Source organism: Macrotis lagotis, chromosome 2 (assembly GCF_037893015.1).
Source record: "Macrotis lagotis isolate mMagLag1 chromosome 2, bilby.v1.9.chrom.fasta, whole genome shotgun sequence".
Classification (NCBI taxonomy): domain Eukaryota; kingdom Metazoa; phylum Chordata; class Mammalia; order Peramelemorphia; family Peramelidae; genus Macrotis; species Macrotis lagotis.
The window spans coordinates 197,252,262-197,396,440 of record NC_133659.1 but is presented as its reverse complement, the minus strand read 5'-3'; the positions used below and the strand labels follow the sequence as shown (position 1 = coordinate 197,396,440).

The following is a 144,179-nucleotide window of genomic DNA, read 5'->3' as shown; positions in this document are numbered from 1 at the left end:
TCTGATCAAAACTAATAATATGTCATTGAATTTTCCTACTCCTCTGTCTCTCCTCTATTTACCAAGCTCAGACCCTTATAGCTAATTCTTAAATATTCTCTCTTTAATTTCCCCTTATGATTCATCTTCCAAAATCTGAAACTTGTTTTGGCTGTGATTATTCATTCCTCAATTCTATTAATGTACCTCTCTCTCCACTCATTTATCTCTGTATTTCTATACAATACTCTATATTTGTGTTTAAAACTCCTTTGCCCAGTTTAGTTAAGAGTGTGAATGATGAAATGTCTGCACCACAGCCTACTTCCTTCATGAATATAGTATATGCTCATCTTCTTTCTTATTTCATTTATACGAAAAAATAAATTCTCCATCTTCCTCATTTCTTCCCTGATTTAGTCTCTTTTCTCTCCATTTTCTTTCCTCTAGTAAAACAAACTTAGCAGAACAAAACCACCCCTAGACCTCTGTCTGTTTTACTTAATTCCTTCTAAAATCATTAAAAGAAGTAGGCTTCTGAAGAGTTGCTTCTTCCTCCCACCCAGCCCATAATATAACACTTCATTTAGAGAGGAGATAAAGTATTATAATTAGCACCTCCTAATCACCTAAGCACCTTTTCTAGATTTCTCTTGATTCCTGTATTTATATTTCAAAATTTTTATTCATCTTAACCTTTTTTATCAGAAATTCTAGAGATGTCTTTAGAAAACTTTTTCAGGGTAAATTATTCCTTATCTTAAGTCTTTACCTTTTGACTTTTGGAATACCATTTCCTGAGCAGAACCAGGAGAATGATGTACACAGTAACTGAAAAATTATAATAAAAATCAACTGTGAAAGACTTAGCAATTCTGATCAATACATTTACCTGAAACAATTACAAAGGACTTAATGATGCAAAACACTACCAAATTTCAGAGAGAGAATGATGGACTCTGGGTGCAACTTGAAGCAGTTATCTAGTGATCCACACTGGGTTCTGGCTTATGCCATTTTTTTATCTCCTCCATGCACAGTTGGTTCCATACACCCTTGTCATATGTTGAAGATCATACTAGTTTTGGGACTTTTGCAAGATCCCATAGCACAATAGTCTTGGAACAAAATTGTCCTTGGCTCTTTCCTTGGCTCCTAATGTCCCAAATAATGCATGGGCACTGTCATCTTCTCACTATATTTCTCCACACAGCCTTAATCAGAGCACTATCTATCTAAAGATTACATCTAACAAATTCCTGAAAATAAATCTGTTTTCCCTGGCATGGCCCTTCTCTTAGTCTCCACTAAATTTTGACCAACTGTAGTTCTGAACTAGATGGAGGAATTTACTTCTGTTTCTCCATTTTTATTTATCATAACTCTATCTGAGATTATTTTCAGACTTTTCTGGACTTTGTATAGAATATCTGAATTTCTCCATGATCCTTTTTATCAGCATCTTGACAGGAAGATTTACATACATTCATGTTAAAGATGTAGAATAACAGACTCATAGAAGACAAGGGCACTGTCCATGATCACAAAGGTTAAGTAGCAAAGCTAAGATTTGAACTAAGGTCTTAATGGTCTTTCTAGAAGAAGGAATAAGAGGAGGAAGAGGAAAAAGAGAAAAAAAGAAAGAGGAGAAGGAGGAGGAAGAAGACAAGGAAAAGGAAAAGAATGAGGAGAAGTTATCTTTCCTATCTTTCCATTTTTTTTTCAGTCTGGCTGTACTGAAGAACCATTAGCAAGTTTTCAGGTAAGAAAGATCGAGTTATGCAATATCTCTGAGGATACCATCAGTATTTCTCTTTATTTTATAAACAGAGTAAAAGAAACAAGTTTTGATCCTGTCCCAAGAGCAAAGGAAATGTTCTACTATATTTCACATAGGCTTAACAGTGTTGACTTCTGGGAAGAATAAAACATTAACCAACTTCAGTAGATGACCCATTTAATAATTGGCTATATCATGTGGATATTTCTCATTTTACAGAATAGAGCTGACACAGACTATTCAACTGCAAAATGAATCTTACTTTACTATTCATTTCTAGTATCAAATTATAGATGTTTCTTTGAAGAACAATAGCCCTCTCCCTTCCCAATAACTAAGTTACCCAAAGTCTCTTTATTTTCTTTCCCTATGCTCCCTCACATTATGTCTTCATCATCTCTCTCCTATGACTTTAAATATCATCTTTATACAGGTGACTGATCTATATATCCAGCTCTAGTCTACTAAGTTCCAGACTCATATAATAAACTGCTAAATAGACATTTCCAACTATTTGTCTCATAGGCATCTCAAACTCAACAATACTAAAAGAGAATTCATTCATTTTTTTAATTTTTAAATTTTTCTCCCTGAGCCCATTGCTCTCCTGAACCTCTCTATTTCTCTAAAGGTCCCCATTATTCTTCCAGTCATCCAAATTCAAAACCTTAGAATCATTCATGATTCTTCACTCTCACTCTACATATCCAATTAGTGATCAAATTTTATCATTTCGCACTTCCCTCATTTGACCCCCTATCTATACTCCAGTTCAGTCCTTCATCTCCTTTCATTTGGGTTATTGCAATAGTCTAATGATTCTCCCTGGTCAAATTCTCTCCCCTTCTCTCCAATCCATCTTTGACAAAACTGCCAAAGTGATTTTCTTAAATTGCAAGTCTAACTGGGTCACTCTCTCACTCAATAAATTCCAGTTGTTTCTTACTATATATAGGAACAAATTTAAACCTTTCTGTCAAGCATTTAAACTCCTCACGACCTTGTTCCATACTATCTTGTCAGCTTTATTACACTTTAATTCCCTTCATACATTTCATGGTCTAATCAAATTGCTTTTACTATTCTTCAAATAGCACATCCCTTCTCCAGTATCTATACCTTTGCATTATTCGTCCTGCAAGCCTGTAATGTGCTCCTTCACCTGTGCTTTTTAGACTATCTAGTTTGTTCAAGGTTCCGCTTGTATTCTACCTTTTACATGAAGTATTTCTTAATCCTTCCAGTTGCCAGAGCTCTGCTCTCAAAATCATCTTGTAGCTATTTTTTATATGATTATACTTTGTATTTCTCTCAGTTAATAGAAGTTCCTTTATGGGCAGGGACTGTTTCGCTTTTGTGTTTGTATCCTCAGCAACCTAGCATCCCGACTGTCACATAATAGGTGATATTAAATAAATGCTTGATGTATGAATTGGAAACTTTTCATGAGAAATGTGATTTTAGGAGCAGCTAAGGGCACAACAACAGGCCAAATAGGGCCTGGAGTCTGGAAGAATTGAGTTCAAGCCTAGGCTCAAATATTTACTCTTTTTGTGACCCTGGGAATGTCTCTTAACCTCTGTTTGCCTTGGTTTCCCCTATTGAAAAATCAGGTGATAAAAGTATCTATTTTATAGGGTTACTGTGAAAATTAAATGAAGTAATACTTGCTGTTTTTACAAGCATTTAGCACTGTGACTGTGTACTCTCTAAGATAGTGATTTTATAGTGTTTTAAACACTTTCTCAACTTAGTGTATCTCCTTTCTCCATCTCCCAAACTCTATTCCCTATCCTTCCCTGTGTCATAGAAATTTTTTCCAGACAAGAGGGATCTCCTGAAACCACACTCTCAGCTTCTAGAACTTACTTTCCCATTTCTTTCTATTGTCTGGATAATTATAAAATCTAGAATTAGAATGCAATAATAAGTAACTGTTGATATATTATACATGATATTCTCCAACATGAAAGTATTTTAAGATTCATTCATTATATTTTGTACATTGAATAAGTGCCCTACTTATCCATTCTATATATTTAAAATTGTGTACAAATTTTACATTAAAGAGGGAAGTTCATAGTTTAAAATGCCTATGGAATTGTTAAATACTAAAGCCATTTGGGAAAAAATCTCAGACTTTCAACTGAAGAGATTCTTCTTTGTTTTAGGTTTATTTGGACTTATTTGAAATTATTTTGAAAAATCCTCTTTTTCATTTATCACTGTTATTTGTTTGATATTTCCTCAATATTAACAACCATATAGTAAAATAACACTACAATACTTATATAGTCTATAAGAATTGTTATGGAAATAACACTTTGAAAACTCTAAAGAAACAAATATTATGATTATAATCAATATATAATTAATAACGGTAATAAAACAGTAATAAAAGATAAAGAAGAGAGAGAAGAGAATGAGATAAAAATAGTTATTTCAAATGGAATCCTATCTTAAATTCATTCTAAAATCCTAAAATTTTGAATTTTCAAGAAGAGATGGATTCCAAGAACAAAAGTTTCAGTGGGAATTCTTACTGGTGTCACTTCTATGAACTATCCTTGACTCCTTTTCTGAGTCATCCTGACACAAGTTGTAACCAAAATATATGAAGATGACACTTTCCCAAAAAGAGGCAATATCTTGCATTATGCAGTAGAGTTGGACCTTAGATCAAAAGGATTGGATTTAAGTTCTGCCAGTGATACCTACTAGCTGTGTGGCATTGAAAAATTGCTTAATTTCTCAGAACCTCAATCTCCTCATTATTAGAGAGACAGAGAAAGACAGAGAGACTGAGACAGAGACAGAGAGTGAGAGTGAGAGAGAAAATATTTATACCTCACAATAAGATAAGCCACACACACATTCACCCTGTATTAGTCATTGTGATGAAACATAAAGGCATTAGAAACCTTGTTCTTTGCCTTGAAGAAACTTGAGTCTTGATGATGACCAAAGTGAAATCAGTCAAACAAATATGATGGTAGTGAAGTCAGACCAAGGAGAAGAAGGTTCCCCCTTCTAATGTTGCATCAGGGTCAGCAACCCCTCCTTGCATTATAATCATTTGACTCTCCAAGCCTAGGGTTCAGGCAAGCCCCCTTATACATCTCCCAAAATTCCAAGAGAAGCAACCAGGTAAATAGAACAATGGCAGATATACATTAGAAGTGTGGAGGAGGGAAACATAAAATGACTTAGAAAGGATTGATATCGGGGATGTGCTATTTGAAGAATAGTAAAAACAATTTCCTATGGTTAATTCCCCATTCATTTAATCACAATCTGCCAGGGAGAAGAGCTTAACCAAGGAAGATGAGCAGACATGTAGGTGGATGATAGAGTTTTGACATATTTCATAACAAGCACTAATTGTCTGCAGTGTTCAGCTGTCATGCAAGAAAATTCTAATTCCCCATCCATTTACTGACTAGCTGTCTTATCCTTCAGGCAAAAGAATTTGTGTTCCTTATAAGAGAATTAAATTTGTCATCCAGGTACAATAAGCCCTTAATGGAAAACCCTAGTTTCAATGATAGGAAGGAAATATCTAAGAACAAGAATGAATTGTCCAGTCTCCTCTCTGCAGGGCTAAGCAAATTCCCTTGTTAATCTTCTAGTAGCTCCCCATTCCAGTCCCATAGGTATTCTCCTCTCTCCTTGCCACAACACAATCTAGAGAAAGAGTAACTGCAGATCTTTCCAATGGTGAAATTAGTCACAGGCATCTTTTGAAACTGAAACACTGCCCTGAAACGCATCATACTGTGTTCAGCACCAGGGAGAGCTCTCAAACTGGAACTGGAAAGGGAACAGGAAACTGAGTGAGAGTAAGGATAGGAGAATCATTTGACTATCAGAGTTGGAAAGGATGCTAAAAGGTTTTCTAATTCAACACCCTTTGTTTTATAGATCCATAAATAAATACCCCAAAATGACAGCAGTAAGCTGTAATAGATAAAATACTGAAGTTAAGAAAGACCAGGATCTAAATTTTACTTCAGCCCCAAGCTGTGTGACCATGGAAATTTTACAGTTTCCACCTTTATAAATTTAGTGGCTTAGACTCAATGATCTATGAGGCCTCTTTCTGCTCCAGATCTATATTCTTAGGGTTTGTGAAGGAGAAAGGAGAGAAATATCCTAATATACTAACTAACTAACATCCTAATGTCCCTAACATCTCTAACAATATCTCTAACAAGAAATCAATATTATTACTGAGACTAGGCTCTTATAAAAAGGAAAGAATTCAAAGCCATGTCCCTGATGACCTAAAATCAACTTACAAGGTTCTAAGTCATCCACTTGGAATTGGTATAGGAAGTTATCTTTTACTCCAGAGATGTTAACTTGTTCATTGTTTTCTAAACCTTTATTGATCACTAAACCTCAAATGGCCACACTTTTAGTTCCTAAACTAGTTTGGTTCCTTGGGTTTAAGTTTACATTACTGAACTCTAATATCCACTCTCTTTTCAGGATTTACAAAATCAGCTTCTTAGTATATACTTCATTTTTTTCCCTTTCTCTCGTGAATCACATACTCTAAACTACCTACTCCAAGAAAACAATTCCTAAAATTATATTTCTAAATTTCAAAAATTCTGTTTCCCAGTAAATAGAGAATGCATAACTTTGGAAATATGCACTACAGTAAAGTAATATATTCAAAAGGAATCTCTCTTTCCCATACTAAAGGGCACCTTTTTTATCTGGCTTAAATATTAACTGGAATTTCCCAGGCTTAGCAAGGTAATGACCCTCTCTAGGCTTAAGATGGTAGTCTCAGTCCTGAAAATATTGCCTTCACTCCAAAATAGGTGTCCTTGTTATATGCATTTATGTATGTGTGTGTATGTATTTATGTATGTGTATGTATGTATACACTTTTATACCTATGCTACCCAGGTTACAGTCACTCCCAGAACTTATCCCATTGCTAAATGACCTGCTCCATTTCCTACCTGGGCCAGTTTGTCCCTCATTAGATAACCTCATGTTCTTACTCCCCACTCCCCAAGACTCACCATATTGATGCTGGACTTAGTGTTAACACCACATCATTTTAGAACACTGCAGATTAGAAGTCATTAGCTCAGGTGATCCACCAGCCTCAGGCTCTTCAGTAGTAGAGATTTTTAGGTTTGTGCCACCATATCTGGCATCAATGATCCATTCTTCCAATTCCAGATTCACACTCAGGCAAAAGAGATCAGCACTCAACCCAATACATTTGTCATTCCCAAAGTTAAACAAAAGATGAACTTGGGAAAATCACTTAATCTTTGTTTGCCTCAGTTTCCTGAATTGGTTGTGAGATAAATGAGATATTTGGAAAGTACTTAGCAATTGCTAGGAATACAGTAGTTGCTATATGAGTGCTGTTGTTGCTGGTGGTAGTGATGATAGTGATAGTGCTCTTTTGCTTACATTATCCTTGACTTGTATGCCCTATTTTGAGTCAGATCAGGTTCTAGCTGAACAAAGAGTGTGGGGGAAATGGGAGATACAAATCTTATTCCTTGTATCTGTAAGACTTATTGTAACCTTTTTCTATTGAGTTAGAACAATGTCTCTAACAAAGGCATCCAGAGAGGGTTTGTGGGAAAGCATGGTAGTTGTACTCTCTGATCATATCTCTGGACCTTTGTTTCCTCTTATGGAATATGGAATAATGATATCCAGACTTTATATATCTAAGAAGGTCATTATGAAGAAGAGATATGGTAATGAATGTATAGATGTTTTGCAATAAGATATTGCTACAGTTAAAATAAACACATAATCTGAGGTATGAAGTAAGAGGAAGGGGAAAAGATGCAATATTGATGAGGTGAGCAAAACCATTGTGGAAAAGATGGAGTAGGTATGAATGTGTGTGATGTAAACTTTTGGGAAGATTCTTAGACAGTGTAGAACTTGAGTCACAGCTATTGTGACCAGGAGGAAGCTAATTCTCCTCCTTCAAAGGAAACAAAAAAAGTAGCTCCTAGTTCCAGTCCCTGTAAAAATACAACTTTCATGCTTCACCTAATCCAAGGGTAGCTTTTCCCGCTCTGGTAGATTTCTAAGGAAAGACCCAAGCTAGGCAAAAATCAGGATTCACTCTTCTGTAAGGTATCCTTTGGCAGATGGATGGATCAATAGATAATTGGGTGACCTTTTGCAATTCCGAAACCTTAGGAGGACCCACCTTCTACTTAGATGGAATTATAAAATATCTTCCATGTCACAGAAGAGACAAGATTAGGGACAAAATAAAAGAGGAGAACAAGAAAGAAGATTTTTAAAAGCATTCAATTCCAATAGCAACATAGTAGATATGATTTTGGACTTTAATGTTATGTATAGCAAGATGCTCCCACCTGGGTGATATACCCTTGCTTGAACAAATTTAGTTGCCATAGTAACCTAATTCCAGGTTTTATCACCATGGTAATCCTCTGGTATTCCCTACTCTTCTGGGTATATACATACATGTATGCATGTGTGCGTGTTTGTGCTTCTCTGAGAAAGAGACAGAGACAGCCTAGAAAAACCAAATAGAAGTCACACTTAAAAAGAGACACAACTCTGATGCTTAGTTTTCAGTTCTATGACCTGGGGCTGAATGAAGCAATAGTAGAGACTCTGACACTTCAAGAGAACAACAGAAAGAGTATCAAGTCTTCTACCCTCCTATCTCCTCCTTGCCCATCCTCAACCCTTGCCCATCCTTAAAGGCAAGGTTATATCTTCAATTTTTCCCCTAAATTCCTCTATAGCCATCTATCCGTGATAAGTAAGAAATGCTGATTGCTGTTGGCTATTATATAATCATTCTGCAGTTAAGTTAAGTGTTACAATCTGTGAGCAGAAACAGAGGAGTTGATGATGGCCAATGAAAAAGGGTGAGGGGAGGGTAAGAGCAAGTTCATGGTCATGGTCATGGTCATGGTCATTTTCTTTCCCCAAGTCAAGCCCTCCATCTTATGTCCTACTTCTAATCAAAAACAAGAAGTTATGTCATCACACCAATGAAAGTCACCATGCCACAACAGAGTATTAGATAATGTATCATCACCATCACTTTCTAATCCAGAGAGTTTATAAACAAGTTGTTTTCTTGACTCTCAGAATTATTTTCCATGTCTTTCCTCCATTCCCTGCAAGTTAGAATACTCCAGGGTACAAAAAGAAACTGGGGAGTATTAGGAAGAATGGAAATTCAGACAGAATCATGGTCTAAAATGTAGAGGATTATGAACAGGCGACCTAGGGTCTAATTCTTGCCTTGTCACTAACTAGCTGTGTGACCTTGGATAAGTCAACGAGTCAATAAGCATTTATTTAGAGCCTTCTATATTCTAGGGATTGTACTAAGTGTTAGGAATACAAAAAAAGGAAAAGTCCCTGCTTCCAAGAAGCTCATAGTCTAAAGGGGGGAAATAATGAATAAACAAGTTATAGACAGGATAAATTGGAGTTCCCATTAGAAAGAAGATGCTAATCTTTTTTTTAGGTCAGGCATGAAGTTTTATTCACTAAGATTTACTTGAATTTTCTCAGAGGGAACAGACATGGAGGGACAGGCATGGACAGAACTCATACAGGAAACATATCAAGCCCAGATCTGCTGAAGGATGATTGACTACCAGTTGTTGCCTCTAATTGATTTCTTGGCTTTGGTTCTGCCCCATGATGAATCCTGACTCAGACTCAGAAATGCAGATTTTGGAAAGAAAATAGAAATTTATTAAAGGAAGTTACAGCATATTAAGAAAGTAATAGAAAAGTTTAAAAGAGTTCATAGAAAAGACCACATGGATTGTTGATTGAATTGGTCAGGCCAGCTGGCCAGGGTTCAGCAGGAGGCTGGAAGGTACAAGAGGGAAGATGCTAATCTTTTTTTTTTTAGTTTTTTAGTTTTTGCAAGGCAATGGGGTTAAGTGGCTTGCCCAAGGCCACACAGCTAGGTAATCATTAAGTGTCTGAGGACGGATTTGAACTCAGGTACTCCTGACTCCAGGGCCAGTGCTCTATCCACTGTGCCACCTAGCAGCCCCAGAAGATGCTAATCTTAAGACAGAGTGGGAAAGGTTTGTTTTTTGGACAAGTTATTTCCTCAGTTTTTCTGAAACTAAATTTTCCCATCTGTAGAGTAAAAGAATTGAAATAGATTAGTAAGGTTCCTGCCAGTTCAAAAATGCTAAGATTCTGGGGCAGCTCAGTCAGGAAAATAAGAATAAAAGAGCAGCCCCCGTTAAAAAAAAATGAAATAAATAAAATAAAAAATGCTAAGATTCTAATTCACAATAACATGTAAGTGTCTGATAGGTTTGTCTTACTCAGAGAAGAGTAAGTACTTTAAAAGAGAAGTTTATTAACCCAAGTAAATCTCTGACTAGTGAAATATATGAGAGATTTTATTTTTAATCAGGGAGGCATTCCTTGAGCACTTTTTAAATTCACGGCTCTCCACATACACCAAAATTCTTTGCTGTATAGCAAAGTATATAAGGCTTTCAGTTTGTACTTTAAAAGAGAAGTTTGTTAACCTAAGTGAATCTCTGACTAGTGGAATTGCAGTTGCCATAGTAACCTAATTCCAGGTTTTTATCATCACCACTTCCTCTTCCTAGGTCTATGAACAGAAGTTACTTAGATACTTAACAGTATATTTAAAATCATACATTACTCTCCTTCACTCACTCTCAATTCCATGTGTAACCTGGCCAGACATTTGTTCTCCATGCTTCTGTTCTAGTTCTAGATATCTAAAGGATCTAACTCTAAGGCCTTATTTGTGTTATATGATACTAAGAATTCATATTTTGTGACTAATATGGAAATGTTTTACATGATTGCACATACATAACCTATATCTGATTGCTTACCATTTTAGGGAGTGGGGAGGGAGAGAGGGAGGGAGAGAGGAATGTATAGAATTTGGAATTCAAAATATTTTTTAAATGTTAAAAATTGTTTAACATGTAATTGGGGAGAAAATTATATCTATGTTTATGTGTCTGTGTGTGTGTGTGTGTGTGTGTGCATATATAGGATTATGGTATAAAACCTTGGTCCCATTTGAATTAGGTTACCTCAAGAGAAAAATTGTATCAAGTTGAAGAAGTGAGCTTAATTTCCATGGAAGGAAAAGATTTGAATTTGTTTATAAGAATCAAACTGTGAGTAAGAATTTTTTTATTATTCTCATTAAAAGAGTTTTTGTTGTTGTTATTCACTTTTGACCAAATTGTAGATCTTTTGATAAAATATATTCTATTTATAGAATAAAAAAGATTACAAAGACGGAAAAATAGGAATTATATTATGACATTCATATGGATTGAGAACAACTTGGCCATTCTCAAAGAGTAGTTGTTAATGGATGTCTCCAATAGAGTAAACTTATCTATAGTTGACTTTATGCTGTTTAGCATTTTTGTCAATCATTTGGATAAATTACAAATGAAGATGTTCATCAAATTTTGTGGAAGGATAGTTAACACAGGAAATGATTGAATCTTGATTCAGAAGTACCTTTATTAGCTAGAGCAGAGGTCAGAAAACTATGGTCCAAGGGTAAATTCAGTCTATCATCTCTTCTGTTACCAAAGAACTTTTTTTATTTTTTTACATTTTTTAAAAACAATAAACTTTATTTTAAATTGTCAAAAATCATTTTTAGCTCCCCAGAAGTACAAAAGTAAAGAGTACCAGATTTGATACACTGACCATGGTTTGCCAACCCCTAGACCTGATATAGATAGATAAATAGATACATACATATAAACATATGTACATACATACATACATATAAGCATACCTGCATACATACATAGATTTAGATATAATAAGATTAAATGCAGTAGTGATAAATTGACCCTTGAATACAAAAAAATCAATTTTTACAAGTATAAGATGAGAAGGACGTGGATAAATCAGAAATTCTTCTTTAAAAAAATTGGGGAGTTTTTAAAATTTATTTATTTATTTTTGAATTGTACAATTTTTCCTCTAATCTCACTTCCCTCCCCCCCACAGAAGGCAGTCTATTAGTCTTTACATTGTTTCTATGTTATACATTGATCTAAGTTAAATGTGATGAGAAAGAAGTCATATCCTTAAGGAAAATAAGTATAAGAGATAGAAAAATTATATAATAAGATAATGGGTTTTTAAAAAATTAAGATAATAGTCTTTGGTCTTTGTTTAAACTCCACAGTTCTTCCTCTAGATACAGATGGTATTCTCCATCGCAGATACCTCCAAATTGTGCCTGATTGTTGCTCTGATGGAATGAGCAAGTCCATTAAAGTTGATCATCACCCCCATGTTGCTGTTAGGGTGTACAATGTTTTTCTGGTTCTGCTCATCTCACTCAGCATCAGTTCATGCAAATCCTTCCAGGCTTCTCTGAATTTCCACCCCTCCTGGTTTCTAATAGAACAACAATGTTTCCATAATATACTTATACCAAAATTTGTTCAGCTATTCCTCAATTGATGGACATTCACTTGATTTCCAATTCTTTTGCCACCACAAACACGGCTGCTATGAATATTTTTGTACAAGTGATATTTTTGCCCTTTTTCATGATCTCTTCAGGGTATAGACCCAGTAGTGGTATTGCTGAATCAAAAGATATGCACATTTTTATTGCCCTTTGGGTATAATTCCAAATTGCTCTCCAGAAAGGTTGGAGGAGTTCACAGCTTCACCAACAATATATTAGTGTCCCAGATTTCCCACATCCCTTCCAAAATTGATGATTGTCCTTTCTAGTCATATTGATCAGTCTCAGAGGTGTGAAGTGGTACCTCAAAGATGCTTTAATTTGCATTTCTCTAATAAGTAGTGATTTAAAGCAATTTTTCATATGACTATGGATTACTTTGATTTTCTTATCTGTAAATTGCCTTTGCATATCCTTTGACCATTTGTCAATTGGGGAATGAGTTGTTTAAAAAAAATTGGGGAGTTTTAATAGAATTCAAGCTCAGTTGGCATCAGTAATGTGACATGGTAGCAAAAAAACTTATATGTGTACAATGTTCTACTATAACACTTAGCTCTTCCAAGCAATATGATCTAAGACAATTCCAAAAGACTCATGTTGGAAAATGCTATCTACATCTAAAGAAAGAGCAGGTGAAATATGAATGAAGATTAAAGCATACTATTTTCACTTTCTTCACATCTTTTTCATGGTTTTATTTTCTTTTTGTTCTGTTTCTTCTTTCACAATATGACTAATGTGGAAATATGTTTAACATAATTGCACATTATAATATGTATCAGATTCCTTCCTATCTTGGAAAGGAAAGAGAGGAGGCCGGGAGGGGGAAAAATTGGAACTCAAAATCTTATATAGAAAATGAATGTTGAAAACTATATTTACATATTTTTGGAAATATGAAATACTACCACATAAAAAAGCTAATATAAACTTGAGTTGAATTAAAAGAGGCATAGCTTCCAGGCATAAGATGGAGATAGTTCCACCATATTCTGGCATGTTTGTCATATTGTGTTCAGTTATGAATGCAATGGCTAAGATCATTGATTAACTGGAGATATCCAGAGAGAGGCATCCATGATAGCTGAGTCTTGAATCTGTCATATGAGAATCATTTGAAGGAATTGCATATTTTAACCTGGAAACTTAGGACAAGACAGTTGTTTTCAAGTATATGAAGGCTATCATGGGAAGAAGGACTTAGACTTCTTATATTTGTCTTCAGGACCAGTGGGTAGATGTTTTGTTGTTATTGTTCAATCATATCAGTTGTGTCAGACTCTTCATGACCCCATATGGGGATTTCTTTGGTAAAGGTACCAGAATAGTTTGCCATTTCCTTCTCTAGTTCATTTTACAGATGAGGAAACTGGGTCAAAAAGGGTTGAGTGATTTGTCCAGGGTCACGTAGTCAATAAGTGTTTAATAAGGTCAGCTTTAAACTCAAGAAGATGGATCTTCCTGATTCCAAGAACACTGCTCAGTCTGCTCTGCCACCTACCTGCCTGTAGGTAGGTGTTACAAAAAAAAAAATTAAATTGGATATCAGGAAGGCCTTCCTCAAAAGCAGAGCAATCCTAATGTGGAATAGACTGCTCAAGAAGCTTCTCTCTTTGGAAGTCTTCAAAGAAGAACTAAATACCCACTTATTGGATATGCTATATTGGGAGTTCTTTCATGTATGGGTGAGACTAGATGGCCACTATAGTCCCTTCCAACTCTCAATTTTGATGATTCTGTGAATCTTTAGAGGTTCTAAATGTTTTCTGTGTCATGGATTGTGTCTGATGAAGCCTCTGAACCCCTTCTCAGAATGCATAAAATAAAATACATAGAAAGTCAATTACACTGTAATGTGATTATCTAGATATGTGGTATGTGTACATATTTTAAAGGTCCTAGACCCCAAGTTAAGAATCCCTAGTGTAGGGACAGCTAGGTGGCACAGTGGATAGAGCACCAGCCCTGGAATCAGGATGACCTATGTTCAAGTCTGACCTCAGACACTTAATAATTGCCTAGCTGTGTGACCTTGGGCAAGACACTTAATCCCATTGCCTTAAAAAAAAAAGAATCCCTAGTGTGAAGGAAGCATCTTAATAAGAGGAAGAAATTGGTTTTAAATACTACTTGGACTGTGTTTTGAAATAAATTATGGATTCTAAGAATTAAAAAAACTGTTTTGTTTCCATCTTTATATTTGTAACATTTAACACAGTGCCTAGCATATTTTAAACAATTAATAATTTTTAAATTGAATTTATTATGTTTGAGCCTAACCACTCTTTAAGTTAAATAGCATAGGTATTATTGTCCCCATTTTACAGATGAGGAAAAGAGGTTAAGTGCTTGTCCAAAGTCATATAACCTTTAAGTATTAGAAAACAGAATTTAGGTCCTCTGATTCTTTTCCTATTAGTGCTCTACCTTTACGATACTTCATTCAGGAAAGCTAAAAACTCTGGTTTGAGAATAGAGTCCTATAGAAAATTCTATAATAACAACACTGCATTCACTGTGGGTTCAATCCTGATCTCTGTATCATTCTGAGGACCCTACTTAACTTTGAATCAGACTTGAGTATCAGAACTGAAAGGGTCCTTAGCAATCACAAAATCATGGTATAATGAAAGAATACTAGATCTTTAGTAAAAGGGCAAAGGTCAAATTTCTAACTCTGCTGTAATGCTTTTCCTATGAATGTGTTCAAGTTGCTCTTCTCTGATTATCATTTTCTAAATCTGTAAAATGGGAAGACTGGAATGGATGATCTCTAGGATCACTTCCAATACTAAATCTAAGATCCTATAAGTGATGAAACTGAAATCTAAGAGTATTTGGAGCCTAAATTCCAAGAGCAAGATAATGGCAGAGCCTTCCTCCTCCCACATTATGAACAAAGATGAGAGTTTATCTGCTTTCTAGACCAAATAGAAATCTTTAACTCATTATAAGTCTATCCTCCACACTTATAGGCTAGTCAATAGCTGAGGTCAGGGTTTTTCATTAAAGGAGCAAGATGCCACCCATCTTGCCTGTTTCAAAAATATCTGACATGTATTATCTAGGTTCAAGATCCTAATTTGGGTTGAAAGCATTGATTTTGGTGTTACTTGACCTTGGCCCCAGTTTTTTGTTACTTTCTCCCTTGGGCTGATAATTCTGGTTTTCTGACTTGAAATTATTGTCCTGTGGTGGAAAGACTATTTGACCAGGATTTAAGAAATCTAGGTTCTAGTCCCATTACTGTCACTAACTAGCTGTAACTTTGAGCAAGACATTTCCCATGTCTAGGCTTTCGTTTTTCTCATCTATACCAAGATTTACTTAGTGATCTTCAAAGTTTCCTCAAGTTCTGAAGCTCTGAGATTCTCTAATTCCCTGTCAGGGTTGTGAGTCAGCCAGTCAGTAAACCTTTATTAAGTACCTACCACAGGCTAAGTGCTGGAAATACAAGAAAGTTGGGTGGCAAGGTGGTGCAATGGATAGAGCACCAGTCCTGGAGTCAGGAATGCCTGAGTTCAAATCCAGCCTCAGAAACTTAATAGTTACCTAGCTGTGTGGCCTTGGGCAAGCCACTTAACCCTGTTTGCCTTGCAAAAACCTAAAAAAAAGAAATACAAAGAAAGTCAACATACAATCCCAGTCATCAATAAGTTCACAATCTAATGGGAGGGGCTACACTCATACAATTGTATACATAACATATATGATATTTACCATATATTTATCATATTATGTATTTGAAGAATGAGAAATAATTGGGAAAGTCTTCTTGTAGATTTTACCTGGGACTTGAAAGAGACCTGGAGGTGAAAATGAGAAGAAAGAGTATTCCAGGCATGAAAAAATGCTCAGGGTTAGAAGATGGAATATCTTCTTCAAGGCTGTTCTTGTTCACCCTTTGCCTTTGAAGAGGATCAATGATGTTATGAGGGTGATGTCTCAACTTTCAAGTGAAATTGGATCTGAGGCCAAATTGCACAGTCATCTACCTCAGTCTCCCTTCCAGAGACATTGAAGTACAGTGGCAGAATAAAAAATCAAGACAACCAGCAATGACACAGGATGTAGTAAATGACCCTGGCATCTTTGGCGTCTGACAAAGGTCTAAGCTCTCCACAGTGCCTGCGACAACTGTTTTCAAGGTAGAGCAAGGAGGACACTGTCATTGGAACAATGAGTATGGTGTGGGGTGTAAGGTTCAAGAAAACTGAAAATATGAATTGGACGTAGATTAAGAAAGGTTTTGAGCAATAGAGGATTATATATTGAGGAGTCACTGGAGTTAAGACCTTGCTTTAGGAAAATCACTTTAGCATCTGAATGGAGACTGAAGAAAGAAGAACCTTGTGTCAGGAAGACCTGTCAGTAGGATATTGCAATAGTCCAGACAAGAGGAGATAGGAGTGTGTAGGACAGAAGACCACCAACTATCTTTATACTTTTGTCTTCCAGACCTCTTTACCCATATCCTCCAAGAATCCACTCTCATACATATGATACATTTAAAACCCCAATGCAATTCTTATTTATGCTATAAATGCTAGGCACTGTTAATACATTTTCTTATTTTCAAATAACAGATGTTAAATAGATTTTACTTTTAGTTTTATATATATATATATATATATATATATATATATATATATATTCCCTTCCATAAACATGTGATAAGACAAAATTATTACAAACTTTCCTCCTTTACCAACAAAAGGTCTTATGAGATTGTTGACAATGTATTATCAATATCAATTTAATATCACAACAAATCAGATTACAAAATTTAGTACAATATTTCTCTTTTCCAAAAGAAATCAGTAAATATCCCTGATAATATAATTATATATTTATCTTCTTCATTTAGTAACCCAATGCCACTTTCCTTTAACTCAAAGGTATTTCAATAGAGTTTAAGATCCCAAACCAATGTAACAATTTAGGTTATTTAATTCCTCTTATTCTGTACAGATTCTGTTAGAATGTAACAACACTAATACCCCTCTTTTAAAAATCTCAAAGTGATTCCCTAAACTCTAGCTCATAAATGGGTCACCCTTAAAAATGGAATGAGAATCAACATTTTTAAGCTATGTGCCCAGAGCAGACACATTCATCAAACATGATTTCATTTCAATAAATGTATCTCCCAATCCTTGGTTTTTATTTATATGCATGTGGGCATGTTTGTGTGTGTGTGTGTGTGTGTGTGTGTGTGTGTGCTCCACAGGTGGGTGCAGCACCCCTCCAGCTAGACTCATGTTTAAAGTTAGAGTGGAAATTAGCCCTCTTATAACTTCTCAATCTTAATCACCATCTCCCTTCAAATTCTCTCTTTTCCTGCTTAACTCTCCCTGGCACAGCTTTCTCTTTAAGTAAGAGCCTCCCCCTCCTTTCTCCAGCTCCATCCACCAACACTGCTACTGCCAGCTCAGTGTGGGTGGGGCAAACTCCACAAGATCTTCCTTCCTCCTCCCTGCTACCTTCCAAAATTCCTGGGCTCAGCTCCCAGTTCCCCCATAGTTTAAAATTTAAGCTGAGTCCCCCAGTCCAGAAATAACTAACACAGATGACTTAACACACAAAACACACATAACACACACAACACACACACACAACAGTAGTATTTTATCATTTTCTTCTTATCTTTTCCTTTGCACTTTGACAACTCACTCTAGTTCTGTATCTATTCACCAAGGGCTATCTACATGCTTGTGCTCTGAGTGCTGGGCTTTGACTGCCCTTTTCGAAATTTCTAGGAAAGTCTCCTTCCTGCAGGCCAGTTACAGAGGGGTCGCCACCTTTCAGCAGTCACCCAAAGAACCTACTAAGCACCGTCCCTTTCACTGAATTGATATTTAGTCCTAATGTAACAATTCCAGAACCCCATTTCAGCTTACCTTTGGGTTATACAAGTATAACTTATGTGACTGATCCTCACCAGAGTTGGAGTTTCACTTTTTAGCACTTTCAGAGTCTTTGTCTGTTTTCTGTTCCTCTGAATCCCTCTCACTTCAGAACTTTATCCCCACTCAGTGAGACCTCTCAGTCAAGGCCAAGGACTATAGGGGAAATCCCCAGTTGGTGCCTGTCCTTAGATATCAACCTGGAGGGACCACCAGGGAGGGGGATTATCCCTAACAAGCACCCAAAAAGTCTTTCACCAACCCAATTAATTGAATGAGAGACTTCTCAAGGTAGAAACAGAAAGAAATTTTATTCCATTTCTGCAGAAATAGGGCATCACCTCCACCAGGAAGTCTGGTAGAGTGAGGTGAAATGGAAGAAGCAAGACAGATTTTTATACCTTGTAATAAACAAGTTTTGACTACATTTTCTCATACCCCCCATCCTGTCCCCCTCTATTGCCAAGGACTCACAATCTTGTTATCACCCATCAAGGTCTTTCTGCCCAGGAAATCACAGCTGTTGTTAAGGCAAGACATAATTCTTTCTTTAGAACCTGTCTTGGTTTTTTTTTGCAAGACTAGGTAAGGTTATTTTTACAGGGGTCCTTCTGTGAAGATAAGACCTTTACAATATCCTCAGGAAGGGGACAGTTTTAACAATATTTCTTGAGACAGTTCAGAGATCACTTTCCCAAGGCTTTGAGAATTTCTTCATCCCTCTTAGGAGTCTTCACCATGGTAGTAATGGGATCAGAGAAGATAGCATATTTGCCAAAATCTTCAAAGAGAGAGGGATGACCTTACTTGGGTAAATCATTTCCACATCTTTAAAATGGGAATAATATATAGCACCTACATCCTACAGAGTTGTGAGGATCAAAATAGAAAACATGTGTGTTAAAATGCTTTGCAGGGGCAGCTAGGTGGCACAGTGAATAGAGCACCAGCCCTGGAGTCAGGACCCTGAGTTCAAATTTGACCTCAGACACAATAATTACTGTGTGATCTTGGGCAAGTCACTTAACCCCATTACCTTGCAAAAAAAATTGCTTTGCAAACTGAAAGTGCCATATAAATGCAAACTCTTATTATCGGATCCTTCTTCTGCATGCTGTTGTAGAACCAGAGTTGTACTTGGTGTCAGTGGGTCTCTGCCTCTGATACTTATCAGTTATGTGACTATAGGCAAGTAACTTTATCTCTCTATACCTCAGTTTCTTTATCTGCAAGATAGGGATAATAATATAATAATACTTTTTTTTGCTTTCTCAAACTCACAGGTGGTTATTAGTATCTTAGAGGGAGATGAGGCTGGCAAACAACTAGTTGTCTAGCTGGAAATAAAGAGTGCATGAAGGGGAAAATTAGGTAACTTAGAGCTGGAAGACTAGGTTGGAACTATATTGTGGAAGATTTTATGTGCCAGAGGAGTTTGTAGTTTATCCTAGAATCCATTTGAGTACACTCTGAAAATTTTCCCAGCTTTGTAAAGGATAGACTGGAGAGGAGAGAGTGGAGGCCAAGAGGTTAGTTAGAAGGTTATTAGAGCTATTCAGATAAGACCCTAGTGCTCCTGCATAAAAAAACAAACTCTTAAACTACTCCACTTAAATCTCTCCTCTACCTAGCTCCCACACACCTCTCTCGGTTGATAGTCCATCACTCTCCTTCACACATTTTTACATTCCAGCCTGATAGAACCACTGGTTCTATACTGCCTCTCCTTTCCCTTGATCTTCCCCCTTCTTCTCCGTGCTCAGCATTCTGTACCAAAAATGTTACTTGAATTTGGTATTTCATTTTTAATTTCTATGTCTTTTCAAAGGCTGTAAAACCCTGAAACATTCAATCTTTTAGGTTCCATGCCTGGATTGCACTCTCTCCTCACCTCTTAGAAAGTCATTATTCATGTGCTGTCTCCTTCTTGATTAATCAAGAGTACTTAGCAAGTGCTTAATAAATGTGTATTCCTTACATACCTGCACCTAATGTATTCAAGGCAACATATAGAAAGTAAACATTGAAACAGCCCCTGCCATCAAGAAGCTTCTTTTTAATGGGGGGGGGAGGGGGAGAGACATACACAAATGAAGATGATGATGATGATGATGATGATGATGATGATGATGATGATGATGATGGTGTTTGTCCTTTGTTCTCAAAGATAGCCATGATATCAGGAAGGTGATGATATGACAAGGACATGAATTGGATTTGAGTGAGGGCTGCTGTGCTAAGTCACCAGCCTCACTTCAGAGCCAAGTAGGTCTAGTGGCTAGATATGGATCAGGATGACTAGAGATGTCTCTGGATGCAAGGCAATCAGGATTAAGTGATTTGCCAAAGTCACACAGCTAGTAAGTGTCAAGTGTCTGAGCCCAGATTTGAACTCAGGTTCTCCTAACTCTGGGGTTGGTGCTCTTTCCACTACAACACCTAGCTGATCTACACAGATAAGTAAATATAAATAATATAAGAAGGGAAGGTACTGGCAATGGATGACCAAGGAAGACTTGACGGCTTATGAGCTGGGCCATGAAGGAAGCTGAGGATTCTGAGAGGTGGAGATTAGGAAGAAGCTCTTTCCTACCAAGGGGGACATTACTTGAAAGGCAGAGAAGCAGAAAACATCCAGTTTGGGATCAGTCATAGTCTAGTTTGGTTGGAATATGGAGCATGTGAAATGCCTTTTGAGAGAGGTGAGAACTAGTGGGGAGGTTTTAAATGCCATATTCCAGAGCTGGCATTTTTTTCCCTAACAGATGCTCAAAAAATACAGTGATAAAAGGATGCATGGATGGCAAAACTATCTTGGGTAAAAGATCTGGTACTAAGTTTCATTTGGTTAACATGCCCATGTGTGTAACTTTGTGTCTTGGTACGTGTGAATGTATTAGACTTTTTGTCTGAGATACAGACCTAGTAGTGGTCTTGCTGAATGAAAAAGTATTGGGACTCACAAGGGCACCCTGCAGTCCTTGGTCATGGAAGGCAGAAGTCAGTAGGATTTGTTTTATTGTTTTCAGTCATTTTTCAGTCAGGTTCAACTCTTTATGGCCCCACTTAGGGTTTTCTTAACAAAGAAATTAGTTGGTTTGCTAATTCCTTCTCCAGCTCCTTTTAGAAATGAGAAAACTGAGGCAAATAGGATTAAATCACTTGCCCTATTATTTAAAGGCCTAACTATTGCTCACTCTGTCCCCTACTCCCAGACACTACAGGATTCCAGGTATCCTAAGACCTTCACAGGGTGTAGGTCTGGACCATAATGAATTGAGGATACTCACTCAACCAGAGAGGTCAACTCCCTGCTTGTTAGTGGCACTAACAGTCCGGGAAACCAAAAGAGAAAAACAATAGCACCAATATTCCTAAAGGGTTTCTTGGTTTCTTGTTCCCATTTAGTGGGGAAATGTGATAGGAGCTCCCCTTGCTCAATTTTTCATCAATTCAGAGACTGCTAGGTTCCTTTCCCTTTTTTAACTGACTTCCCTACTTTCTTCTTCACCCCTATTCTTCCTCTTTGCTCCCGTTTCAAAATGGATATCGTTCCCTTCCTGAGTCCTTCTGAACAGAACTCAGAAAAATTAGAAACGAGACACTGGTGTTCTGTTCCCCCTACATCCTTACTTTGAGCTCATTATTCTGTCATTGCTCTTCTCAGAGAGTGTGTTGTGGGAGTGTGGGAGTTAACTGCAGCCAACCCAGTTCTACTAGTGTCCTGGCCCACAACAGGAAAGATGCAGCAAATCTTCAGTCCCCATGATGGCAGCAGATGGAGAGTAATTAAAGGATGTCATTGAGCTAGAAAGAACCGTCTATTTTGCATGCTTCAAAGAGAAAGCATTGGTAATCTAACAATGATCCTGAGACAGATGTTTTCAGTCTCATGACTTTTAGTAGCCAGTAGATCCTGGATCTTTCAATTGGTGCTGGCTGTCCCATGGAAGATATTTCCTGCAACTACTATGTTCTACTCAAAAGAGAAAGGGATCAAAAAAAGGAGGTTAAGCTCAAACCCAGACTGGGATTTCTGCAAAGCATAGCCATGAGGGAGTTGTTGAAACAGTGTAGAAGCAAGGTGAAAGTGAAATATCTGTTTTTAACAATCCTACCACCCCATGTTTTAATGTTTTAAGTATCAACTTGCCAAAAGAAGTTAAGCAGAAGTATAATGTACTGTACTATGCTTTAAGTTTTGTTGATACATTATTAAGAGTTGTTAATGTTTTAAATATTTCTTTTGTATGGAGAAAATAAATAGCTGTCCTATACCTGATCTACTTTGTACATTGATTCTGCTCTCTTCTAAATAGACAATAGACCTGAATCACAACTAATCTTTTAATGATTTTTTTTTCCATAGCTCTGGGATAGGGGTGAAAAGAACCTGATCTCTTTCTTTAGAGCCTAGAGTTCCTCATTAATAAACTAGTCTGCATGGGCAGGGGTGGGGTTGGGGGCTTTTGTGGGAGAAATTGAGTATTCCAGCTCTCTCTTGGACTCAGGAGTTCTATTGTTGTGGTAGCTAGGTGGTACAGTGGATAAAGTGCTGGTCCTGAAATTAGGAAGACATGAGTTCAAGACTGACCTCAGATACTTTATAGATTATATACTTGTAAAAGTGTCAGACACTTGTGACTCTAAGCAAAAGTAATAATAGCATATTTTTCTCAAGGTTCTTATTAGGATAAAATAATATACTATTTGTAAAATGTTTTGCTTGCTTTAAATAAGGGCTAAAAAGAAAAAATTAAATTAAATACTTTAAATAAATGTGAAATGTTTTGCATAGCTTTTAAAAAGTATACAATTATTAACTATTCTGTAGTTTCTCATTCAATAATGGTATTATATGAGAAGTCCATAGAAATTGAATTAGGGCACAAGAAGTCGAATAAATTGCTTATGTTAAAAAGGGTTCTTTGTATTCTAAAGGGTGGGAGTCACCAAACTAGTACAACCCACTCATTTTACAGATTCAGAAACAGAGGTCCAGAGAAGGGAAGCAAAGAATACAACATTCTCCAGAATGATAATTACAATAGCAGTAATAGCTAACATTTACATAGCATTTTAGGGGCAACTAGGTAGTGCAGTGGGTAGAGCATCAGACCTAGAATCAGAAAGACATGAGCTCAAATTTGACCTCAGATGTTTACTAGTGTGTGACTCTGGGCAAGTCATTTAACTCCATTTTTCTCAGTTTCTTCATCTGTTAAAAGAACTGGAAAAGGGGGGCGGCTAGGTGGCGTAGTGAATAAAGCACCGGCCTTGGAGTCAGGAGTACCTGGGTTCAAATCTGGTCTCAGACACGTAATAATTACCTAGCTGTGTGGCCTTGGGCAAGCCACTTGACCCCATTTGCCTTGCAAAAAAAAAAAACCTAAAAAAAAAAGAACTGGAAAAGGAAATGGCAAACCACTACAAAATCTTGCCAAGAAAACTCCAAATGGGTCGTGAAGAATTGGAGACAACTGAATGACAAAATGCCAGGCAAAATGCTTTATAATTATGATTTTGTTTTATCTTCCCAATAATTTTGAGGAGGTGCTATTATTAACTCCATTTTACAGACGAAAAAACTGAGGCAAACAGAGGTTGTCTTGCCTGGAGTCACACAGCTAGTAAGTGTCTGAATTGAAATTTGAACTCAAGTCTTATTTTCTCCTGGCCTAGTGCTATAGCCATCTAACTGCCTGCAAGGGAATGAGAACAAAATCCTAGAATTTCAGCCACTATCAGAAAGGGAGATTTCTCTGGAGTGAAGGTATATAGAATCATAGATTCCAAACTAGAAAGATCCTGAGAAATTATTTTGTCCAACTCCAGCACTTTATAGGTGAGAAAACTGAGGTCCAGATAAGTTAAGAAACTGCCCAAGTTCACATAGGTGGTTGAATGAGAGAGACAGGATTTAAAACAAGGTCCTCTACTTTCAAAGCTAAATCCTTTGCCATGAAGAAAAGAATGATCCTTTTTCTAAGGGTCTTTCCCTTAGAAAGAGATTTTATTTTTCATTCCACTCTCCTTGCTTTGTGTAGTTAGTGAGGTAGTACAGTGGACAGAGAGCCAGGTCTGGAATCAGGACAGACCTGAGTTTAAAACTAACCTCAGACACTAACTTAGCTGTGAGACCCTGGGCATGTCATTCAACTCTATTTGCCTCAGTTTCCTCATCTGTAAAAAAGAGTTTGAAATGGAAATGGTAAACCACTCTATTATCTTTATCAAGAGAATCCCAGTTCTGTAACAACTAATAACAAGTTTTAAGAGAGGAAATTCCTGCCTACTGAAAGTTTCCACAAGTAGCTTTGGTTGGATTTTTCTTTTCTTTCCTATAACTCAGACTTCCTATAGTCAATTCATTTTTTTCTGCTTTTTTAAATTAAATTTTATTTTATAATTACCAAGTACCCTTTTCCATCTCACCTCTCCCCCCCCAAAGAAAAATTAAGACCTTTTTAACATATATGCATGGTCAAGAAGAACAAATTCTCAGATTGCCATGTCAAAAAAAGTGTATCTCTTTGAGTCTCTTTGTCAGGAGGGAGATAGCGTGTTTCATCAAGAGTCCTCTGAAATAATGATTAGTCATTAGCTTGATCAAAGATTTTATCAAAGTTCTACAACTTTGAAGACAAAGTTCTTTAGTCTTTCAGGGTTGTTCAATTTAACAATGTTGTTATAGCATAAATAAACTGTTCAGATCCTGCTCATTTTACTCATTTCACATAAGACTTCCCAGGTTTCTTTCATCATTTCTTTACAGCATAATATAACACAATCCTTTATATTCACCTACCACATATTTGTTTGTCCATAGACAGAAACCCAGATTACTTCTCCACCTTTCTCATGGATTAATGATTTCCCTCTAGCTCTGCAGTTGCTCTTCTAAAAAGAAGTAACAATTATATATAGTTCCCTACTCTTTTCTTAAGCACCATCTTTTTTTCCACTAAGTCATTCCCTTTGCTCACAGGCCTGCTATTTCAGTCTAGCCCTGTTTGTATCAGTGACAACTCAATATCCATTGAAGTACCACCTGACAGGTAAAAAACAAGAGACCATGGCTGCTGGTGAGATATCACCAGCCATATTCTCTAATGCAGTTCAGCAAGAGACATCACATATAGTCATACTTAGGCCAGAAGAACTTGGAGCAAAGAGTGTAAATGGTGTGATGTAAGTCCCATCTCCTGTATTTAATTCATGTTGACTTCTTTCTAAAAAGGGCACATCAGGCACCAGAAACAACACCATTTAGAGAGATATATTTGTCTCCAAATGTATCTCAGAATTTGAGGCTGGAAAGGAATTCAACTGATCTCTTAGCCAAAACCAAACTTGAAAAGAATCTCAACTACAACACACCTAGTGGTCAACCAGGAAGAGTTTCAGTACATTCATGGTTAGGTTTGAGTAAGAATCTGAACAACTTGGCTCTTAATAAATGTGTGGCAACTAACAGTATCTCAGTTGCCTGTGATATCTGGGCAAAATAGCTCTAGAAGTTAAGGCAACTAGTGGTGTAGTGGATATACTGCTAAACTTGAATCAAAAATTTTATATCAAATTCTTGATATCAAGCATGTATTAGGTATGTGACCCTAGACGAGTCAGTTAACTGTCTGAACTTAAGTCTCCTCATCTGTGAAATGGTAGTGTTGGATTCAATGGCCTCTAAAGTCTCTTTCCAGCTTTAAATCTATTAAATTATCTTTTTTCATTTGTATAAAAAAATCATGACCAATAAAGAGTTAATCCTCCTCAAATACTTTTCATTATCTAAAATACTCTGTTACTCTTCTACTGTATGACCTATAGTGGTCATGTGGGATCAAATCTACATCCCTCCCCCCAATGTGGCATTTAAGTCCTACCCCCAACCAACCATGACCCTTACCTCTCCAGTCCCATTACTCTGACTTCTAGAACAGGTAAGTATCCTCATGCCTACCTGGTCTTTCTCATATGATATACCCTTGCCCAGCATTTCTTCCCCACTTTTTTGCCAATTCATATCTATAACTTCCTTCCAGACCTATTTCCTCCAAAAGATGTCCCTGACTTATCTCCTCTCCATTTGGTCATTCCCTCATTTTACTTCTCCTTGATACCTCTGCAGATAATTGCAACTGAGTCCTCTCATACTTCTCTATATGCTCTTTGTTTAAAGTATGCTAGTCTCATCTCCTGAGCCTCATTGTCAGATGCCTCAGGGCTAAGATCTTACATCCTAGACTTCTTTATTTCCCCAGCAGCACTAACCATGGGAGAGGAGGCAGTAACTACATAGCAGACAACCTGGAATGGCTTTTTTGTCATCATCAACCTAAAATATCCTAGTAGAAGTAACAGTCTTTCAAAATAGAAACTTCTTAGGGCAAAAACAAACTTTTTGGGGGGTCTTTCATCATATTCTCAGTGCTTAACACTTTTCCTGGAGCATAATAAATGTTTGATAGATGCCTGTTTGATGACATAATAATAATAATAAACATTTATATAGCCCTTTAAAGTTTACAAAATTATTCACATACATTAACTAATTTGAAACCCAAGATGATTGTTATTCATGTGATTCTATCCAATCCAGGCTTTTATAATATCTTGGTTGGACCTTAGAGATCACCTAGTCTATAAGCACATCCCCAACCCATATCACAGAGAACCTTGAAGCTGAGACAAATTGAATGACTTGTCAAGTGGCACAGGCCTAATACCTAATCCAGTATTTGATCACAGCTCATGACTCCTGAATTCATCTTCTTTTCCCAGGACTGTGACCTTATATTTCTATTATTTTCCAACAAAGGGACCATTCCCAGTTCTCTGCAGGACTCCAGAAGTAATATGGGGTTCTGTAAAATGAAATCAATGAGTAGTGAAGAGTGAAAGAAGGAATTTATGTGTGTGGGATTCCCATAAGGGTGAGTCTATATAGGGACGGGAGCATTTAAGTGCTTGTTGTCTCTTCCCTTCAAGGTATAAACAGCACATATGTCTTAAGAATAAGCTGCCTGGAAAGTCAGGATATGCAGAGCCAGAGACTGACTTAACCCCCACCAGAAGATGAGGACTGCCTTCTGCTGAGTTATGCTATCTCTGCTTTTATGTGAGGCAGAACTCCCACACACTCAAGTATATTTAAGGCTGGTGCAAATACACCCACATTACATCAGGAGCCACCTGGATTAGAGAGAGAAGCTTGTCAGTCTTTCTTACCTTCTCTGTAGTAACAATTCCTGTCCCTATACTCTCCAGTCATAGAACCTATGAATGGCAAATGGGAAACCTAGTGCTAAGAGAGTCAGGAAGACCTGAGTTCAAATGCTGCCTCAGACAATTACTAGCTGTGTGACCTTGGCTAGTCATTTCATGTCTTGTGGCCTTATCTGTAAAATGAGAGGTTTGGAATTGATGACCTTTAAGTTCTCTTTCAACTCTAAACCTATAATCCTATGACTTTTAGAGCTAGACAGAACTTTAGAGATTATTTGATGATGCATGAAAACACACACACACATGTGTGTATATATATATATGTATATATATACATATGTATATGTATATATATACACACTACATACTTTAGAGAGGAAATTGAAGAACAAAGAAGGGAATCCACTTTCCCAGTGTCACCTAGCTCATTAGTTACAGAGGTGATACCAGAATGTAGATCTCTTGACTCTCGATCCAATGTTTTTCAACTATTCTGGAATGCTCTTACTCTTCTGCCAATCCAGCGACCTCATTCAAATAATTTTTTTAGTTTCATTAGACTCATGAAGTATGCATTTTATAAATACATATGTGAATGTATGTGCCATGCACATATGTGTCATAACAATCCACAAAAGTGAGTGAATAAGTCTCTACATGTGTTGGCAAGCTTACATATATCATACTGAGTTATAGCAGGGTATATATAAATGCATGTGCTTCTATAGAACCTATGTGTACTATTGAGCCACAGGGGTATACCCATTGGGATAAATCTGAGATCTATGATGGATCCATCAATTTTCAGTTGAATCAAACATAGTTTTTGAAGTTTTCTAATGCAATGTCCATTCACACCAAAACATCTGTTCAATTTAATCAGATGTTCAGGCATAGTGTTCTGCCTACATGAGGCTAAATAACCAAATTGGTTGGAGTTTTTAGCTAAATTGTTAATAACTGATTTCCTCATAAATCAGAAGACCCTGGTCCTCAGATCAGTTGTCAATTCTGCCTGTTAGAAGTTTGATGTGGTCATTTGCAGATAGAAAAGTCTTCAATATTTTGGGTCATATAGACACTTCCATCTAAACCAGAAACAACAAAATGAATGAAAAATGCAAATTGCCCAGATTGTGACATGTAGTTGGAAAGGTAGTCTGACAAATTTCATTCATCCATATGGCTATACTGGACAAGTACTGTAGATAGACAATGAACTAGATTCAGAAATATGTAGGAGGAACAAATCAATTTGGATCAAATTTAGGAAACTGTTGAAGTGTTTTCAGTGATACCAATTATCTGCTACCACAAAAGTCCTTTTCTTTAGTATCAGTATTCTCCTGATAAGTTCCTTAAACTACAGAATATAGAACACCACAGTTTTATAAGAATCAAAATTTCAAATAACCCAAAAGGACAATGGAAAGACAAATGCAGACTGCAGCATAGGACTGGTGGTAATTTATGTGGGAGAAGTGACCTAAAAGACATCAAAAAGGACATGTATGGCCAAAAAAAAGGAGGTAGGCCAGTCTGAGATAGCAGGGGATAGAAAACTAGGTCAGGAGTCAGGAAGACCTAAGTTCAAATCTGATATTAGGCATTTATTGGCTGTATGACCCTGGGTAAGTTACTTAAAATCTGCCTGCTTCAGTTAAATAAATTGTAAAAGATAATAATAGCAACTACTTACTTCCCAGGAAAGTTGTGAGGATGAAAAGAAATAATATTTCTAAAGTACTCAACAAAAGTGCCTGACTCTTAATAGTGCTATATAAATGCTGGTTGTTGTAATTATCATATGACAAAAAATGAGACAAAAGAATATTCCAGGCACTAACCTGGAACTCTCTGAGGTAATGAAAGAATCAGAGAAGGCGTCTAATGTAGTAAATGAATTTTCTGTGGAAGAGCAATTGATACCTCATGAGCCTCCTCACCTGTAAAATGAAGAAAGTAGAACAGGTAATATTTAAGTTTCCTTTGATCTCTAAGGCCTAATTATTCGTAGTTTGTGGAAAAGTCTGGACAAGAATAACACTGAAAGAAAAAACAAGGAGTTGTAATCACATCCATTGTAGGGAATGCTTGCACCAGTGTGATTGAGAACCTAGAGCCTACCAAAAATCCTCTCCTGGGGGAGCTGGGAGTGGGGAGAATATCTCCTACTTCCTAGTCATCCTAGCTAAAACATACATAGAAACAGCTAAATAGTACAGGAAAAGGAGCACTGGCCCTGGAGTCAGAAAGATTTGAGTTTAAGTCTGACCTTTGTCACTAATGTGACCTTGGGCAAGTCATTTAACATCTATCTGCCTCATTTGCCTCAGCTGACAAATGAGGATAACAATAGCACTTACTTCCCAGGGCTGTTTTTCTTCATCCTTCATTTTCAAAGAGGATCGATAACATCATGGGATGATGTCTTGACTTGCTTTCGAATTGGATTTCAGTGAGGTAGAGCTGCATAAAGTCATCAGTCTCACTCTCTCTTCCAAAGTCTCAAAGTCCAGTGGTAAGGCAAGCTGACTGGTGATGGCCCAGGATACAGTGGATGATCTTGATTTCTTAGATGTGTGATCAAGCTCTAAGCAATTCAAAGCGCCTGCTTCAGTAGCCTTCATAGCCACTGGGACAAATATTTCTCATCTACCCATTCTTCCATGGGAAGTCCTCACATAACTCACTGATGAGTTTAAGACCTGTACAGAGTCTCATGGGGATGTGACCACTGTGCATGCTATAGCTTCTTGGAACCACTGTTGAAAGTTGGGTGGCAAATGGACATCAAAGTTGGATTAAAAAAAACCCTGAGAAGGGCTCACAAGCTCACACCAAAGTTACTAGTCTTTCCCAAATACCTTATAAACTCCATACTCTCCCAGAGTTATTGTGAAGATAAAATTATTATTTTTAATGTTTTAATAACATTATTTTTAATGTTTAATAACATTTTAATGTTTTAATAACATTTTTAATGTTATTTTATTTTTTCAATTACATGCAAGTACAATTTTTAACATTCATCTTTTTGGAAGTTTTTGAGTTCCACATTTTTTCTACCACCCTCCTCCCCATGACAGTGAGTAATTTGATATAGGTTATATATGTATAATCATGTTAACATATTTCCATATTAGTCATGTCATGAAAGAAGAAACAGAACTAAATGGAAGAAAAACTATGAGGAAAAACACACAAAAAAAGTTTTAAAAAGTAAAAATAGTAAACTTTGGTCTGCATTCAAACTCCATAGCTTTTTCTCTGGATGTGGATGACATTTTCCACCTCAAATTGTTTAGAATTGTTCTTGATCACTGAATTGCTGAGAAGAGCCAAGTCCATCATTGCTGATCATTACTCTGTGTTGCTATTAAAGTGTACAATTGTTCTCCTGGTTCTGCTCGCTTCACTCTTCATCAGTTCATGCAAGTCTTTCAAAGTTTTTCTGAAGTCTGCCCACTCATAACTTCTTTACAGGACAATAGTATTCCATCACATTTACATACCATAATTTGTTCAACCATTCCCCAATTGATGGGTATCCCCTCAATTTCCAATTCTTTACCACTACAAAAAGAGCTGCTATAAATATTTTTGTACATGTGTGTCTTTTCTTTTTTGTGATCTTTCTGGGATATAGATCTAATAGTGGTATTGCTGGATCAAAGGGTATGCACATTTTAGTGCCCTTTGGGCATAGTTCCAAATTGCTCTTCAAAATAGATCAATTCACAACTCCATCAACAATACATTAGTGTCCCAGTTTTCCCACATCCCTTCCAACACTGATCATTTTCCTTATATAAGATTTTCAAGGTGTTTTTGCAGACATTAAAAGTTCTCTATAATTGTATTTCTTATGATTCTACCTCTCACAAGAATAAGGCGTGGGAGAATGAAGTGGAGTTGTGATGATTAATGAATATTGACTAAGTCAATCAGTCACGATTTCCATGACTTTTAAGGTTTCGGTACACTTGCCAAATTATTGGGATACAAGGTAGATAGTAAGGAGGAGAATAAGAGTGAAGATTTAGCCTTTACTATTCTCTCAACCATCTGTCCATTCATGCAAATTATATGCAGATATTCATATAACATATAGATATATATAGATATATATACATAGAAACAGAACTAGCATGACTGCCATGGTTAATATCTGCATTAGGGAAGAACAATTGTCCAATTATATCTTCTGTCCTCACAACTTTTAGTACCACTTCCCCCTCCTGTCAAAAACTGGCAAACTGAGATTTTAGTTCAGGAAGAGACTTTTGAGATTATCTGATCTTAACACATGCAAAAATCCCATTTAATAGATGAGGAATTGAGACCCAGAGAGGTTAGGTGACCTGTGCAAGATAATACAAATAAAGTAACAGAATGGGAATATGAACCAAAGTTATGTTTCTTTTGTTGTTTTTTAATATCCTAAATTCAGTGAACTTCCACTAGAAAATACTAACAGGCCTCAACAAAGGTGAGGAAATCTAAACTATAGAGGCTACTTTCTTCCCTGCCCCACCCACCCACCCAGAGCATGTTAGCCATCCAAATTAGTATATTGATACATTGGTTGGGAAATAATACATTTAGACTCATGAAAAGGTGATCATTTCTAACCTATGTTTATATTTGATCTTAGAGGTAATAGGAAAGCTGATATGGTCATATATTTAGGAAAATCTGGCCACTATGTGTTGAATGGATTGGAAGTGGATAGACAAGAAAACAATTAGAAGCTTACTGTAATAACTCATGAGAACCTAAACAAAAGTGGTTAGTAAGGGAATAGAGAAAGAGGAACTGATTTAAAAAAAAACAATAACGTGGAAGAAGAAATGACAAGATTTGACAACTGAGTGGAGATGTAGGGTAAGAAAAGGATAGTGGTACCCTTGACAGAAATAGGAAAAGAGGTGAGTTTGAGGAGAAAGATGAATTCTGTTTTGTATGATTTGAGTTTGAGATTTCTATGGACATTGAATTTGGCAGTTGTTGATGGAAGTTGATGAGATTATATAGAGAAAAAAAGAGAAGGGGTCCAAAACAGACCTTTGAGATACAACAAAGTTAGAGGTTGAGATGGATGATGAACTAACAAAGAAAACTAAGAATGAGCAATTAGAGACCAGGAGAACTGAGAAAGAACAGTTATGAAGCCCAGAGGGAGAAACAAGTTTGAAGGAAAAGAGGAAGTGATCAACAAACAGTATTATATGTTACAGAAAGATGTGGATTAAGAAGAAGCAATCAGATTTAGCAATTAAGAGATCATTGGTGACTTTGGAAAAAGAAATTAAGTTGAGTGATGAATGATGAGAAATCCTAGCTGAGGAGGGTTTAGAAAATAGTGAGAAAAAAGTAATTGGAGGAAATGAATATAACCATTTCAAGAAATTTGACTTAGAAAGGGGAGAAATATAGAATGAATAGCTTGTAAGCTAGTAAATTCCAGTATTGTTTGGTTTAGCTTTTTTAAAAAAAAAAGACTGGACAGGCAGGTGTGTTTTTAGAAAGCAGAGAAAGAGCCAGGTTAAAAAAAAAAAGCAAAAATTGAAAATTGGAAAGAAAGGGATAATGGAGACAGTCTGCTCAAGGAGATGGGAAAGGATGAGGTCAAGGGTACATGAGGAAGTGCTGGATTTATCAAGGAGAACTACTCATATATTGGACTAATGGAGAGATACTGATGTCAAGCATCTTCTATTTTCTCAGTAAAATGAGTCAAAATATTTAATAGTGAAAACTAAAAGCGACTTTAGAGATCATCCTAATCCAATCTTCTCATTTTACAGATGAGGAAATTGAGGCCCAGAGGGTTGTAATTTACCCAAGATCACACACAGATTCGAATCCAATGAATTTCCCAGTTTTCCACTCCGATTTCTCTAGGGTCACAGACTCCACTCCTCACTAGAGACAGTCGTCATTCACCAGGGGTCCGAAGGAATCTAGTTCAATTCCATGCCTACTTTAGTGAAACAACCCCCCATTACAGATGGGTATTCCTCCTATACAAAGGACTGCTGGGACTAGTACTGACAGCCTGGAAGCATCTTTGTTTTCGTTTTTTTTTCCTTTTAAAAATCCAGTCCGGACCTCGTGGCGGTATATACCTGTAATCTTCCTGCTGTAGTAGGCCGAGGCTGGCAGATTGCTTAACCTGCAGTGGGGCTAAAGTAGATCGAATCCCACTAAATGCGGCAAAGCAAAGAAGGGGCAGTGAAATGGGTCCAAGCTGCCTACGGAGGGGCAAACTGGCTCAGGTCTGAAATGGAGTTGATCTAATCTTCCCTACCAATTAGCGTTACGATCACCATGAGTGGTCACCTGCGCTTCCAGCTTGGGCTAGTTAGTGAGAACCAGTTTCAATCAATCAACTAAACAGCAAAAAAATAATTCTCGGTAGGGACCTCTGGGAAGGAAATCCTTCACCAACCCTACTTGGCAAGTATCTAGCCAGGTTCAGGAGGAGAAAACCTGCAGCTGCTCCAAATCCCCTAGCGCATTCTACTAGCATGCCTTTTTACATCACCAGACAAAGAGTTTCTGGGAGGAACCAGAAATCGAATTTGGCTCCCTTTCTCCCCTACGGGGGGGGGGGGGGGGGGTGCAAATTGCAGGGACTTTTTCTCCTTAAAAATACGCACAATACTAGAACCATATCATTCGAAATGAAAAATCACCTGAAAAGTGAAATTGCTAACTCTCCAACCTTTTGGCCCTCTGAGAACTAATCAACCAGTTTGGAGGATTTCTTTCCCTCATCTGACGTATTCCTCGCTTCCAGAATCTATTCATCCGACCAGCTGTTCCATGAAATCTCTCCAGACTAGGGAAAGCGTTCAATTTTTATCTGCGGTTCCTCACCTTCCTGCGCAGAGCCGGTCTAGCGCAGCTCATTTGGTTCTCTCCGCCCGCAAGTGCCTCCTTCTCAGCTCTGGATGGCTCTCCGACTCACCTCTGGTCAAGTTTTCTCCAACGATTCCACATTACCCCAGTGTCAGAAAGAGAGAGAGACAGAGACAGAGAGAGAGAGAGAAGGAGACGGAGACAGAGACAGGCAGACAGACAGACAGAGAGCGAGAGCGAGAGAGACAGAGAGACAGAGAGACAGAGACAGAGTTCACAGGAGGACGCTAACTTGAGAGCCCCGATGGTGGAGAGGATTTTTATTACGCGACTTCTTTGCAAATGGAAAAATCAATTATAAACCCAGATACCTTTGCAACTCCCGCCCAAAGTCCCCCCCACCTCCCCTCACCAAACAAAACGAACATGCCCCCACCCCCAAAGAAGCTGGGTCCCTCTTCTCCATCCCACCCACACCCGATCTTTTTAAATAGCAATTGTTACAAATGATCCCCCAAGTCACTAAGGCGGAGAGGACTTTACAAAGCCACATTCCCAACGGACCGCTGTGCACAGAACGAGTCCCAGAGCGCCCACCCCACAGCAGGGAGCGAGCACGCCGGTCACCAGGGCAGGTTCCGGCCCTTCAGGGGGCTCCCCCACCTCCCAAATGCCGCCGTCCCTCCAACCCTCCAAAAGCCATCTTCCCGGACTTCCAGGCGCCCGCGGGGCGCTCGGGAGGGGGTCCCCGGGGCGCCCTCAGTAAAGCCCCATGATGGCCGCGCCCACGTCCTTGGAGGGTCGCCGCTCCTGCACTAGAAAGTTGATCATGCTTTCGGACTTGATGAGCAGGTTGCAGCCCAAGAAGAAGATGCCGAAGAAGACGGTGAGGGAGAGCACGCAGAGGACTGCGATCTGCGCCACTCGAGACACCCACAGGCTCCGCTCGTCCGGGGCCAGACCCGCCGGGATCCCGTCGCTCGCCACCAAAGGAGGGGCTCCGGGACAGCAGCCCAGCCACGTGCCCGGCCCCTGGCTATGGTTGCCGTAGGCGCCGCCTCCGCCTCCGCCGCCTCCCGCTTCCAGGGCGCTCTGATTCAAGAAGGTCCAGTTCATCTGGCTCCGGAGCGCGCCCCTCCAGCCGACCCAGCGACCAGGGGCTCAGCCGCGCGCCGCGCCCGCCTCCCGCAGACGGACTCTTCGATATGCCTTCTCCCATCGGCCGGGGCCCGGGGCCCGGGGCCCGGGGCCGGGCTCTGCGGGCCCGCTCGCTGCGCCTCGGAGAGCTCGGGGAGACTGGAAGGCGGGCGGGGTGGGGGCGGGGAGGCTGGTCGGGATACTGAGGCGCGGAGCAGCTCTGGGGGTGGGTGCAGAGAAAAGAAATGGGAGGAGGACTGTCTCACATTTCCTCTTCCCCGGGACGGAGCCGCGGAGGCGGCCCCAGAGGATGCGAGCAACAGGCTGGAACGTTCAGTGCTTCCCGCTCTGGGGACTGGCAGGAATTGGAGCCGGAGGAACAGCCACCCAGACTGCAGCAACCCACCCCACCCCGCCCCCTCCTCACAGAGCCGGCCCTGGTCCACCTCCCAATACTCACGCACCCAACCTAGCAACGGCGAGTTCCCCCTCCTCCCGCCGGCAGCCAGCTGGGTCTCTAGGGGACCTTGGCTTGGCATCTGAGAATTATGAAAACAGAATTAGGAAGGATTTGGAGAGATCATCCGGTTCTGTCCCCTGCCTTCAGGCAGGAGAAAGTCTAAAGCATCCTACACTTAACTGTAATCTAGATCTGGAGGGTGTCTAGGTCCTGAGCTTCTCTCTGTCTATTCTAGTGCTTAACAGTTGAGATGGTCTTGCTTATTAAGAAGTCTAACCAAAATCTCTCCTTAACTATTTTCTAGTTCACTCTTCAGTCCTTTGCTGATAAAGCAACTGTTTCATGTCCACCTTTATTCAGAGGCTCATAGATCTGAATAAGTATTTCCTGCTAAAACATCTGAACCCCCTCCAACCAAAGCCAATCTTTCCTTCTGCTTAAAAACATACCCATATTTTCTCATGCTTGAGACGCTTTCACACTTGACCCCTATGGATCCGCCCAAGCTATATTCCTACATCTTTCCTCCTTTTCTTAACCAGACTCCAGTCTGTCTACATTCCTTGTCTTCAGTTCCTCATCGCCTCACTCACTTCTCAACCTATTGCTGGGTTGTTGTTTTTTTTTTGGTCTATTTAGTCAATGGAAAACATTGTCTACCAATTATATCCTAATTGTCAGATCTCATGCCCTCTTCTCAGTCTCTATCCTTCTTGACCTTTCCTATATATTGATAACCTTCTCCTCCCTGTACTCCACTCCACACGCTGACTTTCCATGGCATTGATCTGTCCTAAATCTCGCTGGCCATATGGATCCTATGGGTCAACACTCACATCTCCCCTCTTTGAGGAGACTGTACTGTTCCTTTGTTGAATAATGAGATAGAATAATAATCACAGAATTAGTACTTAATATTCCACAGTTCCTAGCAAGATTCAACATTTGTTTAATTCATGCTCTAGTAAAATGAAAGTGGATTGTTCTTTCAAATATCAGTTTGTTCTATCAGAACCAATGATATAAACTGATGATGTGAACTAATAATGCACATCAACCTTGTACATCAGTCTCAAGTCCTAAACAAAGTATTCTGTCATTAATGAAGCATCTGGGTGATTTTTCTGGGAATTGTTTGGTGTCAACTCTGTTGGATAGTCTCTTGCATATATGCATGTTTTCTCTCTCTCTCTCTCTCTCTCTCTCTCTCTCTCTCTCTCTCTCTCTCTCTCTCCTTCTATCTATGTGTCTATGTGTGTGTGTGTGAGCGACAGATAGTGATCTCAACAGCTCCAGTAAGCTAAAATTTCATCTATACAGATGGCTACCAGATCTTTGGGCAACTAGATGGCACAGAGGATAAGAGGGCTGAGCCTGGAGTCAGGAAGACTCATCTTCCTAAGTCCAAATGTGGCATCAAGCACTTACCAACTGTGTGACCTTCAGTAAATCACTCAACACTCTTTGCTTCAGTTTCTTCTTTGTAAAATGAGCCAGAGAAGGAAATGGCAAACTATATCTTTACAAGAAAATTCCAATACGCAACTGAGAAGTCAGGCATGACCAAAATGAACAACCACAAAAATGTATAATAAATGCATTTTCTTTCATTCATACCATTAAATGGCTTTCCCCCCCAACCCTGGAAATGCCAGAAGTCTGAGTAGACAGTGGTGGAAGTAAAACTTTCTGTAGATAAAAGAACAAACAGAAAGACAGCAAAAAAAAAAACCCTCAATATAACAATCATAAGTAGAAATGATGTTTTAGGGCTCTGTCACATAAGATATATAACTGTTCCTAAAGACTTACACCATATATAGGATAAGCTAGTTTGCCTTAAATGGTTTTAAAGCTGTCCTCAAGGCTTTAATTGGCTCCGAAAACTGTCTTACTATGCAGAGACAATTTACAGATGAGGAAAACAAATCAATCCATAGTCATATGAAAAATTGCTCTAAATCATTACTGATTAGAGAAATGCAAATTAAACCATCTCTGAGGTACCACCTCACACTTCTCATTCTGGCCAATATGACCAAAAAGGATAATGATCAATATTTGAAACAATGTGGGAAATCTGGGACACCAATGCATAGTTGGTGGAGCTGTGAACTCATCCAACCTTTCTGGAAAGCAATTTGAAATTATGCCCAAAAGGCAATAAAAATGTGTATACCCTTTGATCCAGCAATACCACTACTGGGTCTATACACTGAAGAGATCATGAAAAAGGGCAAAAACATCACTTGTACAAAAATATTCATAGCAGCCCTGTTTGTGGTGGCAAAGAATTGGAAATCAAGTAAATGTCCATCAATTGAGTGATGGTATCTTTGTATATGTATGTTATGGAACACTATTGTTCTTATTAGAAACCAGGAGGGGTGTGAATTCAGAGAAGCCTGAAAGGATTTGCATGAACTGATGCTGATCGAGATGAGCAGAACCAGAAGAAAATTGTATACCCTAACAGCAACATGGGGGTAATGGTCAACCTTAATGGACTTACTCATTTCATCTGTGCAACAATCAGAGACAATTTTAGGGTATCTGTGATGGAATATCATCTGTATCCAAAGAAAGAATCATGGAGTTTAAACAAAGACCAAAGACTATAACCTTTCATTTAAAAAAAAAAAAGGTATCTTGTTATGTAATTTTACTATCTCTTTTATTTCCTTAAGTATATGGTTTCTCTCTCAACACATTCAATTTTGATCAATGTATAGCATGGAAACAATGTAAAAACTATCAGATTACCTTCTGTGAGAGCTGGGGGAGGGAAGCAAGATTGGGGGGAAAATTGTAAAATTCAAAAAACAATTTAAAAAATGGTCTTAGAGCCCTGGCATAGCTTCCCAATGACCTAAACCCATAAGAAGTTCAGAGTTTCTTGCTCAGATTTAATTGTCATACCAGCATAGCCAATGACAGAAGCAGGAAGCTACACTCAACTGAATTATTATATCCTGCTGAACATCTTTTCCATGCTGTAATTAAGTAAACCTAGCCACTAGATGGTCTATGACTTAATTTTTTTTCCATTCCTGAATTTGAACTTCTGGACTTGACTTGTCTGAGAATGACCAAATATGGAGAACAATTGGTTAAATGGAACCAGGGTAATGGACATTGGTAACTAACAGTAGAAAAAATATATAAGAAATAAAGGTAGAAGTTGATAGCATTGATGAAAACACTCCAATCCCTCAATGGTGATCCAAAAACCCTGAGAGGGTGATCTAGTCAACCTTATTTTGAGATAGTGAGCTCAGAACATACTTGCTAAAGACATTATGCTAGGTATTGGAGGGGAGAAGTGGGAGTGGGAAAGGGTAAGGGAGGGGGAAATACAAAGACAAAACAGAGACATCTCCTGTACTCAAGGAGTTTACTTTCTGCTTCCTTCTAAACTGCTCCCACCATCTCACCATGTCCAAAGTTCTAGATCAAAATGAATGCTTCACAACTATTAGGGTTTAAGAGAACAGACTTAGAATTTATGCCAAATACAGACACTCATACATACACACACATCTATATATCTATATCTATATCTATATACTACATAAGTATTATACTTATATATACATACATATATGCATATATATATATACACATATACATATATACATATATACATATATACAAAGACACTTCTAAAATACCTTAAACTCAACTTCGTGGGCTAAGGTCTGGTTTCAGAAAGCATGTCAAGTGATTACCTGAAGAAAGTAGCACAAAGTAGTAGTATCTGCTATCTTATTGGTGCCAAATTTAACTGATGAGAATGAGACATAAGTGGCTCAGCTCAGAATTTCCCTCCCTAACAAAACTTTCACTAACCCATCTTCCTTCTATTCCCACACCAGGGAATTCCATCCTTAAATTGTTCATGGTGCATTTTTTCTAGATCTCATATTCTGTAACCTCATGGCATCTTAAATCTAGAACTATAAGGAATCTCAAAGTTGCTTGAGTCCAAACCCTAATTTTAAAGATTATAAAACTGAGGTCCAATAATTTGTTCAAGTTGATGCTTTCAGTTATGTCTGACTCTTTGTGACTCCATTTGGCTTTTTTTGGGGGGGAGAGAAAAGATAGTGGTGTGATTTGTCATTTGCTTCTCCAACTTTATAGATAAGGAAACTGATAAACAGGTTGAAAGACTTGTTCAGGTTCACAAACTAGTAAGTATCTGAAGACGGATTTGAACTCAGATCCTCCTGACTCAAGACTTGGCATTCTATTCACTTTGCCACTTAACTGCCCCAATCATCAGATTATCTGAATGCCAATAAAATCATGTTAGACAGAGGCAGTTAGGTGGCACAGTGGCTAGAGCATGGGATCCTGGAATCAAGAGAGTTCAAATTTGAACTCAAATATTTAATACTTACTTAGCTGTGTGACCTTGGGCTAGTCACTTAACCCCATTGTTTGCAAAAAAGAAAAAGAAAAAAGACATGTAAGACTTTCTAAATGTCTATCTACCCTGACTCATATTTATGTACATTGCTATCCTTTCCACCTTTGCCTCAAGTAAACTGTAAATTCTTTTAACTCAGAAGTTGAGACTTATTTCATCTTTCATCTCCAGTTTCCAGAAGTGTCTTGATATAATAGGCATTGGTTCATTGGCATACCAGAATGGCTCCCCCCACCCCGCCAAAATAAATGTACACACCATTCTATAACTGTTGGGCACAAATAGGTTTGGAAATGAAACTCATCACCTTTCCATCCTGGATTCCCTATCTAAGATACAAGGAGAAGGAAGCACAGGAAGCAAATTTAAATTTATTATGTATTATTAACATTTCTTCCATTACTTAAGTCTGACAATAAAACAATAAGTCCTAATTTGTATCATCTGCTGATTTCTGAAATGTAAATACTCATGCTGAAAATTTAACAACCAACCTTGCAACCTGGTTTTGAGCTGCTCTAGCACAAACCTGAATTTTATACATTTTTAAAAATTAAATTAAATCAAACTGAATTAAAGTGGATTAAGCTGAATTGAGCTATTGAGAAAATGATTGCTGCTCTTAGCAGAAAGGAGAATGAACCAAAATCCTCAATCCCTCCTAGAACTTTCCACTATCATTTATTCACTAGCATTAATTTTTCTGGCTGATATTCCTCAAAGCTCTTGAGGGGGTAATCTCTTTTTGTTCTCTCCTTATCACTGCTACTAGAGTATATTTTGTTCATGGTGGTCATTTTCTACTATTTATTGCTCACCCAGAAACTGAAGTTTGGTTTCTTAAAAAAAGACTTTTCCTGGTAATTTCAGACATTTGAAAAGGCATATAATCTATAAGGGAAATATTTATGAGGGATTTTATTAAAATGTCAAAACTCTGTGGCGTGGAGACTTTATTTCAATTGTACTATTATCCTTCTTTATAGTTAATCTATTAAATATAACCATTAATGTAAAATAAGTTTTTTGCATATAAAAATTTGGTTTTTTAATCAATATTGTTATAAATAATCAATACAACTATTCTGAGGAAAAGGAAATTGAATGACTGATTTAGATTTTTAAACCAAACAGAATTTTGACTGGTCTTAAATAAAGCTCAGGATACTTTTTAAAAATGTTAAAAAAAAATAAAGCTTTTTACTGAAAATAAAGGAAGTGGGGGATAAGGACTAGATCTGTAATTTCAAAGGTTTAGCGAAGTCTCTAGTGAGAAAATTTCTTCTTATAATGAAAATCAGTATGTTCTCTTCAACTAATAGTCTAAGATGATTATCATGAGCACTAAGAAGTTAACTGACTTTTCCAAGGTCGCTCAGGGAAAGAAGAGGAAAGAAAGAGAGGATAAAGGAAAAAAGGAAAGGGAGAAGAGCAGAAGAAGGGGGAGGGAATTAATGAAATATTTTAAAAATACAGAGAGAAGGGCAAAATGAAATACACAAACAAAATAGATATTATTAAGTTTTGATCTATCATGTTAAATATGATTTATACATATATACATGTACATATATGCGTACATATATATGCAAATATCTCAAAATAATAAGCTATACAGCATTGTATGATGATCAGCAGTTCAATGAATAAAGACAATTCTAAAAGACTAGTGATAGAAAATGTCATCCATATTCAGAAAAAGAACTATGGAGTCTGAATGCAAACCAAAGAATACTATTTTTCTTTTAAAAATTAAGCTGTACATAAAAGATTCCAAGTTTCATATACATTTTCTTTTATGTTCTTTGTATATATAAATGTTTGTATTTATTTTTTGGTTCACGATGAAAAAGAAACTTTATGAAAAATAAGCAAAAAGGTGCATAGTCAATTGTTTAAAGGTTAAGGGACAAAGAGATGACTTCTCCAAAGTGAGTGATGCCTTGTTATAGTCCTCTTCCTCCTCACTAGGAAAATTTATTATCTGTCTGAAATGTAGTGATGCACACATACAACTTCTGCCTTGAGTCACAACAGGACACCAGATTTTTGTAGTCTACTGCTTCTTAGAGGCAGCTGCTTTCCCAGAGAAAAAAATGTTGTTGAAGGCAGGGAGCTATTAAGCTCCAACTAATTTATAGGAAGCTGCAAGCTAAGTCAGTCTTAATCAATTGAGCATGAACACCCTTCCACCAGAAGCTGAGTTCCACAAATTGTGTCCACTCTAGGTGAATCCTCTTTATTTCCTGGTAGCAAATCTTTCAGTCAGTCCCTAGCCCACATCTCTTCACCCATTCCTCAGACTCTGTTCTTCATATTGATCTCTGCTTTTAATTCATGCAACTCCTTTTCTCTTCCCTCAGTTTAATAAGGATTCCAAGGATTCAACTCTGGTTCTCAATGTCTAATCAAATGCTTTAGGCTCTTCTCTAAGACAGAACCTTCTTTTAAAGGATTCTCCTTATTTCCTAGTTTCAGGAGGCTTCAACCTGCACCTTGAAAGTCACCCAAGAAATCCCAAAAGTACTAAGATAAAGGAAGATTCAAGACATTGAATTTTTGACGCCTCTTAAGTGAGGAACAGAGAAGTCAGAAGGGTCAGAGAAGAAAAAGAGCTGATAGAGAATTTAGAATTCAGAAATCCGAGATCATTGAATCCTGCCCATTTGTAAATATAATCCCCCAAATTTTGCTGGTCAGAATGAAAATTCATTAATTAGTGACTCACAGACTTAAAGAAGTGTTGTCTTAAATGGACAGTGTTATTATTCTTCTCATCTGGAGGAAAAGCCATGAGAGAGAACATCAATGAGCAGCAGGAAACAAGGAAGACCAAGGATGCTACATGGGAGTGAAAACTTAATTAAAGAGCTGATATTGGAGCTTGACCTTGAAGACTAGGCAGGATTTCAAAAGGCAGAGATGAAGGGGAGGATATTTTGGCTCAGGGATTGAGGTGAAAAAGACAGTTAAGAAAGCAATGGATGCATACCTGGAATTGCAAGTGTGGCACAACCTTACATCTCATTAATTATTATATTCTATTATATAAGTCACTTGTGTGTGCCCAAAGTAATAAATACTTATTGAAGACTAATTACATGATATTCCCAGATTTGACCTGTTTATGAGTTGAAGGGATTATGCCTTTTTTATTTTTGTGTCTTTCTTAACAGCTGCATGGGGCTTTGTATATAGTAGTTAATAAATGTTTGTTGAATTGAATATTCTAGGAGAGGACAGGGACAAGAGTTAGCAATTATCCCAGGTGGCACTGAGGAATTCCTATGCCACAGGTTGTCAAACTCTTCTCTAGAGAAATGAGTTGCCCTCATCCCAAAACCCACTATAAAGAATCCTAGGATGTTGATGTCACAGCCTTCCCAGAGGACTTGGAACACAGCCCATCTGTCTCCCATCCTGGGTAATTATTTTTATCCACTGCTTAAGATATGTGTCTGCATCTCTATGGCTATGGAAAGGAAGGCTCCATCTGGAGTAGGTTTGACTATTTTGATAGAAGACATTTTAGTGAAGATATTTTAATGCATGCTTCAAACAGGCTGAAACTAGAAGTACTCTGAATATATAGAAGGACAATATTTACTTCTAAGTTTAAAAAAATCATGTGATTTTTCACTCTAATATTCCTGAAAGACATTTTGATTTAAGTTCTTAATCCACTTCAGAATTTTTACAATAAATAGTCTGAAATTTTCCCCTAAAGACATCCTCTGATGACAAGAGAGGCAACATGCAGTAATGAATAGACAGCTGAACTTAAGAGTCTGAAAAGCCTAGGTTATATCTTCCTTGTGACACAAGAACTGTGTGACCATGGGTAATTCATTTTCTACACTTCAATTTTCTCATCTATAAATAAAGGGCTTGGACGAGAAAGACTCTGAAGTCCCTTCTAGCTCTAAATGTATAATCACTCACTTAAATCCAATTCATATACATGTGAAGACATAAATCATCCTGTGATGTCACTGGTCCTCTTCCAAAACAAAGTATGAAAACAATATGGTCCTATTATAATGGAGACTGTTGTTCATCCTTCATTTCAAAGAGGATCATTGACATCATGATGTTGGAGTAAAATAGTAGATGATGGATGATATCTTAACTTTCTAGTGAATTGGATTTAAGTGGAGCAGAGTTGCTCAAAATTATCAGCCTCCCTCTCTCTTCCAGAGTCATCAAAATCCAGTGGTATGGCAAAGGTCAAGATAAATAGAGTGGATCATCTTGGTTTCTTTGATACTTGAACAAGCTCTAAGCACTACACAACACTTCAATTTTGCCTTCAGTTGCTTTCTTAACCATTGGAATAAATTGTTTTCATACTATCATTCCGCCAGGGAAGTCTTTCCATACTTGGGGTAGACATCCCCTAACTCCTTGATGAGTTTGAAGTTTGTAGGTTACCCTCAATCTGGTTTAGCCCATCTGCCAAGGTTTACCAGGGTGTAACTGCTGCTCATGCTATAGATTCTTGGAGCCACAGGTGAGAGTTGGGTAGCAAGTGGACCAAAGGTGAATGAGCAGTCTTGAAAAAGGGCTCAGTAAGCTCTCAGCTAACTAAAACTCAGCTAGTTTCTGTGAACATTCCATACAACCCCTTGATACTATTCTAAACATGGAAAAGGCTATTGAGTCTGCTTCTAGGAAAGTCATGGTGATGAATATAATAAGAGAGCCTTGGATAAATTGTGAATAATGGCTAGACATTCTGTAACTGGTTCCAGTTGGCTAATCACATGGTGAATGATAACATCTTTGATCAGCTAATTAGCAGGAAGTAGAAATGCCTTCAAAAGACATTGAATATGGGGCGGCTAGGTGGCATAGTGGATAAAGCACCGGGCTTGGAGTCAGGAGTACCTGGGTTCAAATCCGGTCTCAGACACTTAAAAGTACCTAGCTGTGTGGCCTTGGGCAAGCCACTTAACCCCATTTGCCTTGCAAAAACCTAAAAAAAAAATAATAATTACCTAGCTGTGTGGCCTTGGGCAAGCCACTTAACCCTGTTTGCCTTGCAAAAACCTAAAAAAAAAAAAGACATTGAGTAGAGATTATTTTCCTGGTCCAGTCCCTCTCCCTACCAAAGACCAAGGAAGACTCCCTGGTTCACCATCACCTAAAATGGTAAGATAATAATACTGGAGTTAATTCTAAAGAGCCACTGCAGATTTTTGAGCAGAGTATTGATATTCTGGGGCAGCTAGGTGGAACCATAGTGTTGGGTCTGGAATCAGTAAGATTCATCTTCATGAGGTCAAATCTGACTTTAGACACTGAGCAAGTCACTTAAATATTTGCCTCAGTTTTTTCATCTGTAAAATGAATTGAAGAAGAAAATGACAAAACTTCCAGTATTTTTTGCCAAGAAAATCCCAGATAGAGTCACAAAGAGTCAGATACAACTGAAAAACAACAGTACTAACAATATGATCAGATCTTTAGGGAGAGTGAAAATCTTTTTTAAAAAATAAAATTTTATTATATTTTGTTTTGTACATTGTCTAAACTTCTCCCTGCATGCCTCTTGTTCCCCACCCCAGAAAACTGTCCCTCATAACAAAAAATAAATTTTAAAGAAAAATAGGAAGAAGATAAGGAAAATCAGTCAAATCAATCAATACATTGAAAAAAATCTAACATTATATGTAATACTCCACTCATGGACCACCCATCTCTGCAAAGTAGTGAGTAGAAGAATCTTCTTATATCTCTTTAGGGAAAATATTTGGATACTTGGAGTGTGAATTGGACAAGGGAGAGATTAAAAGATGGGATCCTAAAAAATAGTCAAAGAAAAATCTGATGAGAGTCTAAAACTAGATTACAATTGATTAAATATTGAAGAGGAAAAAAGAAAGTGTTGCAGGGCTTGATCTAGTTCCCAGTAACTGTTTTATGGCCCACCTTATATATAGCATCCTATAAAGGGGGTATTATGTATCATCATCTCAACTGGGTCCTCACTGCTGCAAGGCAACCTCCACTACCCTAATTTGCTCACTATTACACAGCAGCTGGGCTTCTAAACCTTTTCATTCTTCCTTAAATCTCCCAAGGCTTCCACTTTCTCAGCTTAGAACCTTAACTCATATTTCACAGATAAAACTGAGTACACATTTCTCTGGTTCCTCCTTTTTATCTTCACTTTTCTCCCCCCCACCCAACCCCCATATACAGTTTGTTGGCAAGATCTTTTGGTTTCTCTTTTGTTAACACCTGAAATCATGATCCACTGAAACCTCTTGTACTGTTACCATCCTTGGTGCAATCCTTCATCACCTCACACCTGTACTACTGCAATAGCCTCCTGTTGGTCTCATTGCCTCAAGTCTCTCTCCTCTCCAATCTCTCCTCTACTCAAATATCCAATTAATCTTATGAAAGCAGAAATCTAACCATGCCACTCCTTCCCCCTCCCCATTCAATCACTCTATTGATTTTCTCCTTATTGATTCAAAAACAAATATACAATCCTCTACTGGCATTTAAAAGACCTTTATAACTCGCCTCCTCCTCTACACTGCAATCCAGGGACTCCAGTCTCCTCGCTATCTCCCACCTCTTAACTTTTTCACCAGCTGTTCCCCATGCTTGGAATTCCCTCTCTCTTCATATCTTCCTACTTCGTTTCCTTCTCAGCTAAAACCTACTTTCTACAGGAAGACTTTTCTAACCCCCCTCAATTCTAGTACTGAGAATCTGTTGATTAGTTCCATTTTATTCTGCATTTAGTTTTTTTTCTCTGTTGTGTCCTTCATTAAATTATGATCTCTCAAAGGCAGAGAGACTGTCTATTGCTTTTTTTGGTATTCCCAAAACTTAAAAAAAGCCTTAGATGTGGGAGGCGTTTAATAAATACTTATTAACTTCCTTGCTTGTGAGGAAATGCTCTTTAAGGGGTAGATTTTTAAAAAAAATTTAAATTTTTAAGTGCAACATAAAGTCAGATGACAGTTAGATGAAGCAGTAAATGGAATGCTGGGCCTAAAGTCAGGAAGGCTCATCTTTCTGAGTTCAAATCTGGCCTCAGATATTTATTGGATATGTGGCACTGGGAAAGTCACTTATCCCTATTTGCTCAATTTTCTTATCATGCTCCACTATCTTTGCCAAGATAATTTCAAATAGGATCATGAAGAATAGGAAGTAACTGAAAATGACTGAATGATGACAAAATTTTATACACATATACACACATATGTATAATATGTATAACTATATATACATATAATATATGTCAGTGATGGAGATGATGATGGTGATGATTATAACAGTTATAGGGGCAGTTTTTTTCAGTTGACTCAACAATTCAGAATAGGCATTCTCCTATGAATAAACAAGTGAGAAAGCATAGCAACGATTACTGTACCATAAGGTATTTATAAGCTTTCCTACAATGCCACACTAAAAGATTGAGAAGGAACTGATGATGTTCACATATATTTTGATGTGTTGGGGTTTCCCCCTAGTGGCTTAAGGTCAAACTACAACCAGGTATTTTCTTGCTGAGTCTAGTGTCCTAGACGTTTAATTCAGATGTTGTTCAGCTACGGCTTGGTAGGACCATCACACACAGATGTAGATGGAGCAAAATATCATCCATTTCTCCTTGATCACACTAAGGCTCATTCTCAATAAGAAGGAAATGCCAAACCACTTCGGTATCTTTGCCAAGAAAACCTCAAACAGGGAAATGAAGTTGGACATGACTAAGATGAATGAACTTTACCTGGGGTTCATGAACTTGGACTTTTTTATATTTTAATAATGAATTGATTTCCTTGTAATTCTATGTATTCTATCTTGTGCATTTAAAAAAAAATTATTCTTTGTTTTTCATGACTACCCAGGGACAATCTATTTCAAATTGCTTATTACCTTCTCAATAGGAGAGGGGGGAAGGGGGAGGGAAGAGAAGGAAGGATAGAATTTGGAACTCAAAATTTTTTTAAATGAATGTTAAAAACTCTTTATATGTAACAGGAAAAAAACCAAATATTTGTGGGGAAAAAACACATTATTTTGAGAAAGCATCCATCCATAAACTCCACCAAATTGCCAAAGGGCAATCTATAACAAAAAAAAATCAAGAATACTTGCCTTGGAATTGTTATTCATCCTCATTTTGAAGACTAGTTAAGGGAGTTGCCCATGGTCAATATCAGAGACAGAAAAACCTAGTTATCGTCTGACATCCTGTCCAATGCTCAGTGCCTAATTGGCAGTGAGTATCCCTCAAAGATACCCATCCTATGGACTCGCTCATTCCATCAGGGCAGCAATTGGGAACAATTTTGGGCTGTCTGCAAAGGAGAGTGCCATCTTTATCCAGATAAAGAGCAGTGGAGTTTGAACACAGTTCAAGGACTATTCCCTTTAATTTAGGGGAAAAAACCAGATATTTTATTGTCTGATCTTGTTACCTCTTAGACTTCTTGTCTCTTCCTTAAGGATAGGATTTCTCTCATCACACTCAATTTGGATCAATGTACAACATGGAAACAAAGTAAAGTCTGACATATTGCTTTCCATGGGAGGGGGGGGAAGTAAGATTGGGGGGAATTGTAAAACAAATAATATCTTTAATAAAAAAATAAATTAATTTTAAAAAAAAGATACCTATCCTATAGTCCTCTAAACCTCTGAGTGTCTGTTGGTCAAGGAATCAAGATAACTCTCTGCATACCTTGGAAGAGGTATGGTCTTCCAGAAGGATGGACAAGCATCAATAGCCATTTGAGTGACATGTGGCTTTGATGTCCTCCAGTAATATACTTCTCCTGACTCCATGGATTTCCTCTGCTTGTCCTCCATACCTGGAATAGTTTCCTTGTTCAAGGCTGCTTCCTGGCTTTCTTCAAGTCTCATAAAAGTTCACCTTCTAATTTGCATGAACTGATGCTCAGGGAGATGAGCAGAACAAGAAAAACATTGTACACCCTAACAGCAACATGGGGGTGATGAACAACCTTGATGGACTTGCTCATTCCATCAGTGCAACAATCAGGGACAATATTGGGTATCTGTGATATAAAATACCATCTGTATTTGGAGAAAGAATTGTGGAGTTTGAACAAAGACCAAAGACCTTCAATTTAGAAAAAAAAATTGTTATCTTATTATGTAATTTTGTGATCTCTTAATACTTTATTTTTCTTCCTTAAGGATATGATTTCTCTCTCATCACATTCAACTTAGATCAATGTATACCATGAAAACAATGTAAAGACTAACAGAATGTCTTCTGTGGGGGGAGGGAAGCAAAAATGGGGGGGGGAATTGTAAAACTCAAAATAAATAAAATCTTACTAAAAAAAGTTCACCTTCTACAGGAAGCTTTCTCTGCCTCTCCTCTGAGATTATGCTCCCAGTTTGTCCTATCTACCATGTGTTGTGGGTACAAGAAAAAGAGGTTTTTCTCAGACTGGCCAATATGACCTAAAAGGACAAAGATCATTGTTGGAAGGGTTGTGGGAAATCTGGGACACTAATACACTATTGGTGGAGCTGTGAACTCATCCAACCTTCTCTGAAGAGCAGTTTAGAACTATAAAGGGCAACAAAAATGTGCATACCCTTTGATCCAGCAATACTACTACTGAGTCTATATCCTGAAGAGATGATGAAAAAAGATAAAAACACCACTTGTACAAAAATATTCATAGCAGCCCTGTTTGTGGTGGCAAAGAATTGGAAATTAAGTAAATGTCCATCAATTTGGGGAATGGTTTAGCAAATTATTGTTCTATTAGAAACCAGGAGGGATGGGAATTCAGGGAAGCCTGGAAGGATTTACATGAACTGATGCTGAGTGAGATGAGCAGAACCAGAAAAACACTGTACACCCTAACAGCAACATGGGGTGATGATCCACCTTGATGGACTTGTGCATTCCACCAGGGACAATTTGGGGCTGTCTGTGATGGAGAACACCATCTGTATCCAGAGGAACCACTGTGGAGTTTGAACAAAGACCAAGGACTATTACCTTAAATTTAGGAAAAAGCTGATATCTTACTGTCTGATCTTGCTATCTCTTATACTTTATGTTTCTTCCTTAAGGATATGATTTCTCTCTCATTACACTCAATTTGAATCAGTGTATACCATGGAAACAATGTAAAGACTGACAAATTACCTTCTGTGGGGGTGGGAGGGAATTAAGATTAGGGGGACAATTGCAAAACTCAAAATAAATAAAATCTTTAAAGTACTGTATAAATGCTAAAAAAGTCAATAAAGCAAAAAATCACAAATACATATAGTATGTACTAAATACATACTATAAAAAATTAAATACATACCATCAAAAGAAAGAAAGGAAGAGGTTTGCACGCGTTCTCCAGCCCAGACCGGGAGAGTCTGGAGAGGGGGCACCCCCACTTGCACTGTGCCAGGTGGAGTAGCCCCTAAATATTTACTGAATGGAGTTTTTTTTAATAACAGTATTTCGAATCTCATTGGTTTCTTCTGTAATCCTTCGTATTCAACTTGACATTAAAAACGTCACTCCGAAGAGTCCGTGGGCTTCACCTGACTCACGGGATAATATGAGGCAGTCTGGGCCGCGGGTCAGTCAGGGCCCCGGGGGGGCGGGGCTTCAGTCCGGGACCCGCGGAGGCGCTGGCACAAATGCATGCCGGGTAACACACTCGCGCCTTCCTCTCGGTCAGACTTGGCGGGTGGCTGACTGCGCAGGTGCGGGCCGGAGAGCTCCCGCTCCCGCCCCCCGCAGGCCGCGCAGGCGCAGTCTGGGCAGTGCGCACCCCCACCCCAGACCCCGCCCCGCCCAGGCGACGCAGGCGCAGTCTGCGGGCGGGAATGGCCGAAGTGCTGAGCTTCACTGTACCTTCGGGCTCTGACAAGACGCTGTTTGTGTGGGACCTGAGTCCCGGGCCCGAGGCCGAGGCCCTACAAGTGAGCCAGGCTTGGTGCTTCGAGGAGGGAGGGAGGCCGCCGGCCCTGCGCATGGCCCCTACATCCGGGTCCCTTGCCTCAGTTTCCCCAGCTCTCCCCGTGCCTCGCCTCGTTTCCCGCCGCTTCTGCCCCTGCTGCAGATCCGTAGTGGGAGGGGGCTGCAAGGGCCGATTGCCGACCAATCTCATCTTCAACTGCGGAGCCCCGCTTTTCACCGCGCCTCACTGCTGTCCCTGCCCAAAGACGCAAAGGGGCGCCCTTGACCTCCGCCGCGCCCTTGACCTCCACCGCGCCCTTGACCTCCACCGCGCCCAGGGGCTGGAAACAGACCCCGCCCACGGCCCTCCCAGCCCGAGCGACCTTGGACTTGGCTTGCTCTGCTAGTGCTTTACAGGGTTTGACCCTCACAAAAGTCCCGGCTAGGCGTCCTCATTCTCCCCGCTTTACACTTAAGGAAACTGAGGCCGGCAAGTTAAGACCCTTGCCCAGAGAGGCATCTGAAGCTGGACTAGAACTCGGGTCTTCCTGACTCCAGCCCGGCCCTCTGTCCGCCGCACCACCAGGCTGCTTAGCTTGGCAAAGTCATTTAATGACCCTGGACCTCAGTTTCTTCATTTGTAAAATGAGGAGGAAGGGAGCTGAACTATATCTCCTTCGGGGGCCCTTCTGGTTCTAGAACTACGATCCTATGTCCAAAAAAGAAAAAGCAGCCCCTGACCTCCTGAGCTTTGACCTCACTTCTGGAGGAGAATATATACCACAACAGAGAAGTAAATTAACAACCTGAGGGGAAGAGCAATGATCACCATGGGGAATCAGAGAAGGTTTCCCATTGAAGGTGGCCCCTGAGCCAAGCCTTGAATGAAGCTAAAGATTCTGAAAATATATTTTAGTTCAGGGAGTTGGGAAGAGTAGGGAAAGTGGGACGTTTTCAGAGTCTAAAGACTGAATGTAGATTTGGGGATATGGATTGCATGAGTAATGGCTTTAACTTAAGGATTTTCTGGCCTAAAGATTTCATGATTTCCTGTGGGCCTGTCCCACAGCATTCTCTTTTCACAGTGTTCTCTGAGTTTGGTCTTCTCTATTCAATCCGTGTCTTTCCAAATGCTCCAGATGTTACTCCTGGCTTCTATGCCATCGTCAAGTTCTATTCATCAAGAGATGCCAACAGAGCCCAAAAGGCATGTGATAAGAAAGAACTGTTTCAGAAATCTCCTGTCAAAGTGAGTCTGTCTTCTATGGTCACTTTTTAATACCTCCTTTATGTTTTTTATTTCTTTCTCATGGTTTTTTCCATTCTTCTAATTTCTCTCTCACAATGTGCATAATATGAAAGTATGTAAAACATGATTGTGTTTGTACAACTTTTACCAGATTGCTACCATGAGGAAGGAAGAGGGAAGGGAGGGTGGTAGAAAAATTGTAGAACTCATAAACTTGCAAATGGATGAATGTTGCAGGGTGAGTATGTCTAACTCTAGTGTAAATTCACATTCAAATTATATAAAACAGAAGATGGGAATGATAGCTAACCTCAGCCTTATTTTGTAGATGAGGAAACTGAGACTTAACATTAAATGCCTGTGTAAGGCCACAGAGCTAGTAACTAGTAGATTTGGGACTCCAGTGATCTCTTTACTGTATCAACACCAAAGGCCCAAGGGTTTATTTTTCATATTGCTGTTGGTGATGGTTCTTCATTCTTTTTTTTTAATTTTTTTTACCCAAGGCAATGGGGTTAAAGGACTTGTCCAAGGTCACACAGCTAGGCAATTATTAGGTGTCTGAAGTCGTATTTGAACTCAGATCCTCCTGATAGAGCCAGTGCTCTATCCACTGAACCACCTAGCTGCCCTGGTTCTTCATTCTTGAAGATGATGGGGCTGGCAGACACTTAATTAGAAACTTAATAATTGCCTAGTTGTGTGGCCTTAGGCAAGCCACTTAACCCCATTGCCTTGCAAAAACCTTAAAAAAAAAAAAAGATGATGATACCAGGGAAGTGATAACCATGACATGCAAGTGAATTGGATTTGAATAAGGGTGTGCTGTGCTAAGTCACCAGCTTCACCTCATCTGGAGCCACCACAAACTTGCTGAGGATAGATTTGAACTCAGGTCTTCCTACTCCAGGTCTGGTGCTCTATCTACTGTGCTACCAAACTGCTCCTTTCTACATATTATATAGAAAGCAAACATAAAAAACCCCCAAGACAAAAGTCTGCTTATTTTTCTACTAGGGGAATACAATAGAATTTGTCCATTTCCTCTTGATATGTACAATATTAAAAATGCTTTATTTTCTATTAAACTGCCAAAAATATGGATCCTAATTCCAGAGGAGATGACTAAAAATCAACTATAATCTATCTTCCTGAAAGCATATGCCTTATACCCTCATTAATATGGTGCCAGATGACACCTTTTGCTTGAGTCTATTACTAGGTCTTTCTTGTCTTTATGGTTTCCAACTTCCTCACCCACTGCCTCTTTCCCACCTGTAATATGAAGGCTTAGATTTTCCACTTTGTTTAGCATATAGTCCTCTCTCCAAAAACTTTGTTTATCATATCACAAGTAGAACCCTTGGGCCTTCAGTGTTGATATAATAAAGAGATCAATGGAGTCCCAAATCTACTATTTACTAGCTCTGTGGCCCTAGGCATTTAACCTTGAAACAGGCCCAGGGAAATCAATGACTTTTTCAAAATTACACAGCTTGTAAGTGGCAGAGCTAGAATGTGACCCAGGTTCTTTGACTCCAAATCTAACCTACTAAGCGATTTTTTTTCAACCTTTTCTGTAATTTATCTTTCCTTTCTTCATTTTTTAGCCTTTACAAAAATAGCAGTTTTGTTGGTTAGCGCAATAGTATATTAGTGGTTTTCTTTTTAATCCAGAAACTCCCTTATGTGTTCAGATTGTAAACTATTCTGCAATTTATAGTCTTGGAAAGATGCCTGGGGTCACTCAGCTTAAGTGCCTACCCTAAATTCATTTAGCTGATCCTTTAGTCAAACTCCAAGGCCTAAGGGCAGCTAGGTGTCATAGTGGATAAAGCACAGGCCCTGGAGTCAGGAGTCCCTGGGTTCAAATCTGGTCTCAGACACTTAATAATTACCTAGCTGTGTGGCCTTGGGCAAGCCACTTAACCCCATTTGCCTTGCAAAAACCTAAAAAACAAAACAAAACAAATCAAAACAAACTCCAAGGCCTACTCTGTAGCCACTAGGCAGTAGTGCCTTAACTTAGCTTGTTGAGCCTCTATCATTAAAACATGCAAAGTTATAATCTGCAATTTTTTGTTAGATTTAACCCAGACATTTACCAGTAGGCAATTGTGAATGTAAATATTTGAAAGGTTTCTCTATACCATCTGGCTGAGAATCATTGTCTTCAAATATTGCCTGCAAGTCATTGGCATAAATTTGAACTAGATTCTCTTTCAAACTAACCCCTATTTAAAAATACTAGTTTATATTTAAAGGGAGTTTTCAAAGGAACCATGATTTCTTGGGTGTGAGTACACCCTCCAGCTATAGATGGCTACTCATCCATGTTTCTTTCCACAAATCTTCTACAGAGTTTATACTTATTATCCTAGAGGATTTCCTCTAGTTATTTTACTATCTAATCAATGACACTTAGGCTGATCATTTAAACCAAAAGTAATTTTTAAATTACTGGTAAAAATAGGAAATTAAATTAGGCATGGCTATAGAAAATTATTCTGAGGGCCTTATTGACAAATGCCTCTTGATTCACTATTTCCAATCTTCCTTTATCTCCATCACCACCACTGGTCACCAGCTAAGGAGGTTACCTGACACTTCTTCAAGACAAAGGCCAGCATTTATATGATCTATTTTAATTAAAACATCTCCAAAATTCATGTCGAGAAATGAGAGAGCAATGTAATTAAACCTTTTAAAGAGATATTTTCCGGGGCAGCTAGGTGGCGCAGTGGATAAAGCACTGGTCCTGGAGTCAGGAGTACCTGGGTTCGAATCCGGTCTCAGACACTTATTAATTACCTAGCTGTGTGGCCTTGGGCAAACCACTTAACCCCATTTGCCTTGCAAAAACCTTAAAAAAAAAGAGAGAGATATTTGCCTCATAATAGGGAGACATGTTAGCCTTTATGAATTTCTATTAACAAAATGTGTGATAGATTCTTTGGACATCTCCCAATAAAACTGAGTTCTTTTAACAACTTGGCATCCCTCATGAAAGTTTGCTGATCCTTGCTGTGCTTCATTGTGTTTTTCCTGCACCTCAGACCATCTTCCAGTAGCTATTGAGGGGAAAGCAGCAATTACTTGCCTTGGTTTTGTATAGAGCACAGGACTTAGTGGCAGAAAATCCAAGTCTGACTCCTTCTCTAGTAATTAATAGTTATGAGACTATAGGAAGGGTGCTTCACTTCTTTGAATATCAATTTCCTCAATCTGTAAAATGAGAGGATTGAACTGAATGCTTTCTTCCAACTTTGAATTCCATAATCCTAGTTTGTTTTAAAAAACTATTTTCATCCTAATATAATTGACTGTTTTGTGGGTTTATAGACTTTTTTCTCTGAATTATCCTTACTCAAGAGGATATTCAAATTGAAATTACTTATCTATAAAAGGAGGTAACGATACATTAACCAACTCAGAATTGTTTGAGGAAAGCATGTTCTATATAAAAGCCTTAGGCCTCCAGAGTAAAAATTTGCTTTGATTCTACTTGAATTCTGAATAAGAAATCAGAAATAATTCCGATTAATTGTAGAGACCATTGTACAGACCAAGCATTCCAGCATAACTGATCTCCAGAAAGGCAGTTGCTGTCACATATCTATTAAGTACTTAGTTTTGTGATCCGTTTTCTTGTTTCATCAGGTTCGTCTTTGTACTGGACGCAAGATGCATCAGTATCCTATCTATCCACTCAGCAGCTTCAAATGCCAAGAACTGGCCAATTACTACTTAGGTTTCAATGGATGGTCAAAACGAATCATCATGGTAAACTCTGTAGATTTTTATTTGACAGGCCAAGGTCAAGGTCTGCCTTCAAATTCTAGATTGAACTAGAATGGTATTAGAGGTCAGACTATCTGGTCTTGAAAGAGGAAAATATCAGATTATATGCCTGAATCTTTCATAAAAAGATTATAGACTGCTCAGAGAAAGTATTTGGAGATTATCTCTTTTGTTACTGCTTTCTATCTTATTTAAGACAGCTAGGTTGCACAGTGGATAGAGCAATGGCCTTGGATTCAGGAGAATAGGAGTTCAAATCCAACCCCAGATACTTGCCATTTATACTAACTGTGTGACCCTGGGCATATCACTTAACCCTGTTTGCCTCACATCCAGGGCCATCTCCAGTCCTCCTGTTTCATATCTGGTCACTGGACCCAGATGACTCTGGGGGAGAAAGTGAGCACAGCCCCCCCTCACTCAAATCCAATTCATGTGCTTGTCATGACATCACCTTCCTAATGCCATGGTGGTCTTCTTTGAAAAAGGACATATGATATTATTAATATTAGTATTAATATTTCATTTGCCTTGTAAGTTGAGTTGATTACCCTTGTCAGCATTTCCATTGAAAACTCTAGTTTGGGGGCAGCTAGGTGGCTCATTGGATTGAACACGACCTGGAGTCAGGAGTACCTGAGTTCAAATCTGGTCTCAGACACTTAATAATTACCTAGCTGTGTAGCCTTGGGCAAGCCATTTAACCCCATTTGCCTTGCAAAAACCTCAAAAAAAAACCCTTTAGTTTGAATTCAGATACATTGTGCCATGGGTCTTAGCTGAAATTGTTACTTAAGACTTAAAACATTAAAAATTATGTCAACATTAAGATCCCTTTACTCAGAATTTGAAAATTTTATAGTTGCAGAAAGTTTCTGACTTCAGACACAAGGAAGACACAAGTCCAGCCAAGTTGTCTACGAGACAAAGTATGACATACTTCTGTGCTTTAGAAGTGGTGTTGCCAGCCTATGAATGTCAAAGTCGTGGTACTGGCATTGCAGAAGAATACATGGAGCATCAAGAAGGTCTGTTTCCAAACATTATGCCATCAGTGGAAAAAAACAAGACTTGCTTGATCATAGAGGCAGAAACCTGAGTTCAGTAGGGGGAAGTTTTAGAGAAGTAGATTTAGTCTTGATAAAATGAAAAACTTACTATCAAGCTGCCTCAGGAAATAGTAGATTCCCTGTCCCATAATTTCTTCAAGAGGAGGCTAGTGACCACTTACTGGAAATGTTGTTGAGGGAATTTCTGTTGGTATACAGGTTGTACTAAATTACCTTTAGAGTCCTGTCTAATTATTATATGTTATGAATCTGTGAACTTACTTGTCCCAAATAGGGTATTGTGATCTCCTGCAAAGGGTCTCTGGAGTATTACTGGTTATTGCCTGCCTTTGGGATAAACAAAGTTTTCTCCTGCTGTCTTCATTCTCTCCCACACCTTAAAAAATGTAATGAGCTAGACCTACCTATGATCCTAATAAAGAAAGTAATATTTTTCTTGAAGCTTCTGGTGAGCATTTTAAAAGCATACAGTGGAAAGAAGACTGGTTTGAGCATCAGAACACCCAGGTTCATATTCTGTCTATTTCACATATAAGCCATATGACTTTGGGCAAGAATTTATCCTCCTAGGACCTCGGTTTCCTCATCTGTAAAGTGAAGGAGGTAGACTCAGGGCTTTTAAATTCCCTTCCACCTTTAAATTAATGAATCATATATATGTAGATTTATAGCAGTCTTTATTGACTCAACATGTTAGGTTTATAAAAATCTAAACTTAATTTTCTTATTAATTTTGCTAACTTTGTTAGAAATTGAAAGAAAACTGTAAAATAAGTGTAGTAGTGGAAGACTGCTTTATTTAGTACCTACAGTACTGCAGTACTACAGTACAAAGTTGTCTTCTCTACCCTGAAATTTAGGACTTTAAGTTAAGATAAAAAGTATAATTGACGATCATACCCAAGAAATAGAAGCTAATGTTGGCTATCACTATGTCACTAACAACTCTTTCCTGTTCTACAATACCATCTTTTAACAAAAAGGCTTTGGAATCTTCTAGGTTAGAAGTTAATTTCACAGTTTGAAGGGCTTAGGAGCATCTTCTATTGTCCTTTCAGTAACCCTAGCAACATTTTTATAGTATGTGTAGAGTAAAAGTATATTTTTTGGTTTTCCAGAAATATACCCACAACAGGAAGCAAATGAGTCACACTCTCTTACTGACCTTTATTTTTAAATTTAAGGTTTAAACGATACTGAAAGTTGTTGTTTTATTTTGTTATCTAACTCTTATTTTGAGCATAAATATTTTATAGTCATTACACTTCCAATTTAATATAATTTTTGTTTGTCTAGATCCATTAGAGTTTCTTATGAAAAAGAAGAAAACTCAGAAGCTGGCCATTCAGAAAGCTTTATCAGATGCATTTCAAAAATTGCTGTTGGTGGTTTTAGGTAAGACTTCATCAGCCTTTAAGTACATCAGCCCAAGGACTACTAGAGGGAGGAGTGTGGTATAATGGGAAGGGCATAGGATTTTGAGTCAGAATCTAAGTTCAAATCCTGACTATGCCACTTACTTATCTCTCTGACCCTATAACAAGTCACTTAACCTTTCACTGTGTTTCAGTTTTTCACTTGTTAAATGAGAGGGTTTGTATAGTTTAGAAATGTCAGATACATGACCTACAATACTCTGGTTTGTGCCCAAACCATATTAAAATTAAATTTGGAAATTTTTAACAAAACCAATGATAATACAGTAGATTATAGATAATATTAATATGTGATTTTCTAAGTCAATGTACTGGGATACTTATATAAGCTTTGGTGGCCTGCATTTCTTTTTTTTAATCTATTAATTACATTTTCCCCAATTACATATAAAAACAATTTTTAACAAATATTCTTTAAAATTTTGAGTTCTAAATTCTCTTCCCTCCCTACCCTCATCACTCTCTGAGACAGTAACTAATTTCATGTATTTTATATATGTGTAATCATGCAAAACATGTTTCCATATTTGTCATGTTGTGAAAGAAAACATTTAAAAAAAGAAAAATATTGGTGGCCTTCAGGTCTATTCAAGTTTGATACCACTGATCCAGGAGATCTCTGAATTTGTTATTTGTGGTTATTGTTCAGTTGTTTCAGTCTTTGTGACTAACTCTTTTGTGACTGCATTTGGCATTTTCTTGGCAAAGATGCTAGAGTGGTTTGCCATTTCCTTCCCTAGATCATTTTACAGATGAGGAAGCTGAGGCAAACAGGCTTAAGTGACTTGTCCAGGTTACGCAGCTGGTATTTGAAACCAAATATGACTGACTCCAGGCCCAATGCTCTTTCTACTGTGCCATCTAACTGCTAGCTTCTAGATGGAGAAACAAATTAATCATTGAATATTTATTCAGTGTCTACTATGTTCCAGACACTGTACTAGGAGCTGGAGAAACATATACTTAAAAGACAAGTTTCTGCCCTCAAAAGTTTAAATAGAATCAGGGAGACATGTGCACAGAGAAATCTATACAAAGTAAATATAAGATAGTTTTGAGGGGACAGCAATTGCAACTGAAGGACCTTATATAGGAGATGTTATTTGAGTTAATCTTTGAAGAAAATTAAGGGTTCGGGGTGGCTAGGTGGTGCAGCAGATAAAGCACCAGCCCTGGAGTCAAGAGAATCTGGGTTCAAATCTGGTGTCAGACACTTAATACTTACCTAGCTGTGTGGCCTTGGGCAAGCCACTTAACCCCACTGCCTTGCAAAAAAAAAACCCTAAAAAAGAAAATTAAGGGTTCAAAGAAGTGAGAAAAGGAATGCATTCAAGATACAGAAAACAGTTTCAGCAAAAAACAGAGGTAGAAAATGGATTGTTGAATGTAAGAAAAAACAGGAAGGCCAGTTTGACTAGAACAAGGAGAATATGAAGGCAAGTCATGTATTATATGCTAGAAGGAAAGATTGGAGCCAGATTGCAAAATAGAGATCACTTTTGCTGCTTTGTAAAAAGTAGATTGGAGAGGGGAAAAATTATGGTAGGGATACCAATTAGGAAGCTATAGCAGTTATCCAAGTGACAGGTGATTATTTTAATTCATTTGCAGAAAAAAAAGAATAGGAAAATTCATAGAGTGATAGGTTTGGGAGGAATTCATTTTGGATATGTTGGATTAAAAATGTCTAATGAACCCAAAACTAATTGTTCAGCAGATGGTCATATGGACCTAGAGCTCAGGAGACAGGCTAGGTCAACATATAAAGATCTGAGAATCATCATTATAGGAATCACTGAACCCCTGGAGCTGTTAAAATGTCTGAGAGCATCAAGGGAGAAGGGTATTCAGCCCAGGAACCTAGGGCACTCCCAAAGTTTGGGGGGAATGTTCTCCTTTCTGTCTGGATCTTGTCAGCACAAGACCCTGCGTTAGGTACTGGACATATAAAGACAGTGGAAAACAGTCTCTGTTCTCAAGGAATTTATACTTTCCACTCTTAGGGGGTCACAAGCTATAAAGACATACCTATGTATATATAACAATTTGAAGAAGAGAATATTAACAACAAAGAAAATTGGAAAAGTTTTTCCATGGGAGATGACATATGGCTTAAAATTTAAAGGGTACTTGTGACTGGGAACTGAAAGGAATGAGGAAAAGCAGTGTAGGGTTAAAGGAATACATAGATCCAGAAATGGGAAATGAGTGGAATTTGAGGAATGAGCAATGAGGTAGCTCTTTGAGCTAGAATTTATGAAATGGAGTTGTATACTGGAAAACATTAGCAGATGCTAGATTGCAAAGAACTTTTACTATTGAAGTATGAAGTTTGTATATTTTTCTATAAGTAAGGGGCATCCCCCTCTATAGTGAACCTGGGAGTGGCTCAGTCAGACTGGTGGATTAAGGGCTTTACACAGCTTTCATGAGAATTAAAGAGGGCTGACCATCACTTTCTCTTCTCAATACAGTGCTAGGTACTTTGTAAATTTTAGATATAAAATACTTTTGTCTACAAATTCATCCTGATCTGACATGGCTAGGTTCAGATCTGAATTGGGAGAAGAAATAGCAATATAAATGAAATCACAAATTAATTGAAATGCCTCTGGGGGGGGTAATAATAATAATGATGATGATGATGATGATGATGATGATGATGATGATGATGATAGTAGCTAACTTGTATATAATACTATGTTCCAGACCCTATTCTAATCACTTTAAGATCATCTCATTTGGGGGTGGCTAGGGGGCGCAGTAGATAGAGAACTGTCCCTGAAGTCAGGAGTACCTGAGTAATAATTACCTAACTGTGTGGCCTTGGGCAAGTCACTTAACCCCATTGTCTAACAAAAACCTAAAAAAAAAAATTATCTCATTTGATCCTCACAACAACTCTAGGAGCTAGGAATTATTTATTAATGTGATATATTGCTTTAATCGTGCTTGTATTTTATTTAAAGTTTTTGCATAGATATTCTTAGGGAAATTGGTCTATAGTTTCTTTTTCTTTTTCCTCTTCCTGGTTTAGGTATCAGCACCATATTGCCTATTTTTCCAAAAGTTTCCAAATAACCCTTTCTTTAGTATTGGAATTCATTATTCTTTAAATGTTTAGTAAAATTCATATGAATCCATCAAATCCTAAAAATGTTTTTAGTAGACTCATTGATGATCTCTTCAAATTATTTTTCTAAGACAAGGTTAAGTATTCTATTTCCTCTTCTATTAATCCAGACAATTTATAATTTTGTAAATATTCATCCATTTCACTTAGATTGTCAGATTTATTGGTATATAATTGAGCAAAATAATTTCTAGTAATTGCTTTCATTTCTTCTTCATTGGTAGTGAATTTTACCCTTTTCATTTGTTTTATTATGTTACCTTTTGGCAAAATATAATTTCCTTATTTCATTTAATTAGGTCTATTTTTGCTTTTGCTTGTCTGAGATCATGAGTGCTACCCTTGCTTTTTTTGTGTCAGCAGACACAACAGATTCTGCTCCAGCAGAATCCTTACCTTTATTCTGTGTGTTTCTTGTAAATAACATATTGTTGGATTTTGGTTTTAAACCACTCTGCTATTCATTTCTGTTTCATGAGTTAGTTTATCCCATTCACTTTCACAGTTATAATTACTAACTATGCACTCTTTTATTTCATCAAAAGAGAAAACTTAGTTTTAGAACTTGAGAAATCTCTCCACTGATATAAAGTATATTCTTAGGTATTTGCCTGGGATACCAGGAGATTAAGTGACTTGTCCATACACTCACAGAGAGTATGTGTCAGAGGTGAGACTTGAATGAAAGTCTTTCTGATTCTGATGCCTAGCACATCTCTCATTTCATATTTCATCAGCTTAAAAAAAAACCAAAACTGGGGGGCGGAGCCAAGATGACTACAAGAGAGCAACGTCTCTTAGAAGCTCTCTCATAAAACTTTGAAACTAAGGATTCTAACTAAACTTTCGAGAGACAGAACCCACAGAGGGACCCAATGAGGCAGTTCTCCTACTCAAGGGAACCTGGAAAAGAGCAGAAAGGCTCTGCTCCCTGGGGTCGGAGGGGTGGCCTGCCAGAGGGGTGGCGAAAGAACTTCAGCCTCCCGGAGGCAGCCCCAGGATGCTGGGAACCTCGGCTCACAGCAGCGGGGGGGTCTCCTGAGCTACACCCCAGGGAGCACTGGGCACAACCTGGGGGAACAGCTGGGGGACCTCTGCAGGAGTGAGCACATGAAGTACAGCCCTCAGGGCACACAGCAAGCAAGTGGTCTTTCTGCAGCCCAGATCCAGGAAGCAGAAGCAGGTGGACCTGGTAAGCAGGAGCCCCCAGGGTATGAGCCCATTGAACCTAGGGAGGGGAGTGAAGAGAGACTGCAGAGCTCTGTCCTCGATGACTCTGAGGCTCTGACCAAATTCAGATCCTGATCGCAGTCTAGGCCCCCCCATAGAACAGCAGGGCCCCCTTCACCTCAGCCCCATGGCAGAGGGGGGCGCTTATGGTCATTCACAGACCAGGAGGGAGGAAAGAGCCTCATACACTGAGACCCTTGTGGGAGTGTCCCAAAAGCTCAGGAAGCACCCCAAAACCAGGCTCAGGCTGGGAAAATGAGCAAGCAGAGAAACTAGAGGAAGACCATTGAGAAATATTTTGCATATGAGCCCAAGAAGGATCAAAATACTCAGTCTGAAGATGAGGAAGCACAAGCTCCTGCATCTAAAGACTCCAAGAAAAACAGAAATTGGGCTCAGGTTATGACAGACTTTGAAAATCAAATGAGGGAGTTAGAAGAAAAACTGGGAAAAGAAATGAGAGAGATGCAGGAAAAACATGAAAATGAAGTCAGTAGCCTAGTCAAGGAAATCCAAAAAAATGCTGAAGAAAATAGCATGCTAAAAACCAGCTTAGGTCAAATGGATAAAACAGTTCAAAAACTTATGGAGGAGAAGAATGCTTTAAAAAGCAAAATTGACCAGATGGAAAAAGAGATAAGAAAACTCTCTGAGGATAACAAATCCTTCAGACAAAGAATGGAACTCAGGGAGACTGAATTTACGAGAAACCAGAATTCATTACTTCAAAACCAAAAAAATGAAAAATTAGAAGAAAATATGAAAGATCTCATTGAAAAAACAACTGATATGGAAAACAGACTTAGGAAAGATAATTTAAAAATTATTGGAATACCTGAAAGTCATGATCAGGAAAAGAGCCTTGACATCATTTTCAAAGAATTACTACAGGAAAATTTCCCTGATATCCTAGAAGCAGAGGGCAAAATAGAAATGGAGATAATCCACCAAACCCCCCCAGAAAGAGATCCCAAAAAACCTAACCCCCAGGAATATTATAGCCAAGTTCCAGAACTTGCAAGTCAAAGAGAAAATATTACAAGCAGCCAGAAGGACACAATTCAGATATTGTGGAGCTGCAGTCAGGATCACACAGGACTTAGCAGCAACTACATTAAAAGCTCATAGGGCTTGGAATATAATATACCGGAAGGTAAAGGAGATTAGAATGTAACCGAGAATCAACTACCCAACAAGGCTGAATGTCCTCTTCCAGGGGAAAAAGATGGACTTTCAATGAACCAGGGGAATTTCAAATGTTCCTGTTGGAATGGCCAGAGCTGAACAGAAGGTTTGATCTTCAGATACAGGACTCAGGTGAAGCATGGAGATTGGAGGAGAGGGGGGAAATATGAGGGACTTGATGATGAACTGCATGTATTCCTGTATAGAAAAATGACACTGATAATACTCATATGAACCTTCTCAGTTAATAGAGCAGGTAGAGGGAGCTTTTATAGTTGAAGCACAGGAGAAAGCTGAATTTGAAGATAAAATGTGTAAAAATGGAGTCAATAGAAAAAAAAGGGAAATGTGATGGGAGAAAGAAAAACGAGAGGGGGAATAGGCCAAGATATCTCATATAATAAGTTTTTTCTTTATTACAATGAGCTATTGCAATGATATGGAAGGGGGGAAAGTAAGGGGGAATGAAGGAACCTTTGCTGTCATCAGAGGTGGCTAGGAGAGGAAACAGCATATATACTCCATGGGGTATAGGCATCTGGAGTAAGAAGTGGGGGGACAGGGGGAAGGCGGGATGTGAGTGATGGAGGAGAGGATGGACCATGGGGGGAGAGTGGTCAGATATAACACATTTTCCTTTTTACTTCTATCAAGGGGTTGGGATTGGCTGGCCTGTCCAGGACCATAGGGCCAGGTGGATGCTGGGCCTAAGGGGTGGTAGGGGGGCTTGGGGCCTATTGGCCCCAGGACCAGGGATCTGTCTGCTGCGCCACTCAGCTACCCTACAGCAGAGTCAGAGTGAAAGGAGAAAATATAGTACATGGTAGTGGAGAAATACGAAGGGAGGGAGTTGCAATCAGCAATGGCAATGGTGGAAAAATATGGAAGTAACTTGCGATGGACTTACCATAAAGAATGTGATATTGGGGGCGGCTAGGTGGCATAGTGGATAAAGCACGGGCCCTGAAGTCAGGAGTACCTGGGTTCAAATCCGGTCTCAGACACTTAATAATTAGCTAGCTGTGTGGCCTTGGGAAAGCCACTTAACCCCATTTTGCCTTACAAAAAAACCTAAAAAAAAAAAAAAGAATGTGATGTACCCGCGACAGAGTTGTTGGTTGGTGTTGGAACAAAGACAGAAGCACATTTTTGATTATTATTATTATTTGGGGGGGGGGGGTGCAGGGCAAATGAGGCTGGGTGGCCTGCCTGGGGCCACATAGCAGGTTGATCCTTGGGTGTCTGAGACTAGATTCAGACCCAGGTGCTCCTGGCTCAAGGGCCAATGCTCTGTCCGCCACCCAGCCACCCCTACTATTATTACTATTTTATTTTATTTTGGGTCTTTTTTTTCCCCTTTTTTTGGTTTTTGCAGGGCATTGGGGTTGGGGTGGCTTGCATGTCACACAGCTGGGTGATTGTTGGGTGTATGGGGCCGGATATGGGCCGATGCTCCTGGCTCCAGGGCTGGTGCTCCGTCCATTGCACCACCTGGCCATTCCTACAATCATTACTATTTTTTTATCTTAATTTTTTTCTCTCCCCTTTACTTTATCACTCAAGTGAGTCTATATTTTGTGGGGGGAGGGGGTATTCTGTTTACTCTTAAACAAGAATATTTTATTAATGTATAAAAAAACATTATTTGTACAAAAAGAGAACAAATAAATAAATAAATAAAAACATGACTTAAAAAAAAAACCCCCAAAACTCAACCCTTCTCTTCATTTTATACCTTTTCCTCTTGTTCACATTACATCATTTTGTGGTCATGCAATTCTGGCTTTTGCCACGAAGGTAGTGATCCTTTGTACCTTCTTTCATGCCCCAACACATTTGAGTTCTAGAAGGAGTGTTGGAATACAACTCTTGCCACCCCCAGATGCTGCCTCTCCTACCATCACTCTACAATCTCTACTTTGAGATTCACTCTAAATATATTACCCAGTCCAGATCCTGGTGACACATATCTCCTGGTTCCCAAGTTATTCAGTCCCTTTCTCCCAATCTTCCTCCCTACTCCAATTCCTGTCCTTATACCCAGGGACTTCAATATATACATGTCAATATTTCCTTCTATTCCCTGGTCTTCCAGTTCCTCAAACTTTCCATCTCTCATATTCAGCTCCGCCATACACAGGAATGACTACACCCTTGATAAACTTTACTCCCAAGCGTACCACTTCCATGATCCGGATATCTAATGTGATCCAATATTCATTCCATCTCTTCATATCCTTCCTTTTACTCTTTGCTGATTATCTATCATATTCCCCAAAGTACCTATTTCAAACTTTTTCTTTCTCTCTTTAATCCTCTCACACTCCCCTGTCCTTCATCCTTTTAGAAAAACTCATAATCTCAGAAAATAAAACCCTTTTCTCTCCTTTACATTTGAAAAGTCCTTAGCATAATCCCACATTATCTCCTTTCCTCTAGCTTCTGAAAAAAGATCCTTTTTCCTCTGTAAGACCAGTCCTTATCTGTGTACCATTGATCTTCCTTTCAATTGCCTCTAGCAAATTGTCATTACAATTATCCCTTCCCTCTCTAATCTTCAGTCTACTGGTTCATTCTCTACGAACTGCAATTCCAGGGTGTCCCTCATCCTTAAAAAAAAACCCAACCTTTTCCTATCAAGCTTTCTGGTATTTCCAGTCACCTGTCATATACTGCATTCTGATGTCTGATCTTATCATTCAGCTGAAGTTGTTGCCTACAAAGTTACCAAGGCTCTCTTAAAGCAAATTCTGCTTTCTTAGTTTCTCAGTTCTCATCCTTCTGACCTTGTATCATTTTATCCTTTCTCCTCCTGGTTGTTTTCTTGGAGTTTTTATAACGGTTTTCTCTTGATTGACTACTTGTCTGATCCAATTCTCAGACTTTGTTGCTGTATCATCATGCACAGCATACCTCCTACCCGTGATTATACCCTAAGGCTGTCATAGGTCTTCTCTTTATGTCCTTGATGACCTCATTAACTTATACAGACATGTCGAGTTTTCATCTCTTTTGAGTTACAATTATGCATCATCAACTATCTTTTGGACATTTTAATCTTAATGATCTTAATGATCTTAATCAAATGAAACATGACTCAAATAGAACTTTTGTTTTTCACCCAAACCTATACTTCTATGATTTCCCTGTTTCTATCTAAATGCCACCAGTTTTCCAGCCACCTACCTTCACATCCTTGGAGTCATCTCATTTTCCTCACTATAGCTTGTCTCACATATCCATTCAATTGCCAAGTCTTATTGATTCTACATCTACAAACTTCTTTCAAATCCATTCCCTTCTTTCTACTCATATAGTCACCACCATAAGCTCCCATCACCTCTTGCCTGGACTATTTACTTTCCCAGGCTTAGATCCCTTCTCATACCAATCAAATCTCTGTACACATGCCAAAATGATTTTCCTAAATCAGATATATGGTTCATTCCATTGATGTGAACATTAATAAACAGCATCCTGTTACTTGAAGGATTAAATTCAGACTCCTCTTTAACATTTAAAACCTTTCACTACTGATTTCAACCTATCATACAGACCTACTTTTCATGTATTCTTTTGGTCCAACTAAACCATCCTTCTTTTCCTTACATACAGCTATCTCCTGGCTTTTGAGTAAACCCAGGCAGGGGTTCCAGGCTCCTTGTCTAGAAAGTAGTTCTCCCTCACTGCTGCCTCTTATGATTCCTAGTTTACTTCTAAATTCAGCTCAATCTCAAGTAGTTCCTTCTATTTCTGACCTCTAGGACCAAATAGAAAAGTCTAATTCATGTGATATCTCCTTCAAATATATAAACATCATTATTATGTCTACCCTGGATTATCATTTGTCCAAGCCAAAACTGCCTTGGTTTGTACCATCAATGACATGATTCCCTCCTTTGACATGAACTCAAGGTTTTCCACCCTCCTTTTTTTTTTAGGTTTTTTTTTTTTTGCAAGGCAAACAGGGTTAAGTGGCTTGCCCAAGGCCACACAGCTAGGTAATTATTTCCACCCTCCTTTGAATGATTGACTATGGATCTAGAGCTTGAAAGGGACCTGAGTGACTACCTAGTCCCACTTTTATTTAATAAATGAGATAATTGATCCCAGTTAATTTCAACTCAGATTCTTTAACCTTAAATCCAGGGTTTTACCCATTGCACCATCCTGCCTCTCCACCTTATCAATTTACTTCCTAAAATATAGTGAAAAGAACTGAGCACAATATCTCATTATATTGAGAGGTAAGATTTCCATAATTGTCTAGAATCTTTACTTCCCTATGATTTATTAATTCTCAACTGTATTGTTCAACATGAATTCCTTTACTATACTCCACCCCACCCTTTTTAAAAAAAATTTACCATAAATATACTAAATTTACCATTTGCCTATTTTGTATTGAAGTTACTCAGTGTGAAAATGTATTTTAATTCATTCTTCATAGAATTTCTCTTTCTCCTCATCCTTTACATTAGGCGTTAGTGTATAAGTGGCAATTCTATATACTAATCCTTGAGCCCATCATTAACACTGAAAAACAAGAGAATCATACATCCCATGAAGTTCTTTCATGATTCTTTTTGATACACCATAAAACGAGCTCAAAGAAAAATGTGTTTCCTCTAAGCTCTCTCACAATCTGTTCCTCCTTCTGTCACCAGGGTAGTTCTTTGTATAGCATCTAATACTGGAATTTAGATAATGATGATGATGGTGATAAGACTGAAAGACCTTTTAAAGGTCATTTATTTTTAGAAATTAAAGATACTTAATGTCCAATAGTTATGTGTTATATTGAGGATACTGAGGAAGGAGTAATTTCTATTGTCTAAACAATTCTGACTTGAATCTTTAACTATATTGCAGAGAGTGGTAAAGTAGCTGTGGAATACAGATCCACTGAAGAAGAAGATTCTGCAACAGAAGAATTCAAGGACTTGATTCAAGTATGTGAAAATTCAGGCTTCAGTGCTTCCTGAGTTCCAAATAATTCCTCCATCTGAAGTGAGGAGGTGGGGATGAGGGCATTGCAGCCAAGGGAAAGAGTCCCAGGTTTAAAATCTTAACTTTGGAACTGCTTTAGAATTATAGGATAAATTGTTGCTTCTCCTGTAGCTCAGACTCAAGAGTGATGGAGAGCTGGTTTCCTAACTCTGAATCCCTCCAGATACAGCTTCTCCAGGAAATCTGCAATCAGAATTTCTCCCTAACCTGGGAATTACAGCTGAAGTTTCTCGTAAGTGAAGTTCAGGATACATGATAAGAATATCTCATGGGTTCTTACAGTTGTAGGCATAAAAGAGGGATCATTTTCTTTCCTGGGAAATAACTGAGGGGGCAGCTAGGTGGTGCAGTGGATAGAGCACTGGTCCTGGAGTCAAGAGGATCTGAGTTCAAATCCAGCCTCAGACACTTAAATTCCCTAGCTGTGTGAACTTGGGCAAGTCACTTAACTCCGTTGCCTTAAATAAAAATTTTTTAAAAAGATAGTTGTACTGCCAAATGAATTACGTTTCCTAGACTCTGAAGCTTCTAGAAATCCTAAATAGGCATGCAATTACCAAAGGAAACACATCTTCTGGTTCTATTTGGATGTGTATTGTGAGCTGCTTTATTTGTTTGTCAAGAGAGGCAACATGAAAGCCATGGTTTCAAATCTGATCTTAGATACTTACCTCTGTGATCCTAGGCAAGACATGGAACCTTTCTGAGCCTCTGTTTCCTCATCTGTAAAATATGGTCAAACTCAATGGCTTCTCAGGTCTCTTCCAGCTCTACCTCTATAATCCTATGATTGTAATCTCACAAGTTGAAAGATCTTCCAGGAAGAAAGTTCCCTCTACCATTGCAACTTAGACCCTTTTTTCTAAAATTTATATTAGAAAGTTGCCTTTTCCACTGAGAGATCATATACCACAAGGGTTCAGGTCACAGAGCCAGTTTGATTCAGAGAAAGGACTAACTTCAAGCTTCCTGATTCCAGGACTACTATCTCTCTATCAATTAAACAGATATTGTACACACACACACACACACACACACACACACACACACACACACATACTTTGTTCTTGTATCCTTTTGAGGAACTATTTGGGAGTTGAATTTTATCATTTCCCACAACTGGGAAGCTGGATGAGGTGACTGAGTCTTTTGGTTTGTTTTTATTTTTTTATTTTTTTGCTGCTTGAAAAAATTTGCCACATAGTTTTAGTAAATTTGTTTTTTATTCAGCATAAATATGACCAGTAACCAAGACTTTAGACTTCAACAGAGATCAGGGCTTAATGAAGATAATTTGCACAGAAATTCTAAGGAAAAAAAGAGTTAACATTGACTGTAAATACTTTGCCTTCCTAATACTAAAATATATGGGTTTTAGAATGATATGTAATAAAAAAAAATTTCTAAAATGGCCATTTCTGGACAACAGTAAAGTAGTGAGGAGTTTCACATCACAGGTGTTTGAACCAGGGACTAGATAGTCAAACTGTAAAGAGGATTGAAGCAGGGATTTCATCTAATAGACTGATATGTAACTTCTAAGGCCCTTCCACTCTAGGATTTTATATGGAAAAATCCATCTATATTATTAGTAAAAAATAGAAAGAGAAGCCATACCTTACTGTATTTGTATTAGTGCTGAAATTTTAAAGGTCCCATCTTAACTTCTCTGCATTATTAGTATATTCTAGTCTGCATTTAAGGAATTAATGCTACAGGACAGCAAAATCATGAGGCTGATGAATATGGAGAGAATATGACAATTTTATAAATATGATATTCTGGTGTGTGTGTGTGTGTGTGTCTGTCTGTCTATATTTCTAACCCTCTCTAAACAATACAATAGGGTGAAAAGTGCTCAACCTAAAGAACCAGAATTCTAGTTCTAATGCTCTAGTGCTCTAGGCCTCAGTTTTCTTACCTGTAAAATGAAGGGACAAGAACAGAGGCAAGACCTTTAAGACCCCCTCCAATTCTAGATCTGTGGTTCTAATTTTTTACAAGTACAATTTCACTCTTTTTTTCTTTAAGGTCAGTGATGTTTCTTGGAATCAGTCCTACCAAGGAGAAGAAGAATGTCTCTCTGATTTCAGCCTCGATGAAGAGTTCTCAAACTGCAGTTAGAAGCAAATTTGCCATTCCTTCTACTAGCTGGGCAGAACATGCCCGGACCTACCCTGGGGTTTCACTAGGAATGGATGGGTTTATAACTGACTCTTGCATCCTAGTTTATCTCCACCCCCCATCACCACTCCCACTACCCCTGTGATCATGGCAGCAGGATGAGGTTGAAGGGGCACAGAAAAGTAGACAGAGAACCTTTACCTGTTTAGGTTTGTTTTAGATCAGTGCTGGAGAGGGAGGTGAAGGTTGCTGCCCCACCACCCTTTTGCAGGGAGGACTGAAACTGACCTGTGCCTCCACTGAAGTAAGGAATTTGGGGTGAGTTAACCCCCCCCACCGCTCTTACTAGGAATGTGTGACGTAGAGAGGGTCATCCACTACCCATCAGGTGCCAAGGACAAGGTTTGCCCCCTTACCCCTCCACCCAGCCCTCATTGACCAAATAAAAGATTAAGGATTTCCTCCGAGTTCTGCCGGGGGCGGGGCTTGTGGAGAGGGATGAGGCTGTTGCCGGGCAACGGGGCGGGCTCTCTAACGGTGCCGGTCTGTCCGCTGGGTAGGGAAAGGCCCCTCGGCCTGGGTGGGCCCGCATCAGGGAGCCTCCGCATGTCGGGGCGGCCCCTGCCCCCGCTCTGGCTCTTTGTGCTGCTCTCGCTGGCCGCTCGGCCTCGTCTCTCCGCGCTAGGATTATCTGGAGCCGAAAGGGTGACTTCTGAGATTGGGGAGCCGAGTGGCCGCCAGGCCCAGCCTGCGGGCCGGGCCCAGGCGCAGGCGGTGCTTGCGGCCGCCGTGCGAGCTAAGGTTCTGGGACAGGGCAAAATGGTCACTACGTCTGCGATTCTGTCCCATGCTTTGGACATGCTCCCGAAAGTGTCTGACATTCTGGCTTCTCTCAAGCCTACTCTCCCTCCAGATCCAGTGCCAATGCCGATCTCCCGCCCGGCTAAGAGAACGTCTCATAGCCTTCCTCCTCCGGTGGCCACCAGAGCTCCTATCTTGCCTCCAGAATTGACTCTGACCCTACAACCGGTGATCTTTACACCCTTCTCAGCTTTAACAGCATTTCAAACCCGGGCTGCGTCCTCCTTGGTGTTTACCCCAGCTCCATTAGCACCTCAAACACCAGCTACATCCCTGGTGCCAGTCTCAGCCTCTACAGTACTTCAAACATCAGCTACATCCTTGGGGCCAACCTCAGCTTCTACAGTGCTTCAAACACCAACTACATCCCTGGTGTCAACTTCAGCCTCTACAGTATCTCAAACACCAGCTACAGCCTTGGTGCCAGCCTCAGTCTCTACACTACCTCAAACACCAGCTACATCCTTGGTGCCAGCCTTAGCATCTACAGTACCTCACACATCAGCTGAAATCTCTGTGGGAGTTCAAGATTCAATAACACTTCAAATAGCTGCCTCCTTGGTGCCAGATCAAGCTCTGATGTCCTTTCTGATTTCATCCCTGGTGCCCACACAAACTTTAACACCATCACCTAGTTCTCTCCACACAACTTTAGTGCCCATTCAGACTTTCCAATTGATTCAGCCTCTTACTCCATCCTTAATATCTATCCAAACTTCAGTATCATTTCTGCCTCTGGCTACATTCAAGAAGTACCCATATACACCTCCAACCCTGCTTCCAGTATTGCCCCAGAATCTAACTGTGAACTTGATGCCCACCCAAGTTTCCAAGTTGTCTCGGGCTTCAGCTGCACCTGTGATGTACCCTGCAGCTCCAACCCTGACTCTTCCAGTGATACCTCAGACAATAGCTGTGCTATTGGTTCCTGCTCAGATTTTACTATCATCTCAGACTCTGGTTCCAGCTGTGGAGCATATTCAAATTCCAACCCCACTTCTGCCTCTCTCTCTTATCTCTGATAAAGCTCCAAGCCCACCTCCTCAGGCTTCAGTGCCCACCCGAACTCTAATCCAACCTCCTATACCTCAGACACAAAGTCAGATTCTAATTTCTACTCCAAAATTTACTGTCCCTCTATCTCCAATCCCAAAACCACCTCCAAAGGCAACAAAGCTTTGTTGTTCAACTCCAAAGATGACCAAAGTCTTGCTTCCAACTCCAGAGCTAAAGCACGTTCCAGTCCAGTCTCCAATTACGCATCTAAACAACTTTCCATCACCTTCAGTCTTCATGGTGTCAAGATACCAGGCTCATACCACAAAACCATCATCTTTAGTGTTACAGAAGAGCTTCCAGAAAACCAACTCTCTGTGCTTGGGCCCTTGTACTTGCAAAGCTGGGAAACTCTCCTGTACTGGTCTCAGTCCTGAACACCGCCTTCACAGTGTGCCAGGCCCAGGACCCAAGGCCCCCAACATCACCTTCTTTTACCTGTGAGGCCTGTTCTGCTCAATGCAGTACACTACAGTTTTCTGAATTCTTGTCCCATCCTCCCATTCCTCTCATTCACAAAACTTTATCCCCATTCTTCTCCTTTACCCATTTCTTCTGTTCCATGGCCTTCCCTGTGCTTCTTTTTTTCTCTTTTACATTTTTCATTTCTATTTTCTCCAAAGCATAAAATTCCATCTTAACCATATTACTTTCCTTTTTCCTTTCCACAGGTCTGTTTTTTCTCATAATTTACTTCAAACTATTCATTAATTGTATCCAGACATCTTTGTACTTGCTTAGCTCAACAATTACATTTCCCTGTGGCTCCTATCATTCACAATTATTTATTGATATATGCTCAGTACTATGAGGGATACAGACAAAGACAGGGTAGGGAGGGAGAAACTTACAGGGATAGTTGGGGAAAACAATAGAGTCCAGGGCAACTGGGTGGCACAGTGGATTAGAGCACCTACCCTGCAGTCAGGAGTACCTGAGTTCAAATCCAGCCTCAGATACTAAGGCTGTGTGGCCTTGGGCAAGCCACTTAACCCCGTTTGCCTTGCAAAAACCTAAAAAATAAAAAACCCATAGAGTCCAACAACTCAGTAAGCTTATTAATTACATACTATGTGCCAGACATTGTGCAAAGCACTTTACAAAACTCTCATTGGATTCTTTCAACAGCTCTGTGAAATATGTGCTATTATCTTTTTTTTTTTTTTAGGTTTTTGCAAGGCAAACGGGGTTAAGTGGCTTGCCCAAGGCCACACAGCTAGGTAATTATTCAGTGTCTGAGACTGGATTTGAACCCAGGTACTCCTGACTCCAGGGCCGGTGCTTTATCCACTACCCCACCTAGCTGCCCCTATTATCTTAATATAGTTGTTATTGAGGCAAACCTGATGCCCAAGGTCACACAGCTAGTAAATTTCTGAGACTAGATTTAAACTTGAGTCTGACTTCAAACCCAGCACTCTATCCATTATTTTCTATTGAGTACTAATTGTCAGATGTGCTAAACATTGAGGATACAAAGGGTTCCTAACTCTCAAGGAGCTCACAGTCTAAAAAGGAGATGATGTGTAAACAGTTTTGTACAAACAAGGTTAAATTTCAGATAATTATCAAAGAGAAGGCACTAAAATGAGTTAATAGGAAGAACTTTTTACAGGTTGGGATTTTAGATGAGATTTGAAGGAAACCAGTAAACAGACATGAGCAGGAAGATAATTTTAAACATTGGGAAAAGCTAATGAAAATGCCTAGAGTAGAGATTCCTTAAGCAAAGTGTTGGGAGAAGGGGGAAAAGATGTAGAGGATTCAATGGTATAAGAAGACTAGAAAGAGAAAGTGGCCAGATTATGAAGAGCTTTAATCTAAACAGGATTTTTATTTGAACCTGGAAGTAAGAGGGAGCCAATGAAGTTTAATGGTTAACCTGTACTTGGGGAAGATCAATCTGATAATTTGGTAGAAAGGATGAACCAAAGTATGGAGAAATGAGTTAGGGAAATCCAACTAGAAGGTCTTTTGCAACACCAGATACAATGTGTGGTATGGAGAATAGAAGGCAATTGTCATTTATTTTTTTCCTTCCTCATATTCAAAAAGTTAAGTGCTATTGATTTTTCCTTTGAAAATTTCTGAAATAATCCATTCCCATCCACTTTCAGATTCTTAACACCTGATACTGGATCTTTGCAATAGCATCCTAATTCTGACTTTTGTGAATGGAATCAGAATGTATTATTGAAGAGGAAGTGATAGTATCTTTAACAGAAATAAGGAAATTAGAGTCCATGTCAAGAGCAGAAAATGACTATTTCTATATAATTGACTTTGAAGTGATGAAGATGTTTGTCCTAGCTTTTCAAAGGCCATGACATCAAGGAGATGATACCAAGACAAGCACATGAATTGGATTTGAGTGAGGGGGGACTGTACTCAGTCACCAACCCCACTTTCTCCTCCAGAACCATATGGGTCCATGGGGCCAGATAGGAATCAGTACAACTGGAGAATGGCTCTGGATGTGAAGCAATGAGGCTTAGGTGATTTTCCCCAAGGTCAAACAGCTAGTGTCAGCTGCCTGAGGTCAGATTTGAACTTCTGTCCTCCTGACTCCAAGGCCAGTTCTCTCTACACCACCTAGCTGCCCCTGGGTTTGAAGTGATCTGACATTCATGTGAAAATATCTATTATTAGTTAAGAGATAGGACTTTTCAGGAGAGAAGTCAGCAACTAAGAGATTTGGGAATCTACTGCATATAGGAGATAATTGATTTGAAGTAAGTGTGAATAAATTCCTTGAGGCAAGAGTATAGTGAAGAGTCCAGGAGATAAAAGGGCTGGATCTGGAGAATTACTGTTAGAAACAGACAAGGAATTGTTTTCCAAGCCCTGGCTTCTGATACTTCAGGGGCCTTGTTTCTAAAGCTTCATAAGTCAGAAACTGGTCTAAATGGTCTAAAAGACAAGTCATAGTTTGAGACATAGTATTGGGGATGAATCTGACTCCTTCATTATGAGCTCTTATCTAATTTTTGTATCTTTCCCAGCATCCAGTACAATATTCCCCACATAATGGGTGATTAATAAATATATGAAGTTTGAAGCTTCTTGGCATCTCCTTTTATTATGAGGTTTTTATTTTCTGTAGCTTTTTTATTATATAAGGAATTGTTTAGTGTCTTAGTGTCTATCAGTACCTTTATATTTGCTTAAGGAGTTAATTTAAAAATACTGATTCCCATCTCCCCCCCCCCCCCCCGTTGCCCCTGGTTTATATGTAATGCAATATAATATAATCAAATTCCATTTAGGAAAATGGAAGAGGAAGAGCCTCAGAATGGGTTTCCTAGAATCATAGAAATTTGCTTGTGTGCAGTTTTCCCAACCAGTTCTACTTTTCTCGCCATTCCTTTACCCTCCAGTTGCCCCTAGACCCTACTAACCCATGAAAAGATTCCCCAAAAGATTTTCATCCAAATTTTGATATTACCTGATACATAGTAATTTCATACATATTTTAATATTGATTCAATCAACAAAAATTTGTTAAGTACCTGTTGTATACAAAGACGTGAGGGAAAAGACACCTTCAAGGAATTTACAATTTAGTCAAGACATGATATACAAAGGCAACTATAAAATAGACTAACTTCAAAGTTAGGTACAGAGAAAATGCTATGAGTAATCAGTGGAGGAAAAGAAGAAATTTGATAAATAGGAAAAGAACAGTGATTTATTCTGGAGATGGCCTTACTATGCTTTGTTACTTAACCTCTCTGTGTTCATTTCTTTTACCAATTTACTTAATTGCAAAGTTGAAAACTAATAGCTAGAAATTGTTATGGAGTTTTTGTTGAAATGTTCTTTATGAGATTAAGTGACTTATACTCATTATTTTTATTTAGTGATACATGAACTGTATCTTTTCACAGAGATTTCCATGGGAACTCTATTTCTATCATTGAGAGAGGTATCTGGAAGTCATACCCTTGGGCTGAGACTCTGTAAGTACAATTTATCAGGCAAATACACAGAACCAGCCACATTTTAAAATCAATTTTGATCTGTAGCATTGAGTTTAGAATCTCTGAGAAGCAGAGATTTTCCTCTAGATTCAAATCAGTTTTGAATTAATGATCACTTTTTCTGTCTGAATAAAATTGTAAAATTTATTACTTGCATTGCATTTAGACTGAATTCCATGTATAAAGGGGAAATGATTGAAACACAACCAGCACTTTTTTCTTTAAATTTTTGTTCAAACTGGTTTGTGCATAATTACAGCCATTTAAGCAAATTTAATCAAGAAGGTAATGATTAGAATGAAAAAATAAATCAATACAGTAATTTGATTAGAGTGAAAAAGTAACAGCCACCTAAGAAAAGGGTGAATGACAACTCTGCTATTTAACTTCCTCTTGTATTAAATTGATAAGGAAAGATGATGAGAATGTAGTTTATTTTATTCACATAGATATTAAAATATATAAATATATGTGAGGCAACTAGATGATGCAATGGATGAGAGTGATGGACCTGGAAAGACTTACCTTTCTGGGTTCAACCCTGACTTCAGACGTATTAGCTGTGTGACTCTGAACAAGTCATTTTATCCTGTTTGCCTCCATTTCCTCATCTTTCAGCTGGGAAAAGGAAATAGCAAACCCCTCCAGTATTTTTGCCAGGAAAGTCCTAAATTGGGTTACAAAGAGTCAGACACAACTGAAATAACTGAATGACAGCAGCAGCAACATATGTGTATGTATGTGTATGTATATGTACAGTTGAAATAGCAGAAACCTGTTAGAGACTTCAATATCATCCAGATGTGTACAAAAAATACACATTAAAAATAACATTAAAAGGTGAGGAGCATTCAGGAAAGACTTCATGGAGGAGAAATTACTGAGCTGGGTCTCAAAGGAAGAGAGAGATATGTTGTAATAGAGACAGACTATACAAATGCATGAAGACAGAAGAGGGTAGGAAAAGATTAAGAAACATCTAGCAGTCCAGTTTGGCTGGAATATAATGAAGATAAAAGGAAATAATAAGACCGGAAGGATCTGTTGGAACCAAATTAAATATGATACTGAAGAGCTTATTCTATACCCAATGGAGAAACCCTGAAGCAGTGGACTAGATTATGGTTTAGAAAGATGATTTTGACAGTTGTGTGAAGGATGGATTAGAGATAACAGAGGTTGGAGGTCTGTGAGATAAATTTGGGGACTATTACAATAATCCAGTCAAGAGATGATCAGGCATTTGGTTTGTTAGTAGTCCATAGAAAGCTAATGCAAGAGATATTGAGGAGACAGAATCATAGGTACTTGGCAAACAATTGCATAGTAAGTAGAAAAAGAGATGATGACCATAGAACATAGGATTTAAAACTGAAAGGAATCTAAAGAAATCCTCTAGTTCTGCCTCCTCCGTTTTACAAATGAGGAAAAAACAAAACTGGATTGAGTTGCCCAAATTTATACAATCTGTTGAGGTTCAGAATAAAAGATACAGGTTCTCTTTTGTTTGGTTAGGTTTTTTTTAGACTTTTGCAAGTCAAATGGGGTTAAGTGGCTTACCCAAGGCCACACAGCCACACAGTAATTATTAAATGTCTGAGGTCAGATTTGAACTCAGGTACTCCTGACTCCAGGGCCAGTGCTCTATCCACTATACCACCTAGCCACCCCTACAGGTTCTCTTTTGAAAGAATTCAAAGACTCGGGCTATCTTCAAGTTCAAGTGAAAGCTTTTATTAGTATTACACTCCCCGAGAGAGCAGACTGACCTCCCAGTGGGAGACAGCAACTCTGATAATGAGGTAATCAGGGATACATTGAGAGGTGAGGTGATTAGGGATATGTAGATGGAAGAGATAACACAAAGACTTAATCCTCTCAGGCTAGGCCTGGGATTTATTGTTTTGTTTGATAGGAACTTGTCTTGTGCCCAGTGGCAGGAATTTTTGGCAGAAAAGATAGTTCACTGAAGTTCCTTGACCACCTCAGTGCCTAGGATTCAAACTAAGTTTTTCAGATTTCAGAGCCTATACTTTCTCCATTTCCTCATCTTTTAATATTATTACAACAAAGTAAAATGTTAATTCAGTTCTGGTAGAGGGAATATTTACATCATGCCTTTTTCTTTTTAAGCATTTGTCCAGAGTCACACAGCTAGTAAGTATCTGAGACCAAGTTTGAACTCAGGTCTTTCTGATTCCAGGCTTGGCCCTCTATCTGCTGCACCAACTATACTTTTTAAAAATTATTTAAAAATTTTTTTTATTTTATGGATTAAAGTATTTGAGACTCAACTAATCAGTACAGTTAACTCTAGTTTTTGTTTCCACAATTAGCTTAATACAAGTTCCTCCTTTTAGGATTATTTTATTGTAGACTTCTTATTTTCCTGGATTATAATTGATCTATATTGAAATTTGCTAGGTCAGAGGTGTGTCAAAAGGGCTAGAAAAAGAAATGTCATAATTTCTGCTGTTGCTTCTCTGAAGACCTATTCTTTGGTTCCAAATGAAAGAGAAATAATGACAGTAGGTCATATAGTAGAATAATGGCTTGTAAATGCAGTTAATGAATGCTGTGTTTACCTGGGTCAAGCTAGGAAATTTATATGAAAACAGTATTTCTCTTTTAATGCCACCGACATGTGTTGACTTCATTTGCTGTCCCTAATGTGCTATCATTTCTGATTTGGAAATTCAAATAAAATCCACATATATTTATAATAGACATAAATGGTAGGGAGAATCCTATTTCTTCACTCCATTAATGGAAAGTGAGAATTAAGTCAAGTAGTTTTGGAAAAAGAGAGCTCTGAGAGATATACCTAAGTTAATAAAAATTCAAACATAAGAGTTAATCATATTTAACACAGATTTTGAAGATTAAAGTCAGGATGATAATCAATCTTGTGACTGCCTTTTAGAAAGGAAGCAGCTCTTACTGAACAAATTGGTGTCCCAATTTGTCATTTGGCCCTAATGATAACCTTTTAATTTTCTAGAAATCTCACAGATAATGCTTTGTACAAACTGCATAAGAATTCCTTTGAAGGTCTGCTGTCCCTCCAGTATTTGTAAGTCACTTAATATTTAATGACTACCAATAATATTTGGAGCATATAGTGTCTATGAAATTTCTATCTAAATCAAACAGACAAGACATAGGGAAAACCTCAATGACTTAGAGAAGTGTGGTGAATGGTTTTGTGACATTATAGCTATCCTTCAAAGAAAAAAAAATCATAGATTTAGAGTTGAATACTTAAGGTTTTATAGATAAGGACACTAAAGTTGTCAAAAGTAAAGTGTCAGCTAAGGACATCCAGGCATCAGTGGAAAGGACAGGATTCCCATTCTGGCCTTCTTGACCATGTGTTTGTATTGTCTTCCATGGCCAGAGAATTGATTTGTCAGTATCTGGAAATGATTTGTTGAGGATTTTTTATCGTGTAAAGTTACCAGTAAGAGAGAACTGAACTTTAAGTCCATAATTTTTCAGGGAATAGAATAAAATTTCATTCATTGAATCTACTAATTCATTAGTTATTCAAATTTTGATCAAGTTCAATTTAACCTTAGTAGTTTTTAGTTTTCCCAGTAGTTTTTTTTTTCAAATAGTGAGCTTATACTACACTTGTAGGGATCTTTGAGATCTACTATGATCATTTGCTTCTATATGTTGGGTACCTTATTTCTATTATTTTTAAATTTTTTATTTATATCAAATGGCAGTATTGTCAAATCAAATATTTTTTTATTTTATTTTAGGTTGTTTTTTTTTTTTGGCAAGGCAAATGGGGTTAAGTGGCTTGCCCAAGGCCACACAGTTAGGTAATTACTAAGTGTTTGAGACCAGATTTGAACCCAGGTACTCCTGACTCCAGGGCCAGTACTTTAGCCATTGTGTGCCACCTAGCCACCCAAAATCAAATATTTTTGATGATCACTGTTTTGTAGTATAATTTGATATCTGATACTGATAGATTTCTCATGATTTTTTTCCTACTGGGAATACAGAGAAAAGCAAAAGAAAAGATAAAAATTTATTAGGAACAAAGTTTAACAACCTCAAGGAAAATAATGAAAAAAGGTCACAAAGTCATATAAAATTAAGAAGGTTTTGCACAAATGAACCAGTACATTTAAAATTAGAAGGAAAACAGGAAACTTGCAGAAAAATTTTATAGCAAGATTCTCTGATAAAGACCTCTTTTTAAAATTTATTTATTATCATTCCAACCATATGCAAAGATAGTTTTCAACATTCACCATTTTGTAATATTTTAAGTTCTACATTTTTCCTTCCCTCTTTTCCCTCCCCCTCCCCTTAACAGCAAACAATCTGATGTAGGTTATACACGTATAACTATGTTAAACATATTTCCATATTAGCCATGTTAGAAACACTCTTGACACAGTTAAGCATCAGCAAGTTATTGTAATAAGAACTTAGAGGAAATCCTGCAATTCTGGCCAGAAACAGACTCCACTCCTCAAAGTGGGGTGAGAGCATTGAGTAAGAAGGCTTTTATGGTATTAGTATGATACAATTTCTTCAGTCCCCTCCCTTTCAAGATTTAGATTGGTCTGTCTTCCAGGTAACAATCTTCCTGATACACTTTTCCTTAAAAAATTCCTTTCTCCTCTTCATACATCCCATATTATGTAAATGAAGCTTAATTTTATGAGGGGCATGCAAAGTAATATGTATAAACCTTATTAAGCAGGGTGAAGTTCTTAAGTCATTGCTAAGTTAGTACCAACTCTCCCTTTATTCCCCCCCCCCTTTGCTCATTTGTTCATTCTTTTCTAACTGCAAACTTAACTTCTTTATTTAATCTTTTCTGGTTCATGATTAAATGTTTCTCCAAGCAGTTTTGAAAATATATCTCTTACATCATCCTGACCTTGTCTGTTCATGACTAGATGATTCTCACCAAATAGTTGTAGGAACTCAATCCATTCATTGCTTACACCATCCTGATCTTGTCTGTCTCATGATTAGATGTGCAGGTGTGGAAACATAATTTTTTATAACTTACTGCCATGTTGTGAAAGACGAATCAGAACAAGATGAAACAAAAAACTATGAGAGGATAAAAATAGGCTAAAACAGATATTTTACTCATTTCTCAAATATATAGGGAACTGAACCAAATTTATCAAAATAAGAATCATTCCTCATTTGATAAATGCTCAAAGAATAGGAACAGCTTTCAGAAGAAGAAATCAAAACTCTCAATAGTGATATAACAAGATGCTCCAAATCATTAGAGAAATACTAATATAAATGAAGTATCACTTCATAGCTATCAGATTAGCTGTTGATCACCTTCTCCTCCTTGATAACTCTCTTTTCTCTTAAGTTTTTAACTAAAGCTATTCATATTTGGGATAGGTCAAGGTGAGTTTGAAATTCCCCAAGAAACATTTGTTAATGTCAGTAGGAAAATGGACACCTAGTTCTCCTTCATAAATTAATTTATATGATCACTCCTCTGTCTCCTTTACTGCCTCTTCATCCACAGTCTGTAGGAAGTTTTCTGCCAAAGTGAAACCTGTTGAGAAAAGTCCGGAAACCATCTTACTATTTCAATCCATTTTGGGAAGAAATGTGATAAGTTAGGGTTGTATGGTACATTTAATTTCTGAGCATTGGTTCCTCTGTCTCCTTCTCCCTGAAACCTGTCCTGAAAAGACATTGAGAGTCAGAAGCTAGGAAATTAGCCTTACCTTGAGTAAGAACAAATGGGTCATATTGGTGAGATTGTAGTTAATTACTGGTGACTATCATCACTCTCTTGATGTAGGACAGAATCTAAATGCTCCAAACTAATATCTGTGATTGGATAAAAGGCTTGCTTGGATCTTCACAGACCAATATTGGTACAAATATGAGGCAATTAACTAAATCTCTGAATCCTTGTTCATGTTTTTCTGCTCATTGATCTCCAAATGGCTTTGTAGGTTTTCACCGAATCTGACCTTTCTTGACCTTCTGATTCTAGGTCACTTAAGCTAATATTTCACAAATGAGGCCAGGCGATTAACAAAAATAGTAATGTTGTTCTTAACAAATGAGATAATTGCAAAACTATAAAAGTTCTTAAATCTCAAATATTCTATGAATACAGCCAATTAAAGAGTGTTTTTATTTTCTCTTGGTCAAGGTTTTATTGAAATACTATGTGACACAGAGAATCTTGCAAAAATGCATCTGTCGAGATGGCTAGGTGGTGCAGTGGATAGAGCACTGGCCCTGGAGTTAGGAGTGCCTGGCTTCAAATCCGGCCTCAGACACTTAATAATTACCTAGCTGTGTGGCCTTGGGCAAGCCACTTTAACCCATTGCCTTGCCAAAAAAGAAAAATGCATCTGTCAATGTGTGACTTCCAAAATGATAATCTGTCAATTGCTGGCTTCAGACCTGCTTTCTCAAATCAAACTCTTTTTCAGTAATCTCTCTTCATGATTTCATTGTCTTTCCAAAGACAATGAGATCATTTAGTTACATTGATCTAGGTACATCAACCAGATAATTCATATCCCTGACTTCCAGATATGCCTTAGGACATTCAAATTGGTAAAAATCCAGGTAAACATATAAAAGCAGTCTTTGTCTTTCTCAGCCATAGGAATATGATAAAACTCACCATATAAATCCAAAACTGGGAATCACTGACTGCCTATCAAATGATCCAAGGAATTTTGAAAGCATGGCATAATTACTGGCTTGCTTTTGTTATTTTGTTCAAAATCCATTATTAAATACATATTTGTATCTCTCCATTCTTTTTCTTTACCACTGTAGAGGTGATACATTCAAACTACTAGACTCTGTAATGATGCCAGTAACTAGCAGTTCTTTCAGACAGTTTTTAAGGTCTTCACAAAAGAAAATAAATCTTCCTAGATAATTCCTAGAACAGAAAAGTGAATTAGTGAATTGGATTCTTGTCCTCAAACCATCTTTAGGAGTCAACAAAATCAAAAAACTCATTATCCCCTCTCGAGTTTGAAAAGTCAGAGCTCTTACTGCCATCCTTTATTTCTATCTGCTTTTAGGCTTCTGCACAGGTTGCATGAACTGTCAAAGTATAAAGGTATTAGGTTCTAACTAGTTGCTTGTAATATACTGCTAGTATTTTGAATTTTCTAGAATTGCTTCCATTCATTGCTGACATTGCTAACTAAAGTGAGAATAAGTAGATCTGGTCATAATAGAGCTGAGGTGTCCATTTTCCTACTGTCACTAACAAATGTTCTTTGGGGAATTTCAAACTCACCTTGACCTATCTCAAATATGAATAGCTTTAGTTAATGAGTCCACCAAGTTCAAGTTCCTTTATAGATTGTAAGGGTACTTTCTTCAAAAATCTCATGGAATTATCAGAATATGATAATAATTTGAGATCCTCTGTGATGGATAACATTATTGTCTTAATTATTTATCTTCAATATCACCTGTGCCCAGAGATTTTTGAGTTCCAATGGAATAGGGCCATAAGGAATGGCTATTGTCATTATTATTAGAGCCTGAAAAAAGAATTATCTTTTTTCCCCATGCTGGTTCTAGACATTTTAGCCTCTAGAGGACTAGTGCTGCATTTTTTTTTCACCAGTGCATCCTATATTTATGGCTACCTAATCTACAACTATAGCAGAAGATGGGGCTGCTTCTAATGAAGGTGTTCTTGTATCTTACTTCTATGGCTTACACTCTCTTGGTCCTTTTCCTCTCTAAGAAAAAAAGTTTTATCCACTTTTCTCTCTCTTACCAATCATTTATGGTGGGGAAGCTAGGTAGTACAAATGAATAGAGTGCCTGGCCTGGAGTCAGGCAGAATCTGGCTTCAGATATTTATTAGCTGCATGATCTTGGGCAAATCACTTCATCTGTAAAATGGGTTGAAGAAGGAAGTGACTGACTAGAAAACCCCAAAGTGGGTCACGAAGGGTCAGACAAAACTGAAACAGTCGAACAACAATAAATTCTCAATAATCTTCTGCCTTAAAATCTGCATCTTCAGGGTTTGTTGTCATTATTTTTTGCCCTTTATTTTCAAAAAGGACCAATGACATCACAAGGTGAAGCCTTGACTCAAGAATGAATGTTATTTAAGTGAAGCAGAGCTGTACAAAGTCATCAGCCTCACTCATCTTCCAGAGTCTTTGTCCAGTGGTAAAACAAAAGTCTAGATCCCTTGCTTTGCTTCCACGGTCCACACTGGAGCAGTAGAGGCTGAGTCCTCCTTTGCATACATGTCATTTGATTTTGGAGTAAATTACTGATTCAAGATCAGTGCTGTAAAGAACATTAATTTTTACTGTGATGTAGACATTCAGGCAAGTACACTCACGCATCTGTTACCACTTTGTATGACTTATTCAGCTTCCTCAGGCAGTAGAGTAACTCTTCAAATGAGTCTATAATCAAAAATCCACTCAGACTCTAAAGTCAGGATTCTCTCCTTGACAAGAAATAATAGAATAGATAAATGTAGTCTTGTGTGTTCTCACTACCACCATATTGTATCTCTAGGTTTGAAGACCCACTTGTCATATGGTTTCAGATTTTGTGGTCTTAAGAGACCCTGCACCAAAAATAGAGATTTTCTAATCTGCTTTTTTTCTAACTTCTGGTGCTTGGCAATGCAGTAATCAATCAGTCAATCAACATTTAGTAAACAACTACTATATACCAGACTCTGTGCTAAATACTGGAAATGAGAAGAGAGACCAAACAGTCTTTGCCCTCAAGGAGCTTGTAATCTAATATATATGATGCCTGATTAATTTGAATATTACATTATTATTCTCTTGGGATATGATTTCTGTAATAAGAATTAATGAAAAAATAAACTGAAAAGCATTTATTAAGCTCTTGTACAAAGCACTGTGCTAAGTGCTGGAATACAAACAGAAAAATAAGACAAGTCCGACTTGCTTTCAGGGAACTCACATCCCAATAAAAGATTCTTGACTTGGCCCTGTATTCAGACAGATCTCACTTTACTATTACACAAATTCAACTTTACTTAAAGAATTCTAAAAGAAATCCACATTCCCAAAAAACACCTATGGTAAATCCACTGTTTGGTACAGTGCTCTCTGTTTCTGCTCCAGTCCTTTGACTTAGCAGCCCTCCTCTAACCCCCTCAGGAAAAATAAATAAAATCCTTTCAAGTGAAAGCAGAAGCAGAATGGACATACTGAGACCACAGCTGGATCAGGGGCTTGTCTTAAAACCTTGCCTACTGCTCCACCCACCTGCTCCAGGGTCTGTCTTCTGTCAGTCCTGAGCTTCCCTATGGAAGGAAATGGAATAGTGTATTTTTCTGTCCTTGCCACACACACACACACCTCTCTTCCCACCTGTCATTAATCTTTCTATGTACCAGTGGGGCCTTCCTGTACCTCCTCCTTCGCCCATCCCTTCTCCATTCTTGCTGGGCCCCTATCTGCTAGGGCTTATGTAAAAGGTTTACAGTATAATCCATTTACTTAAAGCTAGTTGTAACTCAATGACATATAGGGAAAATGTCTTTCTCTTAGTTACTCATGGCTCTCTGTGAGCATGCCTTCTTTTTTCATAAGAGTTTCTACTTTTTAAACTGCTGTTCCTCTAGTATCTTCCAGGTACTGTCTCCTGTAAGATAATTTGAATGATCAAATTTGCATACAATACTTCCTGAGAGATGTTCTCTGGCTTAATTTTTTTAGCAATCCTCCAAAGTCTTTTATATTTTTTTTAATGTTTTATGTAATCAAACTTATGGTCTATCTCTACACCTAATATCAAGAGACCTCTGTGCATTTCAGTACCAACTAGACCAAAATACTTTTCAACCAATTCAGCATCCATATTTTTAAAAGATTATTCCATGTTTAAAATATATAAAAATGGGGGCGGCTAGGTGGCATAGTGGATAAAGCACTGGCCTTGGAGTCAGGAGTACCTGGGTTCAAATCTGGTCTCAGACACTTAATATTTACCTAGCTGTGTGGCCTTGGGCAAGCCACTTAACCCCATTTGCCTTGCAAAAATCTAAATATATATATATATATATATATATATATATATATATATATATATATGAGTAATGTTCTTAAATCATAATCTTGATATCACAATAAACAAAGTTGTTACACTCCAGATCTGCCTATCTCTTCTATTATACTCTCTGGAATCCCTGCTCTATCATTAACATTTCCTTTTGCTTTTTTAAATTTAGCTTTTAATTAATAAAAAATGTTTTCTCTCTTATCCACTTCTCTACCCTTTAAAACTAAGAAAAACTAATTCCTACATTATGTTGAAACTCCCAAATATAACCATTGTTTGTTCCCATTTACAGGGTTTTTTTTTTTCCTTTTAGGCAGATTTAAAGGGAATGTGCCCCACATGCAGCAGAATCATCCTGGTCTTGTCATTTTTGACTGGCTTTTGCCTCTTAAATTAGTTAAGTCTAGGGATACATATATTGTTCCTGGTTCATAGGGGAGCCAGAATCCAAAGATCAGGTACCCAGGTTGACTCTACCTATAGGCTTCTTCCCCAAGATTGTAGGAACCAGCAATATGAGGGTTAAGTCTTCTGGCTTTTCTCTCCTATATATGTTCAAAAATGTACCTAAAAAGCCAAGTCTAAAGAGGATAGCTAGAGTATACTTGAGTTTCCTCTTTCCAAAGTAATATACATCATACAGGTATATTACGTAATAATGAACTCAATACACTACCTATGAGATCAGATTTTCCTTTATGCAATAGAACTTCTGTTCTTGTTTGTTGCATGAATTTTGTGCATTTTTTAAAATAATGGGTCTTTTTTTCCTTTTTTATGATCTTTGAATTTAAGTAAATCTCAACTGCTATTTTCTTCATGAAGCTAATCTCTATTTTGTGGATGTACACATGCAACTTTCTTTCTCCCTTTCTTTTCAGTTTAAAGCTCTTATTTATTTATATATTTATTTATCTGTTTGTTTATTTATTTGTTTGTTTCTTTGTTTAGTTAAGGCTATGGGGTTTAGTGACTTACCTAAGGTCACACAACTAGGCAGTTATTAAGTATCTGAGGCTGGATTCGAACTCAGGTCCTATTCATTCCAGGGCCAGTGTTCTATTCTTTGTGCCACCTAGCTGCCTTTAAAGTTCTTTTGACAGATATAAAAGTCATGAAGAAACTATATTCTTGCTTCCCTTCATTTGCCGTGCTCTCTTCCCAGAAGACAGTCCTTGCTATATTTGAAGCTATTCTCTAGAAATTCTCAATTAAGAAGACAGTCTTCTTAATTAACTTTCTTGAAAATTACAGAGAATGAGAAAGATATAAAAATTTTCAAGTAAAGAGAGAAAATGGAGTCTTCCAAATATAAACTACTGAGCTTGATTTCAATTCTTGGCAAAATTCTTGAATGTGCTATAAAAGGGATAGTTAATGAACAGCTAGAACACAACTATACAAAGAGGCAGCATAACTTCATCAAGAATAGTTCATGTCAGACTAACCTTTTTAATTTTCCTTCTTTTTTTTTACAAAAAAGCAGTATCACTAAAATGATAAATAAGTACGGTTATAGATAAAATTTACCTAGATTTTAGTAAAGCTTATGATAAGATCTCATGCTATGCTTGAAGGAAAAGTTTTCTATGCAATAGTAAAATTAGGGTGATTCAGAATATTCAGAATAAAATATTAGTTTAAGAATTAACTTCATAAATTCAAGAGGAAGGCAAATAGAAATTTGCCTGAAAATATCCTGATTTGGTTTTAGTATGCTAAAAGCTTAATATGAGTCAACAGTATGAAATGACAGGCAGGAAAGCTAATAATATCTTGTTTGTCCTTCATTTTCTAAAAGGACCAAAGACATCACAAGAGTGATGTACTAACATTTAATAAGTTAGATTTAAGTGAGACAGACCTTGGCAAGGTTGTTAGCCTTACTTTCTGCTCCAGAAACATTGATATCTAATAGCAGGACAAAAGTCAAGATGTCTGGTAACAGCCAAGGATGCAGTAGATGAATTTGGCCCTCCTAAATGAAGGTCATTTCCCAGACCTCACTTTAAATTTGATACAATATCTTAGATTGTTTTCAGATAGATAAAGCATTCTAGAATGAATAGATAATAGGCCTACTATATACTAACATGGTCACATCAGGAGTATTATATTCAATTCTAGGCACTACATTTTAGAAAGAACATTGATAACCTGGAAAGTATTCAGAAAAGGCCAACCAGGGGTGGCTAAGTGGCGCAGTGGATAAAGCACCGGCCCTGGAATCAGGAGTACCTGGGTTCAAATCCAGCCTCAGACACTTAATAATTACCTAGCTGTGTAGCCTTGGGCAAGCCACTTAACCCCATTTGCCTTGCAAAAAAAAAAACCCTAAAAAAAAAAAAGAGCAACCAGAATGCTGGTGAAGGAATTAAAGGTGTTTATACTAAATAAGAAAAGACTTAGGGGGAACATAATAACTATCTTAAAGTTTTTGAAGGTGTCAGGTACAAAAGATAATAGTTTTATTCTATTTTGGCCCCAGAGGGGACGAAATCAGAAATTCTGGGCAGAAGGTCCAAAGAGGAAAATTTAAATTTGATGTTAGGAAAAATTTTCTAACTTTTATAGTTAGCCAAAAGTGGAATTTGTTATCTTGAAAGGACATAAATTTTGAACTCTGGAAGTCTTCTCACCATTTGTTGAATATTTTGTAATTATTTTTCAAGGATAACTTTGACCAGATGGAACACAGAGTTCCATTCCAACTCTGAAATTCTATGATTCTTTCTGAAAAATACCATCAATAGTTGGAAAAGTAACACTTTTCCACTTTATTTTTCCTGATAATCATACCTATACCTGGACATATAGAGCTAAAACAAAAGAGAAACTGATGGTACAATAACCTACCTGGGTGTTTCTCTTTAAGGGCAATAAATCAAATTTGAATATTTGGATAAAAGTTCTTTCACTCATATAATTTGATAACTGGAAAGATACTTCAAGATGTGATTTGGTTCATTCTCCTAGGTTCATGTAATTACCATCAATATCAGTTAAAATCTTTGTAAATCTTGTTGATGATATCCAAAGAGATAAAAAAGGAGGAAAGGGAGTCAGAATTATTAGCCTTGGAAGAATAAACTATAACAATTATGAAATCATTGGATGAAAGTTATTTATTAACTAACAAGATAATATTTTAAACAATATAATGCATTCATTTAAATTAGATATCTAACAAAAATAGCTAATCAATTGAAGCAGTAACTTAATCTTTGCTACTGAAAGTTGTTAGAGCTTGAATTTGTTTTCCTTTTAATTTTTATAGGGATTTATCCTACAATAAAATCCATGTTATTGAGAGAAATGCTTTTGAACCATTACCTTTTTTGCAGTTTTTGTAAGTTACAAATATTTATTTTATGTTGAAATTGTTTCCATAAAATTTGATTCTAGAATATTTGCTATTCATTTTAAAAGAGAATGGAAATAAAGGAGATAGAAAACTGGTAGACTATAGAAAAAAATTATAGTAAAAATGAATAATAAAAAATGTAGACTGCAGAAATTACATTAGAAAAGCAAAGATCAATAATTATTTAGTTAATGGTTTAATTCATTCAACAAGCACTTAATAAGTATCCACTGTATTCCAGGTACCCTTGAGCTTATCCAGCCCAACCCACCCCTTTCCCTTATTTCAGAGGTGAGAAAATATGATCCTAAAGAGATTGCAATCTACTTCAGGGTCTGCCTGGTAGAGTAAAATGAATTTACCAAGGAAGTGAAATGATGTATCCTAGATTATTTTAAGCAAATAATACCCTATACAATGACATGTACCTAATGAATGCTAATTAGATATCAATCAACTAAATTTATGTTATGGGTAATAAATAAATGTTTTATTATATTCACATATAAATTAGGATACCAATAAATGCACTAAAAGAAGCTATTTCTCTTTTTTATAGAAACCTTGGTTTCAATTTACTCAAAAAACTCAGTTATGGAACATTTCAAGCTTGGCATGGAATGCAGTTTTTTCAGAAGTTGTAAGTGTAATAAAATAGATGTTTAAAAATTATTAGATTTTTGTGCTTTCATTGGTTAGTTATATGTTAGCCCCAATAAGAACGTTGGGAGGTAGACTGTACATTTTACAGATGAGGAAACTAAGGTACAAAGAGGCTATTAGACCTGTCTAGTTCATAAATTTAATTCTTCGATGATATAAAACATTAATACCTGCCTTACCTCAGGACAAGTCTTTGGAATTAATGAACCAATACTCCCTTGTTTGTTACAGCATTGTAGTAATGATCAAGTTTTGCTTTTTTTGACATATGTTTGGGGCATTTTAGAAGTTCAACTTCTAACTACATGATACTCGATGGGGTTGGAAAAAGTTGAGGTGGATTTCAGAGAGTCTGAACATTTTTGTATGGCATATTTTTGTATCTCATTATGTGGTCCAATACAAAATACAGAGCTATTTGTATGCAAAACTTGGTAAGTTTACACAAAATGCTTGACTAAAATGATGACCACATGCTATATATACCCTAATCATTTATCAAGATTCTGCTGCACTATGAAGAAAAATGAGTTTCTAAAAATAAAAAATAAAAACAGTTCTACATGGTGTGGTGGATTATATTTCACTGTTGTTGAGATACTACATCTTTTGCACACTATAAAGAAGGCATTGACCCTGCCTTCAAAACTTGCCTTACCATTACCCAATATCACAGATAATTATGAATTTTGATCATGGTCAACAATTGCACAGTAACAGGAGGGATACTCTACTGTATAGCTATTTTTTTGCCTTCACTTTATAAAGAATTTCTGAAATGGGAAAAGAGCAAATTTGCCAAACTGCAAATGGCAAAGATTAGAACTAGTTATGGTGGAAAGAAATAAATCTTGATTCTTGGCCTTATGGTCTAAAGAAAACCTAGCTAATATACAGATATCTGCAAAGAATTTTTCGGGGAGAGGGGGTTGCAAGGCAATGGGGTTAAATGACTTGCCCAAGGCTGCACAGTTAGGTAATTATTAAATGTCTGAGGCTGCATTTGACCACAGGTCCTCCTGACTCCAGGGCTGGTGCTCTATTCACTGCACCATCAAGCTTCCCCCAGGATAATCTTTAAAAATAAAATTTGACAGAGAGGTGATCCTTACTTTGCCTTGCAGCCAAAATAACAGACACAAATTTACCTCACATGGTTCCATTTACTATAGTGAAATGAGAAGTTTTATTGCATGTTTTTCCTCAGACAAACCTCCAAAGGAGGCCATATTGAGCCTAAATCTTTCATACAGATTAGCATCTTGAGAGATTTTTCTTGAAAGGTAGAAGGATGTGATCTTCTTAATATCTAAAAAGGGCAATAATCAGGCATTAAGTAATTATCACCCAGTAAGTATCATGAATACTGTTTTACCTGGCATGAGTAAATGGCAAATGCCATCTGAATAAGTTAGAATTATATAAACCAAAAGACCATCTTGTTAAGTATCTTATTAGGTGCCTGAAACCTAAATCAAATATGTCAAATATATAGGGTGTCCCAAAAAAAACTTAAACTCTAATATCTTAGTAAATTAGTAAAATATCATTTTTAATGGTATCTATCATCATACCACTTTACTCTAATTCAGTCAGGACTGAAATATAATATAGTAGTTGTTATTCCTTAGTACTCAAATGTACTTTTTCCTGATTGTGCTTCTCCTTCATTAACCTACACAGGCCCAGACTGATGACTTATTTTTTAATTTCGTAGTTAATGTTGTGGTATTTAGAAGACTGATCTTCATGGTCATTAAAAATGAAGTCTGATACTTTGAAAAGAGATACAAGCATAATAATTACTTGATTTTATGTAGTATTTTATAATTCTCAAATACTTTTCAAATTATTTATCACATTAATCCTGGAGATGACCCTGTGAGGCATATAGTAGAAGTATTATTTTTTTCCATTTTTCTAATGCAAAACCATTTCCCATGAAGTTCTCTATACATTCCTTTGTTCAATTTTCCCATTTTTCTAATGAGCCAATTTTGAGGACTCAGAAAAATTAAGGTGTATACTCATGGTAATAGAGGTCAGAGCTGGAGCTTTAATGCATTCTTTCTGATTTTATTTACCATTCTTTACACTAACTATCTTGCCTTGCAAATGGACAAGTTCCAAGGTATTTTCTATGGCATCCTAATCCCTAATCACTGAAAGAGAGAAAATTGAAAACATTCTCATTTAATTCTTTGCCTTTCCCTATTAAAAATCACCAGTCTTATAGTTTTAGATAGTTTGCAAAAGTGATCTTTTACTCTTATTGATCTCTTCTTGTCCTCCTAATTCTCTGATGATGATGATGTAGATTGTGTGTGTGTGTGTGTATGAGGGGACTTGCAGACTTCTTCATAGTACATATACAAGAAAGATAGCTTTGGACTGCAACTACTATTCAAGAAGCCCAATGATTGTGATTGTCCCTTAACCTCAGTCAGTCTTAAAGTAACAGCTAAAAGATTGCCCCTGTCTTCTCTACCTCTGATTGCCAGGTCACAGACTGACTTGCCTGCTACTGTTTTTCCATAACTATGTTAGGTAATACTTCTAATATTTTTTAAATTTTATTTATTTAAGGCAATGGGGTTAAGTGACTTACCCAAGGTCACACAGCTAAGTAAGTATTAAGTGTCTGAGATCAGATTTGAACTAGGTCCTCCTGACTCCAGGGTTGGTGCTCTATCCACTGCACCACTTAGCTGCCCCAATCTCACAGTATTTTCAAATATTTTGCAACATTTTATCACCTTGCTCATTTGATATTACTTGAGACTATGTCTCTAGAATCTAGATTGATATTTCATTTTACAAAGTCATGAACCAGATATCAAATGATTTTAATTTATTATTTTTGCCAAACTGAGCTGTATTCATATTGATACACCAACCCTAGTGCAATCTTTCTGATGTCAATTTCCTTTTGGATAGCAGTAGAAACACATAAGGTGTTAAAAGTAATTTTACTTTACATTTAAAGTAATAAGATCACTTTTTGTTATGTAATGGAATCCTAGCAGTTTATGCATATATACAGTAAAACATATACATTACAAATGAATGACCAAGATCTAATTAATCCCTGTTATAATGTAATTAAATACCTTATTTTGTTTCATTTATAATGACTTGGAAGGCTGAATGTTGCCAATATTTGGTGATTATTCTAGGTAACTAAAATCTGCTTACATTTATTTAGGAAAGATTCACATTTTTTTCTTCAACTGTACTTCATTCTTTAACTTCTTTAACAAAGCAGCTTTGAAAAAAAGTCATTGTAGTCTTTTGTAGACTTTCCCTTGACCTTCATATTTAATTCAACTTTTTTTATTTGTTAACATTTTGTTTTCCAATTATATGCAATAGTAATATGTACCTATCATTTTTTGTAAGGTTTTGAATTTTACAGTTTTTCCCCTACCCTCTCTTCCCTCCCCCACCACAGAAGGCTGTCTGACATTGTTTCCATGCTATACATTGATGTAAATTGAATGTGTTACAAGAGTAAACATAAGAGTAAGCATAACCCTCCCCGCCCCAAGAAGATGAGAAACCTCAAGAATAAAGAGAGAGAAAAAAAATTTACTTAAATCTGTGTTCAGATTCCAATGGCTCTGTTTCTGGGGTGAGTTGCTTTCTTTATCCTAAGTCCACCAGAGAAGTATTTTTCCCCACAGTTGCTATTACTGGCAGTACCTCCACTCTATTTCTTCCCACTCTCATTTATTCTATTCTCTCTCTCTTCTTTCATCCTGGCCCTGTCTAAAAGTGTGTTGAATCTGAGTTCCCTCTCCCTCGATCTTCCCTTTCTTCTATCACCTATTCCCCCCTTCCCTCCCCCCATTCCCCCTTATCCTGTCCCTTTCTTCTTATTTTTCTCCAGGGTAAGATAGATTTCCTCACCCTGTTAAGTGTGTATGTTATTTTCTCTCTGAGCCATTTCTGATGAGAATGAAGGCTCATTCATTCTCCCTTGCCTTCCCCCTTTCTACTCCATTGAAAAAGCTTCTTCTTGACTCTCATGTGAAATTTCTTATCTTCTTCTTCATCTCCTTTTCCTTCCTCCCAGTACTTTCCTTTATCATCCATTGCATCCATCTTTTTACTATATTATACCATTATATTCTGCTCCTTCCTATGTCCTGTCTACATATGCTTCTTCTAACAGCTTTTATAAATGAGAAAGTTCATATGAGTTATCAATATCTTCTTCCCCTGTAGGAATACAAACAATTCAATATGATTAAGTTCATCATAGTTAGTCCTTCTCTTCCACGCCCTCTATGGTTCACCAGAGTCCTGTACTTGGAGATCAAACTTTTTGTTCAGCTCTGGTTGTTTCAATAGGAAAGTTTGAAAGTCCCTGTTTCATTGAAAGTCCATCTTTTTCCTTGAAAGGATGTTCAGTTTTGCTGGGTAGTTGATTCTTGGTTGTAAACCAAGATCTTTTGCCTTCTGGAATAGCATATTCCAATCCCTATGAGCCCTTAATGTAGATGCTGCTAGATCCTGTGTAATCCTGACTATGGAGCCTCAGTAGTTGAATTGTTTGTTTTTGGCAGCTTTTAGAATTTTCTCTTTGATTTGGGAGTTTGGGAATTTGGCTATAATATTCCTGGAAGTTTTCTTTTGGAATCTCAGGAGGTGACCAGTGAATTCTCCCGATTTCTATTTTACCCTCTGCTTCTAGGATCTCAGGGCAATTTTGCTGTATTATTTCTTAAAAAATGAAGTCTAGGCTCTTCTCCTGATTGTGGCCTTCAGATAGCCCAATAATTTTTAAATTATGCCTTATGGATCTGTTTTCAAGGTTAGTTATTTTTCCAATGAGATATTTCACATTTTCTTCTAATTTTTGGCTTTTTTGGAAGAGTTTTATTTCTTCCTGATTTCTTGCAAAGTCATCAGCTTCCTTTAGTTTCATTCTGCATTTAAAGGAGTTATTTTTTTCAGAGAGCTTTTTTATCTCCTTTTCCAGCTGGCCAATTCTGCTTTTCAAGGCATTCTTCTCCTCATTTGCCTTTTGTTTTGCTTTTTTTTCTATTAGGCCTAAACTGGTTTTTAACACTATTTTCTTCAGTATTTTTTTTTGTATATCTTTCACCAAGCTGTTGATTTGGTTTTTGTGATTTTTTTGCCTTGTCCTCATTTCTCCTCCCAATTTTTTCTCCATCTCCCTTAATTGCTTTTCAAAGTTTTTTTTTGAGCTCATCCATAGTTGGAGCCCATTTTCTATTTCTCTTGGAGGTTTTGGATATGGAAGCTTTGATTTTGTCATCATCTGAGTATGTGTTTTGATCTTCCATGGGACTAAAGTAATTCTCCATGGTCAGATTCTTCTTTTTCTGTTGTTTACTCATTTCCTCAGCCCAAGATAACACTTCCAAGACTTTGGGTATTTTGGAGGGGACACCCCACTGGGACCTTTATTCCTCCAAGGTCTTATACTTTCTTGCCTGTGCTTTGATATGTAGATGGACCCTGTACTTCCCTCTGCCCTGGAGCTATAAGGAGGATCCTGCTATCTTAGTTTGGAAGCCCAAACTGCAACCTGGATCTGAGTGTAGGCTAGCAGCAGAGTCCTACTCCGAGGGAGAGCAGAGAAATCTCTGCAGTCTTCCCTGACCATTTACCATCTTTGGGGGTGCAGGCTGCTTTCTCCAGATTCTCACAGCAGATTCTGCAGCCTGTGATCCTTACTCCACACTCATTCTGATGTAGCAGAGTTCTCTCACTGCCCCTTCAAGCTGTTGCCAGTGATCTCTGGGCTGAGCTGGGCTGGGTTGCACTATGGCCTTGGCTTTTTTCTAACCCCTGGTCCTGGTGCAATACACCTTTCCCATGGAACCTAAGTTATCTTGGACTGGGAAAATGTATCACTCAGTCTTTCTGTGGGTTCTGCCCCTCTAAATTTTGGCTAGAGTCATCATTTGTTGGTTTTTGGAGTTGGGGGGAAAGGAGTTCCTCGGGAAATGCTGCCTTCATGCTGCCATCTTGGCTCCACCCCCCCAATTCAACTTTCAAGACTTAGTTTTGGGGTAGCTAGGTGGCGCAGTATGGCTAGAGCACCTGCCCTGGAGTCAGTAGTACCTGAGTTCAAATCCAGCCTTAGACACTTAATAATTGCCTAACTGTGTGGCCTTGGGCAAGCCACTTAACCCTAAAAATCCTTAAAAAAAAAAAAAGACTGTTTTATCAGTCAGAATAATGAACTTGTTGGTCTTTCTGAATTTGTGATAACTCCAAGCACAATTTGAAAAGATAAGCCCAAAATTTTTATTAAGGTGTTGCAAGTCATTTCTCATGAAGTTCTCTATACATTCCTTTGAAATGCCACTGGCATTTCAGCTTTTTTGTGAGCTTTTCTTTACCCTTATGTTATTTGGATACTTAATAAACTATTTTTTCACCTGGAACAAAGATCCCTGGAGATGTTTTGAGTACAATCACAAGTAGCCCACAGCCATTAGAATTCAAAGCCATGTGATCATTGTACATTCCAAGTTTCTGTTCACTGGTCAGTGGAACCACCTAAAAATAAATAAATAAATAAATAATCAATTTGTTTCAACAAGAAGACTTTGCCATTCTTTCCTGGAATTGATTAAAATGGAGGATAAACATTACAGATTCAGTAAACTCTTTTTCTGAGAAAGGGTATTCAACAATGCAGTCATATCTTAGAATGTTATCTTTTCTGAGAAGTTATATTCTTTTGTACCTCTGTAGATTAAAAAAAGGGAAAAGGTAATTTCTTCTGTTACTTTCGGACATACTTGAGTTATGTTGAGATCATTCTGACTCTTTCTTTGACCACCTGTCTCCAATTTTTCCTGCCCCTAAGATGTTAGTATAGATAGTTTTGGGGTTTGTCCTATTAAAATTGATTTTTCACTACCTGCTTTGGACATTTTTTCAGCTCAAGCTGTCAGAATTTAAATATATGCAGGACAATGGTGACCTGCTTCAGTCCTCAATTCTTTTCTGTCTCCTCAGTTAATAGAGAGGAAACGTAGCCCATCTGTCTGGACCTGTGTAGAAGGATTTGGAGAAAAAAAAAATAGCAGGTAAGAAATGTTCCCTTATTTTGTGAGCTATCTCACTTAATTGCCCCCCCCACATTCAGTAGAAGGCATAAAAGAAAATAAAAATTGTCCCAGGCTAAAAAAGTTAAAAAGAATTTAGGAAAGAATTTCTTCATCAGGAATCATCTGGAGCATCCTTCTGTGTTTGGATTAAAATGTATGATACATGTCACTCTCACACAGATACAGTTGGGGTCTAATAGAGCACAAAACTGATCTGTGTGACTTGGTTAAGTCACTTGACTTCTTTAGACCTCAGTTTCCTCATCGGTAAAATGAGGGGATCAGTACAGATGTTGTCTAAAATTCTTGCTAGCTCTAAAAATCCATTTTTCTATGACCTAAACCTACCACTAACTAGCTATTGGTTTCAAGATGGTGGTAGAATTAAGAGTCCATACTGCCAGGGGATAGTTCCAGTGTAGGCAGCTCAAACTCCCTTTTGCCTTTCTTTAAATCTTGGCAAAGGGGGGATATACAAAGGTCACATATGAAAACATAAGGAAGTATGGAGTTCTGTTTCTTGATTTTTGTTTTTTATTTTTGCTAAATTATTCAAACAATTAGCTTTAGGTATAATGAACGGTATTTTTTTAAATTCAATTTTGTTTTCAGTTCCTAATTTTCTCCCTCCTTCTTCTCCCTTTACCACCCATTAATAAAGCAAGAAAAGCAAAATTCATATTTATGGTCATGCAAAGCAAATTCCATTATTAGTCATACCAAAAAAATAAGAAACAGTGCTTTAATCTGCACTCGAGTCTATTGACTCTATTGCTTATTTTAATCATGAGTCATTTTGAAATTGTAGATTGTCATTATATTATCTTAGTTCCTGTCTTTCAAAATTGGTTATTCTTACAATATTGTTGTTGTTATATAAAGTAACCTCCTGGTTATGTTCATTTCACTTTGTATTAGCTCATACAAGTCTTCCCCAAAACCATTCCCTTCATCATTTCTTAAAGCACTATAGCATTCCATCACATAACCACAGTTGTTTAGCCATTCCCTAATTGATGAATGTCTCCTCAGATTCTAGTTCTTTGCCATCACAAAAAGAACTACTATATATATATTTTTAATATATTGGTCTTTTCCCTCTTTGAGCTTTTTGGGGGATAGACCTATTGCTGAGTCAAAGAATATGCACAGTTTCATAACTTTTTGAGCACAGTTCCAAATTGCTTTACAGAATGGTTGGACACCAGCAATGCATTAGAGTACTTATTCACAACAATGCATTAGTGTTATACACACACACACACACACACACACACACACACACGAGCATGTATCCAATATTTGTCATCTTCCTTAATCTAGCCAATCTACTAAGGGTAAGGTAATATTTGGTAAATGTAGTTATAAAGGTAAATTAATTTCCTAGATGTTGGATTGCCTCAACTCTAATTCTTACCCTTTCAGACTTTCTTGGGCAACTATTCCCAAGGTAGGAATAGATCAAAAAACATCTTCTGTATCCTCATTTGTCCTTGACTATTCCCTTCCCGAATAGCTCTCCCAGAGGGAAAAGTGACTTCTTTGTAGCTGATCTTAGGCTCCTCTATGGGCATAACCCATGTGATAACCCATTCTTTTATCCATTCTATCTCTCATACCCAAAGCAGTCTACTTTACACATTCTCAAATTCAAGCCCAAATCCTAGAGCCTATTATATTGATGAAAGCCTAGGTTAAAAAAATCATCAAATTTGTTGATCAAATATATAAAGAATGCTAAATTGGAGCAATTGTTAATTATTAACTCTGGACTACAGAATAGTTTTAACAAACTGAAAAAGTCTTACCCAAAAGGAATGAATTTGACCAGGAAAAAAAGTGCAAGATGTTACAATTGGAAATCCAACTCAATAACAATGCAGGAGAGATCCTGCTGCATCTGGAGTATGAAGATCTGGATTCAGAACTCAGCTTCTGTCCCATGCCAACCTGTTTAATCTCCCTGAACTTTGGTTTCCTCATCTTTAAAATGAGGAGGTTGGACCAAATGATCTCTCAGGTCCCTTTAAGTCTATGATCCTTTAATATCAATATAAATAGTTAAGAAAGAAGGATGTGCTGGCAGAATAGGGTAGACAGAAGATGAAGTACTCCAAAGTAATAGTGTAAAGAAGAGTAAGAAACAGATCTTGAAGCCTGAGGTGGAAGTGGTTATAAGGAAGGACCAAGATGATGAGAGAAAACTGGGTTAACTAAAAAGAAATCTTGAAGGACTGGCTGCCAATAAAATCTCCTTTAGAACAGAAACTTCTTTGACAAAGATATGGAAAGATAAGGTAGCATTACAAAATCAAGAATTCAGATTTTCAAAGTATAATGAGAAGCAAAAATAGCTCTTTCTGCATCTTTGGATGATTGTACTTAGGAAAGGCAAAGTAGGTGGATAGAAACATTACAAGAAATGCCCCACTTCCCACCCCTCTCATTCACATGCTTTAACTAAGGACAAGTAGCTTTACCTATGTGTTTCCAGTTTAATCCCCAAGTGATTAATTAGCACTCTGTATGCTTATAGGACTATAGTAATCCTTAAATCTATAAATGACCATGGATAAAAATTTAATAATGGGAGATAATTTGGGGAAAGAAAAATTAAGGCAGCAAAGGAAATTGATCATAGGATACCCTAAATAGGTGAGTGAAAGACTTTATGAAAACCAGTTAATTCTCCATGATAGTATTCTCATAATTAATGCTACTATCTAAACTCCATTGTTATAATATTTTCCAGAATAAAATTTATAATGCTTTTTGCTTCTTGAATAATGCCAAAGGCAGGATTTTGTTTTCTTTTTTTCTTTTTTTAAATTCATTTGTTTATTTATTTTTAACTTAATATTCTCATTTTATACAAATAATTTTTTTACATTAATAAAATATTCTTGTTTAAGAGTAAATGAAATACCCCCTCCCCCCCATAAATATAGATTTGCTTGAGCAATAAAGTAAAGGGGAGAGAAAAAAATTAAAATTACAAAAAAATAATAGTAATAATTGTAGGTATGGCCAGGTGGCACAATGGATGGAGCACCAGCCCTGGAGCCATGAGTACCCGAGCCCAAGCCCACATCTGGCCCCATACACCCAACAATCACCCAGCCTGTTTTCTTTTTTTTTTTAAGGAAATAAAACCCCCAGACTTTAAAGAGTTTATAGTCCCCTGTGGGGCAGTTAGTTGGCACACTGGCCTTGGAATAAAGAGGACAGGAGTTCAAATCCAGTCTGAGATACTTGATATTTAACTAGTTGTGTGATCTTGGACAAGTCACTTAATCCTGATTACCTCGTATCCAGGGCAATCTCCACACGGTCCTGATTCATACCTGGCCACTGAACCCAAATGGCTCTGGAGGAGAAAGTGAAGCTGGTGACTTAACACAGCACTCCATCATGACATGTGCTTCTCATGGCATTACTTCCCTGATGTACTCTTCTTTGAAAATGAAAGAAAAAATATTTTAGTCTTGTAGTTAATCAATGGATAATAGTAAAATTCTTTGAAGATAAAAAGAAATGTATCTCTGTGCTTTGAAAGAAAAATAATATATATTTTTCCAGCTGGGCTGCCAGCAAGGTATTTTTCCAGTGTAGCACCTGAGACTCACTCTCATCTCTTTTTTTTTTTCTTTTCTAAAATGGACCTCTCTTGTTCACTTCAGTATCTTGGCTACAAGATTCCCTAGCTTGAGATTCTGAGCCCCTAACAACAACAACCTACGCAGAACAATGAGCAAAGACATACCCAGTACCTATTAACTTAAAGTTTATCTTTACTTTGGGCTTCCTTGTTACTGAACAATGGGTCTCTGTGGGTAATTATATTCTAGTTCATAGTTAATATTCCAAATATCTTCTGATTTTACTCTCTGAAGTCTCAGGTTTTTTTGTCTGTTATTATCCAGGTAATGACTATTTGCCAAAAAAATTCTGAGTCATTGACTTTCATCTTTCTTCTTTTTTTTTTCAATTTTGGGATTCAGGGTTCCCTAATTTTCAACTTTAAATTTCTCCTTGTAGATTATTGGGCAAGGAAAATTGAACAAAGCTAAACCATGGAGTAAGGTCTTAGATTCTTGTGCCAGCCTAAATCTGTTTATGGCTTTTCATATGTAGTGACAAATAGTAAAATCTGAAAAGGCTTTGAGTTTAATTACTCATATAATTTTCTATAATCTTATTTTTCCCCATATGGAGTCCCATCTTCTTCATAGCCTTTAATTGTTGCCCTTATCCTTTGTTTTCTTCTGTCTCTTTTCTTCTTTTTCTCTCCTATTTCTCTTCCACATCTTCTAAAGACTAAGATGAGTCCTAGAAATCAAAAACGTTGAAAAGAACAAAAAAAAGCAACTGTGAGATTTCTTATGAGTAGAGCACATTCGGACAGCTATGATGGAGCTGTACTGCTCCTTCCCCAAATGGGCCTAATTAATCTATGACTATATTAATATTGAAATTATTCATTTTAGTTTCATTTTGTTTTTTTCAGAATTCTTCATAATAATCCTTTGTCAGACATCGAAGATAGTTTTTTTTTCCAATTGCCGTCATTGAAATATTTGTAAGTATTGAATAGGCCATAACTCTTGAGTCACTTTGGCCTTGGATTCCACAATTCTTTACTTTATAAAAGAACCAAAACTAATTCAGCATGAACATAAGCTAAAAATTCAATTTTAGCTAGGTGTTCAATAATACTCTTAATAAAGATTATTAGCAAATATTTTAATAAAAACAAATAAAGAGTGACTTTTATGAAGAACACAGTTATAAGTCAACATTCATTTATTAGTCACTCATCTGCAAGGCACTATGCTAATCACTGTGGAAAGATAAAAGTGAATTAGTTTCCTGCTGTTAAGTAATTGAATAAATACGAGACAACCTGACTTATAGGTGAATATAAATCAAATATAAGGAAATGCTATGGAAGTATTGAGGAAGGAGAACATGAGCAGCTGAACCTCACAGGCCTCATAGAAGCTTATGAAGATGTGGCAGTAAAGAGGGTGACTAGGTAGTGCAGTGGATAGAGCACTGGCCCTGGAGTCAGGAATACCAGACACTTAATAATTATCTAGCTGTGTGGCCTTGGGCAAGCCACTTAACCCCATTGCCTTGCAAAAAAAAAAAAAAAACTTAAAAAAAATGTGGCAGTAAGAGAAATGCCAGATATGGGGGAAAGCTGTCCAAAGGCATTGAGAAGGAAGTATGTACAGGCTAGAGTCTAGAGTATGTAGAAGGGAGTAATTTGTAACACGTGTAGGAGAAGAGGATGGGGCCAGGTTATGAAGCAGGCTTTAAATGTTGAACAGACAAGTTTATCTTTGATGCTGGAAGTACAAGGGAGCGCCTGGTGTTTAGTGGGGCCATCACATATATGGTTATGTGAAGGATGGATAAGAGAGTAGAAATACTTAAGGCAGGAGACTATTGAAATAGTCCAGGCAAGAAGTGATGAGGATTTGAACTTGAGTAGTGGCTATGTGAGTGGAGAGAAGAGGAAATATGGAGTGATATGGAAAATTCAATGGAATTGAGGGAGTGGGAGAAGATAAAGATGGCACTGAGGGTGCAAACATCAGCAATTGGAAGGGTGGCCATGAAGAAAGCAATGCTAAAGAATATAGAGAGGCAAAGGAAACCAAGTGGATGGAGAAACTTTAATTATAATGGGGATAGGGTTTAGATTGTAAAAATACCACTCATCAAGGAAAAGAGGAAAATGATAAGCAATAAGAAATTGAAGGTTTTTGCACATTGTTTTAATTATGTACAGGCTATTAATATGCAATTTCAAGGTAAAGTTACAAATATTTATAAATTTTTAAATTTAAAATTATTTTGGTTAATTTCTATGACTTCAGTACAGCCTACAGGTTATATCTAGGAATATCTTTTAGAGAAAATAAACTTTTGAAGCTGCTTTTTTTATAAAATGTTAGTGGCTGATATAGAGACATTCTCTTAAGTATCTTGCAAAAAAATACAGAATTTCCATTATTTGGATTCATAGTTTTGTTTTTCTTCTAGGGATATAGGAAGAACAAAAGTATCACTTATCGCCATTGAGAATATTCTGATGATGTCCCTCAGATTACAAACACTGTAAGTATTATGTGAATTTTCAGTCAGTTTATTATTCAGTTTATTTTCAGTCAGACATTTCTTTAAAATATTTTATAAGGACCCTTTTATGACAGAGTCTGTTACAGATTTGGATATATTATGTAGTAAATTGTGACCAAAAGAAGTAACTAAAGTTAGTAGAAATTTGATAGGAAAGAGTAAGCCCTTATAGAAGATAAGACTAATGCCTTGTCTTTCAAAACAGTAGTATCTATTTAGGATTCTGTCCTGAACAACCATAGAATCTAATTCAGGATATTTACAAAATGACAGTCATTTATTAGAATCAGAAACCTTTACCTATCTGTGTGGCCTTGGGCAAGCCACTTAACCCCATTGTGGGGCAAAAAATAAAAAAATAAAATAGAATAGAATCAGAAACCTTTAGAGCTGAGAAATGGTGTCTAATTTAATTGTCTAAGATCATAAAACAAACCTCAAGACTGCCATAAGAAATTTTTAAAACAATTCTGTGCCTTCAGGGATATATTTTCCCAATAACTTCTTGTTTAGACCTTATTTAACAAATTTTGAGTCTTTAGGGGCGGCTAGGTGGCACAGTGGCACCGGCCCTGGAATCAGGAGTACCTGGGTTCAAATCCTGTCTCAGATACTTAATAATTACCTAGCTGTGTGGCCTTGGGCAAGCCACTTAACCCCATTTGCCTTGCAAAAACCTAAAAAAAAAATCACTATAGCCTAAGACCCCCCAATTAGGATAATTCCTAATCTTCAGTCATAGATTTAGATCTCGATCCTATTTAAATTATGTGATTTTTCTAATTAACCCCTCATTTCCACTGTTTTCCTCTTCTCAGCATATATCAGTCAACACACAGCCAGTTTCCCACCTCAGGACAGCTTCAGTGGACTCAGGGGACTCTAGGCTTGGGGGTGCACCCAGCACTGTAGCTGCCTGGGAAGCTAGCGCCAGAACCAGCTGACAGTTCAGTCCTGTTGCTGCCAATTTTTTAAGATTTAGAGATTGAAGAGATTTAAGGCCACTGAAAAAGTGAAGGAATCCGCAGCTCTCTGGGATGTTAAAACTGCTCAGGATTTTGTTATGGCAAAATACTGTTACAAGATACCTTGGCCAAAATTAGTAAGAAAAGTAGTAAGCACCCTGAGGACAGGCCAGGTGAAGTCTGAGAGAGAAAAAGAGCAGACAGTCATGAGGTTTGGTTCGGTGAGGCCTACAGTGCTCCATGTGCACCAAGGAAGAGCCAGAGAAAGCCCCATTCTTCTGGATGGGAGCCTGGAAGAAGCAAGAGAGCCTGAAGGGGTGGCACTTCATGTTATGTACCCCTCTATGGTAGGCTGGACAGAGAGTGGTTCTTGGGGAGTGGTAGACCAGGTGGCAAGCAACATACTTGCTCTTACTGTCCCAAGGTGCTGAATCTCCAAGTTCAATATGTCATTTCCTGTCAGTCCAGCAAGGTTAAGTGAAAGGGAAAGTGGGGGGCAAGATAGGCAGGATACAATCAACAGGGTCAGTTAACATCCTAAGAGCAGGGAACCTCCATTCAGTTAACACAATTTAACTACATCTAAGATCACAGATTCTGTTCCTATCTACTACATTCATAATTCTCTATATCATTTCCCTGCATCACTATCAATTTCATATAATGCAAATTATATAAAATAAGAACTGTGTATATATAGATATGTAAAAACATTGTACATCATTAATCTGATTTTGGTTTTTGTTTAAGTAAAAAGTTTTAAGAAACTTAAAAAAAAGCATAAAAACTTAGAAGTAAAATTCCTACCACTCTCCAACAAAGGGGAAAAAATAATAGGGACAGGGTTGTTACACACCACAGTTTGAGAGCTTCTAGAGGAAGAAACAATTCTGTCACATTTTTTATTAGGTGTAGTAGCTCAGGAATAGAAGTTCCTATCCAACCCTTTGTTAGTCCCCAGTCCAAAGATTCCCTATTGTATTGATGTTGCATCCTAGTTTCTCTGACAGCTCTATAACAGGCTTCCACTTACCAGTGGTAAATTTAGGTGGTGTGCTGTGCCTATAACCTTTTAAAACATGTAGGCACAAGTGAAATCCATCCTCCTGCTCAAAGTTAATCTGTTTCAGGGTTGGCAGGGGATAACTGTCCTTCTCACCTACAAATTCTAGAATGACTATCAGATCTCAAGGTTTGAGCTCTGTTATAGATATAATAAGATAGTAATAATTCACTTACATTTCATTATTTTTTATTCTCTCTCTCTCTCTCTCTCTCTCTCTCTCTCTCCCTCTCTCCCTCTCTCTCTCTCCCCCTCCCTCTCTCTCTTTGGTGAGGCAATGGGGGTAAGTGACTTGCCCAAGATTGCATAGCTAATTAAGTATCAGTTGTCTGAGTTTGGATTTGAACTACATCCTCCTGACTCCAGGTTGATGCTTTATCCATTGTGCCACCTAGCTACCCTATATTGTTTATTACTGAAATTCTGTCCACAGAGAAAGCATGTATGTAGGAGAGAGTTGGGGAAATAAAACCATTGTAGGCTATGAGCAATTTGAATCATACAAAGAAAAGGCAATGTTTATGTGAAACTTACTTAGAAGGATGAAGAGAGGTGGATTTCTTTACTTTGGAGTAAAGCTTCCCTAAACTGTCAGGAAAGTCAAACTAGGATAGGAGAATGGTGAAACCTGAGGTTGTCTGGTCTCAAATAATTGCCTCAATAGCTTTACATCAATGTTTGGAGCATTATGATGGCAGTTGCAGGCAGTATTAAGCAGAGGACTTCTTAGCAAGTCCATTCAGTGCCCAAGGATAAAAGAAAACAAAGATAAAAAGATAAAAAGCAGATTTGATTTTTTAAAAGTAAGTTAACCTAAAATAATAAACTATGTGAAAAGAAAACCTATATATTATAGTTATAAAACATATAGACCTAACTAAGCAAGAAAGGAAATATGTAAACACAATAAGATACTCAAAGATATAAACACAGGAAATTCAAAGAGTTTGTTGTCAAACCACAGGAACAATTGATGTTATATGAAACAGTTAAAAAGAATGTATATAAAAAAGAAGGACACTAGATTACTTACGGTTTATTCTGTACAAGAATAGTTTTAACTGCCTAAAAATATCTGTAAGTATATATATGGAGTATGCACTGCAGTTTCTTTGGTTTCCAGGTAAAGTTGAATTGCTCAACTACTCTTTTCTTTATGCTATAGTTCATGGAAGGAAAGAAATACATGTGCTCAAAAGTTTTTTAGTAGAGCTTTTTAAAAATAACTGTCTATAGAACAAGAGCTAGGTGGCACAATTGATAGAGCACTGACCCTATAGTTTTGAGGACCTGAGCTCAAATCCATCCTCTGACACTTGAAACTTAGTAATTGTATGACCTTGATTAAGTCACCTAACCATATTGTCTTGCAAAAACAGCAACAATACTTAAGTGAAACAGTGATTTTAGACTTCATGAACAAAAGAATCGTCTGTTGGTTGATAATATTTTCTAGTATTTAAAGAGACTCTCAGAGGAATTATTGAGTATGTTTATATATTGCTATAGTAAATTTCGTAAGGTGTTCTGACTTATTATTTCTATTCTGTTATATTATGTTGGGTAATATTAGTATTCCAAATATAAAATGTTAATAAGCTAATTATTATTACTTTTTAGAGCCAAGTTTTCCCTTCAAGATCACACATTTATCTCTATTTAATGTAAGAATTGAAGAAATGAGATTCCCTATATTTATATTTTCATGTAACAGATTTCAAGAATTGCATTTAACAAATAAGTTAAAAGTTGCTTTAAATTTTATTTTTAATATTCTATAGTTTTAGATTACTTAATAACGTTTAAAAAAGAAAATAAAGGCATCATAGTATGAGAAGTGCTTAGATTTAGGACAAGAAAACTTATTAACTGTGTGACCTTGGGAAAGTCACTTAAATTCCCAGGCCTTAGTTTCTTCATCTATATAATAAGAGAGTTGAATTATATTATCTTTGAGTAATATAACACCTTATGGTTTGAATCTTTACTCTACTGCTTGTTAACTGTGTATCAATGGTCAGTTTGTTAAATTCTCTGGCCCTTAATTTGTCATCTATAAAATGATGACCCTTCCATCTTTAAATGTATATGAATTTAAAATGATACCTTAGACAACAACACTTGAGAACCAAATTATAAAAAAATTAGATTTGATATGTTCTGCTTGGAAAGAAATAGTTAAGATGTATAGATCTTGATTGTGGAAAGATAACTAAAACTAAAATCTCTACCCTAAATCCCCACTTTTCTCCCCCCCCCCCGCCCCCTCCCCCCCAACCAAGCTATACCTCTGAGTCTTAGAACTGCATCGTTCTAGAAAGAGAAAGAAAAAAAAATCACATCTAGACTCCCTAACTCAATTGAGATTCACAGAGATAGCTCAGCAGTCCAGCTGCGACCCTGTGCTAGAGAAACTAGGTAGGGTAAGTCCTGAACTGAGCCAGGGCAATCCCTGAACTCTTCAATCAGATAGTAGTTCTCTTTAGCTAACCTTTTGCTGAAGCCTGGCCAAAGCATTCAGGGTGAGTTCAGTATGATTCTCCTTGCCTGAGCCAAATATCCCCAGAGCTCTGCCAGAGCCTCCTCTAAGCCAATAATGTAGTGTCCCAGATAGAACAAGAGTGGTACTAGTGGCCAAAGTCCAGCTATAGGAAAAAGATTCTAAGTACAGTGTGACTATGAGGTACCCCACTAAGCCTGAGGAAAAGAACCCAACTCCTAGTTAGGGCCAGATTTATCTTCCAGCAGTCAGTTGGGGTGGGGACTAAAGACTGGAGAATCAGGAATGAACCATTGTGGGAGGAGCCTGAGACAACTCAGATCCAGTCTCCAGGGAAACCAACATTAAAAGTAGAGAAAGTCAGGAAATGAGTAACAGGCAAAAATAAGTCTGAAATTACCAAAGAACAGAAAGAAGAAAATTCAAGGACCTTGAGGATAAACAGATAAGCCAAAAGAGAAGATATTAATAGAAGGGAATATAGTCTCCAGATAAAAAAAAAATTCAAGTATCTATGAATAAATAATTTAAGTCAAAGGAGGATGAATTAATATGGGATGAGGCAAATGAATGACCCTGTCAATTGCTTGAGAGATATATAATTCTGACATTTCTAAATTGTGACTCCCGCCTCTGTGTCTTATCACATTTCTCTTTACATTCTTCATAATGTGACCATGAAGTCAGCAGGGACTTGAATTCAAATTTGACACTTACCAGCTGTTATGACTTTGGGCAAGTCACTTAACCCTGATTGCCTCAAATCCAGGTCTGTCTCCAGTCTTCCTGATTCATCTCTGGCCATTCCAACCAGATTGCTCTGAAGCAGAAAGTGAGGCAGATGACTCAACACAGCACCCCCTCACTCAAATCCAGTTCATGTGCTTGTCATAGTATCACCTCCCTGATATTATGCTCTTTTTCAAAACAGAAGGGCAGACATCATCATCATCATCATCATCATACTATTCTAGTTACACTTAACTGGCTTAAGCTACACTTAATTTCTCCCACATTCAAGGTCAAAAACTAGCTCCATACCTCACTCTCCTTTTCCGACAAACCGCAGAACTCTGTGATATACAGCTGTCTTGCTTTGCTGAATCAATAAACTCAATTTCCACCACAGTTTAATCTTTTTCCCCCTATTTTTAGAATCTTACCTAGCAATGTTACCTGCTGCTTGTGTCAATTTAAAAAGAATATTGAAAGTACCTTCAAGACAATAAAGCTACATTGTGAAAGCAAGTGCTTCACCAACTCCTCTATTTGTGGTATGTTTGAGATGCTAAATTGTAAAATTTTAAATTAGGCAATGTAAATGTTCTTCATGTTTAATGTTATTTATTGCTTATTTTAAATTCTAATAATGAATTAGATAATATATTATGTTTTCCTGAAAATCTCCTAAAATATTCCAATGGAAAAAACTTTTCTAAACACATTTCTAAAATAACTACTTGAGTTTATTGAGCATTTGGGGAACCAATATATTTAAGTATAGATTTTCTGAGATGATACAACTGCCAAAATAATCTTCCTAAAGCACAGGTCTGACCGTGATATTCCTTAGTTAGTTTTTTTTTTTAAAGAAATCTTCTTGGCTTCCAGTTGCCTCTAAGGCAGGGGTTATTAAATTTTTTTTTGTATCATGGGAACCTTTGGCAATACATAGAACCCTCCTCGAAATAATGTTTTAATGGGTTTACGAAAGAAAAAAATTACATTGAAATAGTTATTAAAAAATTTTCAAAATAAATTCATGGACTCCAGGTTAAGAAGCCTTGCTAGGGTTAAACTTTAGACTTCTTACCCTTACATTTAAGGAACTCTACAGCATGGATTCAACCTACTTTTCCAGCTTCATTTCATGACCACTCTTCATACACTTTATATTCCTGGAAAATAACTGTTCCCTGAATTTGACATACCAAACCAAGCTCTATGTATTCATAAATTCCAGAAGGTCTTAATTTGTTTTTGTATCATGAAATATTTTGGCAGTCTAGGGAAGACTAGGGAGCCCTTCTTGAAATATCAATTATAATTGCATAAAATAAAATTCAAAGGATTACAAAGAAAATAAATTATATTGAAATAGTTATCCAAAAAAATTTTAAGCTCATAAACCCCAGGATAAAAACCTTTTGACTTAATCTTGGCTCAATTAAATTAAATTGAAATTCAACCAATATTTGTTAAGTACTTAGTATGCAAAAATCATCATACTAGGTGATGTAGATTTTTAAAAAGTAAAGAAAGAAGAAACAATCCCTGTTCTCAAGGAGAATACTTATTACTGGAAGTCCAAGGGCTACTTTATCCATGTGACTTTCCATAGTGACAAGTGTTCTTGCCTTTCCCAAAAGCATTTGAATGAATATTTCTTTTGCCTCATCACTCCATGCCTTACACTTATTTTTATATGTGTCCTATTTCCTGTTATAGAGGAAGTGTGACAATCATATCTTTGTATCCAATGTGCCTAATGTGAGGAATGAAAAGTTCAGTAGACATAATTTTGAGGTAATTAATAATTGATTTATTAATTGAGATCAGTGACTTTCTTGGAAGCTAAAAACAAACCTTTCCCCTTCCTTCTCTCAACAATTATATATCTTTGTCAGATTGTTTCCAATTGGCAGAAATCAATTCTGATTGGTTAACAATTAATGAGAGAATAATTATAATGAAAGATGGACCTATTCTAATGAGGAGTTAGGTTTGAGACTGATCATTTCACTCTTGGACAAAGAGATTCAACTCTATCCAGAGCCCCCCATTTTTTTATTTTATTCTTGTTTTTCCATTGGGGTAAAGTGACACAAATATAATGACTCTTCTATAAGTACAGCCTTTCAAATACTTCAAGACAGCTATCATCTACTTAATAATGTTTTCTTCTCCAGGTGCTTCAAATTATCTTCCTTTATCAGGAATTAAAACTCTTCACCATTCTGTTTGTCTCCCTCTAGATGATAAGTATCCTAAACTGTAGCACTCAGAAATGAACATAATACAATTCCCTTTTCTCTTTCAGAAAGAATATTCCTTTCTCTGAATGTTTCTAAAAAAAATAAGATCTGATGCAACCTCCATCTAATTTAAAGTTAGATTTTAAAATGTGAGTTGCTTCATTTCATGTTGAGAGGTAAACTTTGCAAAAGTTAAGGATCTAAAGACTAAAAAGACTCCTAAGGGAGGAGCATTGCTGCTATAGTCCTCTAACCACCAGGAAGAGCAAATAGAGTTCTTTATCCTCCCCAATTCATCATCCTTTTTTGTTTTTATTTTATTTTGTTTTTAATATTATTAGTTTTTCCATTTCATAAAATAGTCTCTTATTTCTTGACAGATCAAAAAAAATCCATAGGCGATATAAAAGAAGAGTTCATAAACACATTGCAAACCAGAAAAAAGGAAGCAAGTATTGAGCTAAGCCTACAACCTGAAAGAATATATGTAGATAGTGATAACAATACCTTAACTTTGCTAAGTGAACAATTAAGTTCTAATGGTGAAATTGATCTCCTCAAAGCAACAAAGTATTTGTTCTCAAAACTCCTAAAGAGCCAAATAAAAAATGTAAAATTGAAATTATTCCCATTTATTAAATTGCTTGGTACCTGTTTGCAAAATGGAGAAAAAACTAAAGGTCCTTCAACAACTAAAACATCATGGTTCTCATTTGGTCCAATATGGATCAATTTGACTGATGAAATCCAGTTGAGGAAACTTTATATTGTGACACATTTGCTGGAAGCCTATCTTCAACAAAAAACGTACTATAATAATAATAAGTATGAAAAAAATGTCAAAGCCAAATATCCAATACTTGGAAGGAAATGGGAAACCTTCCAACTGGAAAGGAGTAGGAAGTGTGACAAGGCTTCAGGGAAATGCATCCAGCTTGAAGCCAGAAGCCCCAGAAAAGCATCAGCCTCTGGAATGGATGCCTGCAAGGGACAGTTTTGCCCCAAAATGAGACTACCAGAAGTGGGAAAAGTCAGCAACAATGGGAAGAGCATGAATAAAAAGCATTCCAAAAGGACTGGCCAGGAGAACTTTCAGAGGAAACAAGAAAGTGTCAAGTCCTCTCTGGAAAATATTGCCAAAGAAAGGACAAAATCTTTGGGGCAGACTGTGAAGAGGCTAAGAAAACCAGGCTGGTACCATGTAGGCATTCCTTCAATTGCCAATCCTTTTGCAGCCTCATTAGAGGACAAGAGCAAGTCAGATAGTGTAACATATCCAATTTCTGCTTTGAAAAGTATAAACAAAAGGCTTAAATATAAGATACAAAAAGAAACAGATGGAATTGGCACAGAATTTCAAAAAGACCATTTTCCAACCTTACATTCTAATCAAAATCATTTTTTCCATAAAGCAAAATTCCCTGAGGCTAAGCAAAGCCCGAAGATAAAAAATAAATTTTCACAAAATAGATGGTTACTTGAAAATTCTGCTTTAACAGATACAAGCAACCTTATAAATCATCCTTTTAAAAAGGCTATTTCATTTTCTCCAGAAAGAAATATTGCAGCCAAGGCTTTTAAAGAGACCATCTCAGCAATGGTTTCTGAAGGACCCTCTACAAGAATCACCACTTCACAAAATTCCATTGCTTCTTCCAAACAGAAAGACATCACTTTAGATAATTCTTTACCAATTGTTCAACAAACCAACAAAACACCCTGGGAATATCCAGGGAATGCTGAAATTCTCTCTGAACCAAATGGCAACTCCTATTTTAATTTTTCAGCTTCAGCAGACTCATTTGAAATTGAACTGAACCAGCGGTTGCAGCCCCTCATCCCCAACAATGCACTGAGGAGCCTCGTTTCCCATGTTGTCCGAGTTTTACAAAAGGATTGCATGGAACCTAGGGTGCAAGTGGCCTGTGCCAAACTCATTTCAAGAACAGGAGCCCTGATGAAACTTCTCAGTGAGCAAGAAAAGATGAAACAGTCACCCGCACATCAGAATTTGAGTCCCTGGAAAAATAAGACCCATCTCAATGAAAGTACCACCCTGCAAATGGTCTTAGGCAAGCTACAAACAGATAAGGTATATTCATCCTCTGAAATGGAGATGTCCATTAAAAAATAATAGGGGGGGTGGCTAGGTGGTGCAGTGGATAGAGCACCAGTCCTGGAGTCAGGAGTACCTGAGTTCAAATTCGACCTCAGGCACTTAATAATTACCTAGCCTTGGGCAAGCCACTTAATCCCATTTGCCTTGCAAAAATCTAAAAAAAAAAAATAATAAAAATAATAGAAGAGTTCTAAGACAAGGTTGACTAGTCACAGCTAATATTTTATTTAAATTAATTTGAAGAAATGGTAGATGGTCATGGCTGTAAATTAGAATTATAGAATGTAAGAATTAGAAAGGACACTAGCAAGGATGTAGTCCAATCCCCTAATTTTGAAGAGCCAAGTTACCCTGAAAAAGATGGTGAATGCCTTAGTTATAAAATATGAATATTAATCCATGGGCAAGTATGAAATATAACAAATATGAGCTATATATATATATATATATATATATATATATATTGCACACTTGAAGTAAGATCTCATAATGCATTTTTCCAGGAAGACATATTCAAGAAGAAACCAAAAGATCTAGAAGGTAAATTGGATAGGATCCAATATATGTGTATGTATATACACATGCATATACATATACATATACATTTATTTAATGCTGAGTTTTTACTGAGTTAGTCTCTAATCTGAGCATTTCAGAGCAATCCAGAGACCTGTAAACAGGTAGGGATTTATTAATTAGGTTTTTTTGGCAAGGAACTGATTTGAAATCATGAAATTTCTCCTTTGGAGTCCAGCCTTGGTATGTATAGTACAAGCATAAGTGAAAAAGGGAGAGGGAATTTGGATCATAAAACAATTATTTTGAGGATTTGAGTGGATTTGAGGGTTTTTCCAGGACAAGCCTACCATGTAAGACAATACAACAGTTATATCAGCTGTGACCATCCAAGTAGGAAAACACAAGGGTTCTCTAGTTCCATGGGAATAGCTAAGTTGATTGGATAGTCTTGGTGATGAATTATTATTGCTTGGGTAAAGTATAGGACAGGTTACTGATTCACTTCATTTAACTCAGGCAAAGGAATGCCGGATTAAAACAAATTACTTATTTTCATTTTTTTCCCAGAACCAATCTCTGCCTGTGAAAAGGATGTCTAGAAATTAAATTATTATTAAATTCATTATACACATATCAATTAATATGAAAAATCATAACTCTTGATTATTTGAACTAACATTCACTTTTCTGTTTTTAAGTGATCTTTTTTTTTCATAGTTGACAAAAGACATTCCAAAATTTGGCTATAACAGCAAACTTCTCTTGGCCATATCAGTGACAGTAGTGGTAATGATCATTATTGCTGTGATTTGTCTCATTGAGGTAAGAAAAATACTTTTCAAAAGTTCTAAAATATATGCTATTTTTAGAATGACTCAGAAGCCAGTCACTAGAAATCAAAGCTGATATGGTCACTCAAACCTTCTTGTACCCAGGAGGAATTGGAAATCTCTGGGTCCTATCTGTTTATGTCAAGGACTTTGCACTCCTTTAGAATTGCAGCAAGAATGCAACAATGCTAAATGGGATATTCAGCCTCTAAAGGTAAAAGACTGGGAGCAAGGACTGGGAGGAAAGAAACCCAAGAAAGACCTCAAAGTCAACCAACCATGGTAAGGGAGAAGTAAGGAAATGGTTTGTCAGTAAGACCAGAAGCCAAGACCAGCACAGCCAGACTTGGAGGGAGGGAATAGAGAACAATTGTTACTGATAGAGAAAAAGGGGGACAAGTTGGCACTTGAGATGGCATCAGATGGAAAGATAGATCATACTCAGTTTTTGCCCATTTTCCCCCATAAATCCCCTGTATTTCAGACTCTCTGGATAGTTCCGCTGAATTACTAGAGTAAATTCTTTATTACTGGGGTTTCTTGAAGCTTTTCTGAAAATCTTCTGCCTCCTTGCCTTAGATTTGGGAATCTGAATGATTGGAAATCATGGTTTTCCAAGAGCAAGACTGCACAGTGCCCAATGGGGTTTTATCCTGACAATAGTTTTCACATTTTAGAGGTCTCCTTTTCCCTTGTCAGATCTCACTTCTAAGATCAATCTAATTACTAACTTCGGGTTAAATTTTTAGCAGAAACAATCTCCAATGTGGAAGCAAATTGTGATCACATGTAAAGGTTTCCTTCAATTCAGCTTTGAGTGAGATTTGTGTAATGTATCTTGAAATGTGCTAATACTATGCAAAGTGGAGAAATTAGAAAATCCTGGTATTCAGATTTGAAGTAATTAAGATCAAGCAGGAGGAGAAAGTCCTGTCTACCCTAATTGGTCTGATTGTTTTTATATCTGAAACCAGCAACTAATGTAGTAAGTAGGCAGGAATGTGCTAGTAGATGTTTAACAACCAACTTTACAGAAGAAAAAACAAATACCCACAACATACTTTTAAGTATAAGTGACATTTTCAAACATTCAGTCACTTAAGTTTAAACAATCAACAAAAGAATAAATTAATTCCCAATTTATCACTTTTGCCAATTTTTGAGGTGTAAATGTGCACACTGAAAATTTAGCAATTTACTCATCCTAGTCATACAAGCCAGGTGCAACACACCATTGCAACTAAGGCTCTTACAGCTGAGGCTCCCAGAAAAGCTAGTGCAGAATAGATTTTCTGGAGGGCCACATCCATTCAAAACTTAGGTTTCAGGGCAGCTAGGTGGTACAGTGTATAGAGAACAGGCCCTGGAGTCAGAAGGACCTGAGTTCAAATGTGACCTCAGACCTGTGTGACTTTGGGCAAATCACAACCCTACTGCCTTGTTAAAAAAAAAAATTTCTTAAAAGACAAAATGTAGGTTTCACTATATGTTTATTTTGAATTGTCATTTGGAAAACTAGAATATTCCTTGGATAGCATTAGAAAAATGACATAGTGGGGCAGCTAGGTGACGAAGTGGGTACAGCACCAGCCCTGAGTCAGGAGTACCTGAGTTCAAATCCAGCCTCAGACACTTAATTACCTAGCTCTGTGGCCTTGAGCAAGCCACTTAACCCCATTTGCCTTGCAAAAGAAAAAAAAGAAAAAAAGAAAAATGACATAGTAAGAAAAACAGAATATTCCTTCTGTAAACATGTGGCACCCTCTCCACAAATACACTCTCTGAAGAAGACTATACAACAGGGATCCTAAATGGAGAAGAGAGCTCAAATGGTCCTTGTCTGAAATGTAGAGTAACACACACACACACACACACACACACACACACACACACACACACACACACACACTTCATTATCTATAATACACCAAGATCTGGTGAGGTCACTGTTTCCAGTCTTTGGGCATATTCCCTTTAGGAGCCACTATTTTGCCCCAATTACTCTGAACATAGAACATTATGGCTTGATCTCTTCAAACTAGGCTTATTCTGTCCTTATTGGGCTATAGTTATAGGCATCAGCTAAGGTACTTCCTCATATTCAAAGGAGGAAAAATTGATTCTACCCTTTCTCCTTCTGTTCCTCCTTCTCACTCCTGGGGGGGGGGGGGAGCAGGTGAAGGGAAATAGAAGGGATTGAGGAGTTTATGCTAAGCTTAAATTCTTTTTAGTGAGGAAGACCAATACTTTCACAATGAGGAATGGAGAAAAGAAACTTTCCTCTCCAGTAGAATAGAAACTTATTAGCTTCCTGAGTCTTAGTACCATGTCCCAAAGTTAATGAAAAACAGCCAATCTCTCTACCATGCCTATAATGCTTGACCTCTTCACCTACACCTAGAATTCTTAGTTTTCTTCAAAGGTCAGTTTATTCATACCCTTTTCTGATATCCCTAACTGCAAATATTCCATCCCAGAAATTACTTGTATTTACTTAGCATGCATTTTGCATTTACTTATATATGGATATATTGTTTCCACTAAAAATAGAATTCCTTAAGGATGTTTCTTTTTTAATCTTTGAACCCAAATGCCTAGATCAATGTCTGGTATATTTTAATGGATTAAAAATTTGTCTTTAAATTTACCCTCTCCTGCTAACAGAATTGATGTCCCTGTCCTTAACCTTTGCCTGATTTAGGGTTAAAACAAAACAAAACAAAAAATTCTTTAACTCTGATAAATTCCTGACTGTTAACTTGTATCATCCTCCTCCTCTGAAAACAAACAAACCTATCTAGATAGAGGTGGGCTACATTCCAACAAATAAAAAGTGACTATATGGATCTGAATCAATGGGCTTATATCAACTCCCCAAAATTTTCTGGGTCTGCCCTAGAATGTTGGAAGGTAGAAGGGGAATAATGTTAGCATTTATAGAGCATTCCAATTAAGATCTCCAAAGCACAGATATAATCTCATTTTATCTTCACAAACAATCCTTTGAGATTGATGCTATTATTATACCTGTTTCACAAATAGTGATAAGCAGAATCTGGCTCCCTCATTTTATGGGTGAGGCAACAGAACCTAGAAGAGTTAATAACCTGTGCAAAGTTAAACAAGAAGTGCCTAAGAGACCTAGTCTATGGGTCTACCAGCCTTTTTCAGGATAAGAACAGAATTCAGTAACTTAGTATTAACAATGGAATCCACTGGGAGATTCATATTCAAGCCTCTTTGGGATACTACTTAGCCATTTCACATTTTGCCTGGATATTTGGCAATTATCTGCCTAATTCTTGGTCTTCATTCTGGCAGTCTCAGAAATCATGATTTTCTTTGTCAAAAGATTAACTAATCCTACTGCTTCTATAAGTGCAGTCACTCTGTTGCAAGTTGCCCTAGCAGGACTTCTAGAATCATCTCAGTACATACAACATCACATCCTAAATTCAAGAACAGCAGATGACAGTAGATGGGCCCTCCTGGTGGAGTCCACATTCCCCATGCTGAACAATGACTCCCACTACCATTCTTTTTTAAATTATTTTTCACACTACCATTTTGTTAGCATAGAGAAGGGTCAACATCCTCCTAGTCCATTCCAACATTCCACCACCTCATTAGTATCACATTTTGTCATCTAAGGAGGCTACCACTGCATTTCTTCCTGCTAGCTAGCTGGTGAAATGGATAGATCCCAGATTTTGTAATCAGGAAAACCTAGGCTTCAGTGTTAACTCAGAAACTCCCTGACTATTGTGAGGTTTAAAACTTGAGAGACATAATGTCTAGGTAATTAAACATCTTATTAATTATAGCTAGCGAATAATTAATAAAAGCATGAACATTTGGCCATCTCTTGTGAACCAAAGACCTCTTCTAGAGACTTCTTGACACTTATATAACCTTGGAAGAGTGGGTGTTTCTGACAGGCAGCAATCTCCTCTGATTGGTTAACAATTAATGAGAGAATGAATATTATAATAAAAGATGATATTCTAATGAGGGACTGGGACTTGTGATTCTGATCATACAGTCTTGGACTCTCTCTACCCAGACCACCCCTGTCTAAGGCTATCCAGACAAATGGGACCCACCTCAACTCAGACCTGACTAGAACACAATGGACCAGGATTCACATAGATTAGAATCTTTTTATCTTTTGATAAGATCCAATCTTTCCCTGTTAGGTAGGGTCTGAATAAGATTGAGGAAAATCTCACAGGCTGATTTGACCTAGTAGAGAATGAAGAAATAGGAAAGGGGAAAAACCCTTCATCTCCCCAATAATCTTTGACTTTTTTTTACCCTAAATAAATCCATCCTTTTTTCTAACTCCCCTATTTCTGTTGGAGATAACACCATTATTATATTCACTCAGATTTGCAACCTTGGAATTTTAATTATCCTCAGCTCTTAACTCTTAACCCAATAATAATTTCTCTCACTGGGTGGCCCTGTTCAAATCATTTAATTTCTTTGTGCTAAAGTTTACTCATCTGTGAAATAAGAGATATCACAAAGTTATCATGAGGATCAAATGAACTTATGTATATGTCAAGCACTTTGAAAACCTTAAAGCACTATATAAATGATTATGATTATTATCAGTTATTCCTATTCCAACTCAACAATCAATTAGGAGACTCTTAGTAGATGAGTTATCTCCGATGGAAACTGATCCCCCAAATTCCTTCAAGATTGTCTGGAATTTTGTTTTCAGGAAACACAAACTAGGGCAATTGGACTACATAGTGTGTAAGGGATAAATAATGTGTTATCAGACCAAAAAGGTAGAGTGGTATCAGACTTTAATTGCCAAATAGCGGATTTTGTAGCAGAAAACTACTGAATCTTCCAAAGAAGTGCCATGATCTTGGTCTGTGCTTTAAGAATATCAGTTCAGTAGGTGTATGGAGGATTGATTGGAGATGGGAGAGGCTGGAGAAGGAGAGAACAAGCTATTGTAAAGTTCAAGTGATATAATTTTAAGAAAAAGAGATGCAAACTGTTGTGGAGTTAGAATCAACAACACTTGAAAACTCAATGGTTAGGAGGAGGGGGGTGATAAATGAATTGGGTTGAGCATAATTCAAATTCCAAGGCAAATCTGGATGAATAAAATAATAGTGGTGGCCTCAGTAGAAATAGGGAAGTTAGGATTTATTTAGGGTAAAAATCAGTCAAGCATTTATCATGTACATGTAGTCATCCCAGCCCTCAAGAATCTTACCTTCTATTAGAAAGATAAGTTTAAAGGACTTCCTGGGTAGAACCAAGATGGTGGAGAAAAATAGCCCAGTGCAGTCAGGGAACAGGGAAGCCAGTGATAAGTGCTTAGCTACAGTGCAGATCAGTAACTGAGGTCCCTGGGTCCCAGCTATTCAGATTAGCAGGTCAGCAGAGAGGGTGCCCAAACCCACTACAGAAGAAGGCATACTGTGAGTATCAGGATTGAGTCAGACTACTGAGGCCCCAGTATGGAAAACCAATGACCAGATCTCTGACTTCCAGCACAAGAAACTTGGAACTGTACCCCTGTATCCCAGAACAAAAAAGATTCCTTAACATAGAAAGTTACTATGGTGACACAGAAGATGGAAACACATCTCAAAAGACGAAAACAGTGTCAAGATGCCTACATGTGAAACCTTCAAATGAGATTATGTATTGACCTTAAGTCCAAAAATCCTCTTAGAAGAACTACAAAAGGATTTCAAAAAACAAGAGAGATAGAAGAAAAACTGAGAAAAGAAATGAGAGGTATGAGAATTATGAAAAAAGACCCAACAGCTTGGAAAAAGGAAGCACAAAAATTGACAGAAGAAAACAATATCTTTAAAAGCAGAATTGGACAAATAGAAAAGGGAATATAAAGCTAATTGAATTGAAGAAAACAAATCCTTAAAAATTATAATTGGTGGGGCGGCTAGGTGGCACAGTGGATAGAGAACTGGCCTTGGAGTCAGGAGTACCTGGGTTCAAATATGACCTCAGACACTTAATAATTACCTAGCTGTGTGGCCTTGGGCAAGCCACTTAACCCCGTTTGCCTTGCAAAAAAACTAAAAAAAAAATGCCTATGCCTATCTTACCTCCTGAAAGAGAATCCAAAATAATAGCTCCTAGTAATATTGTAGCCAAATTCCAGAATAATCAGCTCAAGGAGAAAATACCGTAAGCAGCCAGAAGGAAACAATTCAAATACCAAGGAGCCACAGCAGGACTTAGCTATTCAACATTAAAGAATCAGAGGATCTGGAATATATTATTCAGGAAGGCAAAGGAGCTTGGATTACAACTGAGATTTCACTACACAGCAGAATTGAGCATAATCTTTCAGAGCAGCCCTATGTGAAACAAAGTTGTCAAATAAAGACCAGTTACTGAAGTCAGAGCTGGATATGTGTTTTTCTGAAGTAATTACAGAGATAAAGAACTTTATGAAGCTGTCATAGGTTCCATGATCAAAACTAGTCACGTTTGTATGATTTACAAAAGATAATAAATGACAAGTTTATGACAATGAGATTGCCATTTGCAGAAAAGCACTGTACCATCACCATCATTGCTTATTATCCTACAGTGACAAATCAATACTGATGAGGTCAAAGAAAAGTTTTATGAAGACCTGGAGACCTTCAGCATCAATGTGCCAAAAAAAGGACAAGCTTATAAATTTGGATGACATTCACACCAGAGTATATACAAGCTATCAGACATGGCAGGGAGTCCTTGGGAGGAATGAAGTTGGAAACAGTAATAGTAATAGTCACTTTCTACTGAAGACTTCTCATGACTTTACCAACACTGTCTTCTGTTTACCTAAATACAATAAAACTGCCTAAAAGATGATTTTACAAAGAATTCACACAAGGCAAGTGCTCACCAAGTGTTCAGAAAAAGAGATAAAGTTTTCTCTCAAGAATTTAGGAATAGATTATGAAACATGTGAGATATTGACTCAGTACTGCCCAGTATGCCTGTTTTATCAAAGAAGTAGTAGAACTGATCTGATCAGGTAAAGTTGAACACTCGGTTTCTTGACACCAACAGACTGATTTTTTTTTGGTCTTTTTTGAGTCTAAAGGACAACAATCAACTAATGAGGCCAACTACCACATATGGTAGGAGAAACACAGATGATAACCCTGTAAGGACATTGGGAAGAAGCAGTAAGACAGGTAAAAGAACCACAGAAGAGTGATATCACAAAAACCTGGGGCAGAAAGAGTATGGAAGAGGAGAGAATGGTCAATGGTGTCAACAGCACAGATTAAGCTTAAATTCCAGGGGACCTAGCAATAATGGAATCATTGATGACCTCTAAGAGAGCAGTTTCAGACAAGTAGTGAAAATCAAACTGCAAAGGGTTGAAAAGTAAGATGAGTAAATGAAGATGAAAGTATTCACTACTTTTTCTAAGAATTTGGCTATGAAAGAGAAAAGAGATACAATATGATAGTTTGATTGTATGGTAGGATCAAATGATGGTTTTTAAATGTAATGGAAATTATATTTAATGGAGCAATCATAATACTGCCCTCCTGCTTCTTGCTGACCACATTTATCTAATCAGTGCTGTAGGATCCAGATGCTTTTGCATGATAAAATTCTCTCACATTACTCTCTTAGACCTATAATGGTGGCAGAGAAAGTTTTTATAAAAAAAGAGAAATAGCTTTTAATTTTCACTCTTTTTTTTCTTTCTCTGAAACATAAGACAAGTAACTTTTTTTCTCCCTGGTTTTTCATAGAGGTAAAGGGAGGAGCAATTCTCCTTTTTCTCCATCCCAACAGAAATGACACTTTTCAAGCTTATGGTAACTTAAATACATATGTGAGTTTAGGCAAGCCTGTGCCTGAGCTACTGGCTGTCCCCTTATTTTATTTCTTTCCTAAATATAGATGACAAAATAGTAATACTGCGATGTGTATATATATATATATATATATATATATATATATATATATATATATATATATATATATATATATATATATATATTGATGAGGTCAATCAATAATAGGGCCATTATATAATTGGCTAATGTCTAAAAAATTGATTTGGATTTCTGGACTATTACTTAAAACACATTAATAATGTGTCCTTGATCAGGGATAGAATGTATCTAATGAGATGTACAGATCTATAGCACTCCCCATAGCATCTGTTTTAAGTCATTTTTTTCTCTTTAAGTCATTTATACAATTCTCTGTAGAAGACCTCACTTCACAGAAAGAAGTGGACAATAAGTTCAGGAAATAGATCACAAACCCGGACTGAAATTATAATATAGTAGTGATTGAAACTTCCTCCATTCTGACATCACTCACTTATCAAAAGCAAAGCAGGTGATAAATCCTTGTAGATGTTACTTCCAAGTAACTTAATGGTGATTTCATTCATCAAGAATGGAGAAAACAAGGAAAACTTTTGTGATTTTTGACCAATAAGAAGAAAATAAAGTCTTGAATAGAAATGAGGGGAACTTTGAAAGGAAGTGGTCGCTGCATCTTTGATTTTGGAGAAGCAGATTTCAAAGGGCCCAGAAAAAAAAATAGGTAGAGTACCAGGGCCAAGGGATTCTACAAAGGAAGTTAGTTTAAGGAGGGAAAAGAGACTGTCAAGATTGAATTTTTAATATAATCCAAAACAATCCCAATAAGAAAGAAGGGGAGAGGAGGTAGAAGGAGCAAAGGCTAAAGAAATTGAAATCAGTGTACAAGGGATTCACTGATGTTTAAAACATATCTATAGAAGATCAAAGAAGAAAAAAGAAAAGTATCAATTTTTAAAGCAGTCTGAAAATTTTAAAAGCCCAGTATGAACTTGAGGTGATAAGGAATAAACAAAAGTCTTCAGCATGGGGTGAAGGGGCAACAAACAAGATCATCCAGAGGTGGATATAGGATGAAACAGGGTGGATGGGATGATCTGATAGGTATTTGGGGAGGGATTGGGTTTTTTTGCAAGGCAATGGTGCCAAGCTAAGTAACTATTAAGTGTCTGAGACTGGATTTGAACTGACTCCAGGGCCAGTGCTCTATGCACTGTGCCACTTAGCTGCCCCAATTTGACAGGTATTAGAGAAAAATTCATTATTGCTCAATGTATGTCACTTCTACTTTCTCTACTAAAAAAAGAATTACCTTTAGACTAAGAGAAATACAGGAAAAGTGTCTTAGAGGAAGCTAATGCTAAACTCTAGAATCAGGGAAGACATGATGAAGGGGCATCTAGTTGCTCCTAGTGAATTCAAATCAACATAATCAGAAACAGTGTCATAAAGTACTGAAACAACTGACTTCTGCAAGGATGAAATAGCACCACTGATCTTTAAATGTGTAGGGACAGCTAGGTGGCACAGTGGCTATAGCACTGGCCCTGGAGTCAGGAGTACCTGAGTTCAAATATGTTCTCAGACACTTAATAATTACATAATTGTGTGACCTTGGGCAAGTCACTTAACCCCATTGCCTTACAAAAAGCAAAAACAAACAAAACAAAAAGAATGTGTAGAATTTGGAGAAGTGCCCAAAAACCAGAGAAGAAAAAAATTTCCTAATTTTCTTAAAAAAGGAAGAAAATGGAATCTATGAACTTATCTTCCACTACTGCAGCATTCTGTTGCAGTAACTGTTAGTAAATAGATGGTCTATGAAAAATTAGAAGAGAAACAATGTAACTTAAGAACCAAAATAATTTCAATAAAAGGAGATCAGGTCAGACTTAGCATATTTATTGTTGGATAAATAATCAATTGCCTGATAATGCTTATAGACACAGTTGGTCTAGATTTCAGCAAAGCCATTTAATCAAATCTCTCATGTTACCTTTGTGGACAAGATCTAAAGATTTTAAAGATTGTTGATTTTTTATAATTAGGTGCATTTAGAACTAGTTGAATGACTGCATAAAAAGAATAATATCTAAAGGGAATCCCAAGAAATGCTCGAATATGCAGTGCCACAGAGATATGCTATCTCACATTTGTATCAGTGACTTCATTGAAGTCACAGATGGCACATTCACCAAATTTTCAGCTGACACAAAGCTGTGCAAGGTAATTAGCTTGTTAAATGCCAGAATCAAGATCCCAAAAGCTCTCAACAGGCTAAAATTAAATTCAATGAAAAGTCCTACATTTGAGGTCACAAAATGAGCTTCATAAGTATAAGGTAAAGAGGAAGCATAGACTATGTTTGCCTGAAAAAGAAAGCCCTGGGGAGCTAATTAGACTGTTGGCTCAATGAATAGCATGACATGGCATTTAAAAAAACACACACACACACAACCCTGCTTTAAGAGAAGTTTAACATCCAGTACTAGGGAGTGAATGATCCTACTGAAGTCTCCCCTTTTTAAGAAAATTAGGAATAGTGTGGTCAATCCTGGATACTTCATTTTGGAAAAGACACTGGTAAGTTAAAGTATATCCAAAGAGAGGCAACTGAGGTAGAAAGGGAACTGGAGAACAAGGATCATTTAAAGGAATTGGAGATGCTTGGTCTGAATGGTTTAACAGAATGAGATGTCTTTCATTTATCTGAAGGTTTATCATTTGGAATAAGGATTGGTCTTGTGTTTGACCCAGAGGGCAGAAACAAGGAGCAGTGATCCAGAAACATTTCCTATGGAAACATTCCCAGGAGTGGAATGGCTGCCTCAGGAGGTTTGGGGCTTTCCCTCACTGGAGGTTTCAATCAGAGGATTTTTAGGCATGGTATAGCATGGATTCTTGTTCAGAAATGGGTTGGATTTGTTCATTTCTGAAATCCCTTCCAAATCTGAGAGATTTTGATTCTTTACTTGCTTCTTCCATCAGTTGCAAATTTCTGTTCAGAAAAAACAAAATTGAAAGTGTGTCAGAAGCTACCAGTTAATTAGATTGAAACCCTAAATGGCAGGACTTCCAGTGTAATTTAAATTTTGCTGGGAGTTATCACTAGTTTCTTTTTCTTGACATCCCACCTCTCTAATCAGAAATCTTTCATTTTTCTTCTGCTAAGGAGAAAGCATTCTTAAGAACTGAAAATACCTTCACCAAAATCTTCCTAACACCATTTTCTTAGCCTTTTGTGAATTAGATACCTCTGGTCAATCTATCAATTTGTATACTCCCCCCCCCACTGATCTATAGTCCAGGTTTACTTCTGTATTTCCCCATCACACATATACATCTCCTACACCCCTTCATCCCTGAACTACAGCAGTGTTCAGCTTTATAGTCTGTTGGGCTATTTACTTGGGCAAGTCACTTAACTCTGATTGCCTTGCCTCCATCCTGATTCATTTCTGCCCACTGGACCCAGATGACTTGGGGGAAAAATTGAGACTGGTGATTTAGCCACTACCCCCCTTACTCACATCTGCTTCATGTGGTCATCACATGAACCAACTTCCCTGTTGTTATGGTCATCTTCAAGAATAAGGACTAACATCATCATTATCATCATCATCATTATCATCAGTCTGGGAGAAATAAATTATTCACAATAAAAAATTTTGAAACCTGGCACCTATTGATGACCATCTTCTCTTTGATATTCTCTTATCTCTAGGTTTTTGTGATATTCTATCTGACCACTCCTCTGTCTCATTTGCTGGATTCTCATCCAGAGTATGCCCTCTAACCAAGGTGTCCTTCAAGAGTTCTGTCCTCCACCCTCTTCTCTTCTTAGTCTGTGCTGTTTTATTTGGTAAACTCATCTTTCCCCAAGGATTTAATCATCATCTCTATACTGATGATTCTCAAATTTATATAACTTACCCCACTATTTCTGTTGTTCTCTAATCTCACATCTCCAAGTGACATTTCAGACATTTCAAACTGAATGTCCAGTAGATATCTGAAGCTAAAGATGTTCAAAAGAGAACTGAATTATCTTTTCTCCTAAACACTTTCCAGGCTATCCCACTCTTAACTTCTCTGTTACTGTAAAGGGCAACATCATTCTCCCAGTCCCTCAAGCTCTCAATCTAGGAGTCATCTTGAATCCCCCAGCATATCTCATCAACAAACCCTCCCCCCCATCCAATCTCCATGCCCTATATGTTTCTAAGGTCTGTTGATTTTACAAGCCCCTCTCTCTCTCATCTCCTCTTCACACAGCCATCACTCTAGTGAAGACCCTCCTCACCTCACACCTGAACTAGTCTCTGTAATGTAAACAGTACCCAAAAGAAGATTACAATTTTACAGATCATTTTAATGTAAAAGGCTAGTAGAACTGCCACAAAAAAATTATGCTTTTTTCTGTTTTTTTTTCCTCCACTTTGTGTGTTCACATAAGTGATGTTTTCAAGTGTCCCTTCTCTCCTCTCACATAGCTGCCATCATGGTATGGTCCCTTATCACTTCAGGCTTAGACTATTGCAGTAGGCTGCTGGTTGCTCTCCCTATTACAATTCTTTCCCCACTCCAGTTCATCCTTCACTTCACTGCCAAAGTGATTTTTCTAAAGTGTAGGTCTGACCATGTACACACTCAATAATCTCTGGTGGTTCCCTACTTCTTTCAGGATCAACTATAAATCCTGTTCTTGATTTTTTTAGGCCTGTCACAAACTGACTCCTTCCTACATTTGTAGTCTTCTTACACTTGACTCTCCTTCCCATACTTTACAATCCAACTGCAGTGGCTTTCTTGTTATTCCTCTCACAAGATAACTCTTATCACTTATCTCCATACCTTTGCTTTTGCTGTCTCCTATGCCTCAAATGCCTTTTCCCTTCTTCCTTTCATTTCCTGGACTGTGACTTTTTTCAATACTCAACTCAAAACCTACTTTTTTTTTGCAAAAGGATCTCTTCATACTCTACCCTGTCCCCAGGAACTTTCCTCTGAGATCACCTCTCATTTATATTGTATCTTGTTTAGTATTTGTATTATTCTTTACAAGTTATTTCCCACGTTAAAAAAAAGTTTTTTTTTACCATGGGGATCATGGTTTTATTTTTCTTGTATTCCCAGCACTTAGAACATATGGTTTTAATAAACCTGGGCACATATGCTCTTAATAAACACTGTGACTGACTGATTGACATAAGCTTGTTTATATTGGTAAAACAACTTAATAGTAAGGAATGACTAAACTATCATGAACTTTATTAACATGATAGAATAATATATCATGAAATTTCATGAAATGATCAGTATTCCTCCAATTAAGTCAGATAACATACTTTAGTTTTTGTGGCCAAAAAACATTCATCACCCCATGATAAGATTAACCTGAAAAAAGTGTGGAGGAATTACAAAAAAGAGAGACATCTGTTTAGAAAAGTGATACAGAAGTCATCTTATGTATAAGATGTGATGGAGGCTCAAACTAGGTTGGGAGCAGCAGGAATTAAGATGAGGAAACAGATGCAAGAAGTATTGCAAAAGTAAAATGAACAGGAATTTTGTGCGATGGATTAGATAAGGGGAGTAATCAAATATAATACCAAGATTTTGAATGTTTGTGACTGAGAAAATTATTAACAGAAATATAAAAAGCAAGAAGATAAGTAAATTTTAGAGAGAAAGATGAGTCTGATTTGGGACATGTTGAATTTAAAGTCTTGGTTACACATCTAAGTGGAGATATCTGGAATAATCAGTTGCCCTGAATAGTTAGTTGGAAATATGACTCCATATAGTTCCAACAAGATAGTGGAAATGGATAATGACAGATTTGATGATCTCCATGTAAAGGTGACAGCCAAGTCATGGTAGTGGGTGAGACAGTATAGAGGAGAAAAAAAATGAGGACAGAGCACTGAGTACTGTCTACATACATCAGTGTGTGGCACAAGGATCCCTTGAGGTCCCTAAGACCTTTTCAGAGAGAGTATGAGGTCAAACTTTTTTTGTAATAATACTAACATGTTTTTGTTTCTAATATGACAAGCATTAATAGATAAAAATCCTCATAAATAAAAGCTCCCTGAGAGAGGCCTTGGTAATTTTTAAGAGTTTAAAGGAGTCCTGAGAAAAAAGTTTGAGAATCCCTAGTCTACATTATAGAGATAAAAAAAAGAGGAAAAAAGGAGCCATCAAAGGAAAATGAAGTAAATTCAAGTGGGAGATTGAAAGCAGGATGACAAGAAGAGAGTACAATGAATGAAAGTCTAGTCCTCTTACACTTGTAGCCCCCTTCTTTTCTCGAAAATTCTGGACTTAAGAGATCAAGGAACTGAGTATGCCTAATGTGTGAAGAGTGATAAAAGAGGAGTTTGGCACACAAAAATTAAGTTGTTGATGGGGGGGGTAAGTGGGGTAAGAGTGACACACACACACCCTCTCTACACTAACAACCTTCTACAAAAGCTAGGAGAAGAGCAATAGCTAGCTCTCTGAGAATGTAGGGAACTAGAAAAATATCCCTCTGGTGTTAAAGGAAGTTCTTAAAAGCTGAAGTAAACACTTAATAGTACTTGTTTCTAATTATTGCATAGAATCCTATGTGTGGTCAGCATTGCCCCTGGTAGTTAAATTGAAAGGAAAAATTATCAAAAAAGAATAGTTGAATATGCCAGGGGCGGCTAGGTGGCGCAGTGGATAAAGCACCGGCCTTGGAGTCAGGAGTACCTGGGTTCAAATCTGGTCTCAGACACTTAATAATTACCTAGCTGTGTGGCCTTGGGCAAGCCACTTAACTCCATTTGCCTTGCAAAAACCTAAAAAAAAAAAAAAAAAAGTTGAATATGCCAGATGCTACAGAAAGGTCAAGAACAATTGGGACTGAGAAAAGGCTTTTGGATTTGGAAGTTAGAAAGTAATCTTTCAAACCTTTAAGAGAGTCGTTTAGAGTTGAAGAGAGAGCTCAAGAGTAGTTAAGAGAGGTTCAAGTCAGATTATATGAGGTTTTAAGAGTAAGTGACTGATAAAAGTAGTGAAAACAGGGCGTGGAGAGTGTGTCAGGGTGTTCTTGTAAGGGATATCTGAACATGTTTGAATTTGGAGAGGAAGGATTCTGTAGAAAGAATGAAGATGCTAGATCTGGTAATTAATAGAACAAGGTCTTGGCAGAAGGAGGAGATAGGATCAAGGACATGGGTGAGGAAAGAAGGAATTCACTTTGACAAGAAGGTGGGTCACTTTCCTCTGAAAAGAAGTCTGGGTGAAAAAAATGAGAAAGTTGGCACATGAAGGTGGAGAGTTAAAGCAGTTCACAGACTGGTCTAATAGATTTGATCTTAGTAAAAAGATACAAAAGGGAATGAGGTTGGGTCAAGAATCTGAAAAGAATGGAAAGTATTTGTAACACACTGTGGGAAAGAAAACATAGATAAGATAATTAGCAGGAGGATAAAAGAGAAAGAAAATGAGAAAAATAAAAGGATTAGCATGTGGTGACAAAACCTAAGGTTTTGTAAAGAAAATATATATACTGGTCTCAAGTGCTCCTACTACAAGTCCTCCTACTAGAGGACTTCTGTTCAAATTCTGCTCTGCTACTTGTATAATTATTTGATATCTCTGAGCCTCAGTTTGAAAAATTATAAAATGAGATGATCTCAAGTGTCCCTTTCTATCTATAAATCAATTACCTTATGCTGTCAAATCAATTTTATAATTTACTATATGAATAAAAGAAACAAGACTGATTCAATTGAACAGGAAAGGATTTCTTATGGGAGTACCAAGCTATGAATGAAGACCCAGGATAATGTATGTCAAAGGGCAAAGAAGACCCCCTAACATTGTCCTTGTGGGGAGGAGAATAGAAACTTTGAAACACCAGCCCTAATACACCACGGGCAAATTTCAGGGAATTGGTGTCTGGCAACTTTTAAGTTTTTTTTTTATTTTAACTTTTAAGTTTTAATGAATTATTCTTACTGACTTCAAAGCTCAGTTGTTTCTGTGCTGCCAAGTTGCTGTAAATACTGTCAAAATGTAATTTAAATAATTTTTAAATTGCACACTTTAAAAATCATTTTTGCTTCTAAAATGTGTTGTTCTGTGACACAATCCATTTACCCCATTCGATTGTTTAGCATGAAGTAAAGTGCTCATATAAGTTAATATTTGTTAGGTTCTTTTTCTTTTGTTAGAGTTAACTGAAAAAAAACATTTAAATTCCAATGAATTTGAAGGGACAGTCTTTGTCCTGAGAACTAATAAGGAAACACACTCCCAAAAGGAGAAAAGCAGGAATTGTTTTTGGAAAATAGTTGTTTTTCCTTATTATGAGGAAGGGTGCAATGAGAGTAGAGCAGAAGAGAAGTAAGTGAAAGTAAGGGAGAAATAACTTGAATTTAAAACAAGAGCACAATAAAATTTTAGTTGGTTAAACAGTTGTTTAAAAAACACACAGCAAGGGAAATAATAAATGTATGCTTTACTTCCCTTGCCACAAGACTGTGAGGTAAGGTAACATAAGTAGTAATATTGTTTCCATTTTATCAATAAGAAAAACTGAGCCTCAGTGTGTTTAATTGATTTGTACAGGGTCGCACAGCCACTGTCTGAATCTGGATTCAAAGTTACCATTATTTTCTGTGCTGTTCTTAAGAAAGAAATGGAAGTTCAAAGAGGTTAAGGACTACCCCTCTATGATTACAGGCACACAAACTGACCGGCTCTCAGGAGACATTTGATAAATCAGTCAGAAGTTAATATGTATTCAATTTGACAAATAGTTATTAAAATGAAATGAAAATTGATAATATTTTCTTTCAAAACAGATTTGTTCCCATAGACCTACAACTTCAAAAGGTGAAATAAAATATTCATGCAACTTATGGTAAATATCACTGTACCCTTTAAAAGATGATTGTGCTGATTTTTATAAATATTTTTAATAGAAAGCTGGAAACTAGTCTGTTCAAATCCAATTAAGGCCCAACTAGGGAAATCACTTACCTACAAATAAACATTAAACTAGTTTCAAAACTGGGTGGGGGAGGACCTTGGTTTACTGACTCCCAGTTTAATATTCCTCAAATTAAACTGTTGGACAGAGGGGCAGAGAGGAGGGAGGGAGGGAGAGAGAGAGAGAGAGAGAGAGAGAGAGAGAGAGAGAGAGAGAGAGAAGATTCAAAGCAGTTTTACTGTCAGGGTCTGCCCAAGGATCCCCTCCACTTCTCAGATGTTCTTAAGTTCATGTTGATACCATGTTTTGCTCTAACAAAATGAGTCAATTTTTAAGTCTTCTTATTATTAAGAATTTGTCCTCCCAAGGGGGCAGCTAGATGGCGCAGTGGATAAAGCACTGACCCTGGAGTCAGGAGGCCTGAGTTCAAATTTGATCTTAGACACATAATAGTTGCCTAGCCGTGTGACCTTGGGCTAGTCACTTAACCCCACTGCCTTGTAAAAACTAAAAAAACAAAAACAAAGACTCTGTCCTCCCTTGGAGGGAGTGCCCTCCCTTAGCAAAGACTTGTCCAAAAGGGACAGAACATGAACGTTAAAGGGGGGTGGTTGGGAGGGGGAAGTGTATTAACAGTCATAGGTTAGGGTGGCTCAAAAAAATGGGCCACAAGCCAACCTTGCCAAAGATGAGAAAGCCAAGGTGACTATTCTAGGTTCAGCTGAAGAAAAGATAAGCCAATTTCATCCTTCAGCTTTAATTCCCTGCTCTTGTATTCCCAAGTCTTGGTTAGAATAATAGAATATCAAAGTTTTAAAGAATCCTCTGGTTTGACCCCTTCATTTCACAGATGAAAGAATGAGCAACAGAAGTTAAGTGACTTGCCCAAAGTTAAGCAGCTATTTAATATCAGAGCTGAAATAAGAATTCAGGTGAGGGGACTCCACAACTAGTGTTCTTTCTGTGTACCTTTGTTAGTGCCAAACATTATCATGGAAATTATTGCTAACTACATCCTGGCATCCACTTGATTGTGAACTAACCGATGGAAGTAGCTATGTAAATAAGCATTCTACTTCCTACCCCAGAAAGTTGGCTTGACTTGGAGATAGTGCTAAAGATGCAATTTGGATTGGATTATTATTTTTTTTTTAGTTTTTGCAAGGCAGTGGAGTTAAGTGGCTTGCCCAAGGCCACACAGCTAGGTAATTATTATGTGTCTGAGTTCAGATTTGAACTCGAGTACTCCTGACTCCAGGGCCGGTGCTCTATACACTGCACCACCTAGCCGCCCTTGGATTGGATTATTTTTTAACAGGAACTGGTCTACAATATCTATGGAATATACAGCTTGGTCTAGGATTAGACCCAGTCAGATTACTTTGGGGACCTTCAGGAGGTCCCAGGCCAAAAAGTAAGTGACCACTACTCCAGGTCACTATCTTGCATTGCACTTGTTTTCATGATGCAGCTGTCTTATCTTGTAGAAGCACCCTTTTGACCAACAAGTTGTAAGACTGAATTACTAAAAGATTATATGAATTGCTATAACCATTTTGTGCTTTTTCAAGGAATTTTATAACATCTTTGCACAAGAAGTCTCCCAGAAAATATGAAGAGGTAAACTTGAGTATTTATTTATACTAGGAAGGGCCTCCAGCAAGGAAAACCCTTGTGCAAAGTGAATTCTATTGTATCTTCTAGGATAAGGATTTTTACACAAAAGGAAAACCTCTCTGGCTTAGGGATATGTATCGGCCACTAGATGCCACCCGCAAAAAGAACATGGCCCAAAAGCTACATGACCAGGACTCCTCTGATGAGGAAGAAAATCTCAAACAAAGGTAATTTCTTAATAATGGATACAGTCAATGAGTTTCCATGTGTGTCATAACTAGAAAAAGGAAAAGGCATTATTCCCTAAAAGAAATAGTGTTTTCAACAATTTTTTTTGATCCTAGGAATGAATAGGAAAAAGAGAAGAGAAAAGAAAATATGAAGAAGATTAAAATCTCAGAGATTCATCAACATTATTTTGTGAATAGTTTCTCAACAATACTTGTGAAATTCTATTTTTGTCATATTAAATGCATACAATCACATCCACTTCCAGTCCTGTAATCAGTATGTGAAACAATCACATCTATTTCTTTTCAGTAAAAAGAAAGATGGTCTCATCTGTCAGGGGTTTTTTGGATCAAGGTAAAAAAAAGGCAGGCACCCTTGAAATGCATATATATATATATATAGTATTATCATCTTCTTTCCAAACATCCTATCTTGGACTTGGTGACCCAACCTGTGGGAAGCACAAAGTGAGAAAGGAAAATAGGATTAAAAAGAATGTGTAGAAGAGCTGAATTAACCCAAGATTGTGCCTAGATGTCATATATTTGGAGGTTGCCTTTCATTTTACCTGGGTTTTTCAGGCCTCATCTATTAAGAATACTCCCTTTCAGGGGTGGCTAGGTGGGTAGAGTACCGTCCCTGGAGTCAGGAGTACCTGAGTTCAAATCCATCAGACACTTAATAATTACCTAGCTGTGTGGCCTTGGGCAAGCCACTTAACCCCATTTGCCTTCCAAAATCCTAAAAAAAAAAGAATACTCCCTTTCAGTTTCCCTTTCCTCACATCAAATGAAGTAAAAAGGAAAATGAAATCTTTTGGTTACCCATAGAGAAGATTCTAGCATTAAATATGTTATAAGAAAAGAGAAAGTGGTTACCTCTTTAAACAATAGAATCTGAGCTAAAAAAAACTAATTGATATTTACATCACTAAAAGCGACATATTGGTTGTGAAAATAAACAGTGAATAAGCAACATTTCAATATGATTTTATCCAGTGGCAAAAAATAAATATGCTAACATTGGGTTAGCAGTAAATGAGTCATTACAATTGAATCAGTAAAAAAAAAAAAATTACAAAGATTATCTCCAGAGTTGCCTTTGGCCTGTTCTTAATCTGTGTTGAAGTGAAATATCCCACAGTGTTTCCTTTAGTTCCAATATGAAATGGAATATAGTTTATCAGTTTTAATCAATAAGTATTTATTAAATTGGTCATACTCCACCCTTCTCCCTCATTTACTCCACTTCTCCTAGTGTCTAACTCTGAGAAATAATAATAGAATAAATTCTACCATTTCTGAAAAGGATGAATTAATCACTTTGATTTATTCAGGGACCTACTAACTATTAGCCACTGTGCCAGGAAATAGGTTGAAAAAGACAAAAATGAAAGGATGCTTGCCCTCAAGGAACTTCAGTTCTATTCAGGAAACAAAATATATAGATGCAAGCTGTCAGCTATAGGTCACCAGGCTTGCCATCTGCAACATTCCTTGGTAAGTCACCAGCTAAAGGGTTATATAACTGAGTTCATTGCTAGGGCAATAATGACCAGTAGGGGGAAGTAAGCTCCCCAATCTTACATTCATTGTCTTCCTACCCCTATCTTGGCTTTCAGGGAATGTTCCCTGAAACGTTTAGTAACACCTAGAGTGTTACTAAAAAAAGAAATTTAAAAAAGATAACCAGAGTATAAAAATGAATCACATTTGAAACAAACCATTTATTCTAATCCTGAAAAGGTAATGCTTAAGCATAAAAGAATCATAGAGTACACTCTAAATAATTAAAACAAAATTCAGTAGCTTAACTTTTTATGAGTGTGGCCAACTGAGAGGCTAATATTCAAGCCTTGGGATGTGAATTAATTCTGGAAAATTGTTAATTAGGGACAACTAAGTGGTACAGTGGATAGAACACTGCCCCTGGAGTCAGGAGGACCTGAGTTCAAATCTGAATTCAAACATTCAATAAATACCTACCTGTGTGACCTTCAACAAGTCACTTAACCCCTTCCTTTACCAAAAACACCAAAACCAAACCCTGTTAATTAGTCAAATTTTATATTTCAGTCTTGGTTGAGTCTTCCAATTGACCTCTTTCTAAATCTGACTGTTCCCTCAGCACTGGCCCATTCTGGAAAGTTATTGAATATGCTCTCCCCATTGTTGCTCAGGTGGCAGGGAAATGGCTGTCATTACTACAACCTCTTCAATTTTTTCAATAATCATAAGGTTGATGCTAAAGGAAAGAAATGCACAAAAAAGACAAAGACAGCTAATGCCCCATAATGAGTTCTACTAGTTGAGTCCCCATTACACATGAGGAACAACAACCCCTTCACCTCTCATATTCAATCATTTGGAAGGCTTCAGCCAAGAAAGAACCACCAGTGGGAAGCCACCATCTCTCCTATTAGGTATGCATCCATCTCATTAAATATTTTTTTTAATTTTACAATTTTCCCCCTAATCTCACTTCCCTTCCCCAACCCCCCCACAGAAGGCAGTCTGATAGTCTTTACATTGTTTCCATGATATACATTGATCTAAATTCAATGTGATGAGAGAGAAATCATATCCTTAAGATAAAAATAAATTGTAAGAGATAGCAAAATTATATAATAAGATACCTTTTTTAAAAAAAATTAAAGGTAATAGTTTTTGGTCTTTGTTTAAACTCCACATTTCTTTCTTTGGATAGAGATGGCATTCTCCATCACAGATGCCCTAGAATTGTCCCTGACTGTTGCACTGATGAAATGAGCAAGTTCATTAAGGTTGATCATCACCCCCATGTTGCTGTTAGGGTGTACAATGTTCTTCTGGTTCTGCTCATCTCACTCAGAATTAGTTCACACAAATCCTTCCAGGCTTTTCTGAATTCCTATCCTTCCCAGTTTCTAATAGAACAATAGTGTTCCATAACATACATATACCACAATGTATTCAACCATTCCCTAATTGAGGGACATTCACTCAATTGCCAATTTTTTGCCACCACAATCAGGGCTGCTATAAATATTGTTGTACAAGTGATGTTTTTACCCTTTGTCATATCTCTTCAGGGTATACACCCAGTAGTGGTATTGCTGGATCAAAGGGTATGCACATTTTATTGCCCTTTGGGCATAATTCTAAATTACTCTCGAGTAAGGTTGGATGAGTTCACAGCTCCATCAACAATGCATTAACGTTCCAGATTTCCCACATCCCTTACAACATTGATCATTGTCCTTTCTACTCATATTGGTCAGTCTGAGAGTTGTGAGGTGGTACCTCAAAAATACTTTAATTTTCATTTCTCTAATAATGATTTAGAGCAATTTTTCATAAAACTATGGATCGCATTGATTTCCTCATCTGTAAATTGCTATTGTTTGTGTAAAAGTTTTTTTTTAATTTAATCTAATCAAAATTATCTAGTTTGTTTTTAATGATGTTCTCCATCTCTTCCTTGGTCATAAACTGCTTCCCTTTTCATAGATCTGACAGTTAAACTATTCCTTGATCTCCTAGTTTGCCTATAATATTGTCTTTTATGTCTAAATCCTGTACCTGTTTTGATCTTATCTGTTGGGAGCCAGGGTCTCTAAGCTGCTTGACAGTCGTGGCATGAAGACTCAAGGCAGCCACATCGCCTGATGGAACAACATTTCCTCCTGCAATATATATAGATATTCCATGTATACCAATATTTGTAGGACTAATATTGATTGCAAAACTTACTCATCCTAATAGTGGATTGATTATAAAGGAAGGATTCCAGAAAAATTCCTTGAATAAAACAGATTGCAAACTCTGTCCATATTTAATAGGATTGCCTCTCCCTGAGGCATGCAAAAGGTTCCAACATTATGAAGTCTCTGGAAAACCCAACACTGGGAATTCCAAGGAGATGTCAGAATATAAACAGGGAAAACAGATACAAAATAGGTTAGGTAGAATTCCTGGGAAATCAACAATTTTGCTCCCCTTACCATACACAGGAATATATGATAAAGATGGTGTAAGAATAGTTAGTATAGGTGACCGATATGTGAACTTTAACAGCCTTAGTTTATTGGGAAATAATAAAGTCACAGAAACTGTGGTTTCTACCAACAAGGGCTAAAAGGAAATTGGTTATTGAAGGAGTCAACGGATGGGTGGACAAACACAACTACCCTTACTATAGGTTGTCAAGGGAGCATATCGAAAAACATCATATATACAGAAACTTAAAAAACATTCCATTAAATGAATTGCTTAATAACTTAAAATGAATTAATAATTTTACAATGCAGCAACAAACTAGGTAGCAGACAGGTTGAGGTCATCATGGTCTGAACAGGGATAAAAATTAAACTACATGATTGATAATCAAACTTGTAACCATATGAACTACATGATCAAGCTTGTAACTACATGAAATATATGATTTATAATGAAAATTGTAAACTTTTGTAACCAAGGAAATGATCTTAGCTTGCTTGCTTGATGTTTATATGATTCTGACACTATACAAATAAATCTGAGCAGCAGACAGTCAACCTGCTTCTGTCTTCAAATCCTTTGGCCAACTCTATCCCTCCTGTCAGGTTCCAAGGCCACAGAGGCTGGACCCCCACATTATCTTGGTATATAGGGTGTGAGATGTTGGTCTAATCCAAGTTTCTACCATACTAACCTCCAATTTTCCTATTAGTTTTTTATCGAAGAGAGAGTTTTTATCCCAGAAGCTGGATTCTTTGGGTTTATCAAACAGCAGATTACTATAATCATTTCCTGCTATCTCTTTTGCACCTAGTCTATTCCACTGATTCACCATTGTTTGTTAGCCAATACCAGCCAGTTCTGATGGCTGATGCTTTATAATATAATTTTAGGTCTAGTAGGACTAAGCCACTTCTTTTGTACTTTTTTTCATTAAGTCTCTGGAAATTCTTGACTTTTTATTTCTCCATATGAATTACTCAATTTTTTTGACTCATTAAAGTAATATTTTGGAATTTTGATTGGTAGGGCACTAAATAAGTAGTTTAATTTAGGTAGAATTGTCATTTTTATCATATTTCCTCAGCCTATCCATGAGCAGTTGATATTTGCCCAGTTATTTAAATCTGATTTTATCTGTGAGAAGTGTTTTGTGGTTGTTTTCATAAAATTTCTGAGTCTGCCTTGGCAGGTAGACTCCCAAGTATTTTATTTTGTCTGAAGTTACTTTGAATGGAATTTCTCTTTCTAGCTCTTGCTGCTGTATCTTGCTGCTGTATCTTGCTATAGAAATGCTGAGGATACATGTGGATTTATTTTATGTCCTGCAACTTTGCTAAAGTTGCTAATTGATTCTAATAGTTTTTTAGATGATTTTTTAGGAATATCTAGGTATACCATCATCTGCAAAGAGTGAGAGTTTTGTTTCTTCCTTTCCAATTCTAATTCCCTTAATTTCTTTTTCTTATTTCTTATCGCTGAAGCTAACATTTCTTTTTTTTGTTTTTTAGTTTTTGCAAGGCAATGGGGTTAAGTAGCTTGCCCAAGGCCACACAGCTAGGTAATTATTAAGTGTCTGAGGCCAGATTTGAACTCAGGTACTCCTAACTCCAGGACTGGTGCTCTATCCACTGAGCCACCTAGCTGCCCCCTAACATTTCTAATATGATATTGAATAGTAGTGGTAATAACGGACATCCTTGTTTCACCCCTGATCTTATTGGGAATGCCTCTAACTTATCTGCATCGCATATAATGCTTGTTGATTATTTCAGATAGATACTGCTCATCATTCTAAAGAACAATCCATTTATTCCTATACTCTCTAGTGTTTTTAATAGGAGTGGGTACTGTATTTTGTCAAAGGCTTTTTCAGCATCTATTGAAATAATATGATTTCTGATAGGTTTGTTATTGATATAGTTATTAAACTATTTTCCTAATACTGAACCAACCCTGCATTCCTGGGATAAGTGTATTATCCTAGTGATAACTTGCTATAATCACTTTGCTAAGGTTTTATTTAAGATTTTGGCATCTGTATTCATTAGGGAGATAGGTCTATAATTTTCTTTCTCTGTTTTGATTCTTCCTGGTTTAGGTATTAGCACCATATTGGTGTCATAGAAAGAGTTAGGCAGAGTTCTGTCCTTACCTATTTTGCCAAAGAGTTTATATAGAATTGGAACCAATTATTCCTTAAATGTTTGATAAATTCACTTGTGAATCTGTCTGGCTCTGGAGATTTTTTCTTAGTTCAATAATGGCTTGTTGAATTTCTTTTTCTGAGATAAAGTTATTTAAGTATTTAATTTCCTCTTCATTTAACCTGGATAACTTATATTTTTGTAAATATCCATTTCACTTAGATTATCAAATTTATTAGCATACAGTTGGGCAAAATAATTCTGCATTGTTACTTTAATTTCCTCCCCATTGGTGATGAGTTCACCTTTTTCATTTTTGATACTGATAATTTGGTTTTCTATTTAATTTTTTAAATCAAATTAACCAGAGGTTTATCGATTTTATTGTTTTTTTTTCAAAAAACTAACTTTGGGTTTTATTAGTTCAATAGTTTTCTTGCTTTTGATTTTATTAATTTCTAATTTAATCTTTAGAATTTCTAATTTGGCATTTAATTGGGGGTTTTTACATCTCATTCAATCCTTTAGCTTGGTAGCCCATTAGGAGATTTTCAGCAAATTAGTTATCTATTGCCAGAGATTAACCTCCAGAGTTTCCTCATGGTTGGTCCTCTGGAATGGTGGCTACATAAGTTGTGGAAAGAGGAGAGAAAGGCATCTGCTTCATAAGTAAAAACACAAGAGCATAGTATTATCTGATTATATTATTATTATTATCATTATTATTATTATTATTTTTATTATTATTACTATTTAGATCAGGTAATTTCGGGGAGAGGAGGCACAAGTATTTGAAAATATCAGGAAGGACCTTGTTCATAAGGTGTTGCTGAGTCTGAGTTCTGAAGAAAGCAAGAGATAATAGGAGTTGAAGTTGTGGACCTGTGTAAGGACAAAGGGATAACAGAAGAAATGTCCTAGGTAAGAAACATTGAGTAAATCAGTTCAGTGAGACCACTCAGTACATGAAGAGGAAGAATGGAAAGGAGACTGAGATCAGATTTCTAAATGCCAAACAGAAAAGTTAAATCTGGCTTTTAAATCTAGGATCATACATAATACATTGATTTATTGTAGAAGCAAAAGGGAGCCACTTCAGCTTTTTGGGTAGGGCAGTGACATGCTCAGACCTGTATTTTAGGAATATCATTTTGGCTGCAGTGTGGAACATGAATTGAAAAGGAAAAAGACAGCCAGGAGAACTATTAGGAGGCAATTGTAATAGTCCAAGCAAGAGATGATGGCAGTCTAAATTAGGTAATGGATTTATAAATGGAGAAAGGGAGGCTAGAGGTGGTGTGGGGAAGAATCAATGAGATTTGACAAGTGATTGGATATAATGGATGAATGAGAGTGAGGAGTTGAGGAAGACTCTAGAGATATGACCTAGGTGACTAGATGTATGGTGATGCTATTACTAGAGAGAAAATAAGGGGGAGATTTTGGGAGAAATCTAATTTTGTTTTGAACTACATTGAGTTTGATAAGCCTATGGGACATCCAGGTAAAGATGTCAGCAGGCAATTGGTAATAAGTGCCTAAAGCTCGGGAGAAAAATGAGAGTTGGCTATGGAAATAATAGTTGAATTCATGGGAACTGATGAGATCACAGAATATAGGGAAGGAAAGAAGACAGTATAAGATAGGCCTAGGGTTCATCGCCAGATAGAAGTACATAGCTGAGTCTGTAAAAGAAAGAAATAGTTGAGAGCAGATTCTGTCATAGCAGCATAGAATTTTTCCTTTAATTTTTATTTTAGTTTTTCTCAATTGTATGTAAAGAAAATTAACATTTTTTTTAAATTTTGGGTTCAAATTTTCTTCCTCTGTCCTCCCTCATTCCTCCTTGAGAAGCAATTTTATATAGTTCCTACATATGTAGTCATGCAAAACATTGCCATATTAGCCATGTTGCAAAAGACAACACAGACCAAAACCAAAAAAAAACAACCAAAATTTTAAAACTATACTTCAAACAGTTCTTTCTCTGGAGATGAATAAAATTTTAATTATGAGTCCTTTGGAATTGTCTTGGATTATTGTATTGCTAAGAATAACTGATTTTCACTGTTCATCATCATACAGCATTGCTGTTACTCTATAATAATGTTTTGATGGTTCTTGCTGCTCATTTTACTTTGCATCAGTTCATTTAAGTCTCTTTCTGAGAGTATCTTGCTTATCATTTCTTAGAGCACAATTGTATTCCATTACAATCATGAATCATTTGTTTAGCCATTCCCAAATGGATGGGCATCCCTTCAATTTCTAGTTCTTTGCTATCACACAAAAAAAGCTACTATAAATATTTTTGTACTTATAGGTCTTTTTTTTCTTTTAGTCTCTTTGGGTTACAGATCTAGTAATGTATTACAGTCTGAAAGGGTAGAAACATAGAATTTTAAAGCCAATAATGATCCGAGTGACTAATCCTAATACTCAAAAGGAATCCCCACTATAAGATACCTAAAATATTTTTAAGTCTCAGCTTGAAGACCTCTAACTAAGGAGAAATCATTCCATTTCTAAACTATTTTAGGAATGTTTTATATCAAGCTTACTTTTGCCTTTATTGCAACTTCTATTGATTGTTCCTGATTTTGACCTCTGGGACCAAACAGAATAAGTCTTAAAGAGAGAAGAGAACCTTCTGAATCTTCTCCAGGCTGACAGGAACTCAAGGCTCTTCATGAACCTGGTTGCTATCCTTTGAATGATCTCCATACTTATAAAACTGTGGTGACCAGAATGGAATACAATACTACAAATGTGATCTGATGGAGGCAGAGTACACAGGTACTATCACTTAAATAAAATATTAAATACTGTATCAGCTGTGCCAAGTGCTGGGAAATGCAAAAAATAGAAAGCAACTGAATTCAAGGCATGTACATTCTAATGGAGAGACATCTATGTGGCTAAATAGGTATAAGACATAGAATATATGGAAGGTAACCATAGAAAGAAAACCACTAGCTCTTCAAGGTCTGGGAAAGACCCCTTGAAGAAGGTGGGATTTGAGAAGAGACTTGAAATGTCATGAACTCTTGAGAGGGAGAAGTGAAAAGAGAACATTCCAGGCATTGGAATCATCTAGAATAAAGGTACAAAGATGAGAGATGAGGCATCATATGTAAGGAGCAATAGGTATGGCAGAAGGAAAGTGAGGAAGTACAGACTAAACTCCTACTATGTGCCAGGCACTCTTAAGAACTTTACAAATATTTCATTTGATCACACTATGCTGGGAGTTAGATAGTATTGCTCCCATTTTATAATTGAAGAAACAAGCATGGTTAAGTTTGCCCAATGTCTAAGACCGATTTGAACTTGGATCTTTTTGGCTTCAAGTTACCACCAATACAACAATGTGTCAGTTTTCTAGAAACCTACCTTAGATTTGTTACACTTTGGGGGGAGTCAGTTTTACCAATCTGATTAATGTAATGTGAAATCTCAGGGTTGCTTTAATTTGCATTTCTCTATTTGTGATTAGGAGCATTTTTGCATATGATTGTTGATAGCTTTGATTTTCCCCCCCTTTGAAAACTGCCACTAAATGCACTTTGACCATTTATCAATTGGGGAGAGTTCTTAATATTTAGCCCAGATAGTTGGGCTATAACTGTCCTAAAGAATTGATTCAATGTAGTGCAAGGAGAAGTTAAATGAGGGAGAGTAGACACAAAATGGTAGATGTGCTCATATAAAGCATCTGATCAGA

The 144,179-nt window shown here is 37.2% G+C and overlaps 3 protein-coding genes across 6 annotated transcripts; 2 read left to right on the top strand and 1 right to left on the bottom strand.

Annotated features, from left to right (window-relative positions):
- Positions 1-35,038: 35,038 nt before the first annotated feature.
- RPRML (reprimo like) lies at positions 35,039-35,498 on the bottom strand. Its single transcript, XM_074220604.1, is given in 2 exon segments — positions 35,039-35,434; positions 35,436-35,498. Coding segments are annotated over 2 exon segments (459 nt in total).
- Positions 35,499-51,128: 15,630 nt separating this feature from the next.
- RDM1 (RAD52 motif containing 1) lies at positions 51,129-71,474 on the top strand. Of its 2 annotated transcripts, XM_074224384.1 has the most exons (7): positions 51,129-51,252; positions 52,299-52,478; positions 56,139-56,261; positions 57,142-57,307; positions 58,646-58,744; positions 69,206-69,285; positions 71,375-71,474. In XM_074224384.1, exons 1-7 carry the CDS (start codon positions 51,157-51,159, stop codon positions 71,465-71,467), a joined length of 837 nt encoding a protein of 278 aa, XP_074080485.1. In that variant the 5' UTR covers positions 51,129-51,156; the 3' UTR covers positions 71,468-71,474. The 2 variants fall into 2 exon arrangements, with proteins under 2 accessions (XP_074080485.1, XP_074080486.1); XM_074224385.1 differs by lacking the exon at positions 56,139-56,261.
- Positions 71,475-71,960: 486 nt separating this feature from the next.
- Positions 71,961-134,604, top strand: LOC141513992 (leucine-rich repeat-containing protein 37A2-like). Of its 3 annotated transcripts, XM_074224381.1 has the most exons (14): positions 71,961-73,824; positions 77,272-77,343; positions 80,366-80,437; positions 90,707-90,778; positions 91,353-91,433; positions 103,058-103,129; positions 104,602-104,676; positions 110,381-110,499; positions 112,581-114,292; positions 115,556-115,660; positions 132,356-132,414; positions 134,055-134,103; positions 134,188-134,327; positions 134,445-134,604. In XM_074224381.1, exons 1-14 carry the CDS (start codon positions 71,966-71,968, stop codon positions 134,452-134,454), a joined length of 4,497 nt encoding a protein of 1,498 aa, XP_074080482.1. In that variant the 5' UTR covers positions 71,961-71,965; the 3' UTR covers positions 134,455-134,604. The 3 variants fall into 3 exon arrangements, with proteins under 3 accessions (XP_074080482.1, XP_074080484.1, XP_074080483.1); XM_074224383.1 differs by lacking the exon at positions 80,366-80,437; XM_074224382.1 differs by lacking the exon at positions 90,707-90,778.
- The last annotated feature ends 9,575 nt before the right edge of the window (positions 134,605-144,179 follow it).

Excerpts from the sequence above, each read along its gene's own strand:
- RDM1 (XM_074224384.1), top strand. The coding sequence starts at position 51,157 with ATGGCCGAAGTGCTGAGCTTCACTGTACCTTCGGGCTCTGACAAGACG. Across the intron at positions 56,262-57,141 it reads GGTCAAAACGAATCATCATG|TTGCAGAAAGTTTCTGACTT; the intron begins GTAAACTCTGTA and ends AAAATTTTATAG. Across the intron at positions 57,308-58,645 it reads ATACATGGAGCATCAAGAAG|ATCCATTAGAGTTTCTTATG; the intron begins GTCTGTTTCCAA and ends TTGTTTGTCTAG.
- LOC141513992 (XM_074224381.1), top strand. The coding sequence starts at position 71,966 with ATGAGGCTGTTGCCGGGCAACGGGGCGGGCTCTCTAACGGTGCCGGTC. Across the intron at positions 90,779-91,352 it reads TTACCTTTTTTGCAGTTTTT|AAACCTTGGTTTCAATTTAC; the intron begins GTAAGTTACAAA and ends TCTTTTTTATAG. Across the intron at positions 110,500-112,580 it reads CACCAACTCCTCTATTTGTG|ATCAAAAAAAATCCATAGGC; the intron begins GTATGTTTGAGA and ends ATTTCTTGACAG.